At 39.4% G+C, this 144179-nt stretch overlaps 1 protein-coding gene across 1 annotated transcript; it reads right to left on the bottom strand.

The window, feature by feature from the left end:
- Positions 1-124663: 124663 nt before the first annotated feature.
- On the bottom strand, positions 124664-125573 carry LOC122029061. The gene is made up of 2 exons (XM_042588020.1): positions 125529-125573; positions 124664-125410 (listed from the first exon to the last, which is right to left on the bottom strand). Exons 1-2 carry the CDS (start codon positions 125571-125573, stop codon positions 124664-124666), a joined length of 792 nt encoding a protein of 263 aa, XP_042443954.1.
- Between the last annotated feature and the right edge of the window lie 18606 nt (positions 125574-144179).

Genomic DNA, 144179 nt, shown 5'->3' with positions numbered 1-144179 from the left:
GACCAGAGGCGCAGCGGAACTAGGAGCAAGATGGATGCGACAGCTAGACCCGGTGGCGGTGGCCAAATATGGCAGCAGCTTGGGATGACAACACACGGAGGACAACTAGAGATAAAAGCCATAATAGTTGAAAATTAGATTTTCTATTTATTGCTTTTATATTGTGCTGTGTGTGCATGTTGGTTTACATATTTAGTAGGCTAGCATAGTTAAAATTCCTCATTTATAAATAACTAAGTGGGAGAGGGATTTTTAAGTAAATCCCATGGTTTCCATTACTGGTTTGTAAGTGATGCAAACAAGCTTGCGCGTTGGCTCTGAGTGCCTTCCTCCATAACGGATGAGCTTGTTTGTGGATCACTAGAACAGACTTCCATTTTTGGATGACTATAGGAAGTTAATTAAGAGCGTGTGATCTTCCCCAACGGAAGGGGCATAATCTTATTAATGGACTTAGTGTCAAGTAATGGTATACACTTAGACACATTTAATAGTATCCTCCCCAACGGAGTCACTACTATCACTTGTGTGACCAAAGGGAAACCAACTATTGATTTGTCATAAAACTAGATTGGCAATATAATAAAATTAATAAACCCCTCTTACAAATGTTTGAATTTGTATACGTCCACACTAACGTGGAATATAAGATTCATGGTGTTTGAGGTAATTTTATTTGTCAAAAAGTTATATTGACAAGATAGTCAATGGGTAAAACCCTCCTCTTACAAATGATGAATTTGTATACGTCCACACTAACGTGGCATACAAAATTCACGATGTTTGAGGTGTTGGTGAATTTAAATAATATTGTTTGAGGAATCAATGTTATTTAAATTCAAAGAGTTTTGACCAAATATTTGATCAAAGACAGATCAACTATTAATTTTATTCGTCATAAAGTAAAGTTGACGAGATAATAAAATTAATGAATAAAATCTCCTCTTCGATTTTGGATACACAAAATTCATAGAGATTTTAAGGAGTTGATCTTGACCAAATATTTTTTGTGATTCTTAGGATTTAAAATGTTTATCAATCCCCTAGTAGTCATACTATAAGAAAGACTTAGTAATCCCAATTGTAATGATTGGAAATAGGACTTGGAAATTAAGGTAGACTGTCTTCTTAGAACTAAGAACAATATAGGTGTATTTAATTCATTAGTTGAAACATGTTTAGTGGTGTTATCTACCAGAACCTAGAGTGTAGATACAGATGTCATTAATCATGTCCGCAATTCATTGCAGGGTTCCAGGAAACCCGGCAACTAAATGAAAATTAAAACACCGTCTACATGGGCACTACTGTAAAAATGGTAGCTGTTGCAGTGGGAGATGTTTATCTTTTGATAAGAATAAAATATGGATTTTTGAGTAATTGTCTTTACGCACCAAGTTTAGAAAGAACTAGTTTTCAGTTTCTAAACTATTCAAAGAACTTGATATTCTGCCTCTTTTAAATAACAAAGTTGTTATTAAGGAAAAGAGGGAAGTTATCTGTTCTGGTACGTTGGTTGGCAATTTATAAATCCAATAACTCTCACGATGCAACAAATGGAAATTAGTAACACATCTTCTAACTTTAAGAGAAAGTAACCTTCGAAAATGAACCAATTATACATTTGGCTTCTAAGGCTAGGTTATATTAACTTGAGTAGGATTCATTGGTAGCTGATGAACTTTTGGGTTCATTAGTAGTGGAAATCTTTCCAACCTACAAGTCTTACTTGGAAGGAAAAATAACCAAGAAGCTTTTAAGTCTAAGGGGTAAGGAATCAAAGATATATTGGAATTGGTTCATTCTGATTTGTGTGATCCTATGAGCATCCATGCAAGAGGTTGTTTCAAATATTTCATCTATTTTATAGACAACTATTTGAGATACGGATATATTTACTTGATGTGCCGCAAGTCTAAGTGCTTTGATTAGTTCAAAGAATATGAGGCTGATGTGGAGAAACGACAAAGTAAAAGTATCAAGACACTACGGTAAGATCGTAGTGGCAAGTACCTCTTGGGAGAATTTAGGAGTCATTTATCAGAAGTAGAGATTCAATCCCAACTAACTGCATCTGGTACACCCCAACAGAATGGTGTAGGAAAAGGAAGGTATAGGACTCTTATGGAAATAAGTAGATTGATGAGTTATTAAGAATATTATCAAAATCATTTTAAGGATATACTCTGGAAACAGGAGTGAATATAGTACCTTCTAAAGTCAGAACTCTCTACTCATATAGAATTGCTGAATAGGCGTAAGCCTATTTCGAAGCATATTCGGATTCGGGTAGTCCAGCACATATGCAGAAGAGAGACAATGATAAGTTGGACAGGAATTCACTTGTTTGTGGGTTATCCTAGTGAAATGAAAGTAGGTTTATAGTCTTAAAAATCAGAAGGTCATTGTTAGCATCCATGACCGATTTTTAGAAAAGGACTATGTAATAAACCATGTGCCCATAAGAAAATTTGTTCTTAAGGAAGTAATAAAAGACATGTCTAATCTAGTACCAACTATACAAGATGAGATACCACAAGGAAACTACAACACGTATCACAAATGATACACAATTGTAAAAAAAATGTCTTGTCATAGTGGGAGGGTTGTTAGGCAACCTAAAAAAAATTCATGTTTTGGGAGAGTTTTTGGACTCGATCCCTGGAGGACATGAACCTGATCTCCGGACATATGACGAAACACTCCAAGATAAAGATGCAACATCTTGGCAAAGAGTAATGAATAACAGAATTAGAATATATGTATTCTAATAAAATCTGGAAGCTTGTAGAACCACCAAATGGTGTAAAAGCCTTTGGGTGTAAAAAGGTCAATAATAGGAAAAGAGGGACAGAAAGGAAGGTAGTAACTTTCAAAGCAAGGCTTGATGAAAAAGGAAACTTTTTCACTGGTAGCCATGCTTAAGTCTATCCGGATTCTTTTATCTATTTGGCAAGTGGATGTCAAGACAGCATTCTTTAATGGAAGTCTTGATGAAAGCATCCATATAAAGCAACTAGAAGGGTTCATTGCAAAGGGCTAAGAGCATATTGTGTGCAAGCTCAATCAGTCTATGGACTGAGGTAAAGCTTCAAGGTTTTGGAACATCCAGTTTATCAAAGTAATCCAGACCTATGGATTTATTGAGTAAACGGATAAGTCTTGTGTATACAAAAGGTGTGATGGAAACGTGGTGGTATTTCTTGTACTATACGTAGATAACATTTTTGGTAGTTGGAAACAATATCAAAATATTGTCAGAAGTAAGGGTATGGTTGTCCAAATAATTCGAAATAAAGGACTTGGGAGAATGTATATATTTTTGAGATTAAAGTAATAAGGGATCGAAAGAAAAAATATATTTTACTTATCCCAAGCTTGATACATCGGAAAATCCTTGCTCGTTTTAAGCATGCAAAACTCCTCGACAGGTTTCTTACCTTTTAAGCATGGAGTGTCTTTATCTAAAGAGATGTCTCCGATGACATCAAAGGAGATTGAGGACATGTAGGCAGTTCTTTATGCTTCGGCAGTTAGACAACCTAATGTATGCTATGCACGAGATCAGAAATCTGTTTTGCCAAGGGCATAGTTAGCAGATATCAAAGTAACCCTAGACAAGGACATTAGACTGCAGTAAAGCATATAGAGGCGCTAGAGATTATATGCTAGCTTACAAGGCAGTTAATTTGGTCCCTGTGGGTTACACGGATTTTGACTTCCAATCGGATAAGGACAATAATAAGTCAACCTCAGGGTTTTGTGTTTACTTTAGGAGGTAAAGTCATAACTATGGAAAAGTGATAAGTATAGGTGTTTTTCTGGACTCCACCATAGAAGCTTAGTATATGGCAAGCCTCTGAGGTAGCCATAAAAGCTGAATAACTCAATAACCTCAAGATAGACTTAGATATGATTTCTGGTTTGTCCAAAGATTATTACAATTTATTGTAATAATGTTGGTGCAGTAGCAAACTCAAAGAAACCATAAGTCTATAAGGCAAGTAAACACAATAGAGCGCAAGTACCACCCAATACGAGAAATCGTATAAACGAGGAGAAGTTGTTGCCGCCTAGATTGCATTAGGTAATGACCTATAGATCCTTTCACTAAGGTCCTTAAGGCAAGAGCTTTTGATGGGCATGTTGAAGGGTTGAGAATCAGATGTATGGCAGCAGATATGGCAGCTTAGTCTTTTAGTATAAGTGGGAGATTGTTGGAGTGTATATTGAAAGCCTAAGCTTTGTAAACATTCATTATGAATAAAGAATCACATTTGGTCAAATTGTCTACATTTAATTGTAGTTGTTCAATTAATTTATACTGTAGATAACATAGTATGTGGTGCCACATGCAGAAGATGATGTTATCAGTACCTTATAAATTATAAACAGTAGCTCACAACCAAAATGGAAAGGAACAAACCATTAGAAGATCGTAGTGTAATTAGGTATCAGTTTATCTTGACTGTATAATTACACTAGTACACTTAGAGTGTATTGAGTAGGACCATTTGAGGTCGTTTCTTTTATACTGATTTTACAAAGAAACAAAGACCTCGATTATTATGGAAGTGTGTGCTCTTAATCCTGATATAATAACAAGCACATATATTGTATATTTATTTCTTTAATTTATCAATGGGTGAGATTTAGTTCGATGAATCAATAAGCCCGATAAGTTGGGAAATGGTATCACTTATAGTGTGTGTTGTTGATTATAGAAGGAAGCTGTGTCCTAGAGATACTAGGTTGATAATGTCCCCAAGAGAAGCTCATAAGGATTGTCATGTTAAACCCTGCAGGTGGACTTAATCTGACATGACAATAAGGTTGAGTGGTACTACTCTTGGACTAAGATATTAATTAAATGAGTTGTCAGTAACTCACTTAATTAGTGGACATTCGATATCTTAAACACAGGGAGACTAACACACTCATTATACGAAGGAGCCCAAAAATGTAATTTGGGATTGGTGCGGTAGTTCAATAATAGTTCTCTAGTGGAATAATTATTATTGATAAAATTAAGTTGTGTGTTCGGGGCGAACACGGGATGCTTAATTTTATCGGGAGACCAAAACCAATTCCTCCTCTCGGTCCCTATCGTAGCCTCTTATTTATAGAGTACTATACCCACCTATACCCACCTTCTATACCCACCAATAGGGGGTCGGCCAAGCTAGCTTGGGAACCAAGCTAGGGCCGACCTAGGTATAAGATTGGGTGGCCGGCCCTAGCTTGAACCCAAGCTAGTGGGGGCCGGCCAAATTAAATTAAAAAAGAAATTTAATTTTAATTTTTATTATGTGGAAGAAATAATTTATTAAAGAGAATTAAAATTAAAATATTTCTCTTGTAAAAGATCTATAAAAGATTAAAGAAAGAGATTAGATCTCTTTCCTTATTTGTAGATTGGTGAGATATTTTATTTTCTCTTTAAAATTATCCACCTGTTGATAAAATTAAAATTATAGAAATTTTTTTTTATCAACCATGAAGAGATTTTTAAAGAGAAATTTTAATTTTTAAAATTTCTGGAAACAAATTAGGAAGTTTTAATTGTTGATTAAAACTTGTCTAATTTAGCTCTTTTGATGTGGCCGGCCATTAGAGATTAATTGGGGAAATTTTATTTTATTTTTCTCAATTAAATCATGTCAAGGGAATTAAGGAAATTTTATTGTAATTAAATTTCCTAATTTGCCTAGGCCAAGGAATATAAAAGAAGGGGTGAGGGTGCCTTCATGAGATACAACCTCTATTATTTTCTCTCCCTCTTTTATTCCTTGAAGGGCCGGCCATCCTCTTTCTCTCTTCCTCTTTGTGGTGGCTGAAACTCTCAAAGGCTTGGAGCTCTTGTGGCGGCCGGATACTACTTGGAGAAGAAGAAGAAGAAGAAGGAGAGAAAGCTAGCATCTCTTGGAGCTTGGTTGGTGTTTTGTTCTTCATCCTTGGTAAAGCTTTTTGTGGCCGAACCTAGCTAGGAGGAGAAGAAGGTGGTTGGTGGTTTCTCATCTCGGAAGATCGTTGCCCACACAACGTCCGAGGTTAGAAGAGGAATACGGTAGAAGATCAAGAGGTCTTTCTAAAAGGTATAACTAGTAGTTTTTCCTTTTCCGCATCATACTAGTTATTTATGGAAATAATACCAAATACAAGAGGCTTACGATTCTAGAATTTCGAATATGTTTTTCGATGTTGTGTTCTTTTGTTTTATTTTTCCTTGTGATTTGATTGTTCTTTTCGGTTAACCTAAAGTTATTTTAGGAAATTAAATATTAGCTTTCTATAAAAGGTTTTGTCTAGTCGGTGGTGGTTGCTTCCATATCCAAGAAGGCCATGTGCCTCGCCACGTCAGTACTGGGAACCAATTATGGAAATTAATATTTAATGGAATTAATAACTTAAGGTGATTTGGGTCGAACGTGTTAAGTTCCGCAGGAGATCCAAGTCTAAACCTAAAAGAACAAATAGATTAAGTTTTGGATCAAACGTGTTAAGTTCCGCAGGCGATCCAAAATTTAATTTAAAAGAACACATGGTAGCTAGGAAAGGGTTCAGACCTTTGTATAAAATTTTTGTACAGTGGAACCTCTAGGTTTTCCGAGTAGCAACCAACACCTACATCATAGATCTAGAGATCTACTCCATAACAAAGGAATTACAATCAAGAGACAAGAAATAAAGCAATCTACAACTCAAAATATAAGGACAAGAGAAGAGAAAGCTTATCCATGTAGCGTCGATCTTCTTGGATGCAATCCTTGCTTCGGAGGTGGACGGATCGGCGAAGGATGGAAGATCTAGGGTTCCCCCAAGGGGGAGAACCCTTCCCCAAGCAATGGGGAAGAACCCCCAAGCCAAAGACCAGCCAAAGATGTGAAAAAAGGGGAAGAAAACCCCTTTTATAGGCTTGGCACGTGCGCCACACGGCCTCGTGGCACGGCCGTGTGAGGCTCACACGGCCTGCACCACTTCCTTCTAAGCCAACCTCACACGGCCAAGTGAGGTTGGCAAGGCCGTGGCCTGCTCTGCCACTGCCCCCTTACATGGCCGTGTAGATCTACACGACCTGCACTGCCTCCAGTTCTGGTACCCTTTCATGGCCGTGTCTAGGACATGGCCATATTCTTCTCCTTCTTTGTCAAAGTTACACGGCTGTGTGGATTCACACGACCATGCCATTCTTCTCCTCTGGAAACATTACACGGCTGTGTGGCTCACACAGCCATGGGGCCATGTGCCTCACACGGCCGTGTGGAGCTCACACCCCCTTGCATGGCCCTTGCACACCCCCTTGCATGGCCCTTGCACACCCCGTGTCATGGCTCTGAATGAATGTGTTTCATTGCAACGTATTTGAGACCACCAAGATGGGGTATTCTCCAGTTGAAGTCTTCATCAAAGTTGTATATCTTGAAGTTATCTACAAATCAGTATAAAGAAAAACCCAAAAATCCAACCGAGCACAAAGTTATGGTCGTTTTACTTTTGGTCTACAGTGTAGAAAACCTCACACGGCCTTCACACGGCCGTGTGAGATTCACACTGACCCAACATGACCCCTACACGGCCTTGACATGCCCATGTAGTCTCCACACGGCCAGAACTTGGAAGAACTTAGTTTTTGCATGCCCATTACACTCTGGAAGCCCTAGACTTCATTTAAGCTTCATTTTTGCTCTAAATCACGTCCTATCAATGAAAACAAGCAAAGAGCAGATCTACGAACAAAATATAATGGAAGTATGACATAACAATGAAATATGGTGTAATAAACAAAGATTATGCCAATGAAATACAAGTAGATGTGCGTCAAAGCATGCATAAAAGTGTATATAATCTACGCACATCAATTGGACCCTTGGACATGTCAAGGGCATATTATTGTGTGTGCATGATTGTATTTAACTATTATAGCAGGAGTTGTATTAGCCCTAGAATTTTATATTTATGTTCGATCTAGACATGATGTACATTCCCTTGTTGAATATAGGATCGATATATGTAAAATTTTATTTTTGTTGTGGATCGTATCCTTGCGAGGCGTGGTGCTATTTGAGGACCAGAGGAGCAGCGGAAAAGGAAGCTCGATGGACCCGACGACATGAACCCTAAGGCAGGCAGCACGTGAAGGATAGTGATGGAAAAGGCCATAATAGTTGAAAAATTAATTTCTATATTTATTACTTTTATTTACTGTTATGTGTGTGATGTGTGTTTGCTAGGTTAAAATTCCTCACCTTAAATAACTAAGTGGGAGAGGGATTTTTAAGTAAATTTCATGGTCTCCATTACTGGTTTGTAAGTGATGCAACAAGCTTGCGTGTTGGCTCTGAGTGCCTCCCTCCACAACGGATGGGTTTGTTGCGGATCACTAGATCAAACTTCCTTTATGGATGGTTATAAGAAATTATTTAGGAGCGTGTGATCTTCTCCAACTGAAGGGGCATAATCCTATTTAATGGACTAAGTATCAAGTAATGGTATACACTTAGATGCATTCAATAGTATCCTCCCCAATGGAGTCACTGCTATTGTTTTTGCATGACCAAAGGAAAACCAACTATTAATTTAATTTGTCATAAATTTAGGATGACAAGATAATAAAATTAATGGATAAAACCTCCTCTTACAAATGTTGAATTTGTATACGTCCACACTAACGTGACATGCAATATTCTCGGTGTTTAGAGGTGTTGGTAAATTTAAATAGTATTGTTTGAGGAATCAATATTATTTAAAATTTAGAGTCTTGACCAAAGTTTATTTTATGATTCTTAGGATGACTTTCAACCCACTGGCCATTATACTGAAAGAGAACAAACTTACTAGTCCAAACTACATAGATTGGAAAAGAAACCTGGATATTGTCCTAACTGCTGAAAGCTATAAGTTTGTACTAGTAGAGGTCTATCCTAATGTCCCTAATAGTGATTCTAGTGAAGAGGAGATTGAGTATCATAAGAAATGGATAAAGGCAGATGAGATGGCGCGGTGTTACATTTTGGCTTTAATGTCAAATGTATTGCAACATCAGCATCAGGACTTACCAACGACTTATGATATAATGAACAATCTCAAAGAACTCTTCGGATGCCAGAGTAGGACTGCTAGGCAAGAGGCAATGAGAAAGTTAATGACAGCCACCATGTTAGAGGAGGCACTCATAAGGGATCATATCCTCAAGATGATGACTTATCTGAACGAAATACAGATCCTTGAAGGTGAAATCGATGAGGAAACCCAGGTCGATATTATTCTCCAAACGCTACCCAAGAAGTTTTGAGCAGTTCCGCCTGAACTATAACATGAACAAAAGGGAGTATACGTTGACGGAACTTTTGACAGAACTACAGGCAACAGAAGGTATATTTCATAACAGTTCTCAGATTCACTATGCTGAAAATGGTTCTACTTCTAAGTCGAAAGGCTAAAAGAAGAAGAAATAGGCTGTCTCAGCAAAGAAGGTGAATAAACCTCTAGGTACAAGACCAAAAACTGGAATGAAGAAGCTGAAGGGCAAGTGCTTCATCTGCAAGCAGTCAGGACATTGGAAGGCGGACTGTCCTCATAGGAAAGAGAACAATAAATGTATATCTCATTCTCTAGTAGTTGAAACATGTTTAGCGGCGTTATCTACCAACACCTGGTGTGTAGATACGGGAGCTACTGATCATGTCTGTAACTCTTTGCAGGGGTTTCAGGAAATTCGATGACTATTTGAAGGAGAAATAACAGTCTACATGGGCAATGCTACTAAGGTGGCGACTGTTGCAGTGGGAGACGTCTACTTATCTTTTGATAGAAATAGAAGTTTAGTTTTAAGAAATTGTCTTTATGTACCTAGTTTCAAAAATAATTAAATTTCAGTTTCTAAATTGTATTTGGATGGATATTCTGTTTCTTTTAATAACAATGTGGTTATAAAGAGAAATAGAGTTATTATCTGTTCTGGTGCATTGGTTGACAATTTATATACTTTAAATCCAATTTCTCCTATAAAGCAACAAATGGAAATTAATAGCACATCTTCTAATTCAAATAAGAGAAAGAAACCTTCAGGGATGAACCAAACATATCTTTGACATCTAAGGCTTGGTCATATTAATTTAAGTAGGATTCAAAGGCTTATAGCCAATGGACTCTTGGGTTCATTAGTGTTGGGAAATTTTCCAACATGTGAATCCTGCCTGGAAGGTAAAATGACCAAGAGATCTTTTAAGGCCAAGGGAGTATAGAGCCAAAGATGTGTTAGAACTAGTTCATTCTGATTTGTGTGGTCCTATGTCTATCCAGGCAAGAGGTGGTTATGAATATTTTGTCTCTTTCATAGACGATTATTCAAGATACGGATACATTTACTTGATGCGCCGCAAGTCTGAATGCTTTGATAAATTCAAAGAATATAGGGTTGATGTAGAGAAACGTCTTGGTAAAAGTATCAAGACACTACGGTCTGACCATGGTGGCGAATACCTCTTTAGAGAGTTTAGGAATTACTTATCAGAAGTCGGGATCCAATCCCAATTGTCTGCACCTGGTACACCCCAACAGAATGGTGTGGCAGAAAGAAGGAATAGGACTCTTATGGAAATGGTTAGATCGATGATGAGTTATTCAGAATTACCAAATTCATTTTGGGGATATGCTTTGGAAACAGCAGTGTACATTCTGAATATGGTACCTTCTAAAATAGTTCCTTCTACTCCCAAAGAATTATGAAATGGGCATAAGCCTAGTCTGAGTCATATTCGGATATGGGGTAGTCCAGCACATGTGCTGAAGGGAGATATTGACAAGTTGGAATCACGTATAGAAGTTTGTCCGTTTGTGGGATATCCTAAGGGAACGAAAGGTGGTTTGTTTTATAATCCTAAAAATCAGAAGATCATTGTTAGCACCAATGCTCGATTTCTAGAAGAATATTATGTAATGAACCAAAAGCCCATAAGTGAAATTGTTCTAGAAGAAATTAGAGAGGGCGCGTCTACTTTAGTACCAACAGTATAAGATGAAGTACCACAAGAAACCGCAACACGTGTCACAAATGATACACAGTTACAGATAGTGCCTCGTCGTAGTGGGAGGGCTGTAAAGCAACTTGAGAGATTCATGTTTTTGCGAGAGTCTTCGGACTTGATCCCAGGTAAACATGAACCTGATTCCTGAACATATGATGAAGCACTCCAAGATAAAGATGCAGTATCTTGGCAAAAAGCGATGAATTCTGAAATAGAATCTATGTATTCTAATAAGGTCTGGGAGCTTGTAGAACCACCAAATGGTGTAAAAGTCATTGGATGCAAGTGGATCTACAAAAGGAAAAGAGGGACAGACGGGAAGGTAGAAACCTTCAAAGCAAAGCTTGTTGTGAAAGGGTATACTAAGAAAGAGGGAATCGATTATGAGGAGACTTTTTCGCCGGTAGCTATGCTTAAGTCTATTTGGATACTCTTATCCATTGCTGCTTATATGGATTATGAGGTTTGGCAAATGGATGTCAAGACAGCTTTCCTTAACGAAAGTCTTGAAGAAAACATCCATATGAAGCAACCAGAGGGGTTCATTGAAAAAGGAAAAGAGCATCTAGTGTGCAAGCTCACTCGGTCCATTTATGGACTAAAGCAAGCTTCAAGATCTTAGAACATCCGGTTTAACAAAGTAATCCAGTCATATGGATTTATTCAGTGTCCGGATGAGTCTTGTGTATACAAGAAGTGTAACGGAAACGTGGTGGTATTTCTTGTACTATACATAGATGATATTTTATTAATTAACAACAATGTCAAGGTATTATCGGACGTAAGGGTATGGTTGTCCAAACAATTCGATATGTAGGACTTAGGAGAATGTGCACATATTATTGGGATCAAAGTCATTAGGGATCGCAAGAAAAGGATGTTGTGCCTATCTCAAGCTTCATATATAGATACAATCCTTGCTCGTTTTAGCATGCAAAACTCCAAGAAAGGTTTCTTACCTTTTCGGCATGGAGTAGCTTTATCTAAAGAGATGTCTCCGAAGACATCAAAAGAGACAGAGGACATGAAGGCAGTTCCTTATACTTCGGCTATAGGAAGCCTAATGTATGCAATGCTATGTTCGAGACCAGATATCTGTTTTGCCGTGGGCATGGTTAGCAGATATCAAAGTAACCTTGGACAAGGATATTGGACTGCTGTAAAGCATATATTGAAGTACCTGAGAAGGACTAGAGATTATATGCTAGTTTACCAAGCAGATGATTTGCTCCCTGTGGGTTACATGGATTCAGACTTCCAATCAGATAGGGACAATAGTAAGTCTACATCAGGCTATGTGCTTACTTTAGGAGGTGGAGCCATTGCATGGAGGAGTGTTAAGCAGAAATACGTTTCAGACTCAACCATGGAAGCTGAGTATGTGGCAGCCTCTGAGGCAGCCAAAGAAGTTGTATGGCTTAGGAACTTCCTAATGGACTTAGATGTGATTCCTGGTTTGCCCAAAATCATCACAATTTATTGTGATAATAGCGGTACAGTTGCAAATTCAAAGGAACCATGAGCTCATAAGGTAAGTAAACATATAGAGCGTAAGTACCACCTAATACGAGACATCATCAAGCGAGGAGAAGTTGTTGTCACCAAAATCGCATCAGCAGATAACCTGGCAGATCCTTTCACTAAGGCCCTTCCAGCGAAAACTTTTGATCGACATGTGGAAGGGATGAGAATCAGATGTATAGCAGTGTTAGAGTGTATACTAAAAGCCTAACTTTTGTAAATATTTATTTTTGAAATAAAAGAATCACATTGGTCAAATGTCTACATTTATTTATTAAGTGTAATTGTTCCATTAATTTATATTGTAGATAACATGGTGTGTGGTGTCACACACAGAAGATCGTGTTATCAGTTCTTTATAAATTATAAACAGTTACTCACGACTAAGATGGAAAGGAACAAATTGTTGGAATAGTTATAGTGTAATTAGGTATTAGTTTATCTTGACTAATAAATTACACTGATACACTTTAAGTGTATTGAGTAGGACCATTTAAGGTAAGTTCTTTTTATACTGACTTAATAAAAGAACTAGACCTTAGTTATTATGGAAATGTGTGCTCTTAATCCTAATATAATAACAAACACATATATTTAGTATTTATTTCTTTGATTTATCAAATGGTGAGATTTGGCTCGATAAATCAATAGGCTCAATATGTTGGTAAATGATATTACTTATAGTGTGTGTTGTTGATTATAGAAGGAAAATGTGTCCTAGTAATCTAGGTTGAGAATGCACCCAAGAGGAGCTCATAAGGATTGTCATGTTAAACCCTGCAGGTGGACTTAGTCCGACATGACAATGAGGTTGAGTGGTACTACTCTTGGACTAAGACATTAATTAGAATGAGTTGTCAGTAACTCAATTAATTAGTGGACATTCGATATCTTAAACCCAGGGAGACTAACACACTCATGATAAGAAGGAGCCCATAATGTAATTTGGGATTGGTGTGGTAGTGCAATAATAACTCTCTAGTGGAATGAATTATTATTGATGAACTTGAGTTGTGTGTTCGAGGCAAACATGGGATACTCAAGCTCGTCGGAAGGCCAAAACCAATTTCTCCTCTAGGTCCCTGTCGTAGCCTCAATGAAGACTCAAATCCATCCATATAAAGTCCATCTTGGTGTCCAAGAGGGGGCCGGCCCAAGGCTTGGTGACCAAGTCAAGGGCCGGCCACTACCTTCTCAAAAGGGGTCGGCCACTAGCAAAATTAAGGGGGTCGACCACATAATTCAAACTAGGAAGGGTGTTTTGAATTTTCAAAATCTTCTCTTTGTAGATAACTACAAGTTTTAAAAGAGAGATTTTAAAATAAAACTTTCCTTATTTGAATTAGGCCACATGGTTTAAAAGAAAGTTTAAAAGTTTTAAAACTTTCCTTTTTAAACCATCCTCATGGTTTTAGAAAAAAAGGAAGACAATTTTAAATTTGAAACTTTCTATTTTTGTAACCATGTTAAAGAAGGAAATTTTAGAAGAGAAGTTTTAAATTTTAAAACTTGGTTTTAATTTTTTAAAACTTTCCTTTTTAACATTCACATTAGGAAATTAAAAGAGAACTTGTAAAATTTTATAAGAGCTTTTCCTTCTTTGCTTATAAATTTTTTACAAGATTATTTCCTTCCTTTAAAGGGCCGGCTACCCTTGCTTGGTGCCCAAGCAAAGGGTCGGCCAATCATCCAATCAATGATTCAATCAATTATTGAATCAATCAAGGGAAACAAAAGGAAAAATAAAAGGGGAAAAGGAAAAACAAGAGGAAGATTTTTAATTTTTGTAAAAATCTTTTCTTATTTGCCTTGGACAAGTAATATAAAAGAAGGGGAAAGGAGGCCTCATGAGACATCTCTTGTTGGTGCAGCGGGGGACCGGCAAGAGGGGGGTGAATTGCCTGCGATAAATATTATACCCTCCTCAAAGTTTTTCAACTCTTAAAATAAAGCAACAATAATAAAATTAACAGCAGAAATAATAGGAGACAGAATTTAACCTGGTTACAACCAAGAGGGTTGTTAATCCAGGGCAGTAAGAAAAGCGCAGTAAGAAAACTCCTTCTCTGAAGGCGGAGAAGCCTTTTACACTTTGACAGTATAATAGTTGCTAAGAGAATAAGAGTACAAGAGTTGCTATTTCGTACGTATTCATTGTGTTGAATAGCTACCCGAGACCTCCTTTATATAGGGGTTCTAGAGCTTATCACATAACCTGAACCTTCGGGATAAGGTTTGACTCGAGAGGGATCGGTCGACCTATCCCCAGGTTCGGTTGACCGAACCTGCAGTACCGGCCTAGTCTTCCATCCAGGTGCAGTCTCTGAGGATCGAGCTTTGGTTCGGTCTACCGATCCTTATGTTCGGTCGACCGATCGACCAACGGTCTCCAGCTGAGTTGGCCCAATCAAAATGCTCGACTGAGTCTCTGGATAAACTTGGGTTCGGTCGACCGATCATGAGGTTTGGTCAACCGATCACTTCATCGCTGGTTGATGTGATGCTGACATGTCACCAACGACTGTGCTCTGATGCAAAGGGGTTCGGTCGACTGATCAGGGTGTTCAGTCGGCCGAACCATTGACAAGTCAACTTCCAGTTGACTTCTTCTGGTTCGACTTCCTTGGGTGATTTCGGCCATCCGGAATAGGGCTCACCCGAACCCAGTTCCCGGCCTTCTCCTCGAGCAGTCTTCTGTCCCGGCTTTACGCCCCTCGAACACCGCGCATGTTCTTCACGCCCACTGGGTGTACTCTTCCGCAGCTCTCTCGTCCTTCGGACACACTGAGCCCGTCGGCTCCCTTCTCGTGCCGTCCTTCTCGCTAGTTGCGTCTTCCGCTCGACTTCCTGCACTCCTAAGCTCCTGCACACTTAGACACAGGGATCAAACACAAAGTAGGACCTAACCTAAACTTGGTTGATCACATCAAAACTACCACGGGGTTCAACAATCTCCCTCTTTTTAATGTGCATCAACCCAAGTTCAGGTTGGGGTTAAAACAAACAGATAGTAATTTAAAGAAATTACTAAACTAACAATTCAGGCATAAATTTGCAACTTTAAAATAAATTACAACATGAAAATTTATACTAAAATTTTTTTTAACTAACTCCCCTAACTGACTCCTAACTGAACTTATCTTTATTCTCCCCCTTTGATCATAGCAAAAAATTCAAAGTTAAACACTTTCTAAGTAAAGATTAAAAAACTGAGTTAGGTTTAATTTCACAAATTTCTAAGTTTTGAAAAATTTTCCAAGTTAAAATGAATTTTCAGAATTTTCCAAAAAATATTTCTAAGTAAAAATAAAAAAAACATTTTTTCTAGAGAATTAAAAAATTTAAAGAATTTCTAAGGAAATGTTTAAAAGCTTTTCAAAGCATTATTTAATTCTAATTTTAATGTTTTTATTAGAAAGTTAATTAAATATTTTTATTTCGATATTTCGGCTTCAAGGTCTTGGCGAGGCACTAGGCCTTCTTGGTTATTGGAGCAACAAACACTTCCTTAGACAAAGTGTGCAGGAGCTTAGGAGCGCAGGAAGTCGAGCGAAAGACGCAGCTAGCGAGAAGGACGGCACGGGAAGGGAGCCGACGGGCTCGGTGCGTCCGAAGGATGAGAGAGCTGCGGAAGAGTACACCCGGTGGGCGTGAAGAACATGCACGGTGTTCGAGGGACGTAAAGCCGGGACGGAAGACTACTCGAGGAGAAGGCCGGGAACTGGGTTCGGGTGAGCCCTATTCCGGATGGCCAAAATCACCCAAAGAAGCCGAAATAGAGCAAGTCAACTAGAAGTTGACTTGTCAATGGTTCTGTCAACCGAACCTCCTGATCGGTCGACCGAACCCCTCTCAATCAACAGCCAACCGCCAATGCCACGTCAGAAGCTGATCGTTGGTAAAGTTGATCGGTCGACCAAACCTCCTGATTGGTCGACCGAACCGAAGTTAATCTAGAGACTTAGTCGAGCAAATTGATCGGGGCAACTTAGCTGGAGACTGTTGGCCGATCGGTCGACCGAACATAAGGATCGGTCGACCGAACCAAAGGTCGATCCTCAGAGATTGCACCTGGATGGAAGATTGGGCAGGTACAGCAGGTTCGGTCGACCGAACCTGGGGATCGGTCGACCGATCCCTCTCGAGTCAAACCTGATCCCGAAGGTTCAGGTTATGTGATAAGCTCTAGAACCCCTATATAAAGGAGGTCTCCAGTAGCTATTTAGGACAACGAATACGAACGAAATAGCAACTCTTGTACTCTCATTCTCTTAGCAACTACTGTACTGTCAAAGTGTAAAAGGCTTCTTCGCCTTCAGAGAAGGAGTTTTCTTACTGCGCTTTTCTTACTGCCCTAGATTAGCAACCCTCTTGGTTGTAATCAGGTTAAATTCTGTCTCCTTTTATTTGTGTTGTTAACTTTATTATTGTTGCTTTATTTTAAGAGTTGAAAAGCTTTGAGGAGGGTATAATATTTATTGCAGGCAATTCACCCCCCTCTTGTCGGTCCCCCGCTGCACCAACAACATCAATTCTTATTCTCTTGCTTGTGCTCCCTCTTGTGGCCGGCCCTCTCTCCCTCTCTTTTCCCTTGCTCTCTTATTTCTTTGTGGTGGTGGTGGTGGTCGGATTTTAGAGAAGGAGGAAGAAGATTTTGGGTGGTGTTCATCTTGGAGGATCATCACCCACACGATGTCCAAGAGGAGGCGAGGAATACGACAGAAGATCTCGAGGTTATTAGCATACAAAGAAGAGGTATAACTAGTAATTATTTTCCACATCATGCTAGTTCTTCTTTGTACGAATTCCAAACACAAGAGACATATGATTCTAGAGTTTCGGATTTGTTTCGAAGTTGTGTTTCTTTTGTTTTGTTTTTCAGATTTGTGATTCGATTGTTCTTTTCGGTTAAATCTAATGTTATTTTAGGAAATTAAATATTGAATTTCTATTAAAGGCTTTGTCGAGGCAGTGGTGGATGATCCCATACCTAAGAAGGCCTAGTGCCTCGCCATGTTTGACCTGGGAGCCGATTTTAGAAATAAATATTTAATCAACTTTGTAACATAGGTGGATTTGGATCAATAGTGTTAAGTTCCGCTTGCGATCCAAATCTAAACCATTAAGAATAGATAAGTTAAATTTGGAATCAATAATGTTAAGTTCCATTTACGATTCCTAATTTAATTTTTAAAGAACACAATAGGTTGTTTAGGTGAGGTTCGACACTTGTACAAAATTTTGTACAGTGGAACCGGTACGATCTTCCTAGGACCAACCAACAGGCAGCAGATATGACAACTTAGTCTTTTAGTATAAGTGGGAGATTGTTAGAGTGTATACTAAAAGCCTAGCTTTTGTAAATATTTGTTTTGAAATAAAGAATCACATTGGTCAAAAATGTCTACATTTATGCTAAGTGTAGTTATTCAATTAATTTATATTGTAGATAACATGGTGTGTGGTGTCACACACAAAGAGCAGATATCCGAACAAAAGGATATATATATACTGAATACAAGATAAAAGAGGCAATCATGCAATGAATATATATGCATAAAGTACGTGAATGTGCGCTAAAACATGCATAAATGATCATAATATTTGCGCACATTGTTGGAGTGTATACTAAAAGTCTAGCTTTTGTAAACATTTATTTTTGAAAAAAAAGAATCACATTGGTCAAATGTCTATATTTATTTGTTGAATATAGTTGTTCAATTAATTTATAAAGAACATGGTATGTGGTGTCACACACAGAAGATCATGTTATCAGCTCTTTATAAATTATAAACAGTTGCTCACGACAAAGATGGAAAGGAACAAACCATTGGTATAATCATAGTGTAATTAAGTATTAGTTTATCTTGACTAATAAATTACACTAGTACACTCTAAGTGTATTGAGCAGGACCATTTAAGGTAAGTTCTTTTTATATCGACTTAATAAAAGAACAAGACCTTAGTTATTATAGAAGTATGTGCTCTTAATCCTAATATAATAACAAGCACATATATTTAGTATTCATTTTTTTAACTTATTAAAGGGTGAGATTTAGCTCGATAAATCAAAAGGCCCGATAAGTTGGGAAATGATATATATTACTTATAGTGTGTGTTATTGATTATAGAAAGAAACTGTGTCCTAGTAATCTAGGTTGATAATGTCCCCAAAAGTAGCTCATAAGGATTGTCATGTTAAATCCTGCAGGTAGACTTAGTCTGACATGACGATAAAGTTGAGTGGTACTACTCTTGGACAAAAATATTAATTGAAGTGAGTTGTCAGTAACTCATTTAATTAGTGGGCATTCGACATCTTAAACACAGGGAGATTAACACACTCATAGTAAGAAGGATTGGTGCGGTAGTTCAATAATAATTCTTTAGTGGTATGAATTATTATTGATGAAATTAAGTTGAGTGTTCGGGGCGAACACGGGAAACTTAATTTCATCAGGAGACCAAAACCAATTCCTCCTCTCGGTCCCTATCATAGACTCTTATTTATAAAGTATTATACCCACCTATACCCACCTTTATACCCATCCTAACATGGCCAACCAAGCAAGCTTGGAACCCAAGCTTGGACCGGCCAAGCAAATAGGATGAGCCAAGATGTGTGGTCAGCCCTAACTTGAACCCAAGCTTGGTGTGGCCGGCCACATCAAATTAAAAGAATTTTAATTTTTAAAAATTTTTCTTATGTGGATTCCATGATTTTAAAAGAGAGTTTAAAATTCTAAATCTGTCCTATTATAGCTTTCTACAAAAGATTAAGAAAATATTTGATATCTTTCCTTATTTGTAGATTGAAAGGAAGATTTTAATTTTGAGAAAACTTTCCTTTTTTGTAACCATGTTCATAATTTAAAAGAGAGTTTTAAAATTATAAAATTTTCCTTTTATAAGTTTCTACAAAAGATTAAGAAAAGATTTTGTTGGAATCCCAAGGTTGTTTTGGTGTGATCAACAAGTTAAGTTAGGTCTTGTGTGTTTTTAACCTTGTGTCTAAGTGTGCAGGATCTTAGGAGCACAGGTAGTCGAGTGGAAGACGCAGCTAGCGAGAACGACGACAGTTCGAGGGACGAGGTGCTACGGAAGAGTACCCCGGTGGACGAGAAGGAAGCGTGCGGTGGTTCCGAGGGTTGAAAGTCGGAGCGGAAGATTGCTCGGGGAGCAAGAGACGCAACTAGCGAGAAGGACGGCATGCGATGCATCCAAGGGACGAAGACTGCGGATGAGTACGTCGGCAGAGGAGAAGGAAACACGCAGCGGTTCCGAGGGACGAGAAGCCGGAGGGAAGCCTGCTCGAGAAGACCGGAAGTTGGGTTCGGGTGAGCCCTATTCCGAGTAGCAGAGATCACCCAAGTAAGCGGATTCGGAGCGGAAGACCCGAACCGAGGCGGGACTGAAGCGAAGCAGAGGTCCCGGACGACAAAGTCAACTAGAGTTGACTTTTGGGGTCCAAGGCGCCCTGACCCCTCCGGGGTGCCCGGAACCCTTCCGGGCGCTCAGACCTGAGGTTTTGACCGGATCGAGCTTTGACTCGATCTGAACGTTGGGGGATAAAATTTATCCCCCCTAGGGCGCCCGGAACCCTTCCAGGCGCCCCGACCAAAGCTATAAATATAGCCTTGGTCCAGAAGCTTTGAATTAACTCAGAAATTTACATTCCAAACACTTGTGCACTTCTGTTCTAGTTTAGCTTCTGTCTTTTGTGCTTTCACTGCTGTAAGAGGCTTCTCCGCCTGAAGGAGATTGATAATGCGATTATCTTTCTTGGATTAACAACCACCCTAGTTGTAACCAAGTCAAATCCGGTGCCTCTTCCTTTTCTTGCTTTTTCTTGTTTAAGTTAATTTTATGCAAGTGTCAGTTTAAGATTTCGAGAAGGGTTGTTTTGTTTTTGATTTTACAGGCTATCCAACCCCCCTTCTAGCCAGCCGCAACAGTCCAACAAGTGGTATCAGAGCCGAGACGCTTCAGGAGGACTAACCACCGAACGAAGCAACAAGATGGTCGGATCTAACTTCCACCCGCCAAAATTCGAGGGGGACTTTGCAAGCTGGAAGAAACACATGGAGGTATTTTTCGATACTGATTTCGATTTATTACTTACAATGGAACTCAGTTTTGAAGCTCCCGAGGGCAAAGCGAAAAATTCATGGACAAAGAAAGAGCAGGCCGAGTACGTGGCAAACAAGAAAGCAGAATTCCATTTGCTAAGCGTACTTCCGCCACAAGAAGTCAACCGTGTCGGCACTTACAACTCGGAAAAGGAGCTTTGGGAGAAGTTCCTTGAACAACACGAAGGAACATCCGAATCCAAGCTTGCGAGATGGGACTTAATTCGCAACCAGCTGACCAACTTCCGTCTTGAAGAAGGTGAAACAATTGCACATCTACACTCAAGGATACAGGAGCTCATCACCGGAATTTCGAATCTCGGAGAAGAGGTAAGTAACCGAGATTCGCTCAGGTACGCTTTAAATTCCTTTCCGAGAAATTCAAATTGGGCATCAATAGTAGATGCCTTTTATATTTCAAAAGACCTAGAAAAGTTTCTTTAGAAGAATTTTTTTCGACATTTAAAGTGCACGAATCAAGATGTGCAGGTTCGAAGGAGCCCAAGAACAACATCGCCCTCAAAGCATCGAGAGACGAGCCTGAGTCAGAATCTTCTCTCGACAACGAGGAAATGGTAATGATGGTAAGATGATTTAAGAAGTTAAACAATTCTAGAAAAACTAACCATCCACAGGGTAGAAAGAAAAGAATGATCCGCTGCTACCATTGCGACGAAGAAGGGCATGTCAAGGACAACTGCCCCAAGCTAAAGAACAAGGATAAAGATAAAGGGAAAAAGCCTGTTCAAAAGCGCAAAGCCCTAAAAGCGACGTGGGACGATACATCGTCCGAATCGGAAGTCGAAGCATTCTCCGGACTCGCACTGATGGCGAGTCATCAAGACGACGATTGCGATTCAAGTTCCTCCGAGATGATCATCGAAAGCATCAATGAAGGGGGAGCTTCTTCGGAAGAAAGCAGCAGCTCAGGGGGAGAAACGGATAACGAGATCGACAAGGTAAGTCAGGTACGATCTCTTCCTCCCGATAAAATGTTTAAGTTCGTTAAACTTTTAACAAAAGATTGCTGCAAATTAGAAAGAGAAAATAAAATTTTAAAAGTAATTCTAGCTAAGTCTTGTCCCTTAGAAGAATTAGATAAATTAAAACTAGCAAATGAAAAATTGAAACTTGAAAATGATGATTTGAAAATTCAAGTAGATAACTTGAAAAACTATGCATGTTCATCTAAAACCAATGTTAGAAGATTTAATAAATTAAATTGGTGTTATAGATATCACCAGGGACAAATTAGGAATATATCTAGAAAATATGTCCCTAAGAAATTTTTAATCAACCCAGTAGGTTGGAACCTTTATTGGGTTCCTAAATCTTGCTTAATCTAAATAAAAGTTAGCGCTTTCAGTGAGAAAATTAAATAATGAATTTCTTTATGAGGCTTTGTCTAAGGAAGTGGTTGTTGCTCGAATAACCAAGAAGACCTAGTGTCTCGCCACGACCTGGAAGCCAAAATATTGAAATAAATATTTAATTAATTTTCTGTCAAAGCATTAAAATTAGAATTAATTAATGCTTTCAAAGTTTTTCAAACATTTTTTCAAATTTTTTTTACTTAGAAATTTTTTGAAAATTCTCTTTAACACTTAGAAAAATTCTCAGAAGATGTCTTTAGTTAAAGGTTATAATGAAATTGAAAATTTCTGCTTCAAGTTTTTTTAAAAATGCTTAAGTTAGATTTCCCTTATAAAATTTTACTTATTTTTTTCCAATTATTGCAAATTATTTCAAAATTTCCTAAGTCTTTAACCCTTAGATTTTTTTCTTGAAACCCCATTTTTTGTGTGATCAAAGGGGGAGAAGGATTAGTATAAGTCTAGGGGGAGGTAGACCAAAATATTAACTCATTTTATTTTTGCACTTAAATTGCAAATTAAGTTAATTTACTTAATTTTATTTAATGTCTATTTTACCCTAGCTTAACTTGGGTTGATTACACCAAAAAGGGAGAGATTGTTGAAACCCCAAGGTTGTTTTGGTGTGATCAACAAGTTAAGTTAGGTCTTGTGTGTTTTTAACCTTGTGTCTAAGTGTGCAGGAGCTTAGGAGCACAGGTAGTCGAGCGGAAGACGCAGCTAACGAAAAGGACGGCAGTCCGAGGGACGAGGTGCTGCGGAAGAGTACCCCGGTGGACGAGAAGGAAGCGTGCGGTGGTTCCGAGGAACGAAAGCCGGAGTGGAAGATTGCTCGGGGAACAAGAGACGCAGCTAACGAGAAGGACGACACACAATGCGTCCGAGGGACGAAGAATACGAATGAGTACGTCGGTGGACGAGAAGGAAACTCGCAGCGGTTCCGAAGGACGAGAAGCCGGAGGGAAGCCTACTCGAGAAGACCGGAAGTTGGGTTCGGGTGAACCCTATTCCGGATAGCAGAGATCACCCAAGTAAGCGGATTCAGAGCGGAAGACCCGGACCGAGGCGGGACTGAAGCGAAGCAGAGGTCCCGGACGAAATAGTCAACCAGAGTTGACTTTTGGGGTACGGGGCCCCCGGAGTTGATCGGGGTGCCCGGACCCCTCCGGGGCGCCCGGAACCCTTCCGGGCGCCCGGACTTGAGTTTTTTACCGGATCGAGCTTTGACTCGATCTGAACATTAGGGATAAAATTTATCCCCCCTAGGGTGCCCGGAACCCTTCCAGGCGCCCCGACCAAGATTATAAATATAGCTTTGGTCCAGAAGCTTTGAATTAACTCAGAAATTTACATTCCAAACACTTGTGCGCTTCTATTCTAGTTTAGCTTCTGTCTTTTGTCCTTTCACTGCTGTAAGAGGCTTCTCCGCCTGAAGGAGATTGATAGTGCGATCATCTTTCTTGGATTAACAACCACCCCGGTTGTAACCAAGTCAAATCCGGTGCCTCTTCCTTTTCTTACTTTTTCTTGTTTAAGTTAATTTTATGCAAGTGTCAGTTTAAGAGTTCGAGAAGGTTGTTTTGTTTTTGATTTTACAGGCTATCCAACCCCCTCTTCTAGCCGGCCGCAACGGTCCAACAGATTTGATATCTTTCTTTATTTTTAGATTGAGAGGAAGATTTTAATTTTAAAAGATAACTTTCCTTTTTGGAAATCATCCACATAGAGAGATTTTAATTTATAAAATTCTTTTTATAACCAACCATGAAGGGAAAAATTATTAGAGAAATTTTTATTTTAAAATTTCCGGAAACAAATTAGGAAGTTTTAATTTTGTGTTAAAACTTTCTTTGCTTTGAGCAATGAGGTGGCCAGCCATGATATTTAGGAAAATGAAATTGGTTTTAATTAATTAAAAGTTTCCTTTTCATGGCAAAGAAAATAAGGAAGGTTTTATTTATTTTTTCCTTATTTGCCAAGACCAAGGAATATAAAAGAGGGGGTAGGGGTACTTTCATGGGGGAGAACTCTATTCTATTTTCCTCCCTCTCTTCCTTGGTGGTAGCCGACCCTAGACCTTGCTCTTCTCCTCTTCTCTTCTTCTTTAGTGGTCGGTTTCATCCCTCTCTTGGAGCTTTTGTTGGTGGCCTGTTCTAGCTAGGAGAAGAAGGAGAGAAAGGAGGTTTTGTTTCTAGCATCCCTTGGAGTTTGGTGGTGGTGGCTGAAACTCTTCATCTCAAAGAGAAGTGCTTGGTCGAAACTTACAAGAAGGAAGAAGAAGGGCTTGGGTGGTACTCATCTCGGTAGATCGTTGCCCACACAACGTCCGATATAAGAAGAGGAATACGGTAGAAGACCAAGAGGTCGTTGCATACAAAGAAAGGTATAACTAGTAATTCTTTTCCGCGTCATACTAGTTTTTCTTTGTATGAATTCCAAACACAAGAGGCTAGAGATTCTAGATTTTCAGATTAGATATTTGAAGTTGTGTTTCTTTTGTTTTGTTTTTCGAATTTATGATTCGATTGTTCTTTTTGGTTAAACCTAGAGTTATATAAGGAAATTAAATATTAGATTTCTTTAAAAGGCTTTGTCTAGGCGGTGGTGGATGATCCCATACCCAAGAAGGACTAGTGCCTCGCCATGCAGTCCTGGAAGCCAATTTTAGAAATTAATATTTAATTGAATTTATAACATAGGTGAATTTGGATCAATAATGTTATGCATCGTTTGCGATCCAAGTCTAAACCATTAAGAATAGATAAGTTAAAATTGGAATCAATAATGTTAAGTTCCGTTTGCGATTCCGAATTTAATTTCTAAAGAACACAATAGGTTGTTAGGAAAGGTTCAGGACTTGTATAAAATTTTTGTACAATGGAATCGGTACGATCTTCCTAGGATCAACCAACAAGTATAATCTCTCTAACATATATGCCCTCACACCAGTATACAACTATACTACTTATAATATCAATGATATATAGGCACGAACCTAAGTATATAACTATTCTATAACATAAATTCACGAATATAAGCTATAGGCCTAAGTCACAACTGGGGTCTATTAGGATACTCAATATCCTACACTATAGCATGAAATAATAAACGAAGGTTTAGTAAGATGCTCGATATCCTATATTACAGTATGATCATCCTAACAATAACACATAGTCAAATCATCTACTAAGGGGTCTAGTAGAATATCCATTCCCCTACACTACGGTATGGTAATATCATTCATATCCATAAATGCAATCATGAATATTAAACATAACTACATAGCTATTGTAACGCCCGCCCTCCCTGCTAACCCTAAGGGACGGGGCTACGATACTCTATGTACAATTTTTTTTTTTTAAAATAGCGGAAGACTTAAAATAATTTTCTTAGTTTAATAAAAACTTTTCTTTTGTTTTTCTTTTCATCAAATCCGAACTACACTATCATGGCCTCAATAACATGATATCAAAATTAGTAGAAACATAACATCAAGTCACACATACGGTACTATAATTCATGATACCAAAGCGTAGTTCTTTAAAAGTTTTTAAAGCAGGTTCTTATTTGGTTGCCTAGCCACTGCCACACACATCTCCTTGCCTCTCCTGCTGCTCCTCTAGCTAATCCAGCTTTTTCCTTTATCTGTGGTACAAGGACAGTAAGCTGTGAGCACTCATGGCTCAGTAAGTTCCTTTCCTACTCACTAAAACCGAAAATCATAGTATAATCAAAGAATATCTCAACATGGCATCATTTCAACTAGTTATGACATAATGTAACATACTCTTTTAAGCATATCATGCAACATGAAGAAATCATAACTAGTCATGGCATATCATAGCGTAAAGCATAGCATGAAGCATAACATAATCGTATCTAATCATGGCATATCGTCATAAGGAGTCATGGCATATCCTACACATGGACATATCATGGAACATAACATAATCATATCTAACCATGGCATATCATAAATCATCATAAGGTATATGCAATATAATTTTGAAAAACATGTATCCGAAAACATGTGTATGTCTCATGATCTTTAAAACCATTTCTTCTTACATATATATACTTGAACATAATCTCAACTTAAAGGGGATCCCGGCTATGTACCACTTACATATTGCGCGCAACCTATGTAGGTCCAAGGTAGCAAGTCTTGAACCCTACAAGGCAACATACTAGGCCCGAGTCTTACTCCATCGACCTAGGGGCACTTAGGAGCCCATCCCTAACGAGGCCCGAGTCTTATTCCATCGACCCCGGGGCGCTTATGGAGCCTACCCTTGGTACAAGCCATATAAAGTAAAGTACATGTCATACTTATATATATCATACATCATAAAAGCATGCATCACTTAGGCACACATCATATCATAAAAGTATGCATCACTTAGGCATACATCATGTCATAAAAGTATGCATCACTTAGTCATACATCATATCATAAAGGTATGCATCACTTAGGCATACATCATGTCATAAAGGTATGCATCACTTAGGCATACATCATACCATAAAAGTATGCATCACTTAGGCATACATCATAAAAACATGCATATCTTAAGCATAAAGCATATCATCAAGCATGCATAATTTAACCACATAGCATATCATGAAAGCATGCATTTTTAAGCACTAAACATAGCATTAAAGCATGCATAATTTAACCACATATCATATCATAAGCATGCATATTTTCAGCTCATATCATATCATCAAAGCATGTAAAATTTACCCACATATCACAACATAAAACATGCATATTTTGAACCCATAACATATCGTAGAAATTCTCATCTTGTATAGCTCACAAGCATACAAGTCTAAGCATAAAAGTGTATCATGTGCTTATCCAATCATAAGGAACAATGTAACATGATTAATTTGGGTACTAAGCTTCCTAATCCCTTGGGTTCTTATCTTGGCCGAAACCCTCTTAGGTGCCAATTTAGGTTTTAAACAACATCCAAGCATGTAGAACCTAATTCATCCACATATCATTCTCATAGGAAGTATTATAAACAAGTTTTACTTGGACTCTAAGTTCTCCAAGTCCTTAAACCTCATTTGGCCGAACCTTAACAAGTGTGAAACAAGGTTCTAAATGACATAAAGCATGAAAACCTTAACCATATTTATAGCATTTGTTTCAAGGAATATGGTAAGCACAATTGAGTTAGTTCCTAAATCCTTTAAGCCCTTAAAATTATGTCATGGCCGAAACTTACAAGTACTCATTTAGGTTTTCAAGCAAGCATACAAGCATGTGAACTTACTCTAACATCATGTATAAATTTATAAATGGCATCATACAAGTGGTCATGGCCGAAACTTCCCTTAGCATCAATTTAGGTCACTAACAACATATAGCATGTGAATTTTTAGCTTTCTACATTTCATATTTCATGGAGAGTGACATGAGCATGTTCAATGTAAGTTCTAGGGTTTCTAAAGCATGTATCCCTTCATGGACGAGACTATAAGGTGTCCATTTGAATCATAGTTAAACATATAAGCATGTGAACACAATCAACATGTTATCTCAATTTCATAAAAAGCATCTTTAACACATGAGGTCTAAATTTTAAGGTTTCTAGGTCTCTAAACCCTACATGGCCGAACCTCATCAAGCATGGAATTTGTTCAAATGGCATAAAAGCATAGAAAGTCATAACACATTTCATAACATGTATAAAAGTCAAGCACTATAAGCATACATTTAAATTGTGTCTTAGGTTTCCTAGGTTTTTCCTTTCTTTATCTCATAGCATATGTTTGGCCGAAACCTTCCAAGTCTTTAAACTAGGTTTTAGGTGGCCTAAAGTATGGAAAACCTAAACAAGTTTTATGGCAAAAATATCAAAGAAACTATACATATAAGTTGGGTTCACAAACAAGCTAGGACCCTTGTGATCATAATTATCATATATCATGCAACCAATTTTCCTATACTCTAATTAAGCATGGGAGCATCAAACAACTTTCATATCTTATTGTCATGGAGGTTTTGAGCATGTTAAAAATCTGTTTAAGCTATTCTAAACCATCCACCTTACCATGGCCGAAACATTAAAAGTGATGTTCATGAGTTTCTATCAACATACAAGCATGCAACTCTTTAAGAAACTCTATATTCTATCATATAAACATGGCGAGTTTAAATTCAAAGTCTTCCTAACCCTAAACCCTTCCTTGGCTGAAACTTGTGAGTGGGGTACTTTTGGTTCCAAGTAACCTTCAAGTATGAAAACAATAATGGGTCCTTAACCATTTATTTAGAGGGTTTTGTGCAAGTTAGGTAAACAAATAAATTCCCTAGCCCTTATAAAACCTTTTTGGCCGAAACTCTAGGGTTAGGTACATCTCTAATCCAGCATCACATATATATAAAAATATGAGAGAAAACCTTCTTACCAAGCATAGAAAAATTATCATGAATCAAGGCTTATATTAAACATTCCTAGGATCAACAAGTCCTTTCTTTGGCCGAATTTTCACAACTTTGTTTCTAGGTTTTAAAATCCTCATAAAATCCAAAAACACATTAAAACCACTTGTACCACAGGTGAGGGGATACTTACATCCTTTTCGCTTGTGGTTCTTAAGTGTGGTGATGGAAGAAAGGGTCTCTTCTTCTTGTTCTCCTCCTTTGATTTCCCCTTGGTAGCCTTCCTTGTATCCTAGAAGGAACCTTGTTTTGGGGGCCGAAAATGGAGGAGAGGGGGCTGAGGCTCTCGGTGGTGGAGAGGAGAGAATGAGAGAAATGAGAGAAAAATAAAATCTTCTCTTTACATGCTCCCTTTTATGTTAAGGGGGAAGAGGTAGCAAAATTGGTTTTTGCTTTCCTTCTCCCTTAGCCCCTTTTTTTATTTTTATTTTTTTATTTTATTTATTTATTTGTTCTCATCATTCATGATGAAACAAGGGGGAATGAATCCCCTTAATTATCCTCTTTAAGTCACGGCAAAGGGAGAGTTTGAGGGAGAAAAAAGAAGGAAGGCAAGTTGCCTTTCTCTTGCTCTTTTCTTGCTTTCTTTTGGCTAGCTTTTACTCTCATCCTTATCATGAGTTTCCCTCCTTTGCTATCAATATATCATTCCTATCCCAACTGGTTATTACCCATTAATCCTATCATTTACATCATGAGAGGTTCAAGGTTCAATCCTTGACCACTCCCCATTTTTATTTCTTTTTGGTTCAACATTCTACTAATATTTTTCTAAGGCAAATTCATCATTCTCATATTTATCTTAAAAGCTTAGTGGGTGTTACAGCTATCAACAAATGATCAACATATAAGGATAACCAATAAGGTATCAAACTCAGAAGTGATATAGGACAGACTTAAGGTAAGCGAGTATCTGCGGCCTCATCAAAACATGGCAGTAAATAATCATGTACTATAATCAAAGCTATCAAGAAGATAAGCAGAATCTACCCACCTCTAATGTAGAGTGTCCAAACCATCTTCAAGTCAAAGGTGTAACGACCCACCTTCTACTAACTAGGCTGTAAGGACGGACCGTCACAATATGCTGTGCTAGGCTATGTTTTTAAGGTGCAGAAACGTGATCTAATTTAAAATTTTTCTAAACTCATGCCAATTGCTACTAAATCTGATCTTATGCTGAAAAGTACCTTTTTAAAGGTTGTACCTATACTCAAAAGAGAGGATCTAACCTTCACATATAATTAAGGACTGAACTTAGGTACTTCCAACTGAAACAGGCATTCCAATCAATTGGCTGATCGATTGGGACGTTCGGATCGATTCACGGATCGATTCCGATGGCTACTGTGCTCGGGTTAATATTCTGGATTGATCGGCTGATCGATCCAGACTGGCCAATCGATCCAATGATTGATTCCAGAGCTCTCTGTTCGCGGGAGCGATTTCCCGATCGATCGAGCGATCGATCCCCAAACTCTCTGTTCACGACAGAACGTGACTGGATCGATTGGTTGATCGATCCAGAAGCTTACTGTTCGCGACAGAATGCGATTGGATCGATCGGCTGATCGATCCAGAGGCTTACTGTTCACGGAACCGGGCTCCCAATCGATCCACTGATCGATTCAGGGCCCCCAATCGATCCACTGATCGATTGGGGTTTCTGATTTCGCAATAAACTCTGATTTCAGCACTGTTTCGTGCCAACTCACATACACAAGTTCTAAAATAACTAGAAAACATTCTGTTAGCAAACGACTAATATTCTAAACATGGTTACTAACAAGCTAAGCAGATTTTCTATAATTTCATGCATTTAGATAACTAAATAGGCAAGAGTAACATAATAAGAAGCACTAAGTTCTTAAACATTCTAATTCTTCCAAGGTCTTTATTCCAGGTTCCATCCACACACATCTTCCTCGCATTGACCTCCAGCCTCCGCTAGTCCATCTTTCCTTTACCTTTATCTGCAGTATAAGGAAAAAGTATTTGTAAGCTTTCGCTTAGTAAGAAACCATCTACCTCACAAAACATGCATACGATACGACTTATGCTTTGAAAACATGCTATTTGAAATATGCACTGAATATGCTAAAGCATGGCATGACAAACAAAACATAGAACTAAGAAGTTGATCATGGCAATAAATGCTAGTCATAAACTATCATGTTGTATCAATAGAAAACTAAACTGATATAGAAACAGAGCTAAGCTAATACTAAACTGGTGCTAAAGCAGTACTGAATTCACATAACTATGTTGTGAAGTTTTGAAAACTATATTCCTAAGTAGATTAAAATAATAATCATGTTGTTGTTTGGGCCCGACAACTGTACTTGCTATGCGCGCATCCCTAAGTAGACCCGGGTTTGCAAGTCCTGAATTTAGCAGGGTTACTAGGTTATCTAAACCTAGGGATGACTATGGGAGCCCAACCCAATGGATATCTAATCCAGTACAGTGCCACTGGAAAATAAAATACTGAACATAAGCTAATAATTCTTGTCTTGCTCTTACTAGGTTGTCTAAACCCAGAACTAGGTTATCTGAACCTAGGGGCAACTGTGGGAACCCACCCATTGAACGTTTTGTCCATAAAACTGTAGCAAGACTAATGAAGCTGTAAAAATGCTTCTATTGCATTTATCTAAGCTATTAAAATGCCTATGGTGGCATTTAACTGAGCTAAGCGTTTAATCAAACGCTTGGTGTGCGCTAATTCACACCCTATCACTGAAAATCTACATACGGTTAAAACAATGCATCCAAACATACGACTAGCTACTTATACTGCAGGTGAGGGGTTTCTTACCTTCTGTTCTAATTTTCTTCTTGGAGCCCTTGGGACGGAACCCTAGTCTTCCTTGGCTTGGGCGCCGAGAGGATGAGGGAGAGATGAGGGTTTGACGGTGAGGGTTTGAGGGAAAGGTTTTCTCGTTTAAGAAAATAACAATTCCTCACTTAATTCCCTATTTATATTAAGTGGGTAATTCGACCCTACTTGAATATAAATATAATTGATTCCCTTTTCTTTCAGCATGGCCCTGTTGGGTTCTCCTGGTTACTAGAGTTCACCTTGAGTCGTAGGACCCAATAGGTCTCGGGTTCAATTCCCGCTTAAGCTATTTTACGTTCCTATTTATTTTTACTACTTCTGCTACTCTAAAAATTCCATAAAAATATTCTGAAATTCCAGAAAAATCATAGAATATTTCTAAAATAACTTTGAGAATTTTCGGGCGCTACAATCCCCCATACCTTATAAAAAGTTCGTCCTCGAACTTAGAATAACTCTGGGTACTTCTGTCTCATACTGGCTTCTGTCTCCCAAGTTGCCTCTTCTGCTGTGTGATTTTGCCAAATGACTTTTACTAATGGTACCTCCTTGTTCCGTAATTTCTTAACTGCTCGGTCTATTATCTGAATAGGCCGACTTTCATAGCTGAGGTCTTCCCGGACTGGTACCGACTGAGGCTCAATCACCTGGGTGGCATCTGGGATATGCTTCTTCAGCATAGAGACATAAAATACATTATGGATGGCTGACATCTCCTGTGGTAGCTTTAACTCATATGCCACCTTGCCAACTCTTCTAGTGATAAGGTATGGTCCCACATATCTGGGACTTAATTTGCCCTTCTTCCCAAAACGCATTACTCCCTTCATGGGAGCTACTCTGAGGAACACTGAATCCCCAACTGAAAACTCCAAGGGTCTGCGCCGTGTATCAGCATAGCTTTTCTGGCGGCTCTGAGCTGTCTCTATCCTCTGGCAGATTTATTGTATAGCTGCTGTGGTATCTGCTACTAGATCTGTCTGGAGTTCTAGTTCTTTCTGTTCACCACTCTCATACCAGCAGATTGGAGATCTACACCTCCGCCCATAGAGAGCCTCGTAAGGTGCCATGCCGATGGTGGCCTGATAGCTGTTGTTGTATGCAAATTCTGCTAAACTCAGATATTTGCACCAGCTACCCTTGTAATCTAGGGCACATGCTCGGAGCATATCTTCGAGTACTTGATTTACTCGCTCCGTCTGACCATCTGTCTGAGGATGGAAAGCTGTGCTGAATTTTAACTTCGTGCCCAATGCTGACTGTACACACTCCCAGAAGTGAGAGGTGAACCTACTGTCTCTGTCCGAAATAATGGTCCGTGGGACTCTATGTAGTCTGACGATCTCCTTGAGATATAGCTGAGCTAGCTGTTCCATGGAGTAGGATATCCTGATAGCTAAAAAGTGGGCTGATTTAGTCAACCTGTCGACTATCACCCAGATGGTATCAAAACCATTCGTGGTTCTGGGTAGTCCCACTATAAAATCCATAGAGATGTCTTCCCACTTCCATTCTGGAATCTGGATAGGCTGTAGAACTCCTCCTGGTCTCTGATGTTCTGCCTTGACTCTCTGGCAAGTTAGATAGGTGCCGACATATCTAGCGATGTCTCTCTTCATCCTAGGCCACCAAAAATGTTTCTTCAAGTCCTGGTACATCTTGGTGGAACCAGGATGCATCGCATAGGGAGTCCTGTGAGTCTCGTCTACAATCTTCCTCTGTAGCTCCTCCTGATCTGGAACACAAAGTCTGTCGCCAAAATACAACACCCCACCAGTGGGCACTCTAAACTCTCTACCTTCTGATTCTGCTATCCCTTGCTTGATTTTCTGAATTTCAGAATCCTGTTCCTGAGCTGTCTGGATGTCACCAAGCAAGGTAGACTCTAATGTCATTGTAGAGAGCTGTCCAACTATGAGTTCAAGACCAAAATATGCGATCTCCCTCTGTAGGGGTGGTGACATGGCTGCTAGTGATAATAAAGTAGCACTGGACTTTCTGCTAAGTGCGTCTGCCACCTTATTGGCTTTTCCTGGGTGGTAGAGGATGTCTATGCCATAATCTTTGACTAGCTCAAGCCATCTACGCTGCCGCATATTCAGATCCTTCTGAGTGAAGAGGTACTTCAGACTCTGATAATCTGTATACACTCTGCACTGAGCTCCATACAAGTAATGTCTCCACGTTTTGAGAGCGAACACTACTGCTGCAAGCTCAAGGTCATGAGTAGGGTAATTCTTCTCATATTCCTTGAGTTGTCTGGAGGTATAGGTGATCACCTTACCTTCTTGCATCAGTACTGCTCCTAATCCCAATTTAGAGGCGTCACTGTAAATATCAAAGCTATCTGTGGTTTCTGGTAGGGTCAGAATAGGTGCACTGGTCAATCTCCTTTTTAACTCGCTGAAGCTGTTCTCACAGTCCTCTGTCCACTGAAATTTCCTGTTCTTTCTGGTAACAGCTGTCAGTGGGGAGGCTATCCTGGAGAAATCCTCTACGAACTTTCTGTAATAACCTGCTAATCCCAGAAAGCTTCTGATTTCGCTGGCGTTCTTGGGTCTTTTCCAACCACTCACAACTTCTATTTTACTGGGGTCTACCATGATACCATCCTTTGAGATGATGTGACCCAGGAAGGACACCTGATCTAACTAAAATTCACATTTCGTGAACTTGGCGTACAGCTGGTTCTACTGAAGGGTCTGCAATACTATTTGCAGGTGCTCTGCGTGTTCTTCCTGAGTTCCTGAATAGATAAGAATGTCATCGATAAACACAATAACAAATCTATCTAGGTAATCCTTGAATACTCTGTTCATGAGATCCATGAAAGTAGCTGGAGCATTTGTCACGCCAAAGGGCATGACTACGAATTCGTAGTGTCCGTATCTAGTCCTGAACGCTGTCTTGGGTATATCCCCTTCCTTAACTTTCACCTGATGATAACCTGACCTAAGGTCTATCTTAGAGAACACTGCTACTCCCTTTAGCTGATCGAACAGGTCATCTATTCTGGGAAGAGGATACCTGTTCTTGATGGTGACTTGGTTCAGTGCCCTGTAGTCTATGCACAAGCGCATGCTCCCGTCCTTCTTCTTCACAAACAATACAGGCGCTCCCCATGGTGAGTGACTTGGACGTATGAAGCCCTTGTCAAGCAGCTCCTGTAATTGCCCATGAAGTTCCTTCAGTTCTGTTGGAGCCATGCGGTAGGGCGCTTTGGAGATAGGATTTGTACCGAGAATGAGTTCTATCTCAAATTCAATCTCCCTGTCTGGTGCTAGTCCTGGTAACTCCTCAGGGAAGACTGCTGGGTAGTCACATAGGACTCGGACCTCTGCTAGCTGTTGGTCCTTGTCCTGACTGACATTGACTACATGCGCTAAAAATCCCGTACATCCTGAATCCATTAACCTCTGTGCTTTTAGAGCTGAGAGAAACTTCTTGGCCTTTCTCTTTGGTTCTCCGATGTACTCGAACTATACTTCTGCCTCCTGTTGAAATACGACTTTCTGTTTACGGCACTCTATAGAGGCACCATATCTGATTAGGAACTCCATTCCAAATATTACATCAGAATTAGTCATATTTAGCACTATCAGATCACAAAAGAGTTCTCTGCCTGCTATAATGATTGACATTGCTCTGAGCCAGTGCGTAGATGCCATAATTTCTCCTGAAGGTAATGTCGTCAGAAACTGGCTACTGAGTACCTCTGGGGGTATCACTAACTTCTCGGCAAATGCCCTGGATATATAAGAATGGGTTGCCCCAGTATCGAATAAGACAGTTGTACTTTGCTGTAAAATACTGATCTGACCTGAAACAACTGTCGAGGCATTTGCTACGTCCTCTTTGGTGAGTGAGTAGATCCTCGCATCGATCGTAGCTGGAGGGGCTTCTAATCTGCCCTGGCTGATGTGTGGACCATCTAAAGCGGCCTGCATCTGATGTAGATGTGGTGGCTGGCCTCCGTACTGAATCGGCTGTGGTTGAGGAAGACTAGTCTTGTTTGGGCACTGCTTAGCCATATGTCCTTCCTGCCCACACTCAAAGCATCCTTGGGTGCCCTTACGACAAACTCTAAGGTGAAATTTCCCGCAAGTAGCACATTTGGGATAGCTAGGCTGTTTACTAGCTGGTCCTCCTTTCGGGTAACTCCCTGGTTTGCGCTTGTTGCTGGAGTTCCCTTTCCAGTTAGAGCTGTGGCCCTGTTGTTTCTGAGTACCTGAGCCTCCTTTCCCTTTGGACTCTGAGAGGACTTGCTTCTGCTGCTTGATATTGTTCTGATAGTGCTCAGTGGTCAGAGCATTGCTGACTAGTTCTTCGGGGGTTTGCGGCCTATGGACGCCGCCAACCACGTTCATTGCTATTTCCGGCCTCAGCATCTTGAGCATCAACCGGACTCGTTCTTTTTCTATGTTGACTAGCTCAGGGCATAGACGAGCCAATCTGTTGAATTTCTTCACGGCTTCCTCCACTGAAAGGTTGCCCTGGCGAAACTCAGTGAACTCGTCGTAGTGGCAGTTTGTGACCCGCATGTGAAAGAACTCCTCGAAGAATTCTTTCTCGAAGTCAGCCCATGTCATCTGATTCACTGGGCGTTTCGCTCTAATTCAATCCCACCACATACGTGCATCTCCTGTCAAGCAGAAGGAGGCGCACTTCACTTTTTCCTGTTCTGGCCAGTCCAGAAGCTCTATCGTACTCTCTAGTGTTTTGAACCAGGCTTGAGCATCCCATGGTTCACTGGTGCCTGAGAAGTTCTCGGGCTTGACTCTCTGCCACTAGATCAGGTAGGCTTCTCTCTTTGCCTCTGCTGCTAGGGCTACTGGTGCTGTAGGCTGGACTGGTAGAACCTCTATAACCACTGGGGTTGCTATGTTGGGTTCTGGGGTGACAGTGGGAGTATTCTGCTGGTTAGCCTTTAGGGTGGCTATCTCCTGTTGCTGTTCGGCTAGCTGCTGCTGTAACTGAGCCACTAATGCTGTAAGGTCTGGGGAGGCACTGAACTGCCTGCCTCATGCTGGGGCTCAGTGGCTAGTGCCCTTCTAGCTAGGCGTCCTCGTGCCATCTCTAAAGACATAGAGGACTGATAACCATGATTTTGGCTATATTATCTTGATTCATAATGTATGTTTTAATGATATTTTTATAGCTTAATCTCACATTTTACATCATATCTCAATATTGCATTTGATTTTGGACCTAATTGCAAATTAGCTAATTTTCATGGTATTTGGTGCTAATATTTGATTCTTATTTTGTAGGCATCAAAAGGGTCATGGACCCGATCAAATCAGATCGCATTTGGGCTCAAATCAAGGGCTTAATGAGGCGATCAAACCTTGGAGCATTATGAGCCGTCCATTGAAGATTGGAGAGATCTGAGCCATCCGTCAAGCATCTGGTCCATCCGACCTAATGAGGAGCAAATCTCGTCCATTGATGAATATCCAGAAGTTTTGATCCAGATCTGACCTCATCCAGCCGTTGATCAAGGCCCGGATTGTTCTGGACCTTCCGATCAGATGAGAAGGGGTTTAAATCCCACGAGAAGCTACAGGAACACGGGAGCTCGGCGATCTCGTGATTCTGGCCACTGTTCATCCTTCTTCTCCGCGACGCCGTAGCCTCCTATTCCACTTCCAGATCTGATCTTCACTTCTCTTCATCTCCGGCGAACCTCTAGTGATCCGATGACCAGTAGACGAAGCGCAGAGCAGCGATTTAGGGGCGTTCTCCGGTTGTGATCTTGCTGTCTGCGGGTTTCATCCAGGCGAAGATTTAGGGGCGTTCTCCGATCTGAGCTGCTGCCATTCTCTCTGGAGGATTTAGGGGCGTTCTCCGGTTCTCCAGAGATCGATCCATCTTCATTTCCACCTCGCGTCTCCGGATTTAGCAAGAGTGCTCTGTTTCTTCGGCGGCTGGTGATTTCAGGTGAATCCGAGCTAATTAGGGCGTTCTCTATGGCTTTTGAATTCTCCTGAATGTGCTGGTTATTTAGTGGATTGCTGGTGATTGCCACAAGGGCGTTCCCTGAGGCAGCTCTGTGCCATGGCAGAGGCGAAGGATGTGGAGCTTGGTATTGGTTTGAGGAATGTCTTTAGACTTTTGATTTTCTTTAACTTTGTCTTTAATTTGTTCTCACATTTGCTCAGATCCTCAGATCTGATTCCATTCCTTATCTGTAGTCTTTTCTTTGATATTTCTTCTTTACTTCATGTCCTTTGCAATTACGTTTATGAAATTTTATTTGCAATTCTGATTTGTTTGAATCATTGCAATCCGAATCTTGTTTAACTACTGATTAGTTTGCTAACTAGTTTGTGTTTTGAATTAGAAGCTTTAATTCACATTAGTTTGTTTAGTTTTGATGATTTAGTTAGCTAGATTTTGATATCTGTATAGGATATCCTTTTGTTGCTGTGATCAAATGAAATTTGTGAATGCTTAATTGGAGGAATTGTTTGTTTATCTCTATTCAATATTTTCGTGAATGAGCTTTAGAGTGTAATTGTTGGATTAGATTGCAATTGAGGATTGAATGCTAATTTGGTTTCTAAAAGTTATTGAGTTGAGTTTAATTACTACTGTAATTGTAGTTGAAGAGATTGATTGATTGACATGCACACACATTCTATTGGAACTACTTCTAGAATTTACACACATTCACTAGTAACCCTTGGAAAAATACGACTTGGGACTCCATACTACATCTCTTATTTTTAGTTTTGAAATGTTCCAATATTAATTAATTTGATGCACCACGTGACATGTAATATGGTTGACACCAAGGACATACATAACTAATCTAATCATGGTTACATAAATACTGCTATCTTGTTAAACATTATCATATACTAACATGCTTCAGTTAACATAAGTTATAACAAGAAAGCAGGAACATAAAAAAAAATGAGAAGTATTCTTACTTGGAAGCTGCAAGTTCAATGCTGATGTGTGTGTAGGAAGTATGGAACTTTCTGCTCTGATACCATTCTATAACGACCCGCCTTCTACTAACCAGGCTGTAAGGACGGACCGTCACAATATGCTGTGCTAGGCTATGTTTTTAAGGTGCGGAAACGTGATCTAATTTAAAATTTTTCTAAACTCATGCCAATTGCTACTAAATCTGATCTTATGCTGAAAAGTACCTTTTTAAAGGTTGTACCTATACTCAAAAGAGAGGATCTAACCTTCACATATGATTAATGACTGAACTTAGGTACTTCCAACCGAAACAAGCGTTCCAATCGATTGGCTGATCGATTGGGACGTTCGGATCAATTCACGGATCGATTCCGATGGCTACTGTGCTTGGGTTAATATTCTGGATCGATCGGCTGATCGATCTAGACTAGCCAATCGATCCAATGATTGATTCCAGAGCTCTCTGTTCGCGGGAGCGATTTCCCGATCGATCGAGCGATCGATCCCCAAACTCTCTGTTCGCAACAGAACGCGACTGGATCGATTGGCTGATCGATCCAAAAGCTTACTGTTCACGACAGAATGCGACTGGATCGATCGGCTGATCGATCCAGAGGCTTATTGTTCGCGGAACCGGGCTCCCAATCGATCCACTGATCGATTCAGGGCCCCCAATCGATCCACTGATCGATTGGGGTTTCTGATTTTGCAATAAACTCTTATTTCAGCACTGTTTCGTGCCAACTCACATACACAAGTTCTAAAATAACTAGAAAACATTCTGTTAGCAAACGACTAATATTCTAAACATGGTTACTAACAAGCTAAGTAGATTTTCTATAATTTCATGCATTTAGATAACTAAATAGGCAAGAGTAACATAATAAGAAGTACTAAGTTCTTAAACATTCTAATTCTTCCAAGGTCTTTATTCCAGGTTTCATCCACACACATCTTCCTCGCATTGACCTCCAGCCTCCGCTAGTCCATCTTTCCTTTACCTTTATCTGCAGTATAAGGAAAAAGTATCTGTAAGCTTTCGCTTAGTAAGAAACCATCTACCTCACAAAACATGCATACGATACGACTTATGCTTTGAAAACATGCTATTTGAAATATGCACTGAATATGCTAAAGCATGACATGACAAACAAAACATAGAACTAAGAAGCTGATCATGGCAATAAATGCTAGTCATAAACTATCATGTTGTATCAATAGAAAACTAAACTGATATAGAAACAGAGCTAAGCTAATACTAAACTGGTGCTAAAGCAGTACTGAATTCACATAACTATGTTGTGAAGTTTTGAAAACTATATTCATAAGTAGATTAAAATAATAATCATGTTGCTGTTTGGGCCCCGACAACTGTACTTGCTATGCGCGCATCCTTAACTAGACCCGGGTTTGCAAGTCCCGAATTTAGTAGGGTTACTAGGTTATCTAAACCTAGGGACGACTATGGGAGTCCAACCCAATGGATATCTAATCCAGTACAGTGCCACTAAAAAATAAAATACTGAACATAAGCTAATAATTCTTGTCTTGCTCTTACTAGGTTGTCTAAACCCAGAACTAGGTTATCTGAACCTAGGGGCAACTGTGGGAACCCACCCATTGAACGTTTTGTCCATAAAACTGTAGCAAGACTAATTAAGCTGTAAAAATGCTTCTATTGCATTTATCTAAGCTATTAAAATGCCTATGGTGGCAATTAACTGAGCTAAGCGTTTAATCAAACGCTTGGTGTGCGCTAATTCGCACCCTATCACTGAAAATCTGCATACGGTTAAAACAATGCATCCAAACATACGACTAGCTACTTATACTGCAGGTGAGGGGTTTCTTACCTTCTGTTCTAATTTTCTTACGATTCTAATCGCTAGATTCCCGGAGAAGACAATCCTTCCGACGATCTTCCCACGCCTAAGCGTTCCTCTCACGGAGGGAAATGCCCCCGTGTCAGAGTTGTGGCCGGAAGATGCTCTTGGAGCCCTTGGGACGGAACCCTAGTCTTCCTTGGCTTGGGCGCCGAGAGGATGAGGGAGAGATGAGGGTTCGGCGGTGAGGGTTTGAGGGAAAGGTTTTCTCGTTTAAGAAAATAACAATTCCTCACTTAATTCCCTATTTATATTAAGTGGGTAATTCGACCCTACTTGAATATAAATATAATTGATTCCCTTTTCTTTCAGCACGGCCCTGCTGGGTTCTCCTGGTTATTAGAGTTCACCTTGAGTCGTAGGACCCAATAGGTCTCGGGTTCAATTCTTGCTTAAGCTATTTTACGTTCCTATTTATTTTTGCTACTTCCGCTACTCTAAAAATTCCATAAAAATATTCTGAAATTCCAGAAAAATCATAGAATATTTCTAAAATAACATTGAGAATTTTCAGGCGCTACAAAAGGTATGCCTCGAACTCGAATCCTACAAGTATAGGAATGAAGCCGATCTAAGTACTAAAATAATCTTCCTAATTAAACCATGATCAATTTGGTTAGTAGATCAATTAACTATTAAGTTAATTAATCTTATTAATTATTACATTGATTTCGTCAAATAATCCCTTAATTAAATTTTATTAAGCAATTAAGTAATCAATATTTCAGTCAACTAAATTGCTCATCACTTATTAATTTAATCAACTCCACATACCAACTAATCATTCATTATATCGATTACCCCCTAGGGCATAGCGCAGACGGTGGACGCATGGTATCTCTGGCGTAATAGCCAGGGGTCGATTCTCAGGAACTGACGACCTGGGGTTTACCCCGCCATGCGCCTATGACCTGTGTACCTGCATGAACCTCCCTCCATATCCGTGAGGCCGGCACTAGGGGGGCCGCTAAGGTAACGGATCTACCTTTTATTAATTATATCGATTAATACTAATTGATTAATTAATAAGGTAACTAATTAAAACTTACCCTTATAGTTTCATAGCTGATGGCGAGGATGGCCGACAACGAAGGTCTGTCGATGGTGCTAGGGGTTCGTCGCGATGGAACAACAATTTTGGTAAGGGGACAACGGTGACAGGGCAGAGAAACGTACCAGCATCAGCGGAAGTGTGCAGCAGCTTCTTCTCTGACGACGGCGATGGCGATAGAGGCTTGTGTCGCAGCAGCAGTGGCTAAGCGCGCTACTTCTTGATCAGGGTTGGCGATGTCTGATGACAACGTCATGTGAGAAGGACGGTGGCTGTAACAAGCAGCGGTGTGACCTTTGAGATGTCGCACGGCAGGCAATGGGAGGTGACACAATGGCTCGAGGCTGCGACAGTCTACAAAGATGTGCAGCAGTGGTGTCATCACACAGCAGTGTCGACGCATGGCAGCGTCGTCACACGTTGGCAGTAGGGAGGTCATCGCCAGGAACAAACGAGACGCGGCGTCCGCGGAGGTGCAGGCAGTGTCATTGCACGGTGCCACAATAGCGTTAGATTACGTTGTGGAGTAGATGCGGAGGAGATCAGTTTGACAACGAACAACCGTTGGTGCTCACGAGGGAGTAGGGCTGCTCTCGATGGCTGGAGGATGGGTTCTCCGGTGAACGGTAGGAAACGCAGCAGTGGTCGAGCCCACAACACCGTGCGCATGCGCGAGAAGGAGGTGGCTTCAATAACTTGCTCAACTTAGGGTTTAATAAAGAAAAACCTAACTTGATAATCAATCAACTCCTCATTTAAATGAGTATTTTAAAAAAGCTTTATTTCTTACCTATTTATCCCCATAAAATATAAAAAGATTCCTTTATAATCTAGAAAAATTCTAATAAATTTACATGAACCTATTTCCTGATATATTACCTACTAAAATATATTTATTTTACCTTAAAATAATTTAATTATGTGACATTCAAATTATATTTAAATCTTTATTATATTTTGAATATATGACAATATTAGTGTACTTACATTGGTTAGTAAGTGTTTTATCTGAAACTGCATTCCTTTGATCTCCTTATTATATAGTGTTATGCACTATCTTTTTAATACCCACTGAGTATTTTTTACTCATTACCCTTTTCTTTCCCTTTATTTCCAAGTTAGTAGGTAGAGGATGCGTTATGTCGCTCAGAGATCCTGTCTGCTAGTCCCACGTCGCATTCGAGAATAATTTTCTATCTTTCTTTCCTTTGTGTTACTTGCATTTTGGTTTATGGATTTGGTGTTGTAATAATTTTACTTTGACTTGAATTTTAGCCTTGTGCCTTCTTTTATTCATTGTGCTAATTGTTGTGTCAAGCCGAATCAGCTCACAGTATGTGGGGTTTTCACATCTAGAATGGATCGAGTAGATCCCTTTATTGTCCATGTTGGACACTTTTGATTTCTTTCAGCTGTGTTGTTTGTTTCCAGTCGTGTGGGCTATATATATTATTCGTGTATTACCTCGTGGTCATGTATCTAGATTTCAATTGCCATTGTTATAGGAGAGTTGCTATCCGATTTTCGTCGGACGACCTTACCCTCGGGACGTGATACTCATGAAGCTTGGTCAAGTGAGTCTAGAACTTGTAGGCATCTTAGTGTTCTCTAATTCTGCATATCATTTTGTTAGATAATAACTTAAAATTAAACTTATTACCTTTGTATTTGCTTCTATGTCTTGAGTGGATCGCCTTAGTGTTATGCCGCAATCTAAGTTATTCATCATTACAAAGCATTCCATATGATGCTTCCATACTCTGTAGTAGTTCATTTCATATGGAGGCAGTTCATTGGCAGTTTGCCCGAGTGTCTCTTTGTGCTCCATTTTTCTTGCAAAACACAATTAAAAAGAAATTCCAAGACTAGGTCTTGGGGTAAGTAGTTTGGGTGGAGAAAGATAAAAAAAAAAATAAGGCTTGAGTGGTGTTGCACTAATTTTGAGCAATTAGAAGAAATCACGGCGAAAAACTAATCTAAAGAGGCAACTATACCAGTTCAGATTGATTTGAAAAACTTAAAATCAAAAAAGTAAAGTGGAAGAAAAATAATATAAATTAAACTCCCTGCTTGATTGGTGATTGCACCAATTCAGAGCTAATAGAGCTCTGATACTACTTGTTGGTGTTGGGATTTTCGGGCCGCAAAAATCACTTTTTGCGTTGCAAAAATCCCGAATTCCCATCCCACCGGATCCGTGCGAAGATAAAATTTTACATGTACAAGTTTTCTATCCTAGATCTACATTAGATCTACATAGTTAAGAGATTACCCTTGCAGCGAAGCCCTTCACGAATCCTGCTCGTCCAAAAGTTGCCGGATCTCGAGTGTGACCTCTATACGTATCCACACGAACAATAGAGATGGAGAAAACACTTAGAGTGTGCTAGTACTCTAATGGTGTTCGGCCAAGGAGGAGGAGAGGGAGAGAAGAAGAAGCAAGGAGGAATAATAATGATCGATAATGAAAATAAGAGTAAAAAATGGCTTAAGTATTTTCATCTAATGAAAATACTTAATGCTCATTAACACCATTAATGAGCCTCATTAATGAGCCTTAATGAGTATTTAATGAATATTCTTCTTCATTAAATGGTTATTTTTGAAACTCATTCAAAATTTGAATCAAAAATTCAAATTGAATTCCATTTATCATTGAATTCAAAATTCAATGAATATCATCATTAAGCCTCACTTGAGTCTAACTCAAGTCTAGCCTCACTTGAGTCTAACTCAAGTATAACTCAATCGAGTCTTAGTCAATTAATCTAATTTGGATTACTCTTAATCTAATTTGGTTCATCACATGAACCTAATCCTTTTGGTTCATCATATGAACCGAATCTCCATCTAATTGCCCTTTGTGTGTGACCCTATAGGTTCTTGTAATGTTGGCAATGCTCCTAAACTCATTTAGAAGCATAAGTAATGAGCGGTATCTAGCAACACATCATTACGACCCAAGTTACAAGAATATTGAGATCCAACATCACCTTTGTGACTACTAATTGTGACTCTCACAATATATGGCAATGCCCTTCTATCCTTGACATCTAGATTGATCAATGTGATGCATAGACCATGTCATCCTCTAATCAATCTAAATCTTGAACTCCAAGTAGACTCACTCTAATCAAATAAGCTCAATATCTCATATTGACTCATTTGGGCATGGCCATGCACTTAGTGGTCTCACTCTATCAAGAATAATGATGTCACTCCCGTCATATAGGAGGGATAGATCTCATCTACATCACTCACATCCCTCCGCATAATTTGTTACATACCCAGTAATCGCCTTTATAGTCCACCCAGTTACGGGTGACATTTGACGAAGCCAAAGTATGCAACTCCTTATGTAGGGAACCATGGTGACTTCAGGTCCAAGGACTAGTAGTCATACTAATAGCCACATGAGAATGTATATGACACTCATATAACGATCCATGATACTTTCTCATGGCGGGTCATTCAGTATACATTCTCCAATGCATACCCATGTGTCAACTTGATATCTCTATATCCATGACTTGTGAGATCAAGTCATCGAGTGGACCTATATGCTAGTCTCGTCGCATTAATATTGTCCCTGAATGTTAATACTTGACTAGGAATGATTAAGAGTAGTGTTCTCTATATCATCTCACTATCGATTCAACCAATCGATTGATATAGATATGAACCTTCTACTCAGGGACGCTATTATGCTTAGTTATTTGGCACCAATACAAGTAAGTATAATAACCATTAAGAAATGCCTTTATTTATATACAAGAATATGATACAATGAGTCCATACAACAATCATCATACGATTAGCTCTAGGGCTCTAACTAACAATCTCCTACTAGCACTAGTGCCAATCAGTATAGGCTCTAAGGCCCAATGACCTAGTGTGACCATCATGCTTTCTCTGTACCAAAACCTTGATCAAGGGATCAGCGATGTTAGCTTCTGTGGGTACTCTGCAAATCTTCACATCTCCTCTATTGATGATCTCTCGAATGAGATGAAAGCGTCGTAGTATGTGTTTGGTCCGCTGGTATGAGTGAGGTTCCTTAGCCTATGCGATTGCTCCATTGTTGTCACAATAGAGCTCTATCGGATCGGATATGCTAGGAACCACCCCAAGCTCAGTAATGAACTTACGGATCCAAACTGCCTCCTTTGCTGCTTCTGATACAGCAATATACTCAGCCTCTGTTGTAGAATCAGCGATTATGTCCTGCTTCGAACTCTTCCAACTCACAGCACCACCATTTATGCAAAACACGAACCCAGACTGCGATCGATAATCATCCTAGTCAGTTTGGAAACTAGCATCACTGTAACCCTTTACAGCTAGCTCGTCATCGCCTCCAAATATCAAGAAATAGTCTTTAGTCCCTCTCATGTACTTAAGAATATTATTGACCGCTATCCAGTGACGCTCACCTGGATCTGACTGGTATCTACCCGTCATGCTCAAAGCATACGAATCATCAGGACGAGTACATAACATGGCGTACATGATAGATCCTATGGCTGAGGCATAAGGGATCGTATCCATGCGGTCTCTCTCCTCTCTAGAAGAGGGACTTTGAGTCTTCGAAAGACTCACGCCATGTGACATCGGCAGAAATCCCTTCTTGGAATTCTGCATGGCAAACCGTAGTAATACCTTATCAACGTATGCACTCTGACTTAGGCCAAGCAATCTCTTAGATCTATCTCTATAGATCTGTATACCTAGAATACAGGCTACTTCACGTAAGTCCTTTATTGAAAAACAATTCCCTAGCCAAGTCTTTACAGACTACAGCAAAGGGATGTCGTTCCCAATGAGTAGTATGTCATCCACATACAATATAAGGAAGACAACTGTGTTCTCAACAACCTTCTTGTAGACACAGGGTTTATCTTCATTCTTGATGAAACCAAACTGTTTGATTTCATCATCGAATAGAAGATTTCAGCTCCGAGAAGCTTGCTTTAGTCCATAAATGGACTTATGCAGCTTGCATACTCTGCCAGTATGCTGTGGATCTACAAAACTCTCAGGTTGTGTCATGTACACATCCTCGAGCAAGTTTCCATTCAGAAACGTGGTTTTAACATCTATCTGCCAGATCTCATAATCGTGGTATACTGCAATAGCAAGCATGATCCGAATGGACTTAAACATCGCTACTAGAGAAAAGGTTTCATCATAGTCAATACTATGAATTTGTTTGAAACCTTTAGCTACTAGACGACCCTTATATATAAGTCCATCCATGACAGTCTTTCTCGTAAAGACCCACTTACACCCAATGGGTTTGACCCCCTCAGGTGGATCAACCAAAGTCCATACTTGGTTGGTGTACATGGATTCCATTTTAGATCTCATGGCCTCTAGCCATTTCTCAGAATCTGGTCTCATCATAGCTTCCTGATAAGAGGTAGACTCATACTCAATGAGCATAGCGTCATCATGGTCAGACAAGAGAAATGAGTATCTCTCAGGCTGACGACGTACCCTATCAGACCTGCGAAGAGGTATGTCTACTTCAACAGGTTGTTGTTCCTCAACTCCTTGTGGAACAATCTCATCATCCACAACATTTTGTGGTTCCAGTTCAACTTCCATCAAGGCTTCAGTGTTATGGTCCATATCATGAACTTCTTCAAGATTGATCGCACTCCTACTAGTTTTTTTTTAGAAACAAAGTCCCTTTCTAGAAATACCCCAGTCTTAACCACAACTACTTTGTGTTGACTGGGAATATAGAAGTAATATCCCTTCGTTTCCTTGGGATATCCAATAAAATAGCACTTATCGGATTTGGTTCCCAGTTTGTTAGAGACTTGACCTCGAACGTAAGCCTCACAACCCCAAATCCTCATAAAAGACACTTGGGCATCTCTCCCAGTTCATATCTTATATGGTGTCTTTATCACAACCTTGGATGGAACACGGTTGAGTATGAAGGCTGCAGTGTCCAGAGCATAGCCCTAAAGAGATGTAGGAAGATCTGTGTGACTCATCATAGATTGCACCATATCTAATAGGGTACGATTCCTCCTTTAGGATACACCATTCCACTGTGGTTTTCCAGGAGGAGTGAGTTGAGATAGAATCCCACACTCAGCTAGATAGTCACGAAACTCATAGGTAAGGTATTCTCCACCTCGATCTGATTGAAGTATCTTAATACTCTTGCCAAGATGGTTTTGTAGTTCATTCTTGAATTCCTTGAACTTTTCAAAGGATTCTAACTTATGTGTCATCAGATACACATAACCATATCTACTGAAGTCATCAGTAAATGTAATAAAGTATCTATAACCACCCCTAGCAATGACATTGAAAGGGTCACATACATCACTATGTATGAGTCCTAACAAGTTAGTCGCTCTCTCGCTGTGTCCACTAAAGGGAGTCTTGGTCATCTTGCCTAGTAGGCATGCCTCGCATGTCTCATATGATTCAAAATCAAATGAGTCCAGCAAACCATCTTTATGAAGCTAGGATAAGCGTTTATCATTTATATGACCTAAGCGACAGTGCTAGAGATAGGTTTGGTTCATTTCATTTGATTTGAACATTTAGGTATTTATGTTATAGATGGGGTTCTCTAAGTCTAGAATATAGAGCCCGTTAATCAGAGATGCACTACAATAGAACATATCATTTAAATAAACTGAACAACATTTGTTCTTTATTATAAATAAAAAACCTTTCTTGTCAAAACAAGAACCTGATATAATGTTCTTAGTAAGAGCAGACACATAACAACAATCATCCAATTCTAGTACAAGCCCAGAGGGTAGAGATAGAGAATAAGTCCCTACTGCAATAGCAGCAACCCGTGCTCCAGTGCCTACGCGTGCTATTTCTCAGCGCCTGCACATTAGTACAAATGTGAGAAACACATCCGGTATCTAATACCCATGATGAAGAAATAGATAGATTGATTTCTATAACATATATACCTGAAGTGAAAGTCTCACTTCTCTTCTTCTTAAGATCTTCCAGGTAGACTTTACAGTTCCTCTTCCAGTGCCCGGTCTGACCGCAGTGGAAGCAGGTAGCATCCTTGGCAACCCCTCCTTTAGGTTTCAGTGCCTTGCCTTTGCCCTTGGCTTGGGACTTTCCTTTGCCTTTAGGCTTACCCTTGCCTTTGCCCTTTTGCACCATCAAAATGGTGTTGGGCTTTAACTTCTTAAGGTTCAGCTTAGCAGTTCTTAACATGCTTAGCAGCTCGGGCAGGGGTTTATCAATTTCGTTCATGTTGTAATTTAGAACAAATTGATTGTAACTATCTGGCAAGGATTGCAAGATCAAGTCAGTGGCCTTCTCTTGGCCAAGTGGAAATCTCAACCTCTGTAGATTTTCTATGTACCCAATCATCTTGAGTACATATGGACCTACGGGAGTCCCGTCTTGCATCTTGCACTGAAATAGTGCCTTAGATATCTCAAATCTCTCGTGCCTAGCTTATCCTTGATATAATTGACGAAGATGTTCAACCATATCATAAGCACCCATCAACTCGTGTTGCTTCTGAAGCTCAGAGTTCATGGTTGCGAGCATAAGACAGGACACATCTAATGCGTCATCTTGATGCTTCTTATAAGCATCTCGGTCAGCTCGCATGGTAGTGGCAGGAGGTGCCTATGCAATGGGCTGCTCCAGGACGTACAGTTTTCTTTCTTTTGTGAAAACAATTCTCAGGTTCCTATACCAGTCCAGGAAGTTAGCTCCATTGAGCTTGTCCTTATCAAGGACAGAACGCAGGGAGAAGGTGTTCGTGTTTGACGACATGACAATCTACAACAGAAAATGCAGAAAATAAATAATCATATTCCACTAATCATTTAATTAGGTCTTTAACTAAATGATGCTTCCACTGAATTATAGAACTTTTGTAGAATTAAGTCATGGACGTGGTCAAACCACACTTACTAGATTCTAGCTATAATTCGTGCGGGACAAGATCCACATCATACTACGCCTTGAGTTAGCTTTGGCTAAATCGCCCAAGACTTAGTATGATCGGTAGGTAACTAATTACCAATTACATCTCTATGTAACTCTTGTTTATAGGATCAAGATCCACATGTATATTAAAACTTGAGTTAGCTTTGGCTAAATCACCCAAGAGTTAATATAAATGTGATTTTGACCTATCTACCAACCATTGGAAAAAGCCTATAGTTAAACCCAATCCAATTGAGTTTAACTAGTTTTACTCAATCTAATTGAGTTTGTACTCACCCATGCGTTGATAGGCGGGACCAAGATTGTCCCTCCGTACCCTACCAAGATAATATGCGTTGCTCTACTTTGGCAGATTTAACAACAACATGTGATCGAGTGATAGGTATCACAGCATGGTAGGCATTTCGAGTTGACGCAATTTAGATCTAATCTAAACGTTGATGTGTATCATATACTTGATTTAGATCTATTCTAATTGTGGTGCATCATTTACGCGATTTAGATCTAATCTAATCGTTAAAGCACTAATTAATTACTCTATTCTAGCATGCATCACATACACACACAAGAGCAATCAATTAAATTGTGATTAGTCATGGCCCTACTACGATCTTATCAAGCCAATGAGAATATTGGATGGTCAAATTAGGGTCAACAGCTTCTCCAAGCTCCTCCCTTTGACCGCCATGTGTTGCTTGCCCCCTCCTCGTAACTCCTCCTCGAGTGGACCTTCCACCACTCCAATTTTGTAAATTACAAATTTGAAACTCGAGTTACATTCGAGTCTAAACTATTTTACAACAGGAAATAAAATAGAGAGGTACGACGCGCAGGTCGCGTATCAAATATACAACACGCACAATCCCACAAAAATGGCACGCAGGCCATATTATGAATTACAACACATATTTCCAATCAAATTGGGTTATTTGGGCCATGACCATCACAATATCATACATAATTCTAAATTATGTATTTTATATAAATTTCTGTGATTTTACTGCTATTTTTACAATTTTGTGAGTAACAATTTCTCGACGATCCCGTTTAGCGATTTTAGGGCGCGATCACGGGACAATGCCCCTTGCGGGGTTAGGGGCAGTACCCCTTCTCGTGAAATGAGTCCCACGAGTGTCCCACGATGATCTTACAGTGCCCTAAGCCGTTGTCCCAAAATATTTTGGGCGAGAACTTGCCGTTTCGGAAAATTTTTCTCAGTAGTCGAAGCCTACAAGTGTCCTAGCACTCGTTACTTCGCTTCTACGAGAAAAATACTCATAAAAATCATAAAATCACAGAAACTTACAGATCTGATATTTTTCATAAAAATACAAATGAAACATGTACACGATTCGCACGTGGCTCTAATACCACTTTTGGGATTTTCAGGCCGGAAAAACCGCTTTTTGCATTGCGAAAACCCTGAATTCCCATGCCACCGGATCCGTGCGAAGATAAAATTTTACATGTACAAGTTTTCTATCCTAGATCTACATTAGATCTACATGGTTAAGAGATTACCCTTGTAGCGAAGCCCTTCGCGAATCCCGCTCATCCAAAAGTTGTCGGATCTCTAGTGTGTTCAAATGGACACACCTCTATACGTATCCACATGAACAATAGAGATGGAGAAAACACTTGGAGTGTGCTAGCACTCTAATGGTGTTCGGCCAAGGAGGAGGAGAGGGAGAGAAGAAGAAGCAAGGAGGAATAATAATGATCGATAATGAAAATAAGAGTAAAAAATGGCTTAAGTATTTTCATCTAATGAAAATACTTAATGCTCATTAATGTTGGTGCGGGTAGCACTAACGGTCTAACCCAGGTTTTGATGAATGACAAATAGGTTAAGTTAGTTGTGTTGTTGTCTGACACTTTGATCAAGTGTGCAGGAAAAGTCCAGCTAGGTCGACGGGCTGACCGGATAGCTGGCGAGAAGTCCAAGCGGGTCGACGGGCTGACCGGACGCTTGGCGAGAAGTCCAGACTGGTCGACGGGCTGACCGGACGTCTGGCAGGTAAGTGAGGTAAGTCACTAGAGGGGAGTGACTGTGAGGACGCGTTCCCGGGAAGGGGACATTAGGTGTCGATCCGGCTTAGATCCATTTCGGATGTCTAAGTCGAGATCGTGACTAGATTCCGGTCTCGGAAAGACGGAATCTAAGTCATACTCTCTTTATCTATCTGTTTTCTGAGAACTCTGAGTTCAATCACTCTGCTACTCTGCGCTCCAACGACGTTCACAAAGCTCCGACGACTCACTCCGGTCTTCTGTTAATTCATTATTTGTCGGTATAGCTTTGTTTTTCTTTCATTAGCAATATTTGTACGTAAATTGTAATTATCCGAATTGCTAGTGAATTGCCCAACGAAAGTACTCAAGGAGTATGGGCCTTCGAGTAGGAGTCGTCACAGGCTCCGAACGAAGTAAAAATCAACCGTGTTCATCTCTTTACTTCCTTACTTTTCCGCTGCGTTTTAACTCAAGATTTTCGAATCGATATTCACCCCCCCCTCTATCGAATCTAACGGTCCTACAAGTGGTATCAGAGCAGGTACCGCTCTGATTTGGTGCAACCACCAAACAGATAGGGGGTGAAATTTTTTAAAACTGATATTATTATTATCTTCTTGGAAGATTTTTTTTGCATTTAAAATCTAAATTGGTGCAACACCAACTTAGAGTTTCTGTTTCTCCCGCACTGCTAATCCAAGACGAAGTCTTGGGATATTTTTCCAGTTAATTTCGTGTGTGTAGGTAATGATGTCTCAACAAGAAGGCTTCAGCACAGTACGTCCTCCTCTATTCAACGGGGATGATTTTTCGTACTGGAAGAGGAGAATGGAGGTCTACATGAAGACAGACTACGACCAATGGATGAGCGTCACAAGGGCTTACAAAATTCCAGTAGACAACTCCGGGAACATACTAGACCCTGAAGACTGGACAAATGATGTGAAGAAAAAGGCATCAATTGAAAACAAAGCCATCAATACTCTACACTGCGGACTAACACGAGAAGAACTGAACCGGGTCGGACCGCATCAAAACGCTAAGGAACTTTGGGATAAACTGATCGAGCTGCACGAAGGAACAAGCGACGCAAAGGTAACAAAGAGAGATTTGCTGTTAAATTTTTAATATAAAAATGCAGGAAGGAGAAACGGCAAGTCAGCTCCACGCGAGGGTCAAAGATATCCTCAACGGTCTCCACGCGATAGGCCACCAAATGGAGAACCGAGACTTAATCAGGTACGCGTTAAATGCCTTTCCGCGAAACAATTTGTGGGCATCAATCGTAGATGCCTACAAAATTTCAAAAAATTTATCTAAATTAAAATTGGATGAACTCTTTTGTGAATTAGAACTTCATGAGCAAACTAACGCCGGGGTCGAGAAAGGTGTAGCTTTATTTGCAGGTTCATCTAAAGAAAAGAAGAACAAGCCCGAATCCAAAGAAGATTCCGATCAAGACTCTGAAGACGAAGAACACCTGGTGAACCTGGTAAGGAAAATGTTCACCAGGAAAAAGAGAAGTTTCAGCAAACAGGATCTTCAGAAGATCAGTTCGCCAACCGACTCAAGAAATGTCACATGTTTCGGATGTAACAAAAAGGGGCACTACAAGAACGAATGCCCAAGATTGAAACTTGACAAACCAAAGTCAACAAAGAAGAAAGCCCTCAAAGCAACATGGGACGATTCCTCCTCAGACGAATCGGAAGGAGAAAAGCACCAAAGTCACCTCGCGCTGATGGCTCGCGAAGCTGAAACGGAAGACGAATCAGAGGAATCGGAAGACGGGTCCGAGTCCGTACTCGTTTCCGAAGGTTCCAAAGAGGTATACCTAAACTTAAATCGTAAATTCTTTAGAATTATCTCGTGTTTGAATAAAAAATTAGTTAAATTGGAAAATAAAAATAAATCGCTTCTTGAGGAAAATCAAAACCTCAAGGAACAATTAAAAAATTCGAATCCAACTCAAGATCGAACACTTGAGGAGGAGAATTTATCATTAAAAAATGAAATTAATAAGTTAAAAGAATTGTTGGAAAATTCACAACAAGATCTAAAAATTTAGATTTAATTCTAAATAACCAAAAGGCATGCTATAATAAAACCGGACTTGGATATAAGTCAAACTCAAACAAAACCTTTAAATCATTATTAACCCAACACAAAGCAACTAAACAAGCTTGGGTCCCGAAAGCGTGCTTAACCACGCAAGTAGGACTTAATCAATTCTATATAACTAAAGATAAAATACATTATATAAACTTGAATAAATCAAATCAAAAACTAAAATATAAATCTAAATTAAAATCAAAATTCAAAACTCAACAAAATTTAGATTATCACCAAGTTGATTATAACTATAAAAAGAATCGATACAAACCTAAAACCAAAATCTAAATTAATGGCCAATAATTCAGGGGGAGGCTCCAGAATAGCTGGCACCTCCAAAACTAACATACCCGACAGGGTAACCCAAAACAAACAAACCCGACAGGGTAACCCAAAACAAACTAACCCGGCAGGGTAATTAGGATTAGTTAAAAAGAGACCAAGTTTAACTTGAAACATGGTACTGGTGAAATTTTTGGATGATAGTACGTTAGGGAAACTTGGGCATCGCATGTCTAGAAAGATATGGTTTCGATCTGGTGCATTTGGCCAAGTGGAACTGACCGAAGCTACCCTTAAACGAATCCTAACCAGTTAGACCAAGATTTAGTACTAAGTTCCGTGGATAGGACTATTCGGAAAACTTCGAAAGGTTGGTTACTTCTAATGATGTCCTTGTGACTCACCAAGCTTAGAAGTTTATCCGAAGAATGCCTATTTGTGGAAACCAAAGCTAAGTCTGAATCTAACACAAGTTAAAACAAAACTCTGTAATCAAACTAATTTCATCTCACAAAATCATAGGATTCCTTGATTGATAATATAGATCGGGTGAGATGAATAAAACTTAAAAATTAATTTCAAAATGTTAAAACTTAAATTAATTTCAAAATTTTAATTTTAAAACTTAAATTAATTTCAAAATTTTAATTTTAAAACTTAAATTAATTTCAAATTTTCAATTTTAAAACTTAAATTAATTTCAAAATTTCAATTTTAAACTTAAATTAATTTCAAAATTTTAATTTTAAAACTTAAATTAATTTCAAAATTTCAATTTTAAAACTTAAATTAATTTCAAAATTTTAATTTTAAAACTTAAATTAATTTCAAAATTTTAATTTTAAAACTTAAATTAATTTCAAAATTTCAATTTTAAAACTTAAATTAATTTCAAAATTTTAATTTTAAAACTTAAATTAATTTCAAAATTTCAATTTTAAAACTTAAATTAATTTCAAAATTTTAATTTTAAAACTTAAATTAATTTCAAAATTTTAATTTTAAAACTTAGATTAATTTCAAAATTTCAATTTTAAAAACTTAAATTAATTTCAAAATTTTAATTTTAAAACTTAAATTAATTTCAAAATTTCAATTTTAAAACTTAAATTAATTTCAAAATTTCAATTTTAAAACTTAAATTAATTTCAAAATGTTAAAACTTAAATTAATTTCAAAATTTTAATTTTAAAACTTAAATTAATTTCAAAATTTCAATTTTAAAACTTAAATTAATTTCAAAATTTCAATTTTAAAACTTAAAATTTCAATTTTAAAACTTAAATTAATTTCAAAATGTTAATTTTAAAACTTAAATTAATTTCAAAATTTCAATTTTAAACTTAAAAATTAATTTCAAAATTTCAATTTTAAACTTAAATTAATTTCAAAATTTTAATTTTAAAACTTAAATTAATTTCAAAATTTTAAAACTTAAATTAATTTCAAAATTTCAATTTTAAAACTTAAATTAATTTCAAAATTTTAAAACTTAAATTAATTTCAAAATTTTAAAAACTTAAATTAATTTCAAAATTTTAATTTTAAAACTTAAATTAATTTCAAAATTTTAATTTTAAAACTTAACTCCAAAAAAAAAAAAAAAAAATGTCAGTCCAAAACCAGGGGCGGGCGCCCCTGGTATTCCCCTCCGGGGCGCCTGGGCAGCAGGCGCCCCCAATTCTTGCACCACTTACTCTCACTTTTGCCAAGGTTCACTTCGAACCTCAGCGCGAAAGTATTTTTAACTAAAATTTTCTTACGGTGAAGACGCTGTCGCGATTCAACCGAGGTCGTCAGATCTACATTTATCGATGGCTCCTCGGTAAAACTTCTTCCCCTATCTGAAATTTTATTTATTATTATCTTTGCAAACTCTCTTAGAATATTTTTTTTAAAAACAGTAAGAAACGAACAAATACTGGTGCTGGACCCTCCAATGCTAGTACAGACCCTAGGTTTCCCACAGACGAACTTAGGATTAAGTTTGAGTCCACCATTTATAAGGCCATAAGGACTACCTGCATAGATAGATCGTTCTTTCTAAGGTCATGTCCCTCTGCTTTAGAAGCTATAGGCTACTATAACTTAACGAACCTTGTCGAATGTACCAGTCCAATAAACATAAGCCTGTGTGCCAAATTTTGCAATAACCTAGTAAAAGTAGACGATTTCACCTATACCACTAGGGCAGCAGGCACTGATATCGTATTTTCCCCTACGACTATCCGAGAGTTTTTAGAGTTGCGTCCATCTACTTGCTCCTTTTTGTGCTATCCTCCGAGGGATCTACCGTTCGAAGATCCCTACTCACATATTACTCTCGATACGATCTATTCGTATTTTTTCGGGGGAGAGAGAGATCCCACGGTGACACAGTTTAGGTCAGTAGAACTTCGAGTCCAGGACTACGCTCTTTATAGGGTTGTAGTCCTTTGCATTTTACCACTGACTAGGAGGGTTAGGTGGTTAAGTTAGCTAAACCAATTTGAAAACACAAACTGACTTTAAAACCACACAAATGCATGTTGTTTCGTAACATATGCTTTCACTAACTTAACCAGGTTGTCATTCCATCAAAAAGGGGGAGATTGTTGGTGCGGGTAGCACTAACGGTCTAACCCAGGTTTTGATGAATGACAAATAGGTTAAGTTAGTTGTGTTGTTGTCTGACACTTTGATCAAGTGTGCAGGAAAAGTCCAGCTAGGTCGACGGGCTGACCGGATAGCTGGCGAGAAGTCCAAGCGGGACGACGGGCTGACCGGACGCTTGGCGAGAAGTCCAGACGGGTCGACGGGCTGACCGGACGTCTGGCAGGTAAGTGAGGTAAGTCACTGGAGGGAAGTGACTGTGAGGACGCGTTCCCGGGAAGGGGACATTAGGCGTCGATCCGGCTTAGATCCATTTCGGATGTCTAAGTCGAGATCGTGACTAGATTCCGGTCTCGGAAAGACGGAATCTAAGTCATACTCTCTTTATCTATCTGTTTTCTGAGAACTCTGAGTTCAATCACTTTGCTACTCTGCGCTCCAACGACGTTCACAAAGCTCCGACGACTCACTCCGGTCTTCTGTTAATTCATTATTTGTCGGTATAGCTTTGTTTTTCTTTCATTAGCAATATTTGTACGTAAATTGTAATTATCCGAATTGCTAGTGAATTGCCCAACGAAAGTACTCAAGGAGTACGGGCCTTCGAGTAGGAGTCGTCACAGGCTCCGAACGAAGTAAAAATCAACCGTGTTCATCTCTTTACTTTCTTACTTTTCCGCTGCGTTTTAACTCGAGATTTTCGAATCGATATTCACCCCCCCCCCCTCTATCGAATCTAACGGTCCTACAATTAATACCATTAATAAACCTCATTAATGAGCCTTAATGAGTATTTAATATTCTTCATTAAATGACCATTTTGAAACTCATTTAAAATTTGAATCTAAAATTCAAATTGAATTCCATTTATCATTGAATTCAAAATTCAATAAATATCATCATTAAGCCTCACTTGAGTCTAACTCAAGTCTAGCCTCTCTTGAGTCTAACTCAAGTCTAACTCAATCGAATCTTACTCAATTAATCTAATTTGGATTACTCTTAATCCAATTTGGTTCATCACAGGAACCTAATCCTTTAGGTTCATCAAATGAACCTAATCTTCATCTAATTGCCCTTTGTGTGTGACCCTATAGGTTCTTGTAACGTTGGCAATGATCCTAAACCCATTTAGAAGCATAAGTAATGAGCGGTATCTACCTACACATCATTACTACCTAAGTTACAAGAATGTTAAGATCCAACATCACCTTGTGACTACTAATTGTGACTCTTCACAATATATGACAAGTGTCCTTCTATCCTAGACATCTAGATTGATCAATATGAGGTATAGATCGTGTCATCCTCTAATCAATCTAAATCTTGAACTCCAGGTAGACTCACTCGATCAAATGAGCTCAATATCTCATATTGACTCACTTGGGCATGGCCATGCACTTCGTGGTCTCACTCTATCAAGAATATCGATGTCACTCCCATCATATAGGAGGGATAGATCCCATCTACATCACTCACATTCCTCTACATAATTTGTTACATACCCAGTAATCGCCTTTATAGTCCACCCAATTACGGGTGACGTTTGATGAAGCCAAAGTACGTAACTCCTTATGTAGGGAACCATGGTGACTTCAGGTCCAAGGACTAATAGTCATACTAATAGCCACATGAGAAAGTATATGACACTCATATAACGATCAATGATACTTTCTCATGGCGGGTCATTCAGTATACATTCTCCAATGCATACCCATGTGTCAACTTGATATCTCCATATCCATGACTTGTGAGATCAAGTCATCGAGTTGATCTACATGCTAGTCTCGTCGCATTAACATTGTCCCTGAATGTTAATACTCGACTAGGAATGATTAAGAGTAGTGTTCCCTATATCATCTCACTATCGATTCAACCAATCGATTGATATAGGTAAGAACCTTCTACTCAAGGACGCTATTATATTTAGTTATTTGACACCAATACAAGTAAGTATAATAACTAAAACAAATACCTGTATTTATATATAGAAGAATATGATACAATGAGTCCATACAACAATCATCAAATGATTGACTCTAGGGCTCTAACTAACAATCTCTCACTAACACTAGTGCCAATCAGTGTAGGCTCTAAGGCCTAATGACCTAGTGTGACCATCATGCTTTCTCTGTGCCAAAGCCTTGGTCAAGGGATCTGCGATGTTAGCCTCTGTGGGTACTATGCAAATCTTCACTTCTCCTCTATCGATGATCTCTCGAATGAGATGGAAGCGTCGTAGTATGTGTTTGGTCCGCTGGTGTGAGCGAGGTTCCTTAGCCTATGCGATTGCTCCATTGTTGTCACAATAGAGCTCAATAGGGTCAGCAATGCTAGGAACCACCCCAAGTTCAGTGATGAACTTGCTGATCCAAACTGCCTCCTTTGCTGCTTCTGATGCAGCAATGTACTCGGCCTCTGTTGTAGAATCAGCGACTGTGTCCTGCTTCAAACTCTTCTAGCTCACAGCACCACCATTTATGCAAAACACGAACCCTGACTGCGATCGATAATCATCCAAGTCGGTCTGGAAGCTGGCATCACTGTAACCCTTTACAACTAGCTCATCATCACCTCCATATATCAAGAAATATTCTTTAGTCCTTCTTAAGTACTTAAGAATATTCTTGACCGCTATCCAGTGACTTTCACCTGGATTTGACTGATATCTGCTCGTCATGCTCAAAGCATACAAGACATCAAGACGAGTACATAGCATGGCATACATGATAGATCCTATGGCTGAGGCATAAGGGATCTGATCCATGTGGTCTCTCTCCTCTCTAGAAGAGGGGCCTTGAGTCTTCGAAAGACTCACGCCATGTGACATCGGCAGAAATCCCTTCTTGGAGTTCTGCATGACAAACCGTAGGAGTACCTTGTCAATATATGTACTCTGACTTAGGCTAAGCAATCTCTTAGATCTATCTCTATTGATCTGTATGCCTAGAATGCGAGATGCTTCACCTAAGTCCTTCATTGAGAAACAAGTCCCTAGCCAAGTCTTGACAGACTGTAGCAAAGGGATGTCCTTCCCAATGAGTAGTATGTCATCCACATACAATATGAGGAAGACAACTATGTCCCCTACAACCTTCTTGTAGACACAAGGTTCATCTTTATTCTTGATGAAACCAAAATATTTGATTGCATCATCGAATCGAAGATTCCAGCTCTGAGAAGCTTGCTTTAGTCCATAAATGGACCTATGCAGCTTGCATACTCTGCTAGTATGCTGTGGATCTACAAAACTCTCAGATTGTGACATGTACACATTCTCGAGCAGGTTTCCATTCAAAAACGCGATTTTGACATCCATTTGCCAGATCTAATAATCGTGGTACGCTGCAATAGCAAGCATGATCCGAATGGACTTAAACATCGCAACTGGAGAAAAGGTTTCATCATAGTCAATACCATGAATCTACTTGAAACCTTTAGCTACCAAGTGACCCTTATAAATAAGTCCATCCATGTCAGTCTTTCTCTTAAAGACCCACTTACACCCAATGGGTTTTACCCCTTCAGGTAGATCAGCCAAAGTCCATACTTGGTTAGTGTTAGTTAGAGCCCTAGAGCCAATCATTTGATGATTGTATGGACTCATGTATATCATATTCTTGTATATTAATAAAGGCATTTGTTTGGTTATTATACTTATTTGTATTAGTGCCAAATAGACTAAGTATAATAGCGTCCTTGAGTAGAAGGTTCATACCTATATCAATCGATTAGTTGAATCGATAGTGAGATGATAAAGGGAACACTACTCTAAATCATTCCTAGTCGAGTATTAACATTCAGGGACAATGTTAATACAATAAGACTAGCATGTAGGTCAGCTCGATGACTTGATCTCACAAGTCATGGATATAGAGATATCAAGCTGACACATGGGTATACATTGGAGAATGTATACTGAATGCCCCGCCATGAGAAAGTATCATGGATCGTTATATGAGTGTCATATACTTTCTCATGTGGCTATTAGTATGACTATTAGTCCTTAGACCTGAGTCACCATGGATCCCTACATAAGGAGTTATGTACTTTGGTTTCGTTAAACATCACCCGTAACTGGGTGGACTATAAAGGCGATTACTGGGTATATAACGAATTATGTAGAGGGATGTGAGTGATGTAGATAGGATCTATCCCTCCCATATAACGGGAGCGACATCGGTATTCTTGATAGAGTGAGACCACTAAGTGCATGGCCATGCCCAAATGAGTCAACATTAGATGTTGAGCTCATTTGATCGAGTGAGTCTACTTGGAGTTCAAGATTTAGATTGATTAGAGGATGACACGGTCTATGCCTCATATTGATCAATCTAGATGTCTAGGATAGAAGGACAATGTCACATATTTTGTGAGGAGTCATAATTGGTAGTCACAAGGTGATGTCGGATCTCGACATTCTTGTAACTTGGGTAGTAATGATGTGTTGCTAGATACCGCTCATTACTTATGCTCCTAAATGGGTTTAGGACATTGCCAACGTTACAAGAACCTATAGGGTCACACACTAAGGACAATTAGATGGAGATTTGGTTCATATGATGAACTAAGAAGATTAGATTCATTTGATGAATCATATTGGATTAAGAGTAATCCAAATTGGGCTAATTGAGTTGGACTCAAGTTGATTCATGTATTCAATGAGTCTAATTTAGATTATGACTCATTAAATCAACTTAATTTAATGAATTAGATTCATTATATTAAGTTGGCTTGAATCATATGGTTGGATTAGATCAACCATGAGAGAGATTTGATCAAGTTTGACTTGATTTGAGAGGAAGAGAAAAAGTCATGTTTGACTTGATTTTTTGCCACATCACTAGTGAGTTGGCAAGATGTGGACCAATAGGATTGCTCCACATCATCAATGTGTGCCACCTCATGGAGGTTACAAGCCTCCAAAGCATTTAATGTGGCCGGCCCACATTAAATGAGGAGGTTACACTTGTTGCCATGTCATTTAGTGAGGTGGCAAGATGTGGACCAATAGTGTTGATCCACATCATCCTAGAGTGCCACCTCATGGGGGATACAACTCTTAATGGTCTCCACATTAATTGGAATTAATGTGGGAGTTACACCTCCTTGAAGGTGGCCGGCCACTTGAATGTGGAGAAGAATTTTCATTTTGAAAAATTATTCCATCATTCATTCCTTCTTCTTCCTCCTAGAGTTCTTCTTGCTCTCCCTCTCTCTCCTCCTTCCTTGGCCGAACCACATAGGTGCTAGCACACCTTGGTTTTTGGTCACCTCCATCTAGTGTGTCCGTGTGGATACTTCTAGAGGACCGTACGCTTGACGGTCTTGAGATCCGGCACCATTTGGACAAGCGGGATTCGTGTGGGGCGCGCATCAAGGGTAATGATCTTAACTTTAGTGTAGATCTAAAGTTTTTACAAACTCGTACAAGAAAAAGGTTTTTCGATAATTTTTTTTTACGAATCTTTGCACGAGATCCATGGCTTTGGGTGACTCGGGGTTTCCGCGACGCGAAAAAGCGGTTTTCGCGGCCCGAAGAACCTAACAGTGGTATCAGAGCCACGTGCAAAGACTTGTACGAGTTCGTTTGTATTTTTATGAAAAATATACCTTCTTTGATTTTCTGTAAAAATTGAGTTGAAGCACAAGTGTCTCGGCACTTGTAGGCTTCGGCTACCGGAAAGTTTTCTTTTAAACGGTTTCGTTTTGCCCCAAATCCGTTTGGGACAGTGGGGTCGGGTGCCATTAGATCGCAAAAGAGCAACTCACGATCGTTAGATCGTGGGTAGGGGTACTGCCCCTAACCCCGCAAGGGGATTTGCTCCGCGATTGCACCCGAAATCGCTAAAAACGAACCCGCTGGGAAGATTTTTCCGAAACGGCAATGTCTCGGCCCAAATCGTTTTGGGACAGCGGGTTTAGGCACTGTTGGATCGCAAAGGAACCCTCGCGATGGTTAGATCGCGGGTAGGGGCGCTGCCCCTGGGCCCCGCAAGGGGATCCGTTCCGCGATTGCGCGCGAAACCGCTAAACGGGACCGCCGGGAAATTATACTCGTAAAAATTTTAAAATTTAATTTTAAAATTATAGAAAATTATGAAAATATATAATTTTGAATTATATATAAATTTTGTGATAGTCATGGCCCAAAAATCCAAAATGATTGGTTGTGTTGTAATTCATAATACGGCCTGCGTGCCGTTATGTGTTTGCGCGTGTTGTATGTTTTTTATTTATTCGTGACCTGTACGTCGTGCCTTCTCTTATATTCTTGTTGTAAATTAGATTTAGACTCGAATGTAACTCGAGTTTCAAATTGTAATGTACAAATTGGAGCGGTGGAGGGTCCACACGAGACGGAGTTCCGAGGCGGGCACGAGCAACACAAGGTGGTCAAAGGGAGGAGCTTGGAGAAGCTGTTGACCCTAGGTTGACCATTTGATCTTCTCATTGGCTTGAGAAGATCGTAGTAGGGCCATGACTAAATCACAAATAGATTAATTAATTAATTGTTATGTATTTGATGCATGTTTAATAATTAATTAATTAATTAGTGCCTTAACGATTAGATTAGATCTAAGTCGTGCACATGATGCACCCTTGCGATTAGATTAGATCTAAGTCATGCACAAGATGCATCCTTCTCGATTAGATTAGATCTAGATCGAACCAACTCTAAAATGCCTAACCGTGCCGTGATACCTATCACTACCTCGATCACATGTATTGTTGAATCTACCAAAGCAGAGCAATACATATTATCTTGGTAGGGTACGGAGGGACAATCTTGGTCCCGCCTATCAACGCATGGGTGAATACAAACTCAATTAGATTGAGTATTCCTAGTTGCTCGGTTAGATCGAGTCAACTATAGGCATTCTTCCAACGGTTGGAAAAGATAGGTCAAAATCACATCTATATTAACTCTCGGGCATATTAGCCAAAGCTAACTCGAGTTTTAATATAAATGTGGATATTGATCCTATAAACAAGAGTTGCATAAGATGTAATTGGTAATCGTTACCTACCGATCATACTAAGCCTTGGGCGTATTAGCCAAAGCTAACTCAAGGGTTAGTATGATGTGGATCTTGTCCCACAAGAATTATAATATTCAGTGGGAGCATCATTTAGTTAAAGGCCTAATTAAATGATTCTAAAAGAATATGATATTTATTTCTGCAAATTTTCTGTTGTAGATAAACATGACGTCGAACACGAATTCCTTCTCCCTGCGATCTGTCCTTGAGAAGGACAAGCTCAACGGAGCGAATTTCCTGGACTGGTACAGGAACTTGAGAATAGTTCTCACCCAAGAACATAAACTGTACGTTCTGGAGCAGTCCATTCCGGAGGCTCCTCCTGCCAATGCCCCGCGAGCTGACAAAGATGCTTATAAGAAGCATCAAGATGACGCATTAGATGTGTCCTGTCTAATGCTCGCGACCATGAACTCTGAGCTTCAGAAGCAACACGAGTTGATGGGCGCTTACGATATGGTTGAGCATCTTCGCCAACTATATCAGGGACAAGCGAGGCATGAGAGATTTGAGATCTCTAAGGCACTGTTTCAGTGCAAGATGTCAGACGGGGCTCCCGTAGGTCCTTATGTACTCAAGATGATTGGGTACATAGAGAACCTACAAAGACCGGGGTTCCCACTTGGCCAAGAGCTGGCCACTGACTTAATCTTGCAATCCTTGCCGGATAGCTATAGTCAATTCGTTCTGAACTATAACTTGAACGAGATTGACAAGCCACTGCCCGAGCTACTTAGTATGTTACAAACTGCTGAGATTAACCTTAAGAAGGTTAAGCCCATTCTGATGGTCCAGAAGCACAAGGGCAAGGGCAAGCCCAAAGGTAAGGGAAAGTCTCAAACCAAGGGCAAAGGCAAGGCACTGAAGCCTAAAGGAGGGGTCGCCAAGGATGCTACCTGCTTCCACTGCGGTCAGACCGGGCACTGCAAGGTATACTTGGAGGATCTTAAGAAGAAGCGAGTGAGACTTCCACTTCGTATATATGTTATAGAAGTCAAACTATCTATTTCTACATCATGGGGTATTAGATCGGATGTGCTTCTCACATTTGTACCTTGATGTGCTGAGAAATAGCGAGCATTGGCAAAGGCGAGGTGGACCTCGAGTAGGCAATGGAGCACGGGTCATTCTTTGTAGGAACTTATTAGCTATCTCTGCCCTCTGGGCTTGTACTAGATTTAGATGATTGTTGTTATGTACCTGCTCTTACTAAGAACATAGTTTTAGTTTCTTGTTTAGACAAGAAAGGATACTCTTTTATAATAAAAGACAAATGTTGTTCTGTTTATTTAAAAGATATGTTCTATTGTAGTGCACCACTAATAAACAGACTCTATATTCTAGACCTTGAGAGCCTTATCTATAACATTAGTACCAAGAGGTTCAAGTCAAATGACATGAACCAAACTTATCTCTGGCACTGTCGCTTAGGTCATATAAATGACAAGCGCTTATCTTAGCTCCATAAGGATGGTTTGCTGGACTCATTTGATTTTGAATCATATGAGATATGCGAGTCATGCCTACGAGGCAAGATGACCAAGACTCCCTTTAGTGGGCACAGCGAAAGAGCGACTGATTTGTTAGGACTCATACATAGTGATGTATGTGGCCCTTTCAATGTCGCTGCTAGAGGCGGTTATAGGTACTTCATCACATTTACTGATAATTTCAGTAGATATGGTTATGTGTATTTGATGACACATAAATCTGAATCCTTTGAAAAATTCAAAGAATTCAAGAATGAAGTACAGAACCAGCTTGGCAAGAGTATTAAGGTACTTCGATCAGATCGAGGTGATGAATACTTAAGCCATGAGTTTCGTGACTACTTAGATGAGTGTGGGATTTTATCTCAACTCACTCCTCCTGGAACACCACAGTGGAATGGTGTATCTGAAAGGAGGAATTGTACCTTATTAGATATGGTACGATCTATAAGGAGTCACACAGATCTTCCGACATACCTTTGGGGTTATGCTCTAGACACGGCAGCTTTTATACTCAACCGAGTTCCATCCAAGGCCGTGATAAAGACACCATATAGGATATGGACTGGGAGAGATGCCCAGGTGTCTTTCATGAGGATTTGGGGTTGTGAGGCTTACGTTCGACGTCAAATCTCAGACAAGTTAGGACCCAAATTCGACAAGTGCTACTTTATCGGATATCCCAAGGAAACTAAGGGATATTACTTCTACATTCCCAGTCAGCACAAGGTAGTTGTGGCAAAGACTGGGGTCTTTTTAGAAAGGGACTTTGTTTCTAGAAAGACTAGTGGGAGCACATTCGATCTTGAAGAAGTTCAAGATGCGAACAATATCACTGATGCCTCGATGGAAATTGAACTGGAACCACAAAGTGTTGTGGATAATGTTGTTCCACAAAGAGTTGAGGGACAACAACCAGTTCAAGTAGACATACCTCTTCGCAGGTCTGATAGGGTACGTCGTCAGCCTGAGAGATACTTATTTCTCTTGTCTGACCATGATAACATTGTGCTCATAGAGGATGAGCCCACCACCTATCAGGAAGCTGTGATGAGACCAGATTCCGAGAAATGGCTAGAGGCCATTCTCGGAGCTGGAATCTTCGATTCGATGATGCGATCAAACAGTTTGGTTTCATCAAGAACGAAGATGAGCCTTGTGTCTACAAGAAGGTTGTAGAAAACATAGTTGTCTTCCTCATATTGTATGTGGATGACATACTACTCATTGGGAAGGACATCCCTATGCTTCAGTCTGTCAAGACCTGACTAGGGAGTTGCTTATCAATGAAGGACTTAGGTGAGGCATCCCGCATTCTAGGGATACAGATCTATAGAGATAGATCTAAGAGATTGCTTGGCCTAAGTCAGAGTACATACATTGACGAGGTACTCCTACGGTTTGCCATGTAGAACTCCAAGAAGGGATTTCTACCGATGTCACATGGCGTGAGTCTTTTGAAGACTCAAGGTCCCTCTTCTGGAGAGGAGAGAGACCGCATGGATCAGATCCCTTATGCCTCAGCTATAGGATCGATCATGTACGCCATGCTATGTACTCGACCTGATGTCTCATATGCTTTGAGCATGACGAGCAGATCCAGGTGAAAGTCACTGGATAGCGGTCAAGAATATTCTTAAGTACTTAAGAAGGACTAAAGAATATTTCTTGATATATGGAGGCAATGGTAAGCTAGCTGTAAAGGGTTACAGTGATGCTAGCTTCCAGACCGACCAGGATGACTATAGATCGCAGTCAGGGTTCGTATTCTACTTGAATGGTAGTGCTATGAGCTGGCGGAGTTCACAGCAGTTCTACAAAGTTTCCATCTTATTCGAAAGATTATCGATAGAGGAAATGTGAAGATTTGCAGAGTATCTATAGAAGCTAACATCACAGATCCCTTGACCAAGGCTTTGGCACAGAGAAAGCATGAAGGTCACACTAGGTCATTAGGCCTTAGAGCCTATACTGATTGGCACTAGTGCTAGTGGGAGATTGTTAGTTAGAGCCCTAGAGCCAATCATTTGATGATTGTATGGACTCATGTATATCATATTCTTGTATATTAATAAAGGCATTTGTTTGGTTATTATACTTATTTGTATTAGTGCCAAATAGACTAAGTATAATAGCGTCCTTGAGTAGAAGGTTCATACCTATATCAATCGATTAGTTGAATCGATAGTGAGATGATATAGGGAACACTACTCTAAATCATTCCTAGTCGAGTATTAACATTCAGGGACAATGTTAATACAATAAGACTAGCATGTAGGTCAGCTCGATGACTTGATCTCACAAGTCATGGATATAGAGATATCAAGCTGACACATGGGTATACATTGGAGAATGTATACTGAATGACCCGCCATGAGAAAGTATCATGGATCGTTATATGAGTGTCATATACTTTCTCATGTGGCTATTAGTATGACTATTAGTCCTTAGACCTGAAGTCACCATGGATCCCTACATAAGGAGTTATGTACTTTGGTTTCGTCAAACGTCACCCGTAACTGGGTGGACTATAAAGGCGATTACTGGGTATATAACAAATTATGTAGAGGGATATGAGTGATGTAGATGGGATCTATCCCTCCCATATGACGGGAGCGACATCGGTATTCTTGATAGAGTGAGACCACTAAGTGCATGGCCATGCCCAAATGAGTCAACATTAGATGTTGAGCTCATTTGATCGAGTGAGTCTACTTGGAGTTCAAGATTTAGATTGATTAGAGGATGACATGGTCTATGCCTCATATTGATCAATCTAGATGTCTAGCATAGAAGGACAATGTCACATATTTTGTGAGGAGTCACAATTGGTAGTCACAAGGTGATGTCGGATCTCGACATTCTTGTAACTTGGGTAGTAATGATGTGTTGCTAGATACCGCTCATTACTTATGCTCCTAAATGGGTTTAGGGCATTGCCAACGTTACAAGAACCTATAGGGTCACACACTAAAGACAATTAGATGGAGATTTGGTTCATATGATGAACTAAGAGGATTAGATTCATTTGATGAATCATATTGGATTAAGAGTAATCCAAATTGGGCTAATTGAGTTGGACTCAAGTTGATTCATGTATTCAATGAGTCTAATTTAGATTATGACTCATTAAATCAACTTAATTTAATGAATTAGATTCATTATATTAAGTTGGCTTGAATCATATGGTTGGATTAGATCAACCATGAGAGAGATTTGATCAAGTTTGACTTGATTTGAGAGGAAGAGAAAAAGTCATGTTTGACTTGATTTTTTGCCACATCACTAGTGAGTTGGCAAGATGTGGACCAATAGGATTGCTCCACATCATCAATGTGTGCCACCTCATGGAGGTTACAAGCCTCCAAAGCATTTAATGTGGCCGGCCCACATTAAATGAGGAGGTTACACTTGTTGCCATGTCATTTAGTGAGGTGGCAAGATGTGGACCAATAGTGTTGATCCACATCATCCTAGAGTGCCACCTCATGGGGGTTACAACTCTTAATGGTCTCCACATTAATTGGAATTAATGTGGGGGTTACACCTCCTTGAAGGTGGCCGGCCACTTGAATGTGGAGAAGAATTTTCATTTTGAAAAATTATTCCATCATTCATTCCTTCTTCTTCCTCCTAGAGTTCTTCTTGCTCTCCCTCTCTCTCCTCCTTCCTTGGCTGAACCACATAGGTGCTAGCACACCTTGGTTTTTGGTCACCTCCATCTAGTGTGTCCGTGTGGATACTTCTAGAGGATCGTACGCTTGACGGTCTTGAGATCCGGCACCATTTGGACAAGCGGGATTCGCGTGGGGCGCGCATCAAGGGTAATGATCTTAACTTTAGTGTAGATCTAAAGTTTTTACAAACTCGTACAAGAAAAAGGTTTTTCGATAATTTTTTTTTATGAATCTTTGCACGAGATCCATGGCTTTGGGTGACTCGGGGTTTCCGCGACGCGAAAAAGCAGTTTTCGCGGCCCGAAGAACCCAACAGTTAGTGTACATGGATTCCATCTCGGATCTCATAGCCTATAGCCATTTCTCGAAATCTGGTCTCATCATAGCTTCTTGATAGGAGGTGGGCTCATCCTCTATGAGCAGAACGTCATCATGGTCAGACAAGAGAAATGAGTATCTCTCAAGCTGACAACGTACCCTATCAAACCTGTGAAGAGGTATGTCTACTTGAACTAGTTGTTGTTCCTCAACTCCTTGTGGAACAACATCATCCACAACACTTTGTGGTTCCAGTTCAACTTCCATCGAGGCTTCAGTGCTGTTGTTCGGATCTTGAACTTCTTCAAGATCGAACGTACTCCCACTAGTCTTTCTAGAAACAAAATTCCTTTCGAGAAAATACTCAGTCTTAGCCACAACCACCTTGTGTTGACTGGGAACATAGAAGTAATATCCCTTCGTTTCCTTGGGATATCCGATGAAATAACAATTGTCGGATTTGGGTCACAGTTTATCCGAGACTTGACGTCGAACGTAAGCCTCACAACCCCAAATCCTCATAAAAGACGCCTGGGCATCTCTCCTAGTCCATATCTATATGGTGTCTTTATTACAGCCTTAGATAGAACTCGGTTGAGAATGAAGGCTGCTGTGTCTAGAGCATACCTCCAAAGATACATAGGAAGATTTGTGTGACTCATCATAGATCATACCATATCTAATAAGGTACGATTCCTCCTTTAGGATGCACCATTCCACTGTGGTGTTCCAAGAGGAGTGAGTTGAGATAGAATCCCACACTCAGCTAGATAGTCACGAAACTCATGGCTAAGGTATTCACCACCTCGATCTGATCGAAGTATCTTAATATTTTTGCCAAGCTGGTTTTGTACTTCATTCTTGAATTCTTTTAACTTTTCAAAGGATTATGACTTATGTGTCATCAGGTACACATAACCATATCTACTAAAGTAATCAGTAAATGAAATGAAGTACCTATAACCACCTCTAGCAGTGACATTGAAAGGGTCTCATACATCACTATGTATAAGACCTAACAAGTCAATCGCTCTCTCACTGTGTCCACTAAAGGGAGTCTTGGTCATCTTGCCTAGAAGGCATGACTCGCATGTCTCATATGATTCAAAATCAAATGAGTCCAGCAAACCATCTTTATAGAGCTGGGATAAGCGTTTGTCATTTATATGACCTAAGCGACAGTGCCAGAGATAGGTTTGGTTCATGTCATTTGACTTGAACCTCTTGGTACTTATGTTATAGATAGGGTTCTCAAGGTCTAGAATATAGAGTCCGTTCATCAGAGGTGCACTACAATAGAACATATCATTTAAATAAAATGAACAACATTTGTTCTTAATTATAAATGAAAAACCTTTCTTGTCCAAACAAAAAACTGAAATTATGTTCTTAGTTAAAGCAGGCACATAACAACATTCATCTAATTCTAATACAAACCCAGAAGGCAGAGATAGATGATAAGTTCCTACAGCAACAACAGCAACCCGTGCTCCATTGCCTACGCGTAGGTCCACCTCGCCCTTCGTCAATGCCCTGCTATTTCTCAACGCCTGCACATTAGTATAAATGTGAGAAATACATCCGGTATCTAATACCCATGATGAAGAAATAGATAGATTGACTTCTATAACATAGATACCTGAAGTGGAATTCTCACTTCTCTTCTTCTTAAGATCTTCCAGGTACACTTTGCAGTTCCTCTTCCAATGCCCGGTCTGACCGCAGTGGAAGCAGGTAGCATCCTTGGCGACCCCTCCTTTGGGTTTCAGTGCCTTGCCTTTGCCCTTGGCTTGGGACTTTCCCTTACCTTTAGGCTTGCCCTTGCTTTTGCCCTTTTGCACCATCAAAATGGAGTTAGGCTTAACCTTCTTAAGGTTGAGCTCAGCAATTCTTAATATGCTAAGCAGCTCAGGCAGTGGCTTGTCAATTTCGTTCATGTTATAATTTAGAACGAATTGACTATAGCTATCTGGCAAGGATTGCAAGATCAGATCAGTGGCCAGCTCTTGGCCAAGTGGGAATCCCAACCTCTGTAGGTTTTCTATATACCCAATCATTTTGAGTACATATGGGCCTACGGGAGTCCCATCTTGCATCTTGCACTAAAACAGTGATTTAGAGATCTCGAATCTCTCGTGCCTCGCTTGTCCTTGATATAGTTGATGAAGATGTTCAACCATATCATAAGCGCCCATCAACTCGTGTTGCTTTTGAAGCTCAGAGTTCATGGTCGCGAGCATAAGACATGACACATCTAATGCGTCATCTTGATGCTTCTTGTAAGCATCACGGTCAACTCGCGTGGCAGTGGCAGGAGGTGCCTCCGGAATGGGCTGCTCCAGAACGTACAGTTTACGTTCTTGTGTGACAACGATTCTCAGATTCTTATACCAGTCCAGGAAATTAGCTCCATTGAGCTTGTCCTTCTCAAGGACGGAACACAGGGAGAAAGAGTTCGTATTTGACGTCATGGTTATCTACAACAAAAAATATAGAAAATAAATAAATATCATATTCTATTAATCATCTAATTAGGCATTTAATTAAATAATGCTCCCACTGAATTTTATAATTCATGTGGGACAAGATCCACATCATACTATGCCCTGAGTTAGCTTTGGCTAAATCGCCAAGACTTAGTATGATCGGTAGGTAACTTATTACCAATTACATCTCTATGTAACTCTTGTTTATAGGATCAAGATCCACATTTATATTAAAACTCGAGTTAGCTTTGGCTAATATGCCCAAGAGTTAATATAAACGTGATTTTGACCTATCTACCAACCATTGGAAAATACCTATAGTTAAACTCGATCTAATTGAGTTAACTAGTTACTCAATCTAATTGAGTTGTACTCACCCATGCGTTGATAGGCGGGACCAAGATTGTCCCTCCGCACCCTACCAAGATAGTATGCGTTGCTCTGCTTTGGCAGATTCAACAACAACATGCGATCGAGGTAGTGATGGGTATCACGGCATGGTAGGCATTTCGAGTTGACACGATTGAGATCTAATCTAATCGTGGAGGTGCATCATGTGTGTGACTTAGATCTAATCTAATCGTTAAGGCACTAATTAATTACTAATCTAGCATGCATCACATATACACACACAAGCAATTAATTAAATATTTTGTGATTAGTCATGGCCCTACTACGATCTTCTCAAGCCAATGAAAAGATCGGATGGTCAACCTAAGGTCAACAGCTTCTCAAGCTACTTCCTTTGACCACCTTGTGTTGCTCGTGCCCTCCTTGTAACTCCGTCTCGAGTGGACCTTCCACCGCTCCATTTTGTACATTACAAAAGTGAAACTTGAGTTACATTCAAGTCTAAACTATTTATAGCAGGAATAAATAAATAGAAAGGCACGACGCGCAGGTCGCGTATCAAATGTACAACACGCACAATCACATGACGGCACGCAAACCGTATTATGAATTACAACACATAATATCCAATCAAATTGGGTCTTTTGGGCCATGACCATCACAAAATAATACATAATTCCAAATTATGTAATTTCTATAAATTTATGTAATTTTTTACAATTTTTATGAGCAAAAATTCCCGGCGGTCCCGTGTAGCAATTTTCGGGCGCAATCGCGGAACGAAGCCCCATGCGAGGTCAGGGGCAACACCCCTACCCGCGATATAACCATCACGAGTGTTCCTAAGTGATTCTACAGCGCCTTATCCCGCTATCCCAAAATGATTTGGGGCGAAACCTTGTCGTTTCGGAAATATTTTCTCGGTAGTCGAAGCCTACAAGTGTCTAAACACTTGTGCTTCGCTTCTACGAGAAAATTACCCATAAAATCAATAAAAATCATAAAAATACAGAAACATACAGATCTGTAGAATTTCATAAGATTCAAATTAAAACTCGTACGAGCTTCGCACGTGGCTCTGATACCACTGTTGGATTTTTCGGGCCGCAAAAACCGCTTTTTGCCTTGCGGAAACCTCGAAACCCCACCACCGGATCCGTGCGAAGAAATAAAATTTTGTAAAAAAATTTCACGTACGAGTTTTCTAAGCCTAGATCTACTTTAGATCTACAAGATAAGAATTTACCCTTGATGTGAAGTCCTTCGCTTAATCTAGCTCGTCCACGGATCGCCAGATCTCGAGAGTATCAAAGTAGATACTCCTCTATGCGTATCCACACAAACAAATGATGGAGAAACCTAACAAAAGGTGTGCTAGCACCTTTGAAAGATTCGGCTAAAGAGGAGGAGAGGGAGAGAAGAAAGCTTGATGAAGAAGATGGAGGTTTCAAAACAAAATGAAAAACTCCCAAGATGATTAAGTGGCCGACCACTTTCATGAAAGGCTTTTAAACCCCATGGAATATCAAGAGTCAAGGCTCTTGATCTCCCTCATGAGGTGGCACACACTTGTGCTAGCCTTGATGATGTGTCACATCACCATTAGCCACTTAATGCCAACTCACCAATGAGGGCAAATGGTCAAGTCAAACTTGACCCTTCATCTTCCTCTCAAGTCAAGTAAAACTTGACCACTTCTCTCCCATGGTTGATCAAATCTAACGATTGGTTCAAGTCAATTTTAATTTAATGAATCTCTATTTATTGAATTAAATTAATTAAATGAGTCTAAGTCCAAATTAGACTCACTTAACACATGAACCAAATTGAGTCCAACTCAATTAGCTCAATTTGGATTACTCTTAATCCAATTTGGTTCATCACATGAACCTAATCCTTTAGGTTCATTAAATGAACCTAATCTGCATCTAATTGTCCTTTTTGTGTGACCCTATAGGTTCTTGTAACGTTGACAATGCTCCTAAACCCATTTAGAAGCATAAGTAATGAGCGGTATCTAACAACACATCATTACTACCCAAGTTACAAGAATGTTGAGATCCAACATTACCTTGTGACTACTAATTGTGACTCTTCACAATATATGACAAGTGTCCTTCTATCTTAGACATCTAGATTGATCAATATGAGGCATAGATCGTGTCATCCTCTAATCAATCTAAATCTTGAACTCTAGGTAGACTCACTCGATCAAATGAGCTCAATATCTCATATTGACTCACTTGGGCATGGCCATGCACTTCGTCGTCTCACTCTATCAAGAATATCGACGTCACTCCCATCATATAGGAGGGATAGATCCCATCTACATCACTCACATCCCTCTGCATAATTCGTTACATACCCAGTAATCGCATTTATAGTCCACCCAGTTACGGGTGACGTTTGACGAAGCCAAAGTACGTAACTCCTTATGTAGGGAACCATGGTGACTTCAGGTTCAAGGACTAATAGTCATACTAATAGCCACATGAGAAAGTATATGACACTCATATAACGATCCATGATACTTTCTCATGGCGGGTCATTCAGTATACATTCTCCAATGCATACCCATGTGTTAACTTGATATCTCCATATCCATGACTTGTGAGATCAAGTCATTGAGTTGACCTACATGCTAGTCTCGTCGCATTAACATTGTCCCTAAATGTTAATACTCGACTAGGAATGATTAAGAATAGTGTTCCCTATATCATTTCACTATCGATTCAACCAATCGATTGATATATGTAAGAACCTTCTACTCAAGGATACTATTATTCTTAGTTATTTGGCATCAATACAAGTAAGTATAATAACAAAAAAAATACCTTTGTTTATATATAGAAGAATATGATGCAATGAGTCCATACAACAAGCATCAAAAGATTGGTTCTAGGGCTTTAACTAACATGAAACCCTCAAAGAGTGCTAGCACACTCTAAGGTTTCTTCTCCATCTCTATTATTCGTGTGGATATGTATAGAGGTGTGTCCATTTGAACACACTCGAGATCCGACAACTTTTGGACGAGCGGGATTCGCGAAGGGCTTCGCTACAAGGGTAATCTCTTAACCATGTAGATCTAATGTAGATCTAGGATAGAAACTTGTACATGTAAAATTTTAATCTTCGCACGGATCCGGTGACATGGGAATTCGGGGTTTCCGCAACACAAAAAGCATTTTTTTCGGCCCGAAAATCCCAACAGTGGTATTAGAGCCACATGTGATGCGTGTACATGTTTCGTTTGTATTTTTATGAAAAATATCAAATTTGTAAGTTTCTGTGATTTTATGATTTTTATGGTTTTTATGAGTATTTTTCTCATAGAAGCGAAGCAACGAGTGCTAGGACACTTGTAGGCTTCGACTACCGAGAAAAATTTTCCGAAATGGCAAGTTCTCGCCCAAAATGTTTTAGGACAACAGCTTAGGGCACTGTAAGATCATCGTGGGACACTCGTGAGACTCTTTTCACGAGAAGGGGTGTCGCCCCTAACCCCGCAAGGGGCATTGTCCCGCGATCGCGCCCGAAAATCGCTAAACAGGATCGCCGGGAAATTGTTACTCACAAAATTGTAAAAAATAGTAGTAAAATCACAAAAATTTATATAAAATACATAATTTAGAATTATGTATGATTTTGTGATGGTCATGGCCCAAAACCCCAATTCGATTGAAAAAAATTGTGTTGTAATTCATAATATGGCCTGCGTGCCATTTTCTGTGTTAGTGCGTGTTGTATATGATCACGACCTACGCGTCGTGCCTTCCTTTATTTTATATTCCTATTGTAAATAGTTTAGACTTGAATGTAACTCGAGTTTCAAATTTGTAATGTACAAAAATTGAAGCGGTGGAAGGTCCACTCGAGGAGGAGTTACGAGTAGGGTGCGAGCAACACATGGTGGTCAAAGGAAGGAGCTTGGAGAAGCTGTTAACCCTAGGTTGACCATCCGTTCTTCTCATTGGCTTGAGAAGATCGTAGTAGGGCCATGACTAATCACAATTTAATTAATTGCATGTGTGTGTATGTGATGCATGCTAGAGTAGAGTAATTAATTAGTGCATTAACGATTAGATTAGATCTAAATCGTGTATATGATGCACCACGATTAGATTAGATCTAAATCGCGTATATGATATACATTAACGATTAGATTAGATCTAAATCATGTTAACTCAAAATGCCTACCATGCTGTGATATCCATCACTACCTCGATCACATGTTGTTGTTGAATCTGCCAAAGCAGAGCAACACATATTATCTTAGTAGGATATGGAGGGACAATCTTGGTCCCGCCTATCAACGCATGGGTGACGACAAACTCAATTAGATTGAGTATAACTAGTTAAATCAGATTTAACTGTAGGCATTATCTAATAGTTGTAAGATAGGACAAAATCACATTTATATTAAATCATCGGTGATTTAGCCAAAGCTAACTCAAGTTTTAATATACATGCGGATCTTGATCCTGTAACGCCCGCCCTCCCTGCTAACCCTAAGGGACGGGGCTACGATACTCTATGTACATATTACAGCGGAAGACTTAAAATCATTTTTCTTGGTTTAATAAAATCCGAACTACACTAATATGGTTTCCATAACATGATAACAAGGTAAATAAAAGCATAACATCAAGTCAACCATATGGTACTACAATTTACTAAACCAAAGTGAAATTCTTAAAAGTTCTTAAAACAGGTTCTTATTTGGTTGCCTAGCCACCGCCACACACATCTCCTTGCCTCTCCTGCTGCTCCTTTAGCTCATCCAGCTTTTTCCTTTATCTGTGGTACAGGGAAAGTAAGCTATGAGCAATCATGGCTCAGTAAGTTCCTTTCCTACTCACTAAAACCGAAAATCATCACATGATCAAAGAATATCTTAACATAACATAATCTCAACTAGTCATGGCATAACATATCATACTCTTTAAGCATATCATGCAACATCACAACATCATGACTAGTCATGGCATATCATCTCTTAAAGCATAGCATGGAACATAACATAATCATATCTAATCATGGCATATCCTAGTATCATTTTAAGGTAGCATAGCATATCAAGTTCTTAAAGCATAGCATGAAACATAACATAATCATATCTAATCATGGCATGTCATATTATCATCATAAGATCACATAACATATCAAGCTCTTAAAGCATAGCATGAAACATAACATATTTATATTCAATCATGGCATATCATAAATCATAGCATCATCACAACATGATCATAAATTATATGCAATATGATTTTGAAAACATGTATCCGGAAAACATGTGTATGTCTCATGATCTTTTAAAACCATTTCTTCTTCTTACATATATACTTGAACATAATCTCAACATAAAGGGGCCCGGCTTAGTACCACATACATACATAATGCGCGCATCCTAAGTAGATCCAAGGTAGCTAGTCTTGAACCTACTAGGAAACTAGGCCCGTAGCTCGACCTAGGGGCACGTAAGGAGCCCACCCTTTACTAGGCCCGTAATTCGACCTAGGGGCGCATAAGGAGCCCACCCTTTTGGTACAAGCCATTCAAAGTAAAATACATGTCATACTTATACATATCATACATCATACAAGCATGCATCACTTAGGCATACATCATATAAAAGTATGCATCACTTAGGCATACATCATGTCATAAAAGTATGCATCACTTAGGCATACATCATATAAAAGTATGCATCACTTAGGCATACATCATGTCATAAAAGTATGCATCACTTAGGCATACATCATATAAAAGTATGCATCACTTAGGCATACATCATATTAACATGCATATCATAAAAGCATACATATTTTAAGCACATAGCATATCATCAAAGTATGCATATTTCCTTCCACATAGCATATCATAAAAGCATGCATATTTTAAGCACATAATCACTTCATCAAAGCATGCATATTTCTATCCACATGGCATATCACAAAAGCATGCATATTTTAAGCACATAGCATATCATCAAAGCATGCATATTTCTATCTACATAACATATCATAAAAGCATGCATATTTTAAGCACATAACATATCATCAAAGCATGCATATTTCTATCTACATAACATATCATAAAAGCATGCATATTTTAAGCACATAACATATCATCAAAGCATGCATATTTCTAAGCACATATCATATCATGGAAAGTAGAAATCACAAGCATACATGTTTAAGCATAAGGGTGTATCATGTAATTATACTATCATAAGAAACATGGTAACATAGTTAGCTTGGGTTCTAAGCTTCCTAATCTCTTGGGTTCTTATCATGGCTGAACCCCCTTAGATCTCAATTTAGGTAAAAACAACCTCCAAGCATGTGGAACCTAAATTATCATTACATAAATTTCATAGGAAGCATTATAAGTATGATTTACTTGGTTTCTAAGTTCTCCAAGTCCCTAAACTTCATGTGGCCGAACCCTATCAGGTGTGAAACAAGGTACCAAATGTCATGAAAGCATGGAAACCTTAAACCACATTTATAGCATTTTTTTCCAAGTAACATAGTAAGCATATTGAGCTAGTTCCTAAGTCCTTCAAGCCCTTAACATATGTCATGGTCAAACTTTTAACAAGTGTTCATTAGGGCTAAAAACAAATATACAATCATGTGAACTTGAACTAACATCATGTATAAATTCATAACAAGACATTATACAATATGTATGGCCGAAACTTACCCTAGCCTCAATTAGGTCATTAAACAACATATAGCATGGGAACTTTGTCTTTCTACTTATCATATTCCATGTAGAGTGACATAAGCATATTTAATTTTTATGCTAGGGTTTCTCGGGCATCTATCCCTTCATGGCCGAAACATACAATGGTCCATTTAGGTCATGGAAAAATTATACAAGCATGTGACACAATCAACACATTATCATATTTCCATAAGAAGCATTTTTAACACATTTGGTTTCATTTCTAAGGCCTCTAGGTCTTTTAAACCCTACTTGGCCGAGACTTATCAGTGTATAAATTTGCTTCAAATAGCCTAAAAGTATAAGAAGTCATACAAGTTTCATAGCATGTATAAAGACAAGCATAATAAACATACATGTGAATTGTGTCTTAGGCTTCCTAGGTTTCTTTCCCTTTTCCTTTTATTTTTCCTCATGGCCGAAACCTACCAAATCTCTAAACTAGGTTTTAAGTGGCCTAAAGCATGGAAAACCTAAGTTAGTTTCATGGCAAAAATTACTAAGAACATCATATACAAAGTTGGTTCATAAACAAGCTAGGACCCTTGTGATCTTACATGTCATATATCATGTAACTAATTTTCTATACTCCAATTAAACATGAGAGCATTAAATAACTTTCATATCATAATATCATAGAGGTCTTGATCATATTAGAATTTTGTTTAAGCTTTTCTAAACTATCCATCTTATCATGGCCGAAAATCTAAAATAAGAGTTCATGAATTTCTAGCAATGTTCAACATGCAATTCTTTAAGAGAACTCTATATTCTATCATACAAACATGGTTACTTAAATTTAAAGGTCTTCCTAACCCTAAGCCCTTTTCTTGGCCGAAACATATAAGTGGATTTCTTTTGGTTCCAAGTAACTTTTAAGCAAGAAAACCAATAAAAGATCCTTAGTAGTTCATGGAGGGAATCTTGTACTAGTTTGGTTACACAATATTTTCCCTAACCTCCTTAAAATATTTTTTTGGCCTAAATTCTAGGGTTAGGTACTCCTCTGATCAAGCATCATTTAGGTATAAAAACATGAAGAAAATCCTTCCTACATAGCATAGAAAAAATATCATGAAATAAGGACTTGTTTAAACCTTCCTAGATTTGAAAACCCTTTCTTTGGCCGAATTTTTCTTAAATTCTTTCCTAGGTTTTCTAATCCTTATAAAATCCAAAAATCACATAAAAAGCCTTGTACCATAGGTGAGGGGAAGCTTACATCCTTTTCGCTTGTGGATCTAAGGTATGGTGATGGAAGAAGTAGCCTCTTCTTCTAGTTCCTTTCCCTTGATTCCCTTGCTTAGTCCTCCTTATATCTTAGGCTTTCTAGGAGAAAACCTTGGCTTTGGGGCCGAAGGTGGAGGAAAGGGTGTTGGTGTTCTCGGTGAGGGAGAGGGAGGATGATAAAATGAGAGAAAAATAAACTTCTCTTTTCTTGCTCCCTTTTATGTTAAGGGGGAAGAGGTAGCAAAATTGATTTTTGCTTTCCTTCTCCCTTAACCCATTTTCTATTTTTTTCTTTCATTTATTTTATTTTCTAATTTATTCTCACCATTCATGATGAAATAAGGGGGAATGAATCCCCTTAATTCCTCTTTAAATTTTCGGCAAAAGCAAAGAGGAAGAGGGAGAGAAAGGGAGGAAGGCAAGTTGCCTTTCTCTTGCTCCTTTCTTGTTTTCTTTTGGCTAGCTTTTACTCTTACCTTTATCATGAGTTTCCCTCCTTTGCTATCAACATCTTCTCTCTATCCCAATTGGTTTCTACTAATTAATTCTATGAAATATAATATAAGAGGTTCAAGGTTCAATCCTTGACTTCCTCTTCTTTTTATTTCATTTTATTTCTTTTTGCTTCAACTCACTTCTTATTATTTTTACAAGGCAAAATCCCATATTCATATGTTTATCTTAAAAGCTTAGTGGGTGTTACAGTACCCCGTACCTCATAAAAAGTTCGTCCTCGAACTTTAAAATAGTTACTTCAAGTGGCACTGAACTTTCGGCTGAGTGCATCTGCCACTTTGTTCGCCTTCCCTGGGTGATAAAGAATCTCGCAGTCGTAATCTTTAACTAACTTGAGCCATCGGCGTTGCCTCATATTTAGGTCTTATTGCGTGAAGAAATATTTCAGACTCTGATGGTCGGTATAAATCTTACACTGAGCTCCAAATAAATAATGTCTCCATATTTTGAGAGCGAAGACCACGGCTGCTAGTTCTAAGTCATGAATGGGATAATTCTTCTCATGTTCTTTAAGTTGTCTTGAAGCGTAGGCAATAACTTTGCCATCTTGCATGAGTACAACTCCAAGTCCTGTGATGGAAGCATCGCTGCACATATCGAAGTCTTTGTTGGTTTCCGGAAGAGTAAGAATCGGAGCACTGGTCAGTCTCCTTTTTAATTCCGCGAAACTCTCCTCGCAAGCTTCTGTCCATTCATACTATGTATTTTTCTTGGTGAGGGTTGTCATAGGAGCTGCGATTTTGGAGAAATTCTCTACGAATTTCCTGTAATAGCCTGCTAGTCCGAGAAAACTCCTGACTTCGCTAGCATTCCTTGGTCGGTTCCAGTTATTTACAGCTTCGATTTTACTTGGATCCACCATAACTCCATCCTTGGAGATGACATGTCCTAGGAATATTACCTGATCAAGCCAAAACTCGCATTTGAAGAATTTTGCATATAGTTGTTTCTCTTGGAGGATCTGTAGTACAGTATTCAGGTGTTCAGCATGTTCTTCTGGGGTTCTCGAGTAGATAAGTATATCATCAATGAAGACGATTACAAATTTATCAAGATATGCTGTAAATACTCGATTCATCAGGTCCATAAATACTGCAGGAGCGTTGGTTACTCCGAAAGGCATAACTATGAACTCATAGTGTCCATATCGGGTTCGAAATGCTGTTTTTGGTATATCATCTGGTTTCACCTTCACTTGATGATAACCGGATCGTAGATCTATCTTTGAGAAAATGGTCGCACCCTTCAGTTGATCGAACAGGTCATCGATTCGTGGGAGTGGGTACCGGTTCTTGATCGTCACATTATTCAGCGCTCGGTAGTCTATACACATTCGCATAGACCCATCCTTCTTCTTTACGAACAGCACTAGAGCTCCCCATGGAGAGTGACTAGGACGAATAAGTCCCTTGTCGAGTAATTCGGATAACTGTTCCTGAAGTTCCTCTAGAGTTCGGAGTGGTATATCTAGCTTCTTCATAAAAGGTGTTGAGACGAACGAGTGTGTTGCCCCGGTATCAAATAATACTACAGCATACTGATTGTAAATAAGTAGCTGACCTGTGACAACAGTAGAGGCGTTCGCCACGTCTTCCTGGGTAAGTGAGTAGATTCTGGCATTGGTCATAGTGGGAGGGGCCTCCAATCTTCCTTGGCTGATTGAAGTCCCTTCTATGGCAGCTTGCATCTGGTGAAGCTGTGCGAGGGCACTCCTGTTCTGGAAGTTCTGTGAAGGTGGTTCCTGAGGCTGAGTAGGGCAATCTCTTATCAAATGACCTTCCTTTCCGCAGTTGTAGCACTTTCTGGTGCTCAGAAGTCATACTCCAGAATGCATCTTCCCACATGTGGCACACTGAGGGTACTTGGTCTGCTTATTGGCCTGACCACCTTTTGGTTTATTCCACTGTTTCCTCTTTCCCCCTGAGTTTCCTTTCCAGTCGGTTCTGGTATTGTGCGATTTTTGTCCTCTGATCAGTGCTTGGTTCTTGCCCTTGTTCATTGCTTCCTGATAGTGCTCGGTAATCAGGGCACTACTGACTAGCTCCTCTGCAGTCTGCGGTCTATTAACTCCGCCGGCTACGTTCAGAGCTATCTCGGGTCGGAGCATCTTTAACATTAACCGGACCCTTTCTTTTTCAGTTCGGACCAGTTTTGGGCACAGTCGGGCTAGGCGGTTGAACCTCTTGACGGCTTCATTAATTGACAGATCACCTTGCCGGAACTCAGTGAACTCGTCATAGTGCTTGTTGGTCACTTGCATATGGAAAAATTCCTCTAAGAACTGTCTCAAAATCTGTCCACTGCATTTGGTTTATTTGTCTTTTCTCCTTTACTCTGTCCCACCACATCCGGGCATCTCCGGTAAGACAGAACGACGTGCATTTGACCTTCTCGTGTTCAGGCCAATCCAATAATTCCATTATGTTCTCCATGGTTTTGAGCCAGGCTTGCGCATCCCATGGTTGACAGTTTCCCGAGAATGCCTCCAGCTTAAGCCTTTGCCACTGAATTAGATAGGCCTCTTGTCGGACCATCGGAGTAGGGGCTGCCGGGGGCACTGGTGCGCCTGTAGGTACAACAGGTAGTGGATTCACCGGTGGGGTGACTGGGTTGCCTTGCTGACCCATCAAGGTAGTGATCAGCTGCTGTTGCTCTGCGATCTGATGCTGGAGGTCTGCGACTACCTGTGTCAGATCTGGTGGAGTCACTGTTCCTCCGGTTCGGGCATTGCGTGTCCTAACCATGTTTATCTAAATAAGGACAAACAAACTAGTGTAAATGGTTATCGTTTTTAGCCAATCTAACTTACTGTTTTGTTTCTATCTATTTGTTCTGGTATTACTCCTAACCTACCAATATGTAATCCTAATCTAATTTATAACTAAAAGCATAGAATAATGAATCAAACATAAGTAAGTAAAACATGAAACTAAAGCATAAACAACATAAGGAAAAATAAGGAATATAATGACAAACAATGTAACATAAGGAAATAAAACATAAGCAATGTAGTAACGAAAATAAAGCATAGGCAATATAACAAGAAAGAGAAAAAAAAATAAAGCATAAGCATATGACAAGAAAATCAACATAAACATATAACAAGAAAATTAAACATAAGCATTCTTACTTGGAGCGGCAGGTCGGAGGCATGATGTGTGTGTAGTGAGCTGGCAATAACTTGGTTCTGATACCAACCTGTAACGCCCGCCCTCCCTGCTAACCCTAAGGGACGGGGCTACGATACTCTACGTACATATTACATCGGAAGACTTAAAATCATTTTTCTTGGTTTAATAAAATCTGAACTACACTAATATGGTTTCCATAACATGATAACAAGGTAAATAAAAGCATAACATCAAGTCAACAATATGGTACTATAATTTACTAAACCAAAGTGAAATTCTTAAAAGTTCTTAAAGTAGGTTCTTATTTGGTTGCCTAGCCACCGCCACACACATCTCCTTGCCTCTCCTGCTGCTCCTTTAGCTCATCCAGCTTTTTCCTTTATCTTTGGTACAGGGAAAGTAAGCTATGAGCACTCATGGCTCAGTAAGTTCCTTTCCTACTCACTAAAACCGAAAATCATCACATGATCAAAGAATATCTTAACATAACATAATCTCAACTAGTCATGGCATAACATATCATACTCTTTAAGAATATCATGCAACAACACAACATCATGACTAGTCATGGCATATCATCTCTTAAAGCATAGCATGGAACATAACATAATCATATCTAATCATGGCATATCCTAGTATCATTTTAAGGTAGCATAGCATATCAAGTTCTTAAAGCATAGCATGAAACATAACATAATCATATCTAATCATGGCATGTCATATTATCATCATAAGATCACATAACATATCAAGCTCTTAAAGCATAGCATGAAACATAACATATTCATATTCAATCATGGCATATCATAAATCATAGCATCATCACAACATGATCATAAATTATATGCAATATGATTTTGAAAACATGTATCCGGAAAACATGTGTATGTCTCATGATCTTTTAAAACCATTTCTTCTTCTTACATATATACTTGAACATAATCTCAACATAAAGGGGCCCGGCTTAGTACCACATACATACATAATGCGCGCATCCTAAGTAGATCCAAGGTAGCTAGTCTTGAACCTACTAGGAAACTAGGCCCGTAGCTCGACCTAGGGGCACGTAAGGAGCCCACCCTTTACTAGGCCCGTAATTCGACCTAGGGGAGCATAAGGAGCCCACCCTTTTGGTACAAGCCATTCAAAGTAAAATACATGTCATACTTATACATATCATACATCATACAAGCATGCATCACTTAGGCATACATCATATAAAAGTAAGCATCACTTAGGCATACATCATGTCATAAAAGTATGCATCACTTACGCATACATCATGTCATAAAAGTATGCATCACTTAGGCATACATCATATAAAAGTATGCATCACTTAGGCATACATCATATTAACATGCATATCATAAAAGCATACATATTTTAAGCACATAGCATATCATCAAAGTATGCATCTTTCCTTCCACATAGCATATCATAAAAGCATGCATATTTTAAGCACATAATCACTTCATCAAAGCATGCATATTTCTATCCACATGGCATATCACAAAAGCATGCATATTTTAAGCACATAGCATATTATCCAAGCATGCATATTTCTATCTACATAACATATCATAAAAGCATGCATATTTTAAGCACATAACATATCATCAAAGCATGCATATTTATAAGCACATATCATATCATGGAAAGTAGAAATCACAAGCATACATGTTTAAGCATAAGGGTGTATCATGTAATTATACTATCATAAGAAACATGGTAACATAGTTAGCTTGGGTTCTAAGCTTCCTAATCTCTTGGGTTCTTATCATGGCCGAACCCCCTTAGATCTCAATTTAGGTAAAAACAACCTCCAAGCATGTGGAACCTAAATTATCATTACATAAATTTCATAGGAAGCATTATAAGTATGATTTACTTGGTTTCTAAGTTCTCCAAGTCCCTAAACTTCATGTGGTTGAACCCTATCAGGTGTGAAACAAGGTCCCAAATGTCATGAAAGCATGGAAACCTTAAACCACATTTATAGCATTTTTTTTCCAAGTAACATAGTAAGCATATTGAGCTAGTTCCTAAGTCCTTCAAGCCCTTAACATATGTCATGGTCAAACTTTTAACAAGTGTTCATTAGGGCTAAAAACAAATATACAATCATGTGAACTTGAACTAACATCATGTATAAATTCATAACAAGACATTATACAATATGTATGGCCGAAACTTACCCTAGCCTCAATTAGGTCATTAAACAACATATAACATGGGAACTTTGTCTTTCTACTTATCATATTCCATGTAGAGTGACATAAGCATATTTAATTTTTATTCTAGGGTTTCTAGGGCATCTATCCCTTCATGGCCGAAACATACAATGGTCCATTTAAGTCATGGAAAAATTATACAAGCATGTGACACAATCAACACATTATCATATTTCCATAAGAAGCATTTTTAACACATTTGGTTTCATTTCTACGGCCTCTAGGTCTTTTAAACCCTACTTGGCTGAGACTTATCAGTGTATAAACTTGCTTCAAATAGCCTAAAAGCATAAGAAGTCATACAAGTTTCATAGCATGTATAAAGACAAGCATAATAAACATACATGTGAATTGTGTCTTAGGCTTCCTAGGTTTCTTTCCCTTTTCCTTTTATTTTTCCTCATGGCCGAAACCTACCAAATCTCTAAACTAGGTTTTAAGTGGCCTAAAGCATGGAACACCTAAGTAAGTTTCATGGCAAAAATTACTAAGAACATCATATACAAAGTTGGTTCATAAACAAGCTAGGACCCTTGTGATCTTACATGTCATATATCATGTAACTAATTTTCTATACTCCAATTAAACATGAGAGCATTAAATAACTTTCATATCATAATATCACAGAGGTCTTGAGCATATTATAATTTTGTTTAAGATTTTCTAAACTATCCATCTTATCATGGCCGAAAATCTAAAATAAGAGTTCATGAATTTCTAGCAATGTTCAACATGCAATTCTTTAAGAGAACTCTATATTCTATCATACAAACATGGTTACTTAAATGTAAAGGTCTTTCTAACCCTAAGCCCTTTTCTTGGCCGAAACATATAAGTGGATTTCTTTTGGTTCCAAGTAACTTTTAAGCAAGAAAACCAATAAAAGATCCTTAGTAGTTCATGGAGGGAATCTTGTACTAGTTTGGTTACACAATATTTTCCCTAACCTCCTTAAAATATTTTTTTGGCCTAAATTCTAGGGTTAGGTACTCCTCTGATCAAGCATTATTTAGGTATAAAAACATGAAGAAAATCTTTCCTACATAGCATAGAAAAAATATCATGAAATAAGGACTTGTTTAAACCTTCCTAGATTTGAAAACCCTTTCTTTGGACGAATTTTTCTTAAATTCTTTCCTAGGTTTTCTAATCCTTATAAAATCCAAAAATCACATAAAAAGCCTTGTACCATAGGTAAGGGGAAGCTTACATCCTTTTCGCTTGTGGATCTAAGGTATGGTGATGGAAGAAGTAGCCTCTTCTTCTAGTTCCTTTCCCTTGATTCCCTTGCTTAGTCCTCCTTGTATCTTAGGCTTTCTAGGAGAAAACCTTGGCTTTGGGGCCGAAGGTGGAGGAAAGGGTGTTGGTGTTCTCGGTGAGGGAGAGGGAGGATGAGAAAATGAGAGAAAAATAAACTTCTCTTTTCTTGCTCCCTTTTATGTTAAGGGGGAAGAGGTAGCAAAATTGATTTTTGCTTTCCTTCTCCCTTAACCCATTTTCTATTTTTTTCTTTCATTTATTTTATTTTCTAATTTAGTCTCACCATTCATGATGAAATAAGGGGGAATGAATCCCCTTAATTCCTCTTTAAATTTTCGGCAAAAGCAAAGAGGAAGAGGGAGAGAAAGGGAGGAAGGCAAGTTGCCTTTCTCTTGCTCCTTTCTTGTTTTCTTTTGGCTAGCTTTTACTCTTACCTTTTTTCATGAGTTTCCCTCCTTTGCTATCAACATCTTCTCTCTATCCCAATTGGTTTCTACTAATTAATTCTATGAAATATAATATAAGAGGTTCAAGGTTCAATCCTTGACTTCCTCTTCTTTTTATTTCATTTTATTTCTTTTTGCTTCAACTCACTTCTTATTATTTTTCCAAGGCAAAATCCCATATTCATATGTTTATCTTAAAAGCTTAGTGGGTGTTACAGATCCTATAAACAAGAGTTGCATAGAGATGTAATTGGTAATTGGTTACCTATCGATCATACTAAGTCTTAGGCGATTTAGCCAAAGCTAACTCAAGGCGTAGTATGATGTGGATCTTGTAGCTAGTTGGTTAGAATCTAGTAAGTGTGGTTTGACCACATCCCTGACTTGATTCTACAAAAGTTCTATAATTCAGTGGGTGCATCATTTAATTAAAGGCCTAATTAAATGATAATTGAAATATGATATTTTCAGTATTTTTCTGTTGTAGATTGCCATGTCGTCAAACACGAACTCCTTCTCCCTGCGTTCTGTCCTCGATAAGGACAAGCTCAATGGAGCTAACTTCTTGGACTGGTACAGGAATCTGAGAATAGTTCTCATACAGGAAGGAAAACTGTACGTTCTGGAGCAGCCCATTCCCGAGGCACCTCCTGCCACTGCCATGCGAGCTGACCGAGATGCTTATAAGAAGCATCAAGATGACGCATTAGATGTGTCATGTTTTATGCTTGCGACCATGAACTCTGAGCTTCAAAAGCAACACGAGTTAATGGGTGCTTATGATATGATTGAACATCTTCATCAACTATATCAAGGACAAGTTAGGCACGAGAGATTCGAGATCTCTAAGGCACTGTTTCAGTGCAAGATGCAAGATGGGACTCCCGTAGGCCCATATGTACTCAAGATGATTGGGTACATAGAAAACCTACAGAGATTAGGATTCCCACTTGGCCAAGAGCTGGCCACTGCCTTGATCTTGCAGTCCTTGCCAGAGAGCTATAGTCAATTTTTCATGAATTACAACATGAACAAAATCGACAAGTCACTGCCCGAGCTGCTTAGCATGTTAAGAACTGCTGAGCTCAACCTTAAGAAGGTTAAGCCCAACTCCATTCTGATGGTACAAAAACATAAGGGCAAGGGCAAGCCTAAAGGTAAGGGAAAGTCCTAAGCTAAGGGCAAAGGCAAGACACTGAAACCTAAAGGAAGGGTTGCCAAGGATGCTACCTGCTTCCACTGCGGTCAGACCGAGCACTGGAAGAGGAACTGTAAAGTCTACCTGGAAGATCATAAGAAGAAGAGAAGTGAAACTTCCACTTCAAGTATATATGTTATAGAAGTCAATCTATCTATTTCTTCATCATGGGTATTAGATACCGGATGTACTTCTCACATTTGTACTAATGTGCAGGCACTGAAAAATAGTAGCGCATTGACGAAGGGCGAGGTGGACCTACGCGTAGGCAATGGAGCACGGGTTGCTGCTGTTGCTATAGGGACTTATTCTCTATCTCTGCCCTCTGGGCTTGTACTAGAATTAGATGATTGTTGTTATGTGTCTGCTCTTACTAAGAATATTATATCAGTTTTTTGTTTGGACAAGAAAGGTTTTTTATTTATAATAAAGAACAAATGTTGTTCAGTTTATTTAAATGATATGTTCTATTGTAGTGCACCGCTGATGAACGGACTCTATATTCTAGACTTAGAGAACCCTATCTATAACATAAGTACCAAGAGGTTCAAGTCAAATGACATGAACCAAACCTATACCTGGCACTGTCGCTTAGGTCATATAAATGACAAACGCTTATCCCAACTCCATAAAGATGGTTTACTGGACTCATTTGATTTTGAATCATATGAAACATGCGAGTCATGCCTACTGGGCAAGATGACCAAGACTCCCTTTAGTGGACACAGCGAGAGAGCGACTGACTTGTTAGGACTTATACATAGTGATGTATGTGGCCCTTTCAATGTCGCTGCCAGAGGAGGTTATAGGTACTTCATTACATTTACTGATGACTTTAGTAGATATGGTTAAGTGTATCTGATGACACATAAGTCAGAATCCTTTAAAAAGTTGAAAGAATTCAAGAATAAAGTACAAAACCAGCTTGACAAGAGTATTAAGATACTTCGATCAGATCGAGGTGGAGAATACCTTAGCCATGAGTTTCGTGACTATCTAGTTGAGTGTGGGATTCTATCTCAACTCACTCCTCCTGGAATACCACAGTGAAATGGTGTATCCGAAAGGAGAAATCGTACCCTATTAGATATGGTACGGTCTATGATGAGTCACACAGATCTTCCTATATCTCTTTGGGGCTATGCTCTGGACACAGCAGCCTTTATACACAACCGTGTTCCATCCAAGGCTGTGATAAAGACACCATATAAGATATGGACTGGGAGAGATGCCCAGGTGTCTTTTATGAGGATAAACTAGGACTCAAATCTGATAAGTGCTATTTTATTGGATATCCCAAGGAAACTAAGGGATATTACCTCTACATTCCCAGTCAACACAAGGTAGTTATGGCAAAGATTGGGGTACTTCTAGAAAGGGACTTTGTTTCTAAAAAAACTAGTGGGAGTACGTTCGATCTTGAAGAAGTTCAAGATGTGAACCATAGCACTGAAGCCTTGATGGAAGTTGAACTGGAACCACAAAATGTTGTGGATGATGTTGTTCCACAAGGAGTTGAGGAACAACAACCAGTTCAAGTAGACCTACCTCTTCGCAGGTCTGATAGGGTACGTCGTCAGCCTAAGAGATATTCATTTCTCTTGTCTGACCATGATGACGTTATGCTCATTGAGGATGAGCCTATCTCCTATCAGGAAGCTATGATGAAACCAGATTCTGAGTCATGGCTAGAAGCCATGAGATCCGAAATGGAATCCATGTACACCAACCAAGTATGGACTTTGGTTGATCCACCTAAAGGGGTAAAACCCATAGGGTGTAAGTGGGTCTTTAAGAGAAAGACTGACATGGATGGACTTATCTATAAGGGTCGCTTGGTAGCTAAAGGTTTCAAGCAGATTCATGGTATTGACTATGATGAAACCTTTTCACCAGTAGCGATGTTTAAGTCCATTCGGATCATGCTTGCTATTGCAGCTTACCACGATTACGAGATCTGGCAGATGGATGTCAAAACCGCGTTTCTGAATGGAAACCTACTCGAGGATGTGTACATGACACAACCTGAGGGTTTTGTAGATCCAAAGCATACTAGCAGAGTATGCAAGCTGCATAGGTCCATTTATGGACTAAAGCAAGCTTCTCGGAGCTAGAATCTTCGATTCGATGATGCAATCAAACAGTTTGGTTTCATCAAGAATGAAGATGAACCTTGTGTCTACAAGAAGGTTGTAGGGGACATAGTTGTCTTCCTCATATTGCATGTGGATGACATACTGCTCATTGGGAAAGACATACCTTTGCTACAGTTTGTCAAGACTTGGCTAGGGACATGTTTCTCAATGAAGGACTTAGGTGAAGCATCCCGCATTCTAGGGATACAGATCTTTAGAGATATATCTAAGAGATTGTTTGGCCTAAGTTAGAGTATATATATTGACAAGGTACTACTACGGTTTGCCATGCAGAACTCCAAGAAGGGATTTCTGTCGATGTCACATGGTGTGAGTCTTTCGAAGACTCAAAGTCCCTCTTCTAGAGAGGAGAGAAACCGCATGGATCAGATCCCTTATGCTTCAGCCATAAGACCTATCATGTACATCATGCTATGTACTCGTCCTGATGTCTCGTATGCTTTGAGCATGACGAGCAGATACCAGTCAGATCCAGGTGAAAGTCACTGGATAGCGGTCAAGAATATTCTTAAGTACTTGAGAAGAACTAAAGAATATTTCTTGATATGTGGAGGCGATAACAAGCTAGCTGTAAAGGATTACAGTGATGCTAGCTTCCAAACTGACCAGGATGATTATCGATCGCAGTCAGGGTTCGTGTTTTGCATAAATGGTGGTGTTGTGAGCTGGAAGAGTTCGAAGCAGGACACAGTCGCTAATTCTACAACAGAGGCCAAGTATATTGCTGCATCAGAAACAGTAAAGGAGGCAGTTTGGATCCGCAAGTACATTACTGAGTTTGGGGTGGTTCCTAGCATAGCAGATCCTATTGAGCTCTATTGTGACAACAATGGAGCAATTGCGCAGGCTAAGGAACCTTGCCCACACCAGCGGACCAAACACATACTACGGCGCTTCCATCTCATTCGAGAGATCATCGATAGAGGAGATGTGAAGATTTGCAGAGTACCCACAGAAGCTAACGTCGCAGATCCCTAGGTCATTGGGTATTAGACCCTACACTGATTGGCACTAGTGCTAGTGGGAGATTGTTAGTTAGAGCCCAAGAGCCAATCATATGATGATTGTTGTATGGACTCGTTGTATCATATTCTTGTATATAAATAAAGGAATTTCTTAATGGTTATTATACTTACTTGTATTGATGCCAAATAACTAAGTATAATAGCGTCCCTAAGTAGAAGGTTCATATCTATATCAATCGATCTATCATGTACGTCATGCTATGTACTCGTCCTGATGTCTCGTATGCTTTGAGCATGACGAGCAGATACCAGTCAGATCCAGGTGAAAGTCACTGGATAGCGGTCAAGAATATTCTTAAGTACTTGAGAAGAACTAAAGAATATTTCTTGATATGTGGAGGCGATAACAAGCTAGCTGTAAAGGATTACAGTGATGCTAGCTTCCAAACTGACCAGGATGATTATCGATCGCAGTCTGGGTTCGTGTTTTGCATAAATGGTGGTGTTGTGAGCTGGAAGAGTTCAAAGCAGGACACAGTCGCTGATTCTACAACAGAGGCCAAGTATATTGCTGCATCAGAAGCAGTAAAGGAGGCAGTTTGGATCCGCAAGTACATTACTGAGTTTGGGGTGGTTCCTAGCATAGCAGATCCTATTGAGCTCTATTGTGACAACAATGGAGCAATTGCGTGGGCTAAGGAACCTTGCCCACACCAGCGGACCAAACACATACTACGGCGCTTCCATCTCATTCGAGAGATCATCGATAGAGGAGATGTGAAGATTTGCAGAGTACCCACAGAAGCTAACGTCGCAGATCCCTAGGTCATTGGGTATTAGACCCTACACTCATTGGCACTAGTGCTAGTGGGAGATTGTTAGTTAAAGCCCATGAGCCAATCATATGATGATTGTTGTATGGACTCGTTGTATCATATTCTTGTATATAAATAAAGGAATTTCTTAATGGTTATTATACTTACTTGTATTGATGTCAAATAACTAAGTATAATAACGTCCCTAAGTAGAAGGTTCATATCTATATCAATCAATTGGTTGATTCGATAGTGAGATGATATAGAGAACACTACTCTTAATCATTCCTAGTCAAGTATTAATATTCAGGGACAATGTTAATGCGACAAGACTAGCATGTAGGTCAACTCAATGACTTGATCTCACAAGTCATGGATATAGAGATATCAAGTTGACACATGGGTATGAATTAGAGAATGTATACTGAATGACCCGCCATGAGAAAGTATCATGGATCGTTATATGAGTGTCATATACTTTCTCATGTGGCTATTAGTATAACTATTAGTCCTTGGACCTGAAGTCGCCATGGTTCCCTACATAAGGAGTTACATACTTTGGCTTCGTCAAACGTCACCCGTAACTGGGTATGTAACAAATTATGCGGAGGGAAGTGAGTGATGTAGATGGAAACTATCCCTCCCATATAACGGGAGTGACATCGTTATTCTTGATAGAGTGAGACCACCAAGTGCATGGCCATGCCCAAATGAGTTAATATGAGATATTGAGCTCATTTGATTATAGTGAGTCTACTTGGAGTTCAAGATTTAGATTGATCAGAGGATGACACTGTCAATGCCTCAAATTGATCAATCTAGATGTCATGGATAGAAGGGCATTGTTATATATTGTGAAGAGTCACAATTAGTAGTCACAAGGTGATGTTGGATCTCAACATTCTTGTAACTTGGGTAGTAATGATGTGTTGCTAGATACCGTTCATTACTTATGCTTCTAAATGTGTTTAGGAGCATTGCCAACGTTACAAGAACCTATAGGGTCACACATAAAGGGAAATTAGATAGAGATTAGGTTCATATGATGGACCAAGAGGATTAGGTTCATATGATGGACCAAGAGGATTAGGTTCATGTGATGGACCAAATTGGATTAAGAGTAATCCAAATTAGATTAATTGAGTAAGACTCGATTGAGTTAGACTTGAGTTAGACTCAAGTGAGGCTAGACTTGAGTTAGATTCAAGTGAGACTTAATGATGATATTCATTGAATTTTGAATTCAATGATAAATGGAATTCAATTTGAATTTTAGATTCAAATTTCGAATGAGTTTCAAAAATGGTCATTTAATGAAGAAGAATATTCATTAAATACTCATTAAGGCTCATTAATGAGGCTCATTAATGGTGTTAATGAGCATTAAGTATTTTCATTAGATGAAAATACTTAAGCCATTTTTTTACTCTTATTTCATGATCGATCATTATTCCTCCTTGCTTCTTCTTCTCTCCCTCTCCTCCTCCTTGGCCGAAACCCTCAAAGAGTGCTAGCACACTCTAAGGTTTCTTCTCCATCTCTATTGTTCATGTGCACACTCTAAGGTGTGTCCATTTGAACACACTCGAAATCCGGTAACTTCTGGACAAGCGGGATTCGCGAAGGGCTTCGCTACAAGGGTAATCTCTTAACCATGTAGATCTAATGTAGATCTAGGATAGAAACTTGTACATGTAAAATTTTAATCTTCGCACGGATCCGGTGGCATGGGAATTTGGGGTTTTCGTACCGCAAAAAGCGATTTTTACGGCCCGAAAATCCCAACACCTGGAAGGGTTCTAGGGGCCTGGAGTGGGATAAAACTCTATCCCCGATGTAACGGTCATAGGTCAGGTCGAAACTGATAAAACTTGGGGTCCGGGGCGCCCGGAATGGTTCCGAGCACCCCAGAATGGTTCCGAGCCCCTCGGACTGCTCCGAGCGCCCGAAATGGTTCCGGGCGCCCCAAAGGGGAAAGTCAATATTTTGTTGACTTTCTCTCCAGGCCACCTTTCTTCGGCTCCACTTGCTTTGGTTCGAGTCTTCCACTCTGACTCCGCTCGCTTGGATGATTTCGTCTATCTGAAATAGGGCTCACCCGAACCCAACTTCTAGCCTTTTCGAGCAAGCTTCCGCTTTGGCTTCTCATCCCTCGAAATTGATGCGTGCTTCCTTCTCGTTTGTCAGCGTACTCTTCCACAGCTTTTCATCTCTCAGACGCATCGAGTCTGTCGGCTCTCTCCCATACTGACCTTCTCGCTAGCTGCGTCTTTTGCTCCTCGAGCAATCTTCCACTCCTAGCTTCTCGTCCCTCAGAAAATAGCACACTCCCTTCTCGTCTACCAATATACTCTTCCGTAGCATCTCGTCCCTCTAACGCACCGAGCCCATCGGCTCTCTCCCGTGCTGTCCTTCTCTCTAGCTACGTCTTTTTCTCGACATCCTATACTCCTAAGTTCCTGCACACTTAGACACACAGTTAAAAACAACATGACCTAACCTAACTTATTTGATCACATCAAAACTACCTTGGGGTACCAACAATCTCACCCTTTTTTATGTGAGCAACCCAAGTTAAGTTAGGGTAAACCAACATAATGTGAATGCAATAAATTTACAATTAAAGTGCAAAAATTGAAAAAAAAAAATAAATTAAGCTACCTTCCCCTATACTTAATCTTCCCTTATCCCTCTTTGCTCACATAAAAAATGGGGTATCAAAAAACTAAGAATAACTTTGTAAAAATAAGAAAGTTTTTGCTTTAAAAGAAACTTTGAATTTAGCAAGTAAAAATGACTTGAAAAAATTTGTGAATCTTAAACACAAGTCTAAAAGAATACTCCAAAAAAAATCGAAAGTGAAAGCCTTAATACAATTTTAGAAATCTGAAATATTTTTTGAAAAATAGAGCATGCATTTTGACCAAAAAAAAAATACATTTTCAAGATTTATAATTTTAAAAATTCTTTTTTAAAAAAATGTACTTAGATAAATAACCAAAAAAAATTAGAAAATTTTTCTTAGTTAGGAGGCATAACTCTTCCGAAATAATTAAAAATTTTGAATAACAAAATTCAAATGTTAAAAAAATGAGATTTTTCTATAGATGAATATTAAATTCCTCTTTCTTAAAAAATTTGGGATTAAATTTATTTCGAACAATAATTAAATTTAATTTTTTTAAAAAAAAATTAATACAAGCATGATTTTGGAATCCAAAATAAATTTCTTCCTATCGGATTAACTGTCACATCCCGTAGGAGTCCCTCTCCGAAGAAATTTCGGCAGCATCTCCTGTGTACGGCGAACAATCTGAAACTTTTCTACATCCTCATATACCTCAGCCACATGCGGCTGGAATAAAAACAATAATAAAATACAACCACACAAACATCCACGCAGTTTATATAAATTTAAGCCTCTAGCTGACACAACCACGCAGTTTAATAATAAGTAAACAAAACAGTAATACCATGACTCGAAAACAACCCTACTCCACTACACCCATAAAACACAAATCCGACAAAATCACCTCTTCTGTTGTCCAAGCAGGCATGTAGTAGAACAAATCCAAACCATACGAAAATTCATCAATCATAAGAATCCACACAATATCCAAGTATCAAACAAACCAAGTCTAAACATAGTCAAATAAGAAGAAAAACTAAAAACAAAAAGTCAACAAGTCCTCGTGGCCTGCAGGGGACCAGCAACTGGAACTCTCTCCTGACAGCATCAACCTGAAAAATAACAACAATGGAGGCGGGGTGAGTCCAACACTCAGCAGGTACAACTAATATACAAAGTAGGGAAATAACACCTAGCACTAATCATGCGTACAGTCTCCTGATATAAGAAAGATAAAAATACAACTGAAGTAAACAGGGGAGAAACTGTACTAACCAAGACCTGGGTATAAGGACAAACAGTCCGAGAGGTATAGAAATCCTGTATGCATGTCAAATATAGGCATCCAAACAATATGCAGCATATAAATGCAGCAAACACAAACACAAGCAATAAATGCATCATGCATATGATGCCAATGATGCGTCCTGGTCACCCCTGACACCAGTCAACCATCTCACACACAATAGTGAGGTCGAGTGGGTAGGGCTGTGACAACCGTGCACTCTTTCGTCACTGCTCCTGATGAGTGACCGAGTGGACCGGATGCTGTCAGAGTACACCTATCCTCCTACCCCAAATCATAAATGGGGGAGCGCAATGCTCTCAACTCCCGGTACACGATGACGGGGAGGAATCCCTGTCGACTACCACGTTGTGTCACACTACCCATGAGCGGACCAATGGAGCCAAACAAAGTCCCTGCTGCAACACACTGCCTGAATCGACCACTAACCCATGAGTGGTGGTGTGTGAAGATCCATGTAACTAGCGATGTGCTCAAAATTAATGGAGCGGACTATCGCACAGCATGCAATCATGCAAATGGTGCATGTCAACAACCACAAAATATCCTGAACTAATCCATATATATATAAAAGTGCACCATAGGTCAACGAATCAAATCAAAGGTACACAGAAGGTATAAAACCTAGGTCCTGAACATGGTGAAGCATGGTATATCACTACCCCTATAAGCATGTATAAGCAGGTAAGGAATACATGAGAATGCAAAACAAGCAATCAATCAACAATGTAACGGGTATCGGGTAGTGATTAACCGAAACAAATAAGAGAACATAATTATTGCTACTTGTTAAATTCACTACTATGCATATCAATGACATAAAGTCAAAAGTACCCGCCTCCGATCGAAAGGATCGTATCAGGTCCAAATCCGACGTCGAGATACTCGTCTCGCATCAAAGTCCTGTGTCACCAATACATATACATTTTATTCAGCTAATTCCTATAAATAGCTAAATAAAAAATCTCTTACACTAATTTATGGACAAACCCTAATTAACATAATAGCATAAACCTAATCCACAATCCACCAATGGATCAAGAATCCAAACTTAATTCCATTTACACATGATTACACATCTACATAATCAATCACCTAAATCCTTACCTTAATTCAGCCGCTGCTAGAACTCAAGGGTTGCTGTTGGACAAAGTGCTGCTGGACGAAGAGTTGTTGCACAATTAGCGGCTGCTCATTGCCGGACACGAGGTGAGCAGCTCCTGGAAGCAAGAATACCTGCTGGACTAAGGCTGAGGGAATAGGAAATTGCTGGAAATCAGATATACTACTAGGAATTTATTGATCTGATCCAAGATTGAACTCCTAGAAATCAATAAGGATACGCATGCTCACCTCACTGCTATTTTGTTCTGATCCTGTCAGCAAAAAGGAAATCTAGGGAACGGTAGCACCAGGGAAACGACGGCGGTCAACAAGACAGCGCACAGCGGCGGTCGGCTAGGGCTGAGGAGGAGCGACAGAAACCCTCAACCGACAGTGGATCAGGGTCGGCGAAGCAGAGGCTAGGGCAAGAGAGATTTGTCGGCGGCCGGTGCTCGGGTGCGGCTAGTGGAGAGGCTAGGGCAGAGAAAGGTCTCTGCTCGGCTGTGCTCGAGCGTCGCCGGCGCTTGGACAAGGAGGAAGAAGGGAGGCGCGTCGGTCGGCTGTGGCTCGTCGAATCAGAGGAGGGGGAAAGGAAATTGGGAGGCGGCGGCGGAGATGCTAGGGCACAAAGGAAGGGAAGCGAAGAAGAGATAGAAAAAGGAGGAAACTGCCGTGGCCGGCGGTTAGGGCAAAGAGGAGAAGGCTTCGGCGTGAGAGGAGAAGGGAAGAGGGCGCGCGGGTTTTCGGCGAGGAAGAGAGGAAATAAAGAAAAATGAAAAATGAATAGGAAATATAAAAATAGACATTTCCTCGCTTAAATGGGTAGCCTAAACAGGCTTTTCCCATGCCCCATTTTTATCCCCGCTAACTCGTCCGTACGAGCTCCGAAAAATTCCCGAAAAATTTCCAAAAATTCCGGAAAATTCCCTTATTAATATTTGCTTATTTTCGGTATTTTACATTCTCCCCCACTAATAAAAATTTGGTCCCCAAATTTCGTTATCTACCATCAGCAAGTACTAATAACAGACAGAAAGTATAAATGTTGAACGGTAAACTGAATCACATACCTCACGTAAAAAGATGGGGATATCGAGCTCGGATAGTATCCTCGAGCTCCCAAGTAGCCTCCTCGTCCGAATGATGCTGCCATCCGACTTTAACCAGCCGGATAGTCTTGTTCCGCAACTGACGCTCTTTCCGGTCGATAAGTAATGTCAGGCTGAACTGGAACTGGGATATCTGCCAGCACATGTGTCGGGTCAGGTACGTATCTCCTTAGCATTGATACGTGGAATACATCGTGCACGCCTGACAGGGACGGTGGTAGTGCCAGTCGGTAAGCTACCGCTCCGATCCTCTCCAAGATCTCGAAAGGGATAATGTACCGCGGAGCTAACTTACCTCTGTGGCCAAATCTCTTCACCCTTTTCGTGGGTGAAACTCACAAAAATACATAGTCGCCAACAGAGAACTCTAGTGGTCTGCGTCTCCGATCAGCATAACTCTTCTGGCGGTCCTGCGCCTCTGACATCCTCCGTCTGATAGTACGGACCAACTCTGCATCCTGCTGAACTCTATGAGGTCCCAACAACTGGGTCTCTCCAACCTCATCCCAGAGGACTGGTGTCCTACAAGGTCTACCATACAACGCCTCAAACGGTGCCATCTAGATAGCCGAATGAAAGCTGTTGTTGTAAGCAAACCCTACTAACGGCAGATGGTCCTCCCAACAGCCTCGGAAATCCATAACACATGACCTCAGCAGGTCCTCTAAAGTCTGAATGGTCCACTCTGACTGTCCATCTGTCTGTGGATGGAAGGCTGTACTGAAACGGAGCTGTGTGCCTAAGGCCTGCTGCAGACTCTGCCAGAAACGAGACGTAAACCGTGGATCTCTATCCGAAATGATACTCAACAGAACGCCATGTAGTCTGATGATCTCTCGACAATACAAATTTGCCAATCGATCCAGGGAATCAGTCCTCCGGATCGCTAAGAAGAGCACGGATTTGGTTAATCGATCAACAATAACCCAAATCGTGTCATGGCCTCGTCGTGTCCTCGGTAATCCCACCACAAAGTCCATAGTGATATGTTCCCACTTCCACTCGGGAATAGAAATCTGCTGAAGTAATCCTGCAGGTCTCTGGTGCTCAGCCTTTACCTGCTGACAAACAAGACATCTAGCTACGAAATCCGCGATGTCTTTCTTCATGCCGTTCCACCAATAGGAACGCCTCAAGTCTCGATACATACGGGTCCCGCCTGGGTGAATCGCAAATCGAGAGCGGTGAGCCTCCTGAAGTAGCTCCTGTAAGACCGGATGAGACTGAGGTACGCATAATCTGCCTCGGAAATATATAATACCCTCCTCGTCTCGTGTAAACTCGGTCTGCTGCCCGGAATCTATCTGACTGCCAATAAACTGCAAATGCTGATCACTGGCCTGGGCCTCTCGGATCCTCGTCCTGATCGACGACTGAGCAACCATGGTAACAAGAATACCCTGCTCTGTCTGTCCCTGCTCCTCAAGGTCTAACTCGGAGAAACCCTAAACCATGTCTGTAACTGAAACTCGGTGGCAAGCCAAAGTCGCTCTGGACTTCCTGCTGAGTGCATCGGCAACCACATTAGCTTTCCCCGGGTGGTAGCTAATGGTACAATCATAATCCTTCAGGAACTCCATCCATCTCCTCTGTCCGAGATTAAGCTCCTTCTGAGTGAAAATATATTTGAGACTCTTATGATCAGTGAGAATCTCAAATGTAATACCGCATAAATAATGCCGCCAAAGCTTCAGAGCAAAGATGATGGCAGCTAACTCCATATCATGAACTGGGTAGTTCTTCTCATGCTCCTTCAACTATCGAGAAGCATAAGAGACTACTCTGCCGTGCTGCATCAGAACAACGCCCAAACCCTGAAGAGACGCGTCAGTGTAGAGTGCAAATCCATCCTCTCCAGAAGGTAAAACCAAAACTGGAGGCGACACTAATCTCCGCTTCAGCTCCTGAAAGCTGGTCTCGCAATCCTCGGACCACGTGAACTTCACGCCTTTCCTGGTAAGGCGTGTCAGCGGCATAGCAATACACGAGAAACCCTCGACGAACCGTCTGTAATATCCAGCCAATCCCAGAAAACTACGGATCTCCTGAACGGATTTCGGCTGCTCCCAACCGGTGACAGCCTCAATCTTCTGAGGATCAACTGAAATACCTCTGCTAGAAACCACGTGTCCCAGAAAATTGACTGAGGATAACTAGAATGCACACTTGCTGAACTTCGCGTACAGCTGATGTAGTCTAAGAGTCTCCAAGACTATACGAAGATGTTGTGCATGCTCCTTCTCGGAATACAAGTAGACCAATATGTCATCAATGAAAATGATAACAAACTGATCCAGATACTCTAGAAAGATGCGGTTCATCAAGTCCATAAACACTGCTGGAGCATTGGTAAGCCCAAATGGTATTACCAAAAACTCATAATGACCGTATCTGGTACGGAAAGCTGTCTTCTGAATATCTGAGTCTCTGACTGTCAACTGATGATATCTGGATATCAGATCAATCTTAGAATACACTGATGTACCTCTGAGCTGATCAAACAAATCCTCGATCCGTGGTAGAGGATATTTATTTCTGACGGTAACTGCATTCAGCTGTCTGTAGTCAATACATAACCTCATAGTGTCATCCTTTTTCTTAACAAATAATACCGGAGAACCCCATGGAGAAACACTAGGGCGAATAAATCCCCTGTCTAAAAGCTCCTGGAGTTGAACCTTCAGCTCATTCAACTCTTTGGTGCCATACGATACGGAGCTTTCGATGTCGGCGCGGTTCCCGGAATCAGCTCAATAGCGAACTCCACTGGCCTTCTGGGAGGCAAACCAGGTAGCTCCTCAGGAAATACATCCGGGTACTCACGGACCATAGGAACGTCGGAGAGTTGCGAACTACTGCTGTCTTCAGTACTAATCAGAGATAAAAGGAAACTGTGACAGTCGTGAGACAGCAGCTTCTGCGCCTGAATCGCTGAAATAATCGAGATGTCGTCGTCTCTGATGCCAGTGAAACTCCACGAGGGTTGGTTCGGAGGCCGGAAGGTGACCACCCTCGTCTGGCAATCAACGGTAGCATGATATACTGACAGTCAATCCATGCCAAGTATGATATCAAACCCGACCATCTCCAATACTAGAAGATCTACCATAAGTATCATGTTGCCAAAGTCTAACAGGCAACCTCTGATCTCCTGGGTGACGTCTAAAGTATCACCGGACGGTAGGGAGACAGTCAATCGCTGCAGTCTAACAGTAGGTAATCTACCAATCTCCCGCATAAAGGTATGGGATATAAAAGAATGCGAGCTACCAGTATCAATCAATATATCAGCGGAAAATGCATAAATGGAAATCATACCGCGGAAAACGGATCCGACGGCTCGCTGCGCATCCTCTCTGGTAATCGCATGAATACGTCCAGTCTCTGGCGGAGGAGGAGGTAGTAACACTACCAGCGGCTGCTGCGGCTGGGCAGAAGACTGCCACTGAGGCGGTGCTGGATAATGTGCTAGAGAAGACTGAGAGGACGGTGATTGATACTGTGTAGATGGCTGGGACTGAGTCTGGTACTGGCCTAAAGGCTGAGGCTGCATCTGATACTGCCCCTGTGTCGGATAATAAGGTCCTGGAACAGAACTCTGGGGTACTATGGAAGCACTAGAGTACTCCTGTCCAAGTATGCCAAATGTCGCTGCTGTAGGTGAAGCTGTCCCCTTCTGATGATGTGAAGACCGGGCTTTCTGCCCTCCTTCATATGCCCCCGTCTGACTAGACTTTCCCCTCTGACCTGACCCTCCGGAAGTCGTGTCCTGAGCCTGCAGCTGACAATCTCGGCTCTGGTGCTTAGGCAGTTTGCAATAAAAGCAAACTGGCTGTCCCAGAGAGCAAGCTGGGGTGAGGTGATCTCTGGACCCACATCAGAAACAGTGAGTATCGCTGGGAGGTGTTTGCCGGTTCTTCTGAGAAAATCGGGAACGTACTGAAGAAGACCGCCCTGACTTCTGAGGCCTACAAGATACCCTAGAAGTACCCTGACCTGGTCGACTGCGACCACTCTGATACTGTCCTGTCGCCTGTGTCTGCTGGATCTACCCAGATGCATGACCCGTATGCTTCCTCTTCCTGTCCGGAAATGCTCTCTGCTGAGCTAACTCTATCATCAAGGCTCGATCCAGCACATCTGAGTACGATGCGATCCCTAAACCGGCAAGCCTTACTTGCAGATAACCATCCAGTCCCTGTATAAACTGCATCATGCGAGATCTGTCCTCCGTAACTAAATCTGGACAAAACATAGCCAACCGGTTGAATTCAGTATTATACTCTGTCACCGTACGATTGTTCTAACGCAGACTCATGAAATCCTGCCAGCGATCCATCTGATATGCTAGTGGAAAGAAACGGCTCTCAAAAGCCTCTCTGAACCTGGCCCAAGTAACGTTCCGCTCGCCGATGATGGAACGCTGGGTAATCCACCAGGCATTAGCCTCATCCCGTAAATGGAAAGCAGCCAGCTCTACTTTCTCCCACTCGGAGCAAGCCATATAGAAGAAGTTCTGCTCCATAGTCTCTATCCATGACAGAGCCATACTCGGATCAAGGTCTCCTCAGAAGAGTGTGAATCGAGTCTTCATCGACTCTACCAATGTTGGAATCCTAGCTCGTGCTGTGATAATGTCAGTGAGCTGTGTCGAGACGGCTGTAGGAACTGGCGGAACCACTGGAACTGGTGCTACAAGTGGTACCGCGGAATAAACCGGAGGAGGTACTCCCGGTGCTGCTGAATAAACTGGAGCATAAGTCGTCGGTGGTACTGTAGGGTGAACATAGGTGGCCGCAGCTGGAGGTACGATAGGTAATGGTACCGGATGTGGAGCAACTACTGCTACTGTAGGCACTGGGGGCACAGATGCCACTGATGTCGGGTGCATTGTAGGTCCAGGTGGCGGTGGTGCCGAGTACGCCGTAGGCTGCGCTGGAGTAGATATCGGGAACGCCAATGGTACCCCTGATGGTACCGAAACTACAGTAGGGATAGGTACACTCGGTATAACCGAGGTAGGTACCTCTATAGGAGCCGTCGGGGTCTGAGAGCCCGACGCGCCCGCAGTATGCTGAGTTTGTCCCTGACTGACAGGCTCATCAACAGTAGGCATCTCTGGCATATCCAGAGATCCCATGGTCCTCGTACGTGGTCCTCCAGCACCACGTCTCGCCGCAATACGCGTAGATCTCCTCATATCTGTTAAGTTATATTACAGATATTACTACAAGTATAAACAATTACAAAATAACATCATACCTAATTGTTGTCTGGAGATATTTCGTTGCTGTCCAGTCCCCATACTGACCTCGGAATTCCGTACAACAAAATCACCGGAAATCCATATAAATCCAAAACGGAAATCCGAAACATAACCATAACGAAAATCCGGAAATGCCCAGTTTGACTCGCAAACATGGCTCTGATACCAAATAAATTGTCACGCCCCGGAGGAGTCCCTGTCCGAAGAAATTTCGGCAGCATCTCCACTGTACGGCTGACAATCTGAAACTTTTCTACATCCTCATATACCTCAGCCACATGTGGCTGGAATAAAAATAATAATAAAATACAACCACACAAACATCCACGCAGTTTATATAAATTTCAGCATCAAGCTGACACAACCACGCAGTTTGATAATAAGTAAACAAAACAGTAATACCATGACTCGAAAACAACCCTACTCCACTACACCCATAAAACACAAATCCGACAAACTCACCTCTTCTGCCGTCCAGGCAGGCAAGTAATAGAACAAATCCAAACCATACGAAAATTCATCAATCATAAGAATCCATACAATATCCAAGTATCAAACAAACCAAGTCTAAACATAGTCAAATAAGAAGAAAAACTAAAAACAAAAAGTCAACAAGTCCTCATGGTCTGCAGGGGACCAGCAACTGGAACTCTCTCCTAACAGCATCAACCTGAAAAATAACAACAATGGAGGCGGGGTGAGTCCAACACTCAGCAGGTACAACTGATATACAAAGTAGGGAAATAACACCTAGCACTAATCATGCGTATAGTCTCCTGATATAAGAAAGATAAAAATGCAACTGAAGTAAAAAAGAGAGAAACTGTACTAACCAGGACCTGGGTATAAGGACAAACAGTCCGAGAGGTATAGAAATCCTGTATGCATGTCAAACATAGGCATCCAAACAATATGCAGCATATAAATGCAGCAAACACAAACACAAGCAATAAATGCATCATGCATATGATGCCAATGATGCGTCCTGGTCACCCCTGACACCAGTCAACCATCTCACACACAATAGTGAGGTCGAGTGGGTAGGGTTGTGACAATCATGCACTCTGTCGTCACTGCTCCTGATGAGTGACCGAGTGGACGGGATGCTGTCGGAGTATACCTATCCTCCTATCCCAAATCATAAATGGGGGAGCGCAATGCTCTCAACTCCCGGTACACGATGACGGGGAGGAATCCCTGCCGGCTACCACGTTGTGTCACACTACCCATGAGCGGACCAACGGAGCCAAACAAAGTCCCTGCTGCAACACACTCTGCCTGAATCGACCACTAACCCATGAGTGGTGGTGTGTGCAGATCCATGTAACTGGCGATGTGCTCAACAATAATGGAGCGGACTATCGCACAGCATGCGATCATGCAAATGGTGTATGTCAACAACCACAAAATATCCTGAACTAATCCATATATATATAAAAGTGCACCATAGGTCAACGAATCAAATCAAAGGTACACAGAAGGTATAAAACCTAGGTCCTGAACATGGTGAAGCATGGTATATCACTACCCCTATAAGCATGTATAAGCAGGTAAGGAATACATGAGAATGCAAAACAAGCAATCAATCAATCATGTAATGGGTATCGGGTAGTGATTAACCGAAACAAATAAGAGAACATAATTATTTCTACTTGTTAAATTCACTACTATGCATATCAAAGACATAAAGTCAAAAGTACCCGCCTCCAATCGAAAGGATCGTATCAGGTCCAAATCCGACGTCGAGATACTCGTCTCGCATCAAAGTCTTGTGTCACCAATACATATACATTTTATTAAGCTAATTCCTATAAATAGCTAAATAAAAAATCTCTTACACTAATTTAGGGACAAACCCTAATTAACACAATAACATAAACCTAATCCACAATCCACCAATGGATCAAGAATCCAAACTTAATTCCATTTACACATGATTACACATCTACATAATCAATCACCTAAATCCTTAACTTAATTCAGCCGCTGCTAGAACTCAAGGGTTGTTGTTGGACAAAGTGCTGCTGGACGAAGAGTTGCTGCACAATTAGCGGCTGCTCGTTGCCGGACACGAGGTGAGCAGCTACTGGAAGCAAGAATACCGGCTAGACTAAGGCTGAGGGAATAGGAAATTACTGGAAATCATATATACTACTAGGAATTTATTGATCTGATCCAAGATTGAACTCCTAGAAATCAATAAGGATACGCATGCTCACCTCACTACTATTTTGTTCGGATCCTGTCAGCAAAAAGGAAATCTAGGGCACGGTAGCACCAGGGAAACGGCGGCGGTCAACAAGACAGCGCACAGTGGCGGTCGGCTAGGGCTGAGGAGGAGCGACAGAAACCCTCAACCGACAGTGTATCGGGGTCGGCGAAGCAGAGGCTAGGGCAAGAGAGATTTGTCGGCGGCCGGTGCTCGGGTGCGGCTAGTGGAGAGGCTAGGGCAGAGAAAGGTCTCTGCTCGGCTATGCTCGAGCGTCGCCGGCGCTTGGATAGGAAGGAAGAAGGGAGGCGCGTCGGTCGGCTGTGGCTCGTTGAACCAGAGGAGGGGGAAAGGAAATCGGGAGGCGGCGGCGGAGATGCTAGGGCACAAAGGAAGGGAAGCGAAGAAGAGATAGAAAAAGGAGGAAACTGCCGTGGCCGGCGGTTAGGGCAAAGAGGAGAAGGCTTCGGCGTGAGAGGAGAAGGGAAGAGGGTGCGCGGGTTTTCGGCGAGGAAAAGAGGAAATAAAGAAAAAAGAAAAAGGAAAAGGAAATATAAATGTAGACATTTCCTCGCTTAAATGGGTAGCCTAAACAGGCTTTTCCCGGGCCCCATTTTTATCCCTATTAACTCGTCCATACGAGCTCCGAAAAATTCCCGAAAAATTTCCAAAAATTTCGGAAAATTCCCTTATTAATATTTTCCTATTTTCGGTATTTTACATTAACAAGAATTTTTTTTGGTACATGCTTTCTTGACAAATTTCTAATCTGTCCATTGTGATATTTAAATTTCTAATTTATCTATTATAATTTCTAAAATTCGAAGAAGAGAATTTTGAACAAGCAGACATTTTTAAAGTTTATATTTGTTCCTTTAACATTTCATTTTTTATTTTTAATTTATCAAAATTCTCTAATCGACAAGCTATTACTAGAGTTTCTTTTAACTCATTATTCTCTGCTAATAATTTTTTTTTTTAATTTCTAATTTGTTAGAATCTTTCAACAATATTTTTATAAGTTTAAACATTTGGTCAGGAGGTAGAGACCGTATCTGACTTACCTTGTCAACTTTTGATGCTCCCCCTATGGAGTTGCTTTCTTCCGAAGACTCTCCCCCTTCATTGATTCTTATCTGGGATGAGCTTTCTATGTCCTCAGGAAGGAATTCGGCTATAAGGGTTGTCCCGGCAATTCCCTCAGTCTCGGATTCTTCTGACGACGACTCAGTGTCCATCGAGGAGTTGGATTCAGCTTCAATTGGTTCTTCGTAGAGCTTCAAGAACTTTTCCCAAAGTTCTTTCACACTTTGGTAGTTGTCGATTCTGTTGAGATCCTCCACTGGTAGTACGCTTATTAGATGATATTCAGCCTTACCGTTTGACGTAAAGTCATCGTGCTACTTTTTGATCCAGATGTGTTTTTCAATTTCTTCTCCATTTGTGTTCTTTGGTACTTCATAACCATATTTCATTATTAATAAAATATTAAAATCTGTTTTAAGAAATACTTCCATTCGTTGCTTCCAAAATGCGACCTCCCCCTCGAACGTTGGTGGGTAGATGTTAGCTCCGGCAATCTCGTTGCTTCAGTCAGCGGTTAGTCCTTCTAAGGCGTCCTGTCTCTGATACCACTTGTTAGGACCCTTGGCAGCCGACTAGAGGGGGGTGAATAACCCCTACTCAAATTAAAAAATAAAAATACCTTTATCAGACTTATAACTTAGAATAAAATACTTGCATAAATAAAATAAGAAATAAACTGAAAAGACAGAGACAAAAAAAATTTTACTTGGTTACAACCAGGGAGGTTGTTAATCTAAGGAATAAAGTCGCGCTAATTTCTCCTTCAGTTGGAGAAGCTTCTTTACAGCAATGAAGCATAGAAAGATAAAGCTAAAACAGACAAAGAAGCGTGTACAAGTGTTGCTTGAATAATTCTTGTTGTCTTTAGCTTCTGGGAGCAGGGCTACTTATATAGCCCTGCTCGAGGTGCCTGGAAGGGTTCCAGGCACCCAAAGTGGGATAGAACTCTATGCCTGATGCAACGATCAAAGGCCACGTCGAAACTAATAAAACTTCCCGGACCGGAAGGGTTCTAAGCACCCCGAACTGCTCTAAATGCTAGAATGGTTCTAGGCGCCCCGGACTACTCTAGGGGCCCAGAATGGTTTCGGGCACCCCGAACGGGAAAGTCAACATTTTGTTGACTTTCTCTCCGGGCCTCTAGCTTCGGCTCCTCTTGCTTCAGTCCGGGTCTTCCACTCTAGCTTCGCTCGCTTGGGTGATTTCGGCCATCTAGAATAGGGCTCACCCGAACCCAACTTCTGACCTTCTTGAGCAAGCTTCTGCTCCGGCTTCTCGTCCCTCGAAATCATCACGTACTTCCTTCTCATCCGGCAGTGTACTCTTCCATATCTTTTCGTCCCTCAAACGCACCGAGCCCGTCGACTCTCTCCTGTACTGACTTTATCGCTAGCTGCATCTTTTATTGCTCGAGTAATCTTCCGCTCCTGACTTCTCGGCCCTTGGAAATACCACACTCTCCCCTCTCGTCCGTCGATGTACTTTTCTGCAGCACCTCATCCCTCAGATGCACCGAGCCCGTTGGTCTCTCCCATGTCATCCTTCTCTCTAGCTGCATCTTTTTCTCGACATCCTGTGCTCCTAAGTTCCTACACACTTAGACACATGGTTAAATACAATAGTACCTAATCTAACTTATTTGATCACATCAAAACTACCTTGGGGTACCAACACATTTTTCATTCATCAAAATCTGAGTTTGATCATTGGTGTCAACTGCACCAATAGTAGTTGGCTAAGAACCATGGTGAACCTTCATCCCAATTGGAATATTTAACGATAATTGGTAATTTAGTATATATCACTAACTATACATGTTCAGATATTACCTATGCAGTCAACAAATTAAGTAGATTTATAAGTAATCCAAATGATGATCATTGGAAGGCGTTGATAATGGTTCTTAAATATTTAACATACACTACAGAATATGGATTATATTATACAAGATATCCAATGGTCCTAGAAGGTATTGTGATGCAACTTAGATATCTAGTATAAAAGACTCTAAATCAACTAATGGATATGGATATATCATTAGTGGTAGAACGGTGTCATGGAAATCCATGAAACAAACATGTATAACTTAATCAACTATGAAATCTAAGTTTATAGCCTTATATAAAGCCACATAAGATGTTGAATGGTTTCGTAACTTCTTAGAGGTTATCCGATGTTGGGCAAAGTCAGTGTCTACTATAATGATATATTGAGATAATTAATCGGCAATTGTAAGGGCACAAAATGGCATGTACAATGGTAAGTCATGACATATTCATTGATAACACAATATCATTAGGCAGTTGATCTCTAATGGAGTTATTTCTATCAATTATATCAAATCATAAGATAACTTAATAGTTCCATTTACAAAAGGGTTAAATAGAGATCAAATATATTGCATATCAAGAGGAATGAGATTAAAAATCTACAAATAAAAATATTCATAATGGTAGCCCAACCTTGTTTATTGGAGATCCCAAGATCTTGGTTCAATGGGACAACAAAATTATGAAAATTCGTGTGAGCACTTGATCTAGTTCTCCTCTCATTTCTAGGATGGAAAAGTGTTACCTATAATATGTAGTGAGTGTTGGTGAAATCAACCCCTAGGATTTCAATATTTGACAATGTACCTAATTCTGATCAATTTGACCAAGAGTTGATTTAAATAGGACTTGATATTTGGAAGAGAGAAGTCTAGTCAAGACTAGATGACTAGCAAGGGTAAATCCTAACTGAAGGATAGGAAGGTAAGAAGTCTACTAAGTGACTAGTCCTAACTAGAAATTAGGTAAGTAAAAGTCTTGGTGTGTGAAGTCAGGCCTCAATGAGTGAAACTAGGTGGTGGAGGTCCTGGTGAGTGAAGTCTAGCCCTAGTGAGTGAAGCTAGGTAATAGAAGCTCTAGTAAGTGAAGTCGGACCTTAGTAAGTGAAGTTAGATGGTGGAAGTCCTGGTGAGTAAAGCTGGGGCCTACTGAGTGAAGCTAGGTGGTGGAAATCCTAGTGAATGAAACCAGGCAATGAAAGTCCTAGTGAGCAAAACTGGGAAACTCTAGGGGGAGGTAACCCTAGGTAATGAAAAGTTTTGGAGGAGTAAAGTCCAAGAATGTGTGACGGACTGGTTTTCGGTCGACCGCACGCGATTAACCGGACCAGCAAATTCTAAAATCTATTAACACTATTTACTTTATTATTTTATCTATTATGCTAACTCAATGTTGCAGGTAAGTCTTAGTAGATTAGTTTGGTCAGATACTAAGTAAGACTAGAGAAAGTCCCAATAGGTCTGGAGGACCAGATGTTTGGCAGATAAGTGGAGATAAGTCAATAGAAGAGAGTGACTCAATGAGGATGTGTCCCCGTTGAGGGGGCAGTAGGCGTCGATCCAATTAGGTCCTTTTCGAAAATCTAAATTGAGACTCTGACTATATCCTAGTCTAGAGGACAGGATCTAAGTTATAAATTAATTATATTATTATTGTGTTAATTTTGTTTTACATGTTAAATAATTTTGTGTTGGATTAACACATTTTACAAGGCAAAGGAAGTACAAAAAGCCTCGGGTGAACAATACCCGAGGTGCCTTGAGTATTGTTCATGGAAGACACCTTCGAGTACTTGGAAGGCGCCTTCGATCGAATAAAATTAGATTCGTCGACGATAAGAGACTAGTTGTTCAGGATAAACTTTAGCTGATGGAAGGCGCTTTCAGGGTTATGTAAGGCCCCTTTAATGCTCAATAAAAGTGTTTTTCGACCAGTTTTCAAGAATAACTAAAAGACATCTCTTATACAATCTTCTACACGTCTGATTGGCATTCTGACTATTTCAGCTTCCTTTTGCTGCTCTGCTACGATGCTTCTACACCCTACTAATGCTAAGAAGTCATCCAACACCAAGCAATTTGATCATCTTCGAAAGTGTTGGGTAACAAAGTAAAATTTTGTACTTTCTTTTTGCAAAAGGAAAAGTGTAGTGTGTCACACTTATTTCTATTCTTTTTCTACTTAATCTCCTCTTTTAGTAGTTTCGGAAGAGGTATTTAGTAGATTACTCATTGATAGGTCCACGGGATCTGGGTCTTGGAGTAGGAGTCGCGAAAGCTCCGAACTAAGTAAAATCGACCGAGTCATGTTTTCTTCTTTTCTGTTTTTGCGTTTAAATTTTCTGCTACGTACTTTGTTTTTAAAACTGAAAAGAAAAAGTTTTTAAAACCATGTGATTCACCTCCCCTTCTCCTCTCACGTGCATCTTGATCCAATAATGAGGTTAAGTTATAAACTTTTAATGATTCCTATACTTGAAAAAGTAGAGTATGGTAGAATACTCTTTATAGGAGGTCACATATATAAGTATGAAAAAGAGTCTCTTTAATGAAATACTATGTTGCATATGGCCAAAATGGACAAAACAGTGTGAATTATAAAGAAGTGATAAATTTTAATGTGTGGGTATCATTGTCTTAGTTTACACGAATAGTTAAGTAGCATCACGTTCACTAAACGACCTAATAAATTTGATGGTACTCTACTACGGAAAGTTCAAAGCTATAGGCTACCTCTTTTGATGCAATAATATTTTGATTAAACTCTTCTTAGTTGTTAACATACATGCATGCATTATTTTTATTTATATGGGAGATTATTAGAAAATTAGTTTTGAACCAATTAATGTGTGAATGAGAAATAACATGGATTGGTGGTATGACTTAATCTGGATCGTCAGAGTTATATGGACAAATCTAGTTCATCAAACTTGAAAGATATAAGTACCTCTTCATTGGCTCAATCTAAACCATTGATTTCAAAAAGAATGCACCCAATGAAAAAGCATTGTGTCTCTTGGGAAGGGATGCTATATAGATCATCTAATTCAAGTTAGATGGATGAGATCTAAATGAACCAAGAAATTCTTATACCCCTTCATTTGGTATAAATAAGATCCCTTACATTCTCATTTGATTCACTCAATCCATTCTGTTCAAACCAAAACAAGCATTGCATTCCATACTTGCATTTTAGAGTTTCAAAAGTTTCTTCAATTCGGAGGTTTTGCTATTTGCAATGCTATCATCTCAGATAAAGTTGTTTTATCTTGGGAGACGATTGTCATGTTCTGTGAGTACCGTGTGCGAGGTAAATTCGTCTTAAAGAGATAGAATTCAACTCTAACCTCAATTTCACTAAAGCGGTGTTATACTGTCATTCTATCCCTGCTCATATTGCACCACCACAAGAATCAACAACTAAAAACATGGACACATCTAGAAGTCAAACTTCCCTTAACAAATGAAGCGGAACAATAGAAATGATAAAAAAAATGATTAGCTTTAATTTATATATGCACATTCAAAGTTTATCACCCATTAAAGACCATTGACGATCAATAATTCATCAACTGCAAAACAAGCTTAATCGCATGTCTAATCGAGTTGGAGAACATTTTCAACCACATTGGGTTCATGTAGTGCATAATTTGTTTGCCAATCAATCCATTCTTTAGATCCCTACAGTTTGAAACAGAACACAGTTAACAGGTTTTACAGCAGATGAATATCTCTTGAGATTGCAGATGATATAACAAATAAATAAGGTTTCTACATCTAGTCAGTAGATAATGACTGAAGCCAACTTTAGTTGATTAATCAGATCAATTAATCCATTCTTTATAAGTTGACTTAAAAACCTCTGCGTGTTAACTTGGATTACAGGTATGGTTTTGACTGCATCTTTTGGTACAGCTGGTTTCAAAATTGAGAGTGTGGGTGACGCTATTCCTAGGATGCCCTTTGTATTCTCTTACAACGTCCCCAGAAAAAAGCATTTGTGTAATAACTCAGTGGAAACAGCAAGTGCACCAAAAAAGCCTCTTAAATTAAGGAGGCAACTTCACATGGCACGTTCTTCTCAGTGCTATTATTATTTTTGACTCTCAAAAATTTATAAATAAGCATATATAGTGTATCCTACTTTAGTCACCATATGACTATACTCGAGTCATTAAATCGTAGAATTTTGTCAACCTTGCATATTTTCTCCTTGCAACGATTTAATTCATTTTAGACTCAGATTTGACTTCAATCTTATCAAACAAATTCAAACAACATAAAATTTGGCTCATTTACCATCATCCTTCTTCACCTCAATCATCATTTGAATATTAAATTTCCAACATCACTAGCATGACAGATCTTACTTAGAGTTGTCCTAGACTCTAGTCCAGCCTATTTTTTTTTTAATTACCTATATAAGTTTTTTATTTAATCCACACTAAAATTCATCCCTTCCACATCCAAAGCCATGTAGCCCATCCCTTCCTCATTAAATTCAAGCCCTTCCATACTCTAATTCCGGATCCGTCCCTATTCGCTAGCATTAATGATCGACTCCGATCAACATCTTAGTTTCCCCCATCCCACCACAATTTACTTAGAGAGTTACCGAACTTAACATACAGTTCGAGGTGATGCTTGGAGATGGAGATACTAAAAGACAAATTCGTACAATAATAAACATCTCAACAAGAACTACATGCACCTCCAATTATTGATGTAGATATTTTTGCTAATAATTGATTAGCACAGACCATGAACTCAGCAAAGGCCACGGCAAAAACAGAGAAGTAGCTAGGCCTCGACATATCTACGCATACGACAAGTGTATTAATTAATCAATAAGAAACCTACCTGTACGTAGGATCTCGCATGGCTATTTCTGTTTCCAAGTTGCAAGAGCTAGCTTATTGCAAATTCGTGTAACATGCCAAATCTTTCCTGCTCGACTTGCCTGTCTCCTAACTACTGGTAGAATCACCTACAGTGGAAAGGTAGAATGAGTCCTATCTTCTTATCACAAGATATGCCAAAGGAGTCCCAACAAAATTTTCTCTCGAGTTTTTATCTGCTTGTAGGAACTTATCCACAATTACAATTAACCTTGCTCTCATGAAATGAATAGATGTATTCATTAATTGGACTAATCTAATGAGCTGAATTTGTCACTGAAATAGTAGTAATATATCGAACGTCAGGCATGTGATTACGTACGGTACAGTCTCACATGACCAATATCTAGCACGCAACCTGTACAATGTCCTGCCGACATTTTATGCGGACCTCTCGTGTCTTCTTTAAAATAATCACTGGTTCACAGTGTGCACGTGGTCGACGTTGTCGGCGCGTTCTATTTCCGGAAAGGTTGTGGAACCGGTTGGATTGCCGACGATAATGGGCGGGAGTTTTGTTAAAAACAAAAAAACAAAAATCAACCTCACGCTGGCCAGTGGCCCAGTGCAACGGCCACCGCTGTCGGTCGCCAACGCAACGCTGCCATCCCATTTCGTCGGTCTTTTTTCCTTGTTATTAATTGTGTTCGAATCTCAGATTTGTTGCGTTGGATATATACTGATGCGGAGGTAGTTTGTGGTATAGGAGCAATTAGAGAAGGAAGGGAGGTAATTTTGTCATTTCATTGATGGAGAGTTTTGTGCTCATAAAGAGCACTGTTCATAAGGAGAAAAAGGGGGCCGCCGCTAAGAGGGACAGGAGCAGCCTGTTCTTCAAGGGGGGCCGCCGCTAAGAGGGACAAGAGCAGCCTGTTCATCAAGGGGGGAGGCCGCCTCCAAGGATGGCGGCCAACAAGCCACTCCTTCCCACCTCTTCTCCTCCGCTGGCACGCCACCGACGTTGCTTGCCTTGGATTTGCCTCGTCCTCCTCCTGCTCACCCGCCGGCAGCCAGCTTGGACGTTGTCTTTGGAGCTAGGATCGCCACCGCAGACCTCTGAAGCCTCCTTTCTCCGCCGTACGCCAGTCGCCTGGGCTGTGAACAGTAGCGACTAGATCTTGCTGCTACCTTAGGCCATCGGCTCGCTACTGCCATGGATCTCTGTGATGCTCTGTGCCAGCTTTGTCCCCTCACTCCGTCGCCCATCTACCGACTCACCACTTCCGCCGGCCTCACAACGCCATTGTCACTGCCCCTCGATCGGCTCGTACTGTTTGTCTATTGTTTGTCTTTACAGATTCGCTACAGCCGACTCCGGTGGCGCTACATCCATGGTCTCCGTCGATAGTTACCAGGGTTGTGAGTTATTGCTCTTATCCGGCTCGTGAGCCGTTGTCGTATTCTGGCCCATGTGTCGGTGTCATAGTTCGTCTTGTATGCCACATCTTTTGGATCCACGTCGCATCGAAATCCGTGTCGTCACCCTCAGATCCGGTTCCTTGGCTTACAGTCATCTGCCTTTCTGGATCACGACGACTAGAGCAGTATCGCGATCAACTCATCATCCCATCCGAGGGCGCCCCCCTGGGCCAGGGTACGTTCTCATACTCGGTATCTGTTCATTTTGTTGCTATACTATTATGCGGTTACTTATATATCTGTGGGATTCGCCTCGAGCACCGAGGTACCAGAGGCCGGGGTGACCCGGTTGCTGGATGCAGGTACAGTTGACCGGAGGAAGACTTCTGACGATCTGGTCAACGCAGCGGACAGATCATCAACCGGGTCATGGGGATGCGGTCAACCTTCCAGACACGTTATACCGGCAGGTTCGTCTTCTCAGCTTCCAGACAGGATCATATACCAATTAATTATTCATAATATTTCGTGAGATTCGACATTAATATTGTCGAGTTAATAAAATTAAGTCCAGTCGATCAGCTATCATATATACGCTGGAAACCCGTGATTTACCTGTGTTTTACCGTAGGCTCTGCGATATTGTCCCATTTGGGATGAACGTGTAAGCTTTTTCACTCTTCTCTTTTTCCCTCTTCAATGGCGACGGCCTTAGGTGGCCTCGGTCGGTCGTCACTGGCCCTTGCTTCTGCGGTTGACCCCTGTTGGTCGTGGCTAGCTGACCATGGGCACGGCCGACAGTGGCTGCCCCTGCTGCGCGCGGCCAGTTGCAGTTGGCCCCTGGCAGCCATGGCTGACCCCTGGCGGTTGCGGCTTGCCCTTGCCTAGAAATGGCCACGGCTAGCCTTCGGTGCATGTGGTTGGCCTTGGCTGACCGCGGCAGGCCTCAGCTACCCTTTGCTAGTTTTTGCTGACCATGAGATTGTTGACTGTTTGTTTGCAGACTCTTTTATTTGATTATTGACTTCGTAATATTGTTTGTGCAAGTCTATATTTGACATGCTTGGAGAGACACTCATCTTTATTCACCTTTGTTAGGTATAATAATCACCATTAGTATGATAATCACCTTTGTTAGGTATAATAATCACCCTTTGCTAGTCGTTACTTTAATAATAATATAATAATCACCATAAGTATATATTTTCTCTTTTTTTTTTTTGTGAACTAAATACATATTGATCATTAGTGTATTGTCTAGTTTTATATGTAATAGTATTTATTAATATTATAATAAATTAGAAACAGACAAAATATAGAATGAAATGAGTTGGATGTATAAAAAAAGTTTACCTAAACGTCAAGATTTAATTGATGAGTTTTTGATTGGGTTGGAATAATTTTTGAATTAATTTTACATCTAGTAATATTGAGTATATGGATGACAATAAGATAAGGTGTTCATATAGATAGTGTCAATGTTAAATTTTTATACTGCGATAAAGTTTAAGAACATCTTTATAGATTTAGTTTTATCACAAATTACTATAATTGGACATGTTATAGTGAATTGTTCATATCTCATGATGATTATGAACAAAACATATAAGTATCAGTTAGTATGGATCAGAGTTATTATGATCAATTAACTCCATATCATAGGACGGTAATTGATGCAACGGGTCAGAATTTCATTCATGAATCGAGTGGTGCAAGTTTAAGTTGTCCTCCAATATTTAAACAAATGTTTACTACTTATGGTGGCAAAAGGTGAATACGCTCACCCCCAGCGCTTGCCTATCCGAAATGTTTACTACTTATGCATCATCATTGGGAGAGGTAGAAGTACTAGATGTTGATGAAAATGTGAATAATTAATCATATCTCCAATTTCAGGAAGTGTTGAGTGCTTTAGATAAACTAACGTGGGCTAGTTGTGACAATCACACTAAATTAGCTCTCACTGCAAGATTGTTGAATGTCAAGGCAGAGCATAATGTGTCCAAATATTATTTTAATGATTTTATTTAAATTATTGGAGAGGCATTGTCGTATGATCACATAATATCTAATGATTTTTATAGTATTAACAAAATTATGAAAGAATCAGGTCATCTGATGAAAAATATTGATGTTTACAGAGATGGTTGTATGCTATATTAGGAAGATGATGCAAATGTTTGTAAATTCTATAATCAAGCTAAGTACAAGAGCAACAATGACGTAAATAATACACTTAGTTATTTTATTTTCCTTTAACTCATATATTACAAAGATTTTATGCATCAAAGGCAATTGTTGAACACATGACTTGACATACAAATCATTAAACAAAAGAGGGTCTACTGTGTCATCCATCATATGTAGAGACTTGGAAAAATTTTGATAAAGCATATCCTACGAACGATACTTGAAACATTAGGTTAGGTGTTTGTGCTGATGACTTGCTCCATTTGGCAAATCTGAAAGAAATTAATCTTTTTGGCTAGTTATCTTAACTATGTATAATCTTTCACCCAGGATATGCATGAAAACACCCTATATGTTTTTAATATTGGTTATACCTAGCTCATAAAATTCAAAGATGTTAATAGATGTTTATATGCAACCATTGATTGCAGAGCTGAAAGAACTATGGGATGAAGGTTTCCTATATACGATGTTCATACTAATTAGATATTTGTAATAATGTTTGCTCTTCTTTGGACCATAAATGACTTTCCTGCTTAAGGTATACTATCGAGTTAGAGTACCACTAATGTAACGATCACCCTTCTTACTACTACTACTACCTAAGAGTGACCGTTATTTAACTACTAACTCTACATAACCGGTATGATTAAAATCACAAAGAAACCCTACCGAAAAATTTCGACAGAGTCTCCCCTGTACCGGTGACCTTAAACTGATATACAAACACTATATACACAGCCACAAGCGGCTGGAACAGATAACAAACTCTCACCCAGTTATATAAGTGTCAAAACCAAAAGAAAACTATACCAGAAATCATCACACAAGATTACAATTCATCTACTATGTCCTAACAACATCAAAATAACATATACCATCCCAAATACTAAAATGCGGAAACTTAATAATGAATTACAACTTCTTACTTCCAAATTTTCTTATCATCCTAAATAAAAGATTAATCTAAACAAATTCTTAACTAAGTCCCAAGGCTTCCATAGTCCTGGCATCACACATCCTCGAACACCTCCTTGTCGCCTTCCTTTGCATATCTTTTCCTTTCCTGTATCTGCAGTAAGAGGAAGTGCAGTCTATAAGCAAAATTTGCTTAGTAAGCACTATCTAACTCACAAAAACATGAATATGCATGTATACAGAAAGAACTAGAAACTATATGCTCTAAAAGAAAGTAAAGCATAAACATAACTGCTCATGTCAAACTAATAGCAAAGAAAAGCTAAGGAATCTACTCATGTAATACTAATAGCTAATCATGCTATACAAGGATAAAACTGCATGCTAGAAATAAAGCTAAACATGTGAAAACTGCTCATCCAATAGGTAAACATGAAAAACTACTCATCTACTAAATAAACATGGTAGAATAAAGAACTAAACTTGTTGATTTTAGAACTATATGAAACTTATTTCATTTGTTCAAAACGTATACTTATATACTTCAAAATAATAATCAACTTCTTCTTGGGCCGGCAACTGTACTTGAAACATCCCGAAACCCACCCTCAAGTTTTTTTTTTATTTATCTATAGTGCATCACCCACCAAACACAAAACCAATCATATACTTATGACACGTTACCAAATCAAACATTCTGTTTCATCGAAAGTAAAAGAAACCAACATCTCTTACAAAGTATGACAAATAAAATTTCAAATCAAAACCCTTGACCTCTCCGAAGCAAAGCCCCTTTCCCGTGAAGCACCTAAACTCAGCACTCCTAATATCCGGACAACGCCATGCGTCCATCTCGCCTCCTCGCCTACTCCGTCCGTGGGCCCTCCGCCGTGTCCGGAGACACATCCTCACCTGTAATGTAGGCATCATGAGTCTACAACCCAGCAAGTATAATCTTATGTGATGGAACATGATATCCAAAAAGTAGTAGAGGTAGAAGTTAAACGTTAAAACCATATTTAAAAGGATTGTATAATAGAGAAGGAATATGCGGTAAATAAAGTTCCTACACAGCTAAATAAGAAGAATATGTCACATATCCGGTAACCACAATTAGAGCCAGTCAACAGTCCCATGAACCTAGAGGTACCTCCTAGAGAACATGTAGTCATATAGCCGAAGCTAACATAAATTTCAGTATGAGTCAAGTTTGGATGGGCCCTCCCCGGAGCTCATCCCGGGTCACCCATCCCGTACTGCTACCACATATGTTCATATTCAACCAACTAGCCACATATAAACATATACTATCCATAACATAGTCATAACGTTAATTACTTAAACTGTCCATAACATAAACATAACATTAATTCAATTCATCAGCTTCTGTAACCATGTCCATTTCCATATCCCTCTGTATTTCCTTCTAACTGTATCTTTATAAAAAAATAAATGATCATGTACAAAAGTTTTTATGCATGGAGAGACTCGTAATTAACAAATAAAACTTGCAATACAAAACTAGGTGTTTACTGGAAACGAAATCAAATCCCTCGGCAGCTATCAATTCACAGAAACCAACACAAAGTTTGACTCTATATGAAAACTACAAGATTACCTTCATTCCATTGTTCCCCCTACCGATCTGTATCCCCACAATGAAATCCCAACAGCAATAAACCTTCAACAACACTTGCTAACAGGACTACCAAATCTCATAAACAACATAAAGAACACAAGGCTACAAGGTAAAATCTCCACGAAGTAAACCATTCGAAATCAACACAAAATTCCTCACACAAAATCCCGGACTTTCTGAAGTGGACAATTCACAACCGGCATCTCTGTTGAACATTCTAGCGAACAGGTAACATGCAGCACACAAAACTTCATTCATCACAGAAACTCGAAATCCAAAATCGATCCCAACTCGTTAAATAGCAGTCAAAACCATCAGTAGTGTATGACAAAGGATTCAATTTCCATAGAAAAACCAAAAGCACTGCCAACCATACCAGAAGCATATACGAACAAAACCGATCAATATCTTCAATCGGAACCTCAATCTGAAACACATCTCAACCGAGAAGAAGCCAATCAGAAAACATCAATAGATAAAGTTAATCGAAAACATCTTCAACAATAAGACGAATCGGAAACACCTACAAACAGAAACAATCGGAGCATCCAGAAGGTAGGAAATGAAACAAGCAACATCATCTAAAAGAAGAGAAAAACAGACGGAATCCATACCAAGCGCCTCAACTTCTCTAGGTTTTTCCCATTCTATACCTTACGGATTTCAAGCTATCACCCTTAGATATACTTGCCTCTTTCTTCGTCGTCTCGCCTCCACCCGTCCTCGCGTTGTGCCCCGTCAGCTGTGGCGCCGCCTGCGAAGCTCAGCTAGGCAGCGAAATGGCTCGACGAGTGGCTCTGTCAACTTGGGGAAAATGGAAAGAAGAGAAGGGGCGGCGGAATCGGCAGGGAGATGTGACGAGGGAATGAACAGTGAGCTCTTATAGTTAGGTCATGTTCACATTAGGTAGGGGAATTAAGGTTAATCATCTCCTAATTACATTATGTACCATATATTTTCCTTAGACTTCATTTCCGATTTCCCCCTTAATCATATTGGCCAAGTACATTTAAATTCCGAAAAAATCCTCAAAATTCCTAAATTTCCATAATTTTATTTCCCTTTATTAACGCTCGTGTAATCCTAACGAGTTATATATATATATTTATTATTATGATCTATAGCAAGCTTCTTAACCAACGCTTAGGGAGACCTTACAATTCTCTCTCCCTTATAAAAAAATTTCGTCCTCGAAATTTAACTTACCAAATAATTCCGGATAGCGATTACGCATATCTGGTTCGGTTTCCCAGGTGGCCTCCTCCATCGTCTGATTTCCCCATAAAACCTTCACCATCTTGATCTCTTTGTTCCTTAGATTCCGGACTTGCCGCTCTAGGATTTGTTTTGGTCGTTCCTCGTAGGATAGATCTGGCGTCCACTGCACTGTCTCATGCCTAATTATATGAGAAGGGTTAGAGAGGTACCTTCTAAGCATGGATACATGGAACACATTATGAACCCCCGACAAATTAGGTGGTAGGGCAAGTCGGTATGCTCGGGTCCCAACCCGATCCAATACTTCAAATGGTCCAATATATCTCGGACTGAGTTTCCCCTTCTTCCCGAACCTCAGCACCCCCTTCAGTGGAGACACCCTGAGAAATACATGGTCCCCCACTGTAAATTCCAGGTCTCTTCTTCTCAGATCAGCATAACTCTTTTGATGGCTTTGTGCTGCCTGCATTCTATCTCGGATCTTGACCACCAAATCCACAGTATGGTTTACTATATCTGGACCTAACACTGCCCTCTCGCCGACCTCGTCCCAATGCAAGGGTGTACGGCACTTCCTTCCATATAAGGCTTCATACGGAGCCATTTTGATCGTGGCCTGGTAACTATTATTGTAGGTAAATTCTATTAAAGGTAGTTTTGCCTCCCAGTTCCCTTTAAAGTCCATCATACATGCCCGCAACAGATCCTCCAAAATTTGGATCACCCGTTCAGACTGGCCATCTGTCTGGGGATGAAAAGCGGTGCTAAAAGTGAGTCTTGTACCCAATCCTCGATGCAAGCTTTCCCAGAATCCAGAGGTAAACTTTGGGTCTCTGTCTGACACAATCTGAACGGGGACCCCATGTAGTCGTACTACCTCCCTTATATATAGTTATGCATACTGTGTCATTGTGAAGGTAGTTTTTACTGGTAAAAAGTGAGCCGACTTGGTCAATCGATCCACTATCACCCACACCGCGTTTGATCCTCTAGGAGTGGTGGGTAACCCCACCACAAAATCCATGGCAACCTCTTTCCATTTCCAGACAGGGATTGGAAGTGGCTCCAACAATCCTGCCGGTCTCTGATGCTCGGTCTTTACTTGTTGGCAAGTGAGACATTCGTGCACTACTTTGACTATGTCCTTTTTCATACCCGGCCACCAATACAGTAATTGCATGTCCTTGTACATTTTTGTGCTTCCAGGATGGGTGGAGTATGGAGTATTGTCCGCTTCTTTCATGAGATCCTCTTGGAGAGTCCCTGTTCCAGACACCCAAATGCGGCCCTTGTAACGCACCACTCCACCCATTGTTGTGTAAACAGCCTGCCCCTTTTTCTCGTCCCTCCGCTTCCATTCCGCTAACTGTTGATCCATCATCTGTCCTTCCCGAATTTGATCCAGTAAGTTTGATTTTATGGTCATTGCTGACAATCTAAGGTGATCCTCCGGCGCTACCACTTCCAGACTCAGCCGTTGGAATTCTGATATCAATTGCTGCTGGGTGGTTAGTTGCAACAACATTGCAGATTTGCGACTCAGTGCATCTGCCACAACATTAGCCTTGCCCGGATGATAGCTGATACTACAGTCATAATCCTTCACCAGCTCCAGCCACCGTCTTTGTCTCATATTCAGTTCCTTCTGTGTGAAGAAATATTTCAAACTCTGGTGGTCTGTAAAAATTTCACAGCGTTCTCCATAAAGGTAATGTCTCCAAATCTTTAATGCAAATATAACTGCCGCTAGCTCTAGATCATGGGTGGGATAGTTACGCTCGTGCACCTTCAACTGACGTAAGGCATACGCAATGACCTTCCCATTCTGCATCAACACAGCTCCTAGTCCGGTTTTGGAAGCGTCAGTGTACACCACAAACCGTCCAGAGCCGTCCGGTAACGCAAGCACTGGTGCCGTCGTCAATCTTTCTTTCAACTCCTCAAAGCTTTTCTTGCACTGGCCTGTCCATTCATATCTTACCCCCTTCTTAGTCAGCGAGGTCAGCGGCAAAGCAATACGAGAGAAGTTCTGGATGAACCTCCGATAGTAACCTGCCAAACCCAAGAAACTCCGTATCTCGGAAGCAGTCTTTGGCGTATCCCAATTCCGGATTGCTTCAACCTTGGCAGGATCCACTTCTATCCCGTCCCCTGAGACGATGTGCCCTAGAAATGGAATCTGGTTCAGCCAAAAGTCACACTTGCTAAATTTGGCATACAACCGATGTTCCTTCAATGTCTGCAGCACCGTGGTCAAATGCAAGCGATGTTCTTGGTAATTTCGAGAGTAAATTAATATATCGTCAATGAAGACGATAACAAACTAGTCCAAGTAAGAGTGAAATACCCGATTCATCAAGTCCATAAATGCTGCTGGGGCATTAGTAAGTACAAATGGCATAACTAGGAACTCATAATGCCCGTATCGGGTTCTAAACACTGTTTTGTGCACATCCTTCTCCTTTACCTTCATCTGGTGATACCCGGATCGCAAGTCGATTTTTGAAAACACTGTTGCTCCTTGTAACTGATCAAACAGGTCATCGATCCTGGGCAATGGGTACTTGTTTTTGATTGTCACTCGATTCAGCTCCCGATAATCAATGCACAGAAGCATAGTCCCATCTTTCTTACGTACGAATAACACCGGTGCTCCCCATGGTGACACGCTTGGTCGAATGAAACCCTTGTCCAGCAATTCCTGCAACTGTTCCTTCAACTCTTTCATTTCGGTAGGCGCCAATCTGTATGGTGCTTTTGACACCGGCATAGTCCCCGGTACTAGTTCTATTCCGAACTCCACCTCTCGATTCGGAGGGAGTCCTGTAACATCCTCTGGAAACACCTCTGGGAAGTCTCGTGCTATGTCCACTTCCTCCAAACTTGGTCGTCGTGCCTCCGATTTAACCGAGATGTGGACTAAAAGACCCTTACATCCCTTACTTAGCATTCTTCGAGCTTTACACATGGAGATCATGTGGGGAATGACCAGTTGTGAAGCTGCTTGAAAAATGAGGAGTTTTTCATTTGGTAGTTTCAACTTAACCGTCCGTTGTTTGCAATCTATGACTGCCTCATGCTGAACCAGCCAGTCCATGCCAAGGATCACATCAAACTCTGTCATTTCCAACACGATGAACCTTGCACCCACCATATGGTTCTGCATCATCATCTGACAGTTCTTTACCATCCTGTTGCTATGCAATTCCTCCCCCGATGGTAATAAAACACTATATCCCGCAACCATTCGTTTAGGTACAATGCCCAGTTTTGTGAGATAGGCCTCAGATATAAAGGAATGTGTAACTCCGGAATCTATTAATGCATGGGCTGGAATATTGGCAACATAAATCATACCTGTGATAATAGCCGTGTCCAGATCCACCTGCTCTTATGTCATCGCAAATTCTCTTCCTTTGGTTGGCTCCCTGAGTAATGGGCATTCCCTCGCGAAGTGTCCTGACTTCTTACACATAAAGCACGCATCTGTACCTGTTAAGCACTGCCCAGCATGAATCTTCTCTCACTTGGAACAACGAACCTTGTTTTCGACCCTGGAACCAGTGCCTTCAGCTGCTTGTGTCTTCTGAATTTGCTGACGCGGCTGTGCTTGCTTAAACGGCTATTTTCCTAAATTCTGACCAGGAATTGTCTTCTTCTTCCCCGGCTCCTGCTAATCCCGTCCCTGATAACTCAGTCTTTTTTTCTGAGCTTCCTTGATCATGTCATTTCTGTCTCTTTCGGACATCAATGCCTGGTCAACAGCTTCTCGGAATGTGGTGACCCGACTCAACCTGACATCATGGCGAATAGCCGACCTCAAACCTTCTGTAAAATGCTTCAGCTCCTCGACTGGTTGGCTAGTAATCATAGGTACGAAATAGCGTCCTCTCTTGAATCTCCTGACATACTCCGCCACTGACAAATCTCCCTGACGAAGCTCCAAGAATTCCCGTGCCAGTCGTGTCCTGTTGTCAACTGTGAAATACTTTCCATAGAATACCTCCTTAAAATCAGTCCAAGTCAAAGTAGCCAGATCTACAGTCAGCCGCGCACCCTCCCACCATACTTGAGCATCATCCCGGAGCATGAATATCGCACACCTGACTTTGTCCGCATCTGTGAGCTGCATGAAGTCGAATATCGTCTCTAGAGATCGAATCCATCCCTCTGCAGCGATCGGGCCCGTGGTGCCTTTAAACTCCGTCGGTCCAAGCTCCCGAAACTGCTTGTAGACTGGTTGCGTGCTAGGTGCAGAACGTCTGGGTGTGCTCCCCTGCTCCCTAGCCTGCAGTATTTGTTGAATTTGTTCCCCATGAATGCGGTTCTGTTCATGTAGGAGTGCTGTAAGTCCTTCTAGGAACTGGGTGTTCTGACCACCCACCTCTCCGTTGTTGTTGTTCCTTCTCCCAGCCAGAACCTATACATTTCCAATTTAATCTCATTTATATCCCATAATTACATATCAGTATATCAATCATAATATGACTAAGTTATCACATTAAATACAAAACTTAAATAACGTAGATCTTACAGACTTGTTGGCTGAAGTAGTCGAGTTCCTGACGAGATGGCTGACGCATGATGTCCCTTAGGAGTGTCGCTCTGATACCAACTGAAACATCCCGAAAACCACCCTCAAGTTTTTTTTTTATTTATCTATAGTGCATCACCCACCAAACACAAAACCAATCATATACTTATGACACGTTACCAAATCAAACATTCTGTTTCATCGAAAGTAAAAGAAACCAACATCTCTTACAAAGTATGACAAATAAAATTTCAAATCAAAACCCTTGACCTCTCCGAAGCAAAACCCCTTTCCCGTGAAGCACCTAAACTCATCACTCCTAATATCCGGACAACGCCATGCGTCCATCTCGCCTCCTCGCCTACTCTGTCCGTGGGCCCTCCGCCGTGTCCGGATACACATCCTCACCTGTAATGTAGGCATCATGAGTCTACAACCCAGCAAGTATAATCTTATGTGATGGAACATGATATCCAAAAAGTAGTAGAGGTAGAAGTTAAACGTTAAAACCATATTTAAAAGGATTGTATAATAGAGAAGGAATATGCGGTAAATAAAGTTCCTACACAGCTAAATAAGAAGAATATGTCACATATCCGGTAACATCAATTAGAGACAGTCAACAGTCCCATGAACCTAGAGGTACCTCCTAGAAAACATGCAGTCATATAGCCAAAGCTAACATAAATTCCAGTATGAGTCAAGTTTGGATGGGCCCTCCCCGGAGCTCATCCCGGGTCACCCATCCCGTACTGCTACCACATATGTTCATATTCAACCAACTAGCCACATATAAACTTATACTATCCATAACATAGTCATAACGTTAATTACTTAAACTGTCCATAACATAAACATAACATTAATTCAATTCATCAGCTTCTGTAACCATGTCCATTTCCATATCCCTCTGTATTTCCTTCTAACCGTATCTTAAAATAAAAATAAATGATCATGTACAAAAGTTTTTATGCATGGAGAGACTCGTAATTAACAAATAAAACTTGCAATACAAAACTAGGTGTTTACTGGAAACGAAATCAAATCCCTCGGCAGCTATCAATTCACAGAAACCAACACAAATTTTGACTCTATATGAAAACTACAAGATTACCTTCATTCCATTGTTCCCCCTACCGATCTGTATCCCCACAATGAAATCCCAACAGCAATAAACCTTCAACAACACTTGCTAACAGGACTACCAAATCTCATAAACAACATAAAGAACACAAGGCTACAAGGTAAAATCTCCACGAAGTAAACCATTTGAAATCAACACAAAATTCCTCACACAAAATCCCGGACTTTCTGAAGTGGACAATTCACAACCGGCATCTCTGTTGAACATTCTAGCGAACAGGTAACATGCAGCACACAAAACTTCATTCATCACAGAAACTCGAAATCCAAAATCGATCCCAACTCGTTAAATAGCAGTCCAAACCATCAGTAGTGTATGACAAAGGATTCAATTTCCATAGAAAAACCAAAAGCACTGCCAACCATACCAGAAGCATATACGAACAGAACCGATCAATATCTTCAATCGGAACCTCAATCTGAAACACATCTCAACTGAGAAGAAGCCAATCAGAAAACATCAATAGATAAAGTTAATCGAAAACATCTTCAACAATAAGACGAATCGGAAACACCTACAAACAGAAACAATCGGAGCATCCAGAAGGTAGGAAATGAAACAAGCAACATCATCTAAAAGAAGAGAAAAACAGACGGAATCCATACCAAGCGCCTCAACTTCTCTAGGTTTTTCCCATTCTATACCTTACGGATTTCAAGCTATCACCCTTAGATATACTTGCCTCTTTCTTCGTCGTCTCGCCTCCACCCGTCCTCGCATTGTGCCCCGTCAGCTGTGGCGCCGCCTGCGAAGCTCAGCTAGGCAGCGAAATGGCTCGACGAGTGGCTCTGTCAACTCGGGGAAAATGGAAAGAAGAGAAGGGGCGGCGGAATCGGCAGGGAGATGTGACGAGGGAATGAACAGCGAGCTCTTATAGTTAGGTCATGTTCACATTAGGTAGGGGAATTAAGGTTAATCATCTCCAAATTACATTAAGTACCATATGTTTTCCTTTGACTTCATTTCCGATTTCCCCCTTAATCATATTGGCCAAGTACATTTAAATTCCGAAAAAAATCCTCAAAATTCCTAAATTTCCATAATTTTATTTCCCTAATGCTCGTGTAATCCTAACGAGTTATATATATATATATTTATTATTATGATCTATAGCAAGCTTCTTAACCAACGCTTAGGGAGACCTTACAGTACTTGCTTTTACTTTTGTAACTACCTGACCCATTTGGCGGCCCATTTGGCGACCCTAGGGTCGTCGACCGTCGACCGTCGGGCGTGCCGTTACTACTAGGTTATCTAAACCTAGGGACGACTATGGGAGCCCAGCCCAAGGACAACTGAGAGTCCAATACAGTGCCACTGATAAATGTAAAATACTTGTTATCTTTTAATACTTCTAATATATAATGTCTCGACATTTTCTTTAGCACCTTGTGTACCAAAATCCATAAAGTCTTAACTTTGGGATCTACTTAAGGCCTTGGCCTTTTTCTTTCTTTTCTTAATCTTTCTTATACTTTTCTTATAAAAGAATGCTTCTTACAAAACTGAAATGTTTAAACAAATTCTAACACTGCAATGCTTAAACAAAATCTGCATACAAGTTTAAACAGAAATCTGCATATTAAGCTTAACTAAAATATGCATATTAAGCTTATCTAACATCTGCATACTAAGCTCATCTAAAATCTGCATACTTGAATGAAAGTAGCATATCTAAACATCAAATCTGTATACTTATCTAAATCACAGTTAACTACTAAAACCCGAAAACCAATTCTATAACAGTTCATTGCTATTTCAGTTAACAAGGCATATAAGAACTTAAATCCTTTTGCTTCACACAAGAACTTCACTTCAACGTGTGGATTTCTAAATCTTCCAGCTAATTCCCAGATGGAGTTATATTCCATTAGAAATGGGGTACATCTTGCAATCTTCTCTTCTAAAACCTTAATTCCTACCATGCGTGATAAATCATCCTTTAATTGTACTAAATTGTTATAAAACAACCTTGATTCCTTATAATCTTCCCTAGCAACTATAAGACTTTCACTATTGTCATCTGAACCTTAGAGTAAAACATTTGAAAATCTTCTCTTTTCAGACTTTAAACTTTCTGGATTCTTTAAACTTACTAAAACATGTTTAACAACTTTAAATCCTTCTTGTAACTAGAAGTAAAGTGTAAAATGCCTTGAATAAATCTTGTTTGTATTCTTAAATAAGGATGGTCCTTCTGTAATCTTTTACCAACATGTTTTCCTATGTAGACTTCATTAATAAAATTTATAGTTTCATTCTTTACAGAAACTGATAAGGATTTACACATTCTAATAAGGTCAACTGGTAGACATATTTTCTTCAAGGATTCTGAGTTTGTGACCATTTACTTGCACCTCCGAAAGCAAAGAAGGATACTAAAGCCCTAGGAACCATCTTGTACAACATGTTCCAGAATCAAACAGGAAATCTAAATCCCTACAATACTTCAACTTGGCCTTTCTTAGAGCACAACTACTTAAACAATCATGACTTTCCAACATGAACAATACAACTTGAATCCTCAAATCGCAGTTTAATAAAACTCATCAACCCCATAACATTCCAACTAACAATCCTCTTTTATCGCTTAACCACACTATCCGAAACTCATACTCAAGTAACTGGAATGTAATTGCAATGCTAATTACAAGGGCTTCATCTATTCCATTTAAATATTTTCTTTTATTTTTCTTTGTGGTTCACGGCAACTAAATTTGTTCGTGCTTACTAGACATGTAAATCTGTTCGTGCCTGCTGTAAACATGATAACAAATTAAAATCTGTTCATGATAGTGATTCTTTACCCACTCGTGTCCACACATAATAATCAGATGGATCAGTACATGACACTTTGTAAGGCAAAACTCAAGTTTAATACAGCAGCAAACAGAGGAACCCAAACCTAAATTCTACAGGTTCCGAAATCATGGAAGAGAGGCTAAATCCCTAACCATAATTTCTGTGTAACACAATCTGAAACAAAGAAGGAAACTAAAACTCGAAACTAATCCTCCTATTCTTCATGCTTAAACTAAACCAATCCTTCTCTTCTTTCTTTAGGGCTCATGGCAGCAAATAAAACCAAGAAAGAATCAACAGTTAAAATCCCTAGCAGCAAGCTACAAAAATCAACACAGCAGCAAGCTTTGGAATTCATGAACTCAAAGATCTGAAACCTCAAATTCACAACAACAAGGCAGAAAATCCCGGAACTCTCTTACCGTAGGTGAGTGAGCAACTTACCCCTTGTGTTCTTGGACTTACAGCCGGAAAAGGTGGCTTCCAATACTTCTAGGGCTTGCGGAGGACTCAAGCTCTCGGCAACTCCTTCACCTCCACTTGTTCTCCTCGACAAGGTGATCACGATGGTAGAGAACCCTCTCGGATTAGGTCCTTGGCCAGCCGCCAGAGACGAGTCCTAGTTGCGGCTTCGTCATGTTCGTTTTCGCTCGAACAGAAACACCACGCGCCGTCGCGAGAGGAGGAATTTTGAGAGAAATTTTTAGGTTTTAGGAAAAGGATTTAAATCTTATACTCAAGGTTATTTTCGTTTCCAACTATAGCTTAAATGGATTTTTTTTCTCCTTCTTTAATAACAAACGATCGCTAGCACACTTGGTCAGCCCAGCTTTAACCAAATCCCAGGTCACGGCTTCAATTCCTCAGCCGCGCACTTTTATTTCCAATTTAATTTTACTGTTCCTAACTATTACTTATATATATCTCGCTCCATCTATGTTCACAAACAGGTCGTAGACCAGTTGGTTGGCTGAGCTCGGTAAAAGCCTGGTTTGGGTCTGAGGTCCTGGGTTCAAAACCCGGCTTCAACATATATATTTATTATTATTTTTTTAAAACTTCTTCCTCTTGGTAAAAATACCAAACGAACTCCAAAAATAGCATAAAAATACTCTAAAAATTTCTAAAAATCTCTAGAATTTTTCTATAGTATTTCTAAATATTTTTGAATTATTTTTTTGACTCAAAATGAGAAAATTTGGGTCGTTATAACTAAGATCTTAGGATGCCCAATATGAATAGAGAGATCAAAGTCAATCAGATTAAAATATGGAAAGAAATTGAGTTATTTTGATTATCATAGACAATTCAAATTATAATTTCAGAAAGAATAAAGATGAATTCACTAAGAATAAAATTGAAAGGGCACCTCTATCATTGAGATTAATGGGTGAACAGATTTGGTTTTGTAGAGTGTTTAACTTTTCATCTATTATTGAAGAGTCACATAATACAACATATGAATATGAAAATTACACATAAATAGACTAAACGATATATAATTTGGGATTTACCGTATGGGTTTAGTCATTTGATTTATCATAATTTCAATGTAATGCATATTGAAAAGAATGTTTTTAATAATCTAATAAATACAATGATGGATATCACTAAAAAATCAAAGACAATTTGAATGCAAGAAAAGATATATGACTCCTTTGTAAAATACTCACTCTTGATGTCGATGAAAGTAGTAGGAGACCAAAGCCAAAGGTAGTTTATACATTGAATAAAGATCAGAGACACATTATTTATGAATGGTGGAAATTATTGACATTTCTATATGGTTATGTCTCTAATCTTAGAAGATGTGTCGATATAAAGGGATGCAAATTGATTGGTTTAAAAAATCATGGCTGTCATATATTCATACAAAGGCTCATTCCTATTATCTTTAATGAATTCTTACCAAATTTTGTATGGGGTGTCATTACGAAGTTTTGCATTTTCCCTCATGATATTTACTCAATAGTTTTGAGACATTCACGCATGGAGACGTTAGAGAGATACATTCCAATCATTTTATATAATTTAGAAAATATATTTACACCCTCATTTTTTGATTCCATGAAATATATTTTGGTTCACTTGTCATATGAGACTAAAGTTAGAAGACCTATCCATTTTCGATAGATGTATCCATTTGAAAGGTAAAATTTTCATCTTCTATATTTTGATAATCTAAATGCATAAAAATTAACTAATTTTATTATATATTAATATCTAATACAATTTGTTATATCACAATTAGATTCTTATATCACTTGAAGAAAAAGGTAAAAAATAAGGTACATGTTGAAGTCTCTATTATTAATGCATACATTATGGAGGAAGTAACAACATTGGCATTATATTATTTTAAACCACACATTCAGAGCAAAAGATGGAGTCCGAGAAAAAATGATGAGGGTCCTATTAATCTAAATTTGAACTCATTTTTAACTTTTAACTACCTCGGATGACCAAGGAGACCATGTAAGTAGAGATACTTAATTGGTCAAGAATGGTGAACAACTTACACATATATTTTACTAAATTGTCAAGAAGTAACGTTATATTTTGAGTTAGTATATTTTTTCTATTTTTTATTTCTTATGTCATAAATTTTTCGTATTATAATTTTTTTTATGGTAGGATTTTCCAAAACTTAAATTCTGAAATGTTGACACAAGAGTTTAATCACTTTTGCTATAAAGAATTTATACCATGGCTCAAATCATATGTAAGTAGACAATCTAAATTTTGTTTACACATATCTTGACTTTTAAACATATTTATTTGGCTTTAGGTTCATGATAATCAAACTCATGTTGAGCAAGAATTGCTAATCAATTTATCAGCATATTTCATAAATGGATATAATTTTCATACTCAAGAATATGGAATAGGAAAAACTACAATGCATAGTAGGGTTTATGTTCAATCATCCATTTTTTTGGTACGTTGGATGAAATTATAGAGGTAGAATACTGGCCCAGAAATATAAGTTATTTTATTCATGTGTCACTTGTTTGACACTATTAGAGTGATGAAGGTACTTCCACAGTATAATTTGGTTGAAATTAATTATGAAATATTATATAAGAGCCATTTGTATTAGCACAATAAATGATTTAAGTATTCTATGCTTCATATCCTAACTTGAAATGTGATAGAATTGATTTTTGGGTTGTTTGTAAAATAAAAGAATGAAAAAAAAATTGAGGAACGTTGGGAAGACATTGCATATCAATAAGAGAAAGTTGTGAATATATTTCAATCCGAGGAATATATTATTCTAACGTTATGATCTCCCAACGGAGTAGTGATAAACGTGGATGCAAGTGAAATTAGGATGACAACGAGGATGAGGTTGAGAATGACAATGACAATGAGGACTTTGATTTTTGATGATGAATAAATTTTCTTATCTTAATATAACAAAAAAAACTATGATATTTTATTTTCACATATATGGTAATATACTTTTTTTATGAGTAAATTTAGTTTTAATCTATAAATTTACAAAATTCATAGTTCAGTTAGTTGCCTATATACTATCCTATTCTTAAATTTATATATTTTATCTGTTAATGCTATATTTTTTTCCTTATAGGCCATTAGCGGTGACATCTTGTCATTATAGGTTTCGCACACTCTCTCATCCCTTAGCAAACATGGTAAGTTTTTTCATATTCTTCATTATACATCAAAGTTTTATTTACTTTATGCTATTTTTGAATTTTGGTTGACAGTTTTGATGGGTGGCTATAGATGGAGTTCTCATGAACAATTTGATACTCCCCCTTGATCAAACGAGACCTTCCCATACACATTCATCAGTACCTTCCCATTCACCTTCGTTAGTGCCTTCGCCACTACAGTCGCCAGTACCCATGCAAGTTCATTCCACCAAACACTCAGTTGCTGAGATATAAGACACTTAAGAGTTTATAGTCCCTTAGGGATATTCGTAAGTCCTAAAAAATATTTTATTTTTTCAACTATCTTAATTATGTAACATTATTTGTTTGTAACTTTATGATAGGTTTGAAAATTCTATACGTGTTATTTATGAGATTAATAGAATTGCAAATAACCATTGGAGAGAGGATTCAATGACATATACAAGCACTCTGACACCCACAAAAGAGGTATGATAGAACGAGTTTAGGGTATATCTCCTTCATTTTATATATGAAATAAAAGTGAATATATAATCAATTTTTTCCCATTACAGTTGTCATTCACTTAGGACCCTAATGAAGAGTTTGAAATAAAGATGGTTTTCAAGAAAAAATGTGGTGATCACATCTGACATGTACTTAATCATGCTAAGACTAGGGAAAAAGCCACCTTGCATCACTGAGAAAAATTAGACTAGGAACTTTAATTTTAGGGCAACAGAGGAGAGCAAACAAAGGAGTCAATAGAATAAAATAAAACAAACTTATAATTCTAGACACTCGTCTGTGACATATGCGAGAGACTTTATTAATATTGATGAGCATACACACAAAATGATAATTTTTTTAACTCTCCCACTAATTTTTTAATCTATTTCAGACAAGTTCATTATTTCTAATATTATTTTTTTTAGACCAACAAAATGGGGAAGGACTCAACATGCATAGACACTTTCACTTGTATATTTCAAAAAAAAAAAAGACAAGATTTAGAGTAGGTAGATAGCTAAAGCAATTAAGGTTTGAATTAATCTTGGATCTTAATTTATAACTTAGATTCTAACTTTATATTATATGTGTCTATATTATATCTAATTAAGATTATACATGTTTCTAAAATATTGTTATTTTAAATTTATTTTAATTTTTCTCATTGCAATACAGAAGAAATATAATGAGCTAAAGCTAGCACACAGAAGTTCAGGTACTATTGATGATAATGAGGCATCTGAGCCTTCTGTTGGTAATAATTTGGATTTGTGGTTAGAGGCGAGTAGGGGACCGAAAGAGGGAGGATATTGGCAATGGATTCCTTGAGCAAAACTCGTAGAGCTGCTCATACATCTTCTTTCACACCAACAGGATTAACGACACATATACATAACTTGACTAAAGAGGTTACCCATTTGAGAGGATAATAGAGCAAACCAAATATGAAATGAAGGAAAGAGATCTAATAATAAATTATTGACACCTACAACAGAACTTCATAATGTAACATCTTCAGTTAAACTCTGTTCCAAGTCAGATTCCTCTCGTTTCTACCCCTAATGGTGATGATGGTGGTGGTGGTGGTGGTGGTGGTGGTTCTTTATGATTTTGTTGTGTATGATCAAATGTTATTTGTAATTAGTGTTTTTTAAATTTGTTATTTGATTGAATTTGTTAATCCTTCATTTTTGTATTTTTTTATTAGTACTGTTATTTTTGTTTTGAACAAGTTTAGTGAGGCCAAGAAAGGTGGTGGTTGGAAATTCAGGTCGAAAGAAGTAAGAATTCAACATATTTAATTTTATGTTAGTTTATAGGATTTTATTTTTATTAAAAATGATACTTTTTGTTTATTTATTTTCTGATGAAGAAGAAAAATTTTGGAAGGAGAAGGAAGTGTTTGTCGAGTAGCCAGAGGTTGATGATTTTTTTTATATCTTTCTAACATTTTTGATATGGGATATTGTCATTTGGATATTATGACTTGTTTGGAATGTTGGATATGATGACTTGTTTGAAAAGATTTAAGTTGGTTTGTTTGATATGTATTTGTATTGTTATTTGTTCTATGTGTAGGATCGATGATGTGCTAGAGGGGAGAGGGGGGATGAATAACACTCATTACTTTTTCACTCATTTCAGGAAACACACAGAATATGCAGAGGTATAAAGAATAAAAAGACAAGCAACGCTAACATAATTTCTTTTACTTGGTTTGGAGCCTGTGGTGACTCCTACTCCAAGACTCGCGATCGTTGATCGCTTACGTTGGGCAATCACTATAGATCCGCAAATAGGTACAGACATTAAGTGCAATTACAATACAATAAAGTTACTGATAACAATAGAAATATAAGTCTTTCATCGATTGTTGGAGTAGCAGTTGTTCATTCTTGATCTCAGAAATTGTGTTGTTGAAGCAACTGGTCGAGCCCTCCTTTTATAGCCAGCCCAGACTTGATCCAGATCCACTGATCTTGGGATCAGGTTTAACTATTGCTGATCAGTCAACTGATCCCCTAGTTTGGTCAACTCATCTAGCTTGGATCAGCCCTGCTTCCCGTCCAGATTTTGTCACTTCGGATAAGCCTTTGTTCGGTCGATTAATCCCGCCATTCGATCGATCAATCAACTGATGATCTCTATCCTGATCAACTCGGCCTAATCTAGTCATCGCTTATCCTTGGTTAGGTCGACTGAACCCCAGGTTCGGTCGACCGATCCCCTGGTGAAACCTGGTCCACTCATTGGAACTCTGATCTTGCTGCTTAGAGGTTCGGTCGACTGAACCAAATGTTCGATCGACCGATCCTGGTCGAATCTAACCCTGCACAAAGTGTTAGTCTCCTACAAAACAGAGTTAGCATATATCAGATAATATATAAATCATTAACTTGACAGCCTTCGGACTATCCAGTTCTGATTTCGGATTTCCTCCAAAAATCCTAGATCGAACCGACGCCCACTGTTCCATCAACATGGAGCGCATCCTCACCTACTCCTCTCAGGAGAAGTTACTTGTTGTCAAACCAGTCCTCTAGACCAACTGGACTTTCCGCCTAGGATTACCACCCCCTAAGACCTAGGGTTACCACCCCTTAGGGTTTTTCATAACCTAGGGTTACCACCCCCTAGGACCTAGGATTACCTCCCCTTAGGGTTTTCCATAACCTAGGGTTACCACCCCTAGGACCTAGGGTTACCTCCCTCTAGGGTTTTCCACCTGCCTAACCATAGCTAGAACTTTCCATCACCTAGGGCTACCGATGGAAACTTGTCGTTGTATTAATATGATGTGTTGTGTATTCATTTACGTATTTATCTAAAATAAACAGGTTGTGGTTATATTTATATACATGATAAAATACATAAATGGGTAGGTTCTGTGAAAAAAAATCTATTTTGGGACGAATTGTAAATTACTCTTTATCACAAATTTGTGATGAATTTGGGTATTCGTTGCAAATCTATGACGAATAATCGGATTTGTAGCAGATTTATGATGAATACTTGAATTCACCATAATTATGAGATTATGAAATTATGCAATGAATTTTATTTTGTCACAAATTTACAATGATTTTAGCAATGAATAATTGTCACGGATTTGGTGACAAATTTATATTATTTTGTCACAGAATTTGGTGAAGGCTTATTCGTGATGAAATAATTTTCATCACGGATTTTGTTACAAATTCATTTCATGACAATTTTTTTTTAAAATTCATTGTAAAATTTGTCCCAAATTATGCTTTTTTGTAGTGATATCATCTTTTGTTCCAATATATAAGTTGTAAATAGGATCAAAGGTTTGATCGATCCAACCCTTCATGATTCGATAAGGAAGGGACAATGTCGGACCAGGGCTCTATTGGTGCAATCGACCTCGGGTCAAGGTTGACCATGTTGACTAAGCTTGGGTTGGCTCATGTTTAGATTTTGATGTTTGATAATATGTTAGAGAGAAATCAAGTGGGTCAAGGAGGACTAGATACTTGACTTGGGAAGTCTAACAGGAAGTTGATCAGGAAAAAGTCCAAGTGGGTCAAGAAAAATCGGATACATAACTTCGGAAGTCCAACCGGAGGTTGGCAAGAGAAAAGTCCAACTGGGTTAAGGAGGACCGGGTACTTGGTGATCGAAAATCCGACGAGAAGTTGGTAAGGGAAAAGTCCAAGTGGATCAAGGAGGTGACCGAAAGTCCAACATGAAGGCTGGCAAGAGAAAAGTCTAAGTGGGCCAAGGAGGATCAGACACTTGGTGAAGAAGCTCTAGCGGGTCAAGGTTAACTGGATTCTAGGCAATGGGAAGTCTCAACAAACCACGGATGACTAGATGTTAGACAAAAGAACCCTAAACTTAAATTTAAAGTTTAGGATTGGGTAATCAATTAGTGTAATCGATTAGCCCAAAGCAATCGATTCAATCGATTGGGAGCCTAGGCTTGGATAATCAATTGGTGTAATCAATTGGACTAAAGAAGTTGATTGGTTCAATCGATTGGGGCCTATTTTGGAAAGCACAAAAGCTTTTTGAATCTATCATGGAGATAGACTGGCTTACAACAATCGATTGAGTCAATAAATTGACTATGCTTTCTCAAGTGAATAATGTTGGGGAGCTCGACAGATGCGTGCATAGAACATGTTTCACAAAACGCGCAGCAGAAATAAAAATAATAAACTACTTTATTACAATACATACATCACACGTATACAAGATACAACATGTCAGACATAACTGTAATATAAAATTTTACGACAACTAAATTATACTTGCGAGTTCGTTATTAAACCTTGTAGATATCATTTGCTAGCCTCACAAGGTTAGCCTTCATCAGAATCAACAAGAAAGCATAATGAGGCTTGCCTCTACTCATATCCACGCTGATTTATCCTCGAGGAGATTTCGCTAAGTAATGAGTCATGTCTCCGCTCAATACTAACTGAAGGGGGGAGACAGAATGATCAAGAGAGGGGTCATGTCTAGACTTGGTACGCAGTGGAACAAGGCAACCAGGCGGTACCAAGCAAGGTGAGCCCAAATAGTATGGTTGTTGTTTAGAGGTCAAAAAAGGGCTAAGCAGCACAACCTTTGCTCATAGTGACTTTTGGGCAATAGCAACCTTGCTACCGGAGCAGCAAGTCTAGCAGCACATCATTTCAACCAATGACTCAAAGGGAGACAACCGACATAACTATTTCTACCAGCATTTGGTCTAGATGGCAGTAACTCCCTTTCTGTCGGTGACCTTGCTGCCTCATCTGCCAGAGTAGTAACCTTAGTGTCAGTGCCAGCACCCAAGGACAACAACAAATTCTAACTAGAGCTTCTATTTTGGACAGAAGCTTCACTACCGGTGGTGGAGGGGATGCTGCTATCCTTGCTACCGGCAATAGAGGACTTGGCCAAAATAGTTCCTGCTGGTGGATGCTTGGATGGTGGTGTAAGAGAAGTTCCTCTTCCCTTTTTGTGATCGGTGGTTAGAAAGGAGAAGAGGAGAAAGAGAGCTTAAACTTAATCCCATTATGTTTTGGGTTTCAACTAATTTTCTCTCATTTCTGTATCTTTATATAGATTCTCTATAGGATTTGAATAGAAAATCCAAAACCCTTACCCTTTAACCCAAAACCATATCCGTTATCCTTAAGTTTGGTTTAAAACCAAACCATCTTGGTTCAACAACAATACACTTTTGTTCTAAACTAAACCACCTTGGTTCAATAACCAAACCATCTTTAATTATAACCAAGCCATTTTAGTTTATAATTAAACCAAAGAGGGTCCAATTCATCTTCAAAAGATGTGACCCATCCGACCTTCCATTGTGCCAAACTCTTTCAATATTATCCATTCATCTGGTCCAACCGTACTTAATCTCTTTTGATATGAGAATCTAATTCTCAAACCCATTTTATATCTCTAGGATATACTCATAGTGCGTGTGACCTCATAAGTTCTTGATATATATTGGTCATCCATAATTAACCATTAATTATGGATTGATCATGAGTGACACCTAATATTACATCATGATCCCTAATTAATCAGAAAATCATAGTTGACTGTAGAACCAGTTCTGAACCCTTTAGCATTTACATTGAGTCGTGTCTAGTTCCTTTCAATTGGCTTATACCCACTTGGTTCAAGACATGATCTATGTGTAGTTCCCACTAGGCTGATTACAGCATGACAAGCTCAAGTTATACTTTCTTGTCCTGTAGATTTAAATTACTCAAACATATATCCAAGAATACCATACTCTTGGCATGTAATGCTTTGACCAAAATCTTCGAGTAATAATCCTAACAAGAGACCTAGGATATACATCTCCTTTTGTAAGGAGCAGTGAATCATTTATGGGTTATCCAAATACCTTCGAATAATTTGACTTATACCCAATCATCTCAGATTTACATCTCCAAGGAGATACTTACTTAAGATGTTAAAGTATAAGTCTTCATGACCAAGATGACTTGAATATCTCAAGTCAAAGGAAACTTGCAGTTAAGTTGTAATAAGATCTTCATTAACATATCCATATATGTATAGAACCATGTGAAGTCTCATGGTAGGTTACTCTAATGAACTATTTACCTTTAACTAGCATTCGCATTTAACTTCGACATCTCAATATCTCCATTCAATAAGGAGTAGCTACTTGGATAAATCAAGGAGTATAACACATGCTAGTCTCTTAGAATTAATGATGTTCGAACTCATCAATTTATCAACTAGGAAATATTTTAATATATTCATAATTACACATGTAGAAATACTCACTAGTTGTGATCTAATCACAAGTTCTTTCATGCTATGAATCGTATTGTGAATATTTATTAAATGAGTTTAAGATCTAATCATATACATAAAGAATGTACACTCAAATAGTGAATCTTTATTTATCCAATAAATAGTATATTTTATAATGTGATTACCTTAGAATATCTCTCAAATATAATATACTTCCACTTAGACTAATGTCAATTGACTTGGTATCCAATACCACAGGCTTCTACATGACTCTCAAACTTATTTTTAAGTAGAGGTTCTTTCAAAGGATTTGCTAGGTTTTTTTTTTGGTAGAAATTTTCTCAATTTATATTTTATTCCTACTTATAATCTCCTTGATCATATGATAGTGGTGAAGCACATGTTTAGATCATTGATGAAACCTAGGTTCCTTGGCCTGGTTAATGGCTTCATTATTGTCACAGTAAATTGATACTGCTTTACAATGCTCAGAACCTCATCCATGTTTAATGACGAACTTCTCAATCTAAATGACTTCCATTGCTACTTTAGAAACTGTAATTTATTATGCCTCAGTGGTAGAATCTATAATGGTTTCTTACTTGGAATCTTTCCAATTTATTGTGCATCCATTTAAGGTGAATACGTATCCAGACTAGGACTTAGAATCATCCATGTTCATATGAAAACTAGCATTAGTATATCCATGTATAATCATATCACCCTCTTCATATACCAAGAATAAATCTTTAGTTCTTCTCAAGTACTTAAGGATTGCCTTGATAGTCACCCAACGATCCATGCCTGGATCTTATTGATACATACTCATGACACTCAAAGCTTTGATATTTTGGGCCTCATACAAAACATAACAAACATGATTGATCATATAGCTGACGCATATGGGATCTGACTCATGTAAATCCTCTCTTCTTGTGTACTTTTGATATATAGACTTCGAAACGGTAATCCCATATATCATGGAAAGATAACCTTTCTTGGATTCTTCCATGCTAAATTGCTTTAATACTTTATATATATATATATATATATCAAACAACCTTTCTAATTTATCTCTATAGATCTTAATCCCAAGAATATAAGTTGGTTCTCTCTTGTCATTCATTAAGAATGTCTTAGATATACTGCGAAAGACCAAACAACCTTTCTGATTTATCTCTATAGATCTCAATACCAAGAATATAAGTTGGTTCTCTCTTGTCATTCATTAAGAATGTCTTAGATAACCAAACTTTAACTGACTATTGAACGAGCACATCATTTCCTATAAGCAATATGTCATCAACATATAACACTGGGAACACGACTGCACTCCCATTAACTTTCATGTACACACAGGGTTCATTTGAATTTTGTGAGTAATTAAACTCTTTGATTACCTCATTAAAGAGGATATTCCAACTCCTTAATGCTTACTTCAGTGCATAAATGGACCGTTGAAACTTACATACTTTATTTTTGTGAGTACATGTGAAAACTTTTTTGTTGTATCATATACACATCGACGAATAGTTTTTTGTTAGGAAAGTTATTTTGGCATCCATTTGTCATATCTCATAATTATGATGAGCTACTATCGCTAGGAGTATCCAAATGAATTTAAACATATCCACTAGTGAGAAAGTTTCATCATAGTCAATATCATATTTTTGACGATAGTCTTTCTCCACCAATCTTGCTTTGTAGGCAATCAAATTAACATCCATGTTGATTTTCTCTTTAAAACCCACTTAAACCCAATAGGTGTTATACCTTCAGGTGGGTCCATCAAGTTCCAAATTTAGTTTTCATACATAGAATCCATTTTTGATTACATGGCTTCAAACCATGAGACCCTTTTTGAACTATTCAAAACTTCTTCATAACTAGTATGCTCCTCATCCTCAATGAGAAATGTGTCTCTCAATTCACTTATAAGAAATCCGTATCTCTTAGGAATTAAACGTGTCCTACTAGATCTATAAAGAGGTGGTGTAACAATAAGTTCAGCTATTACCTCATCCCAATGAGTAATTAATTGTGGTTCTAATTAGGCATCTGGAGTCACTTGAACTATCTTAGTTCATCCTTAATCCCACTATTTTTCTACCAGATAAACTCTTTCTCTAAAAATACAGCATGCTTTGAAACAAATATCTTTTGTTTTAAGGGATGATAGAATTTGTAACCCTTAGTTTCCATAGGGTAACCAACAAATAGACAACTATCAGACTTAGTATCTAGCTTATCTGATATAGTTCTCTTCACATAAGCAGAACAACCTCATATCTTTAAATAAGATAAATGAGGGGTTTTTACTAGTCCATTTCTCAAATGGAGCAGTAGAGACTGCCTAAGTCAAGACTCTATTTAGCAAGTAAATAGTTGGCTCAAGTGCATAACCCCAAAAGTCATTGGGAAGACTTGTATGATTCATCATCGACCTAACCATATCTAACAAGATTTTGTTTCATCTTTTAGACACACTATTATATTGTAGCATATAAGGTAGAGTCCACTAAGATAATATTCTATTGTCTCTAAGATAATCTTGAAATTCTTGGGTTATGTATTTACCACCTCGATCCGATTGAAGTATTTTAATACCTTTACCTAATGTTTCTCTACTTCATGTCTAAATTCTTTGAACTTTTCAAAGGTCTCTATTTTAATAAATACTCATACCCAAATCATGAGTCATTATTGATGAAGGTAATGAAGTAGTTATAATCTCTTAGTACAAAGGTTGACATGAGTACACATACATAGATATGTATAGAGCCCAATATGTCATTCTCTCATTCACCTTGTCCCTAAAAGGTAACTTAGTTATCTTGTCTTTTAAGCAAAAAAGCTCATATATCATATGAATCCAATTCAAATGATTCTAGAATTTTACATGTCACGCCCCGAAGGTATATTTATTCGATGAAACAGACGGTACCCCCTTGTGACAAGACCACATAGCTGGTACAAACCACGTAAAGTAACAATATCCAACTGTCAAATGTAAAGCTATATAAAATCCACTCAAATGTAAAGTGAATAGTTTGTCTGCTAGTACGGCTTAAAACATAACAAGTAGTATGACTAAGATAAAGTACCAACCAAGGTCAAAATTAAAACACAAGTCAATCTTTAAATGAACGAGTTCAGAAACCAAAGTACAAGAGAAATGCAATATAAAGTAAAATAGAAAACTCTCGACATAACATGGGACTAGCAGACATGACCTCCAAGTGACTCCACATATCCTCTATCTGCTACATGAGGAAAGAAGAACATAACAGGATAGTGAGTCCAAATGACTCAGCCGATAATAAAAGATAGTGTATGAACTAAGTGTAAGGAGATCAAAGGTATACAGTCTCACGGGTAATATAACCGTAAGAACATAATAAATGCATATACCCAATCTGATCCACCAAGTATAGAATAATGGGCATAAATAAATAGAGATCTATAATAGTGTTTCTCATAATCACATGAGCAACATATATGGCATATACATACCAATAACATGAATGAAAATGTCAAACACATGCAACCACCATATTTCAAACATATGCAGCATATCATAGTATATGAAATATATATCACTAGCATATGCAACCACTACAACAAAAATGACTTTCCGCAGCGCATCTTCAACGACGCGTGGTTAGAGTTCACTGTTAATAATAGTTTTTACAGCGTGCCCAATTATGTGCGCTGCAGATATTATAATATTTATACAAATGGTGGCGTGCAGAAAAAGTACACTGTCAATAAACTTTTCTACAGTGTGCAGAGTGCGCTATTAAAATTTAATATTAACGGCGTGTAGAGTGCGCTATTAATATTATTATACTAATATTAATGATGACGTACAAAAAATATACGCTATCAATAAATATTATTTATGATGTTGTTAAATATTAATCATCTTTAGTTTTTTTATTCTTAAATCTTAAAATTCTTAGCCGAATTCTTCGGCCAAATCTCTAAAGCCACCCACGACTCCCTCTTCGTCAAAATTTTTCTACCGTGAGCCTTACTCCCTCTCTGCCGAAACCCTTCCTCTTTGCCGAAACCTTCCATGCTCCTCCTTCCTCTCTGCCTCCGTGCTCTTCCTCCCTCTCTACCTCCTTGCTTCGCCTTCATATCTATCGTACTCCGCCTTCCTTGCTCTGCTCATCATTGCCCAAAGTCACCACATGATAGCTACACCCTCACACTCTACAAGGCCCTTATGTTCTTCAATGCCCAGAGATGCGAGTCCTCATAGATGGTGTAACGACCCGTCTCCTACTGACTAGGC

Source organism: Zingiber officinale, chromosome 10B, assembly GCF_018446385.1.
Source record: "Zingiber officinale cultivar Zhangliang chromosome 10B, Zo_v1.1, whole genome shotgun sequence".
Lineage (NCBI taxonomy): Eukaryota > Viridiplantae > Streptophyta > Magnoliopsida > Zingiberales > Zingiberaceae > Zingiber > Zingiber officinale.
The sequence above is the reverse complement of the archived record's forward strand: the minus strand, read 5'-3'. Positions and strand labels throughout refer to the sequence as shown.

Bases quoted from the DNA above. Each gene is read 5' to 3' on its own strand.
- LOC122029061 (XM_042588020.1), bottom strand. From the start codon at position 125,573: ATGCGTCAGCCATCTCGTCAGGAACTCGACTACTTCAGCCAACAA. The intron at 125,411-125,528 runs GTCTGTAAGATC...GGAAATGTATAG, and splicing joins TCGACTACTTCAGCCAACAA to GTTCTGGCTGGGAGAAGGAA.